Here is a 144179-nt window from a genome sequence, read left to right as displayed (position 1 = left end):
ATTTGAATAAGAGACCAAATTGCTTTGCTTTTCTTTAGGCTTTTCTAGGCGATTTGTTTAGTTTTTTTTGCTCTAACAATTGTATGTAATAAAAGGGAATAAGGAAAATGACCTGATTATTTGGTTGACATTGTGAATAAACAATTGTGTTTGCTTGAAATATGGTTCCCGTGTTTTAATCAAATTATTAGTCATTATTGACAAAAGGTAAAATACAAAAAATCATTCAAGGAGTTAGAAAAATACCATGATCAGTGCCAATGAACCAATCCAATCCAATCCACTTTATCTGTATAGCACATTTAAACAACAAAAAAGTTTCCAAAGTGCTGCACAAAAATATTAAAAACAAGAATCAAATATTATCCTTAGCTCCACCAATGACTGAATAAAAATAAAATAAATAAATATAAAACCAATGTAAAAATAAATATGATTAAAAATCTGAGTCGAGGATGTCGTTGTGGCTTGTGCAGCCCTTTGAGACACTCGTGATTTAGGGCGATATGAATAAAATGTGATTGATTGATTGATAAAAACGATTTTTAAAGGGTAAAACCAATTAAAACAATACATAGAACTGTAAGTGCTCTAAGTAAAGCACATTAGGAATAAGAAGTGCATGTAACAATTTAAGGGGGAGTAACAAAGCAGCACACTTAAGTCACGGTGCAACAAAAAACAGGCCAATTAAACACACTGATGACTAAAATGTGGGAACTATAGATTATTTCAGCATGTAACCTGAACTACAGCACATTAACATGCAATAAAAAAAGGGAGCCATTACCTCCCTGCTTGGCACTCAGCATCAAGGGTTGGAATTGGGGGTTAAATCACCAAAAATTATTCCCGGGCGCAGCCACTGCTGCTGCTCACTGCTCCCCTCACCTCCCAGGGGGTGATCAAGGGTGATGGGTCAAATGCAGAGAATCATTTTGCCACACCTAGTGTGTGTGTGACAATCATTGGTACTTTAACTTTAACTTTTAAGTTTCATTTATTTATTAGTTACATACCTATTTTGTTATGTTTTATGATTATTTTTATTTATTATTTGTAATATTATTCATTACATTTTTTTTCATTTATTTATTTATTTCAGGCATTAAAAAAAAGTACAAAGTTGACAACACATAATAATATAAACGAATATAGTGCAAAAGGTAATGTACAGTATGTAATGCACGATTGTCCAGTTTTGCCTGAAAGGGACTGGGAAGAAGATAGTTTATTTAATCCCACCCCCAGTGGGATTAAATTATTGTTAATTATTCATTAATATTATAGTTTTTTAAAATGTATTATATAAAACAATTGATTAATTTAGAATTAATTAAAAAGAATGTACTTATATAACATTCACATCAAAATAAAAGGCACTGACTGACAATCAGTAGCGGGCTGTGGTGAAGTCTTGACATGATGGTTTTTTTTTATGATCTTCTCTTTTTTTGGCAGAAAATGTTTGACACCCTTTTTATTGTTATCTCTTCGAGGCCTTCTCCGCTCCTCCCTGCCTCTCGGCCGGCCTGTCCCGACCGTTGGCGCATGTGGAGGCCATGATAGCGTTATCACGCGCCTTTTGCTGCCTGCCTTTCACCGCCTGTTGCGTTCAGATTTCATTTCTTTTTTTCACCCCCTCAAGATGGCTTCTTACTCCTCGCAGTGCCTTCAGCTTCTCTCATCTTCTTGTTGATCTTGGTTGACAGTTGAACAAGTCATATAAGAGCACATATTTAGTGGGTATGAGGTCACACACCAAATATGGGCACAGGAAATATGAAAATGCACATTTGATGAACTAAATAAATCTGACGATTATATATAACTATTATTTTGAGTGTTTATGTGAAGACAAACAGCCTAAATCAGGTTGGTCAACATTTTTCCATGCACTTAAAACCTAAATGATGCGAGTGATATTTTTATATTTTTAAATTATTTAAAAAAGGGGGTACATTCAGATTCAGAAGTACTTTATTAATCCCAGAGGGGACATTGAGATTTTCAGCACAATCCCATTCAAGATCAGACAAACATTACAGGGAGACAGAAAAAGGATGAATGGTTCTGCCAATTTCCGGCGCCCCTTACAAAAAAAAAGGTGAGAAACAGGTAAACGTTAGGGATGGGGGTGAAGGGGGGGGGGGTAAAAAATATTCAGTCAAAGGCTGGACTCCAGGGAGGGGGTCCAGACTGAGGCTAAGGGAAAAAAAATCATAGTAATAGCACACATAAACAAGTTACATAGAATCAACAAAACTTGCAACAGAGGGATAGGGAGTGGGCTGCTGCTGTATAAGCGCTAGTCAGCCATCCATCGCCCCTAAGGGGGAAGAGTAAACATTATTCAGTTAAAGGCTGGACTCCAGGGAGGAGGTCCAGACTGAGGCCAAGGGGAAAAAAACTCATAGTCATAGCACACATAAATAAGTTACATAGAATCAACAAAACTTGCAACAGAAGGATAGGGAGCGGGAGCTACGGATGTCGGCTGCTGCTGTATAAGCATCCATCGCCTGTAAGGGGGAAGAGTAAAAAATATTCAGTCAAAGGCTGGACTCCAAGGAGGGGGTCCAGACTGAGGCCAAGGAAAAAAAACCTCATAGTCATTGCACACATAAACAAGTTACATAGAATCAACAAAACTTGCAACAGAGGGAAAGGGAGTGGGCTGCTGCTGTATAAGCGCTAGTCAGCCATCCATCGCCCCTAGGGGGGAAGAGTAAACATTATTCAGTTAAAGGCTGGACTCCAGGGAGGAGGTCCAGACTGAGGCCAAGGGGAAAAAAACTCATAGTCATAGCACACATAAGTAAGTTACATAGAATCAACAAAACTTGCAACAGAGGGATAGGGAGCGGGAGCTACGGTGGTCGGCTGCTGCTGTATAAGCATCCATCGCCTGTAAGGGGGAAGAGTAAAAAATATTCAGTCAAAGGCTGGACTCCAGGGAGGGGTCCAGACTGAGGCCAAGGGGAAAAAAACTCATAGTCATAGCACACATAAATAAGTTACATAGAATCAACAAAACTTGCAACAGAGGGATAGGGAGCGGGAGCTACGGAGGTCGGCTGCTGCTGTATAAGCGCTAGTCAGCCATCCATCGTCCGTAAGGGGGAAGAGTTAAAAATATTCAGTCAAAGGCTGGACTCAAGGGAGGGGGTCCAGACTGAGGCCAAGGGGAAAAAAACTCATAGTCATAGCACACATAAATAAGTTACATAGAATCAACAAAACTTGCAACAGAGGGATAGGGAGTGGGCTGCTGCTGTATAAGCGCTAGTCAGCCATCCATCACCCCTAAGGGGGAAGAGTAAAAAATATTCAGTCAAAGGCTGGACTCCAGGGAGGGGGTCCAGACTGAGGCCAAGGGGAAAAAAACTCATAGTCATAGCACACATAAATAAGTTAAATAGAATCAACAAAACTTGCAACAGAAGGATAGGGAGCGGGAGCTACGGATGTCGGCTGCTGCTGTATAAGCATCCATCGCCTGTAAGGGGAAGAGTAAAAAATATTCAGTCAAAGGCTGGACTCCAGGGAGGGGTCCAGACTGAGGCCAAGGGGAAAAAAAACTATAGTCATAGCACACATAAATAAGTTACATAGAATCAACAAAACTTGCAACAGAGGGATAGGGAGTGGGAGCTACGGAGGTCGGCTGCTGTAGTATAAGCGCTAGTCAGCTATCCATCGCCCCTAAGGGGGAAGAGTAAAAAATATTCAGTCAAAGGCTGGACTCCAGGGAGGGGGTCCAGACTGAGGCCAAGGGAAAAAACCCTCATAGTCATTGCACACATAAACAAGTTACATAGAATCAACAAAACTTGCAACAGAGGGATAGGGAAGCGGGAGCTACGAAGGTCGGTTGCTGCTGTATAAGCATCCATCGCCCGTAAGGGGTAAGAGTAAAAATATTCAGTCAAAGGCTGGACTCCAGGGAGGGGGTCCAGACTGAGGCCAAGGGGAAAAAAACTCATAGTCATAGCACACATAAACAAGTTACATAGAATCAACAAAACTTGCAACAGAGGGAAAGGGAGTGGGCTGCTGCTGTATAAGCGCTAGTCAGCCATCCATCGCCCCTAAGGGGGAAGAGTAAACATTATTCAGTTAAAGGCTGGACTCTAGGGAGGAGGTCCAGACTGACGCCAAGGGTAAAAAAAACTCATAGTCATAGCACACATAAATAAGTTACATAGAATCAACAAAACTTGCAACAGAAGGATAGGGAGCGGGAGCTACGGATGTCGGCTGCTGCTGTATAAGCATCCATCGCCTGTAAGGGGGAAGAGTAAAAAATATTCAGTCAAAGGCTGGACTCCAGGGAGGGGGTCCAGACTGAGGCCAAGGGAAAAAAACTCAGAGTCATAGCACACATAAACAAGTTACATAGAATCAACAAAACTTGCAACAGAGGGATAGGGAGTGGGCTGCTGCTGTGTAAGCGCTTGATAGTGGATCTAACATAATAGTGTGAGAGTCCAGTCCATAGTGGATCTAACATAATAGTGTGAGAGTCCAGTCCATAGTGGATCTAACATAATAGTGAGAGTCCAGTCCATAGTGGATCTAACATAATAGTGAGAGTCCAGTCCATAGTGGATCTAACATAATAGTGAGAGTCCAGTCCATAGTGGATCTAACATAATAGTGTGAGAGTCCAGTCCATAGTGGATCTAACATAATAGTGTGAGAGTCCAGTCCATAGTGGATCTAACATAATAGTGAGAGTCCAGTCCATAGTGGATCTAACATAATAGTGAGAGTCCAGTCCATAGTGGATCTAACATAATAGTGAGAGTCCAGTCCATAGTGGATCTAACATAATATTGTGAGAGTCCAGTCCATAGTGGTTCTAGCATAATATTGTGAGAGTCCAGTTCATAGTGGATCTAACATAATAGTGAGAGTCCAGTCCATAGTGGATCTAACATAATAGTGAGAGTCCAGTCCATAGTGGATCTAACATAATAGTGTGAGAGTCCAGTCCATAGTGGATCTAACATAATAGTGAGAGTCCAGTCCATAGTGGATCGAACATAATAGTGTGAGAGTCCAGTCCATAGTGGATCTAACATAATATTGTGAGAGTCCAGTCCATAGTGGTTCTAGCATAATATTGTGAGAGTCCAGTTCATAGTGGATCTAACATAATAGTGAGAGTCCAGTCCATAGTGGTTCTAGCATAATATTGTGAGAGTCCAGTCCATAGTGGATCTAGCATAATATTGTGAGAGTCCAGTCCATAGTGGATCTAGCATAATAGTGAGAGTCCAGTCCATAGTGGTTCTAGCATAATATTGTGAGAGTCCAGTCCATAGTGGATCTAACATAATAGTGAGAGTCCAGTCCATAGTGGTTCTAGCATAATATTGTGAGAGTCCAGTCAATAGTGGATCTAACATAATAGTGAGAGTCCAGTCCATAGTGGATCTAGCATAATATTGTGAGAGTCCAGTCCATAGTGGACCTAACATAATAGTGAGAGTCCAGTCCATAGTGGATCGAACATAATAGTGTGAGAGTCCAGTCCATAGTGGATCTAACATAATATTGTGAGAGTCCAGTCCATAGTGGATCTAACATAATAGTGAGAGTCCAGTCCATAGTGGTTCTAGCATAATATTGTGAGAGTCCAGTCCATAGTGGATCTAGCATAATATTGTGAGAGTCCAGTCCATAGTGGATCTAGCATAATAGTGAGAGTCCAGTCCATAGTGGATCTAACATAATAGTGTGATAGTCCAGTCCATAGTGGATCTAACATAATAGTGGGAGTCCAGTCCATAGTGGATCTAACATAATAGTGAGAGTCCAGTCCATAGTGGATCTAACATAATAGTGTGAGAGTCCAGTCCATAGTGGATCTAACATAATAGTGAGAGTCCAGTCCATAGTGGATCTAACATAATAGTGAGAGTCCAGTCCATAGTGGATCTAACATAATAGTGTGAGAGTCCAGTCCATAGTGGATCTAACATAATAGTGTGAGAGTCCAGTCCATAGTGGATCTAACATAATAGTGTGAGAGTCCAGTCCATAGTGGATCTAACATAATAGTGTGAGAGTCCAGTCCATAGTCGATCTAACATAATAGTGAGAGTCCAGTCCATAGTGGATCTAACATAACAGTGAGAGTCCAGTCCATAGTGGATCTAACATAATAGTGTGAGAGTCCAGTCCATAGTGGATCTAACATAATAGTGAGAGTCCAGTCCATAGTGGATCTAACATAATAGTGAGAGTCCAGTCTATAGTGGATCTAACATAATTGTGAGAGTCCAGTCCATAGTGGATCTAACATAATAGTGAGAGTCCAGTCTATAGTGGATCTAACATAATAGTGAGAGTCCAGTCCATAGTGGATCAAACATAATAGTGAGAGTCCAGTCCATAGTGGATCTAACATAATAGTGAGAGTCCAGTCCATAGTGGATCTAGCATAATATTGTGAGAGTCCAGTCCATAGTGGATCTAACATAATAGTGTGAGAGTCCAGTCCACAGTTGATCTAACATAATATTGTGAGAGTCCAGTCCATAGTGGATCTAGCATAATATTGTGAGAGTCCAGTCCATAGTGGATCTAACATAATAGTGTGAGAGTCCAGTCCACAGTGGATCTAACATAATATTGTGAGAGTCCAGTCCATAGTGGATCTAACATAATAGTGTGAGAGTCCAGTCCACAGTGGATCTAACATAATATTGTGAGTCCAGTCCATAGTGGATCCAACATAATAGTGAGAGTCCAGTCCATAGTGGATCTAACATAATAGTGAGAGTCCAGTCCATAGTGGATCCAACATAATAGTGTGAGAGTCCAGTCCATAGTGGATCTAACATAATAGTGTGAGAGTCCAGTCCATAGTGGATCTAACATAATAGTGAGAGTCCAGTCCATAGTGGATCTAACATAATATTGAGAGTCCAGTCCATAGTGGATCTAACATAATAGTGAGAGTCCAGTCCATAGTGGATCTAACATAATAGTGAGAGTCCAGTCCATAGTGGATCTAACATAATAGTGAGAGTCCAGTCCATAGTGGATCTAACATAATAGTGAGAGTCCAGTCCATAGTGGATCTAACATAATAGTGTGAGAGTCCAGTCCATAGTGGATCGAACATAATATTGTGAGAGTTCAGTCCATAGTGGATCTAACATAATAGTGTGAGAGTTCAGTCCATAGTGGATCTAATATAATAGTGTGAGTCCAGTCCATAGTGGATCTAACATAATAGTGTGAGTCCAGTCCATAGTGGATCTAACATAATAGTGAGAGTCCAGTCCATAGTGGATCTAACATAATAGTGAGAGTCCAGTCCATAGTGGATCTAGCATAATATTGTGAGAGTCCAGTCCATAGTGGATCTAACATAATAGTGAGAGTCCAGTCCATAGTGAATCCAACATAATAGTGAGAGTCCAGTCCATAGTGGATCTAACATAATAGTGTGAGAGTCCAGTCCATAGTGGATTTAGCTTAATATGGTCAGAGTCCAGTCCATAGTGGTTCTAGCATAATATTGTGAGAGTCCAGTCCTTAGTGGATCTAACATAATAGTGAGAGTCCAGTCCATAGTAGTTCTAGCATAATATTGTGAGAGTCCAGTCCATAGTGGATCTAACATAATAGTGAGAGTCCAGTCCATAGTGGATCTAACATAAGAGTGTGAGAGTCCAGTCCATAGTGGATGTAACATAATAGTGAGAGTCCAGTCCATAGTGGATCTAACATAATAGTGAGAGTCCAGTCCATAGTGGATCCAACATAATAGTGAGAGTCCAGTCCATAGTGGATCTAACATAATAGTGAGAGTCCAGTCCATAGTGGATCTAACATAATAGTGAGAGTCCAGTCCATAGTGGATCTAACATAATAGTGTGAGAGTCCAGTCCATAGTGGATCCAACATAATAGTGAGAGTCCAGTCCATAGTGGATCTAACCTAATAGTGTGAAAGTCCAGTCCATAGTGGATCTAACATAATAGTGAGAGTCCAGTCCATAGTGGATCTAACATAATAGTGAGAGTCCAGTCCATAGTGGATCTAACATAATAGTGAGAGTCCAGTCCATAGTGGATCTAACATAATAGTGTGAGAGTCCAGTCCATAGTGGATTTAGCTTAATATTGTCAGAGTCCAGTCCATAGTGGATCTAACATAATAGTGAGAGTCCAGTCCATAGTGGATCTAACATAATAGTGTGAGAGTCCAGTCCATAGTGGATCCAACATAATAGTGAGAGTCCAGTCCATAGTGGATCTAACCTAATAGTGTGAAAGTCCAGTCCATAGTGGATCTAACATAATAGTGAGAGTCCAGTCCATAGTGGATCTAACATAATAGTGAGAGTCCAGTCCATAGTGGATCTAACATAATAGTGAGAGTCCAGTCCATAGTGGATCTAACATAATAGTGTGAGAGTCCAGTCCATAGTGGATTTAGCTTAATATTGTCAGAGTCCAGTCCATAGTGGATCTAACATAATAGTGTGAGAGTCCAGTCCATAGTGGATCTAACATAATAGTGTGAGAGTCCAGTCCATAGTGGATTTAGCTTAATATGGTCAGAGTCCAGTCCATAGTGGTTCTAGCATAATATTGTGAGAGTCCAGTCCATAGTGGATCTAACATGATAGTGAGAGTCCAGTCCATAGTAGATCTAACATAATAGTGAGAGTCCAGTCCATAGTAGTTCTAGCATAATATTGTGAGAGTCCAGTCCATAGTGGATCTAACATAATAGTGAGAGTCCAGTCCATAGTGGATCTAACATAAGAGTGTGAGAGTCCAGTCCATAGTGGATGTAACATAATAGTGAGAGTCCAGTCCATAGTGGATCTAACATAATAGTGAGAGTCCAGTCCATAGTGGATCCAACATAATAGTGAGAGTCCAGTCCATAGTGGATCTAACATAATAGTGAGAGTCCAGTCCATAGTGGATCTAACATAATAGTGAGAGTCCAGTCCATAGTGGATCTAACATAATAGTGTGAGAGTCCAGTCCATAGTGGATCCAACATAATAGTGAGAGTCCAGTCCATAGTGGATCTAACCTAATAGTGTGAAAGTCCAGTCCATAGTGGATCTAACATAATAGTGAGAGTCCAGTCCATAGTGGATCTAACATAATAGTGAGAGTCCAGTCCATAGTGGATCTAACATAATAGTGAGAGTCCAGTCCATAGTGGATCTAACATAATAGTGTGAGAGTCCAGTCCATAGTGGATTTAGCTTAATATGGTCAGAGTCCAGTCCAGGGGTCTATTTAAAGGCTAGTGTATACAAATGAGTTTTAAGATGGGACTTATCATTTAGTGGTCAATTGTGTGGAATATGTACTGTTCTGTGCAATCTACTAAATTTCAATCAATCAATCAATGTGGTGCGACGCCCCTGATTATAACAGCCACGAACACACTAGGGTTGGTTTGACTCCATGCTCAATAACCAGAGATGTTCCATGACCATCACAAGACATTTGCTTTGTTTCCCGCCATGTTCCGTGGTGACTATTCAAGACTACGTGGACCTGGACTAGGCAAGAACAGGAAAACGTAGGCTGGGTCCCTCTCACCATGACACGGCAGGAGCACGTCACTGCCATGTCACGCTTATCAACCCAGCAGTCAAGCGTGGTCACTCTGCGTGACAGCAGCAGCTTCCTCCTGTCCAGTCACTCAGAGGAAATCTGCTGACAGCTGCAGATGCCAGCACCGTAAGAACATCAAGGTCAAAGGGACAAAGACATTTTCCTGGGATTTTCCGCGCTCTCATACGTTCCATGCATGTGCCAGCACCGCCTCTGGCTCATGCAGCCTGGCCTGCCCTGACCTGTTGCGCAATACTGGCGCTGCTGGATTTGCATAGAGAACATTTGCAAGACAAATTGACATCTCTTAGGCTGATGTCTCATGTGTTTATGTGGGGACATGCAGCCTACTTCCACGATGTGATGTCTCGTGTGTTTATGTGGGGACATGCAGCCTACTTCCACAATGTGATGTCTCGTGTGTTTATGTGGGGACATGCAGCCTACTTCCACGATGTGATGTCTCATGTGTTTATGTGGGGACATGCAGCCTTCCACGATGTGATGTCTCATGTGTTTATGTGGGGACATGCAGCCTACTTCCACGGTGTGATGTCTCATGTGTTTATGTGGGGACATGCAGCCTACTTCCACGATGTGATGTCTCGTGTGTTTATGTGGGGACATGCAGCCTACTTCCACGGTGTGATGTCTCATGTGTTTATGTGGGGACATGCAGCCTACTTCCACGATGTGATGTCTCGTGTGTTTATGTGGGGACATGCAGCCTACTTCCACGATGTGATGTCTCGTGTGTTTATGTGGGGACATGCAGCCTACTTCCACGATGTGATGTCTCGTGTGTTTATGTGGGGACATGCAGCCTTCCACGATGTGATGTCTCCTGTGTTTATGTGGGGACATGCAGCCAACTTCCACGATGTGATGTCTCATGTGTTTATGTGGGGACATGCAGCCTTCCACGATGTGATGTCTTGTGTGTTTATGTGGGGACATGCAGCCTTCCACGATGTGATGTCTCATGTGTTTATGTGGGGACATGCAGCCTACTTCCACGATGTGATGTCTCATGTGTTTATGTGGGGACATGCAGCCTACTTCCACGATGTGATGTCTCAAGTGTTTATGTGGGGACATGCAGCCTACTTCCACGATGTGATGTCTCATGTGTTACTACTTCAACATTTCTGGACCGACTTGAACAATTCCAACACCAACCACTTCAACTCATTCAGGACATTCATGCTCATAATCCTTTAAAAAAAAGAATCCCGCTTTTCCCAAATTTCCAGGAATTTCTAATTCAAATGAATGGGATATTTTTCCAAGTTGCACAATTCCCACATTTTTCAAACTATTCAAACCATTCCACCTTCAACACATTCAATTCATCCTGGACATTCAAACAACCATTTTTCCTCATTACACAAATTTCCAGGAATTCCTGTTTTTTTCTAACCTTTTTTCCAACCTTTTTTAGTGCGATGACTCCTTCCACATTTTTCAACCCATTTCAACCGTTCCACCGTCAAAACATTCCTCTTACTCAGGACAAAAAAAATTTGGTTTAAGAACTTGAAAAATTCCCGGTTTTCCCGAAATTCCGTCATACCTTTTCTCAATTAAAAAACTGAAAATATTTTTTTGAAAATCCTTTGAAAAAAAAAATCTTGCTTTTCCCAAAATTTCCAGGAGGTTCCAATTGAAATGAATGGGACTGTTTTCCAAGTTGCACAATTCCCACATTTTTCAACTAATTCAAACCATTCCACCTTCAACAAATCTCACTCATCCTGGACATTCAAACAAACATTTTTCCACATTCAACAAATTTTCAGGAATTCAAATTTTTTTCTAACCTTTTTAGTGCGATGACTCCTTCCACATTTTTCAACCCATTTCAACCGTTCCACCGTCAAAACATTCCTCTTACTCAGGACAAAAAAAATTTGGTTTAAGAACTTGAAAAATTCCCGGTTTTCCCGAAATTCCGTCATACCTTTTCTCAATTAAAAAACTGAAAATATTTTTTTGAAAATCCTTTGAAAAAAAAAATCTTGCTTTTCCCAAAATTTCCAGGAGGTTCCAATTGAAATGAATGGGACTGTTTTCCAAGTTGCACAATTCCCACATTTTTCAACTAATTCAAACCATTCCACCTTCAACAAATCTCACTCATCCTGGACATTCAAACAAACATTTTTCCACATTCAACAAATTTTCAGGAATTCAAATTTTTTTCTAACCTTTTTAGTGCGATGACTCCTTCCACATTTTTCAACCCATTTCAACCGTTCCACCGTCAAAACATTCCTCTTAGTCAGGACAAAAATACAAGTTGGTTTAAGAACTTGAAAAATTCCCGGTTTTCCCGAAATTCCGTAATACCATTTCTCAATTGAAAAACTGAAAATAATTTTGAGAAAATCCCTTTAACAAAAAAAAACAACCCGCTTTTCCCAAAATTCCAGGAATTTCGAATTGAAATGAATGGGACATTTTTCTAAGTTGCACAATTCCCACATTTTCAAACTATTCAAACCATTCCACCTTCAACACATTCAATTCATCCTGGACATTCAAACAACCATTTTTCCACATTCAAGAAATTTCCAGGAATTCCTGTTTTTTTCTAACCTTATTTCCAAACTTTTTTAGTGCGATGACTCCTTTCACATTTTTCAACCCATTTCAACCGTTCCACCGTCAAAACATTCCTCTTACTCAGGAAAAAAAACAAGTTGGTTTAAGAACTTGAAAAATTCCCGGTTTTCCCGAAATTCCGTAATACCATTTCTCAATTTAAAAACTGTTATTACTTCAACATTTCTTGACCGATTTGAACAATTCCAACACCAACCGCTTCAGCTCATTCAGGACATTCATGCTTCTAATCCTTTGCAAAAAAAAATCCCGCTTTTCCCAAATTTCCAGGAATTTTCAATTGAAATGAATGGTAAATTTTTCCAAGTTGTACAATTCCCACATTTTTCAACCGATTCAAACCATTCCACCTTCAACACATTCAATTCATCCTGGAAATTTAAACAACGATATTTCCATATTCAACAAATTTCCAGGAATTCCTGTTTTTTTCTAACCTTATTACCAAACTTTTTTAGTGCGATGAATCCTTTCACATTTTTCAACTCATTTTAACCCTTCCACTGTCAAAACATTCCGATTGGTGAGGGAAAAAAAAACAAGTTGGTTTAAGAACTTGAAAAATTCCCGGTTTTCCCGAAATTCCGTAATACCATTTCTCAATTTAAAAACTGTTACTACTTCAACATTTCTTGACCGATTTAAACAATTCCAACACCAACCACTTCAACTCATTCAGGACATTCATGCTTCTAATCCTTTTTTTAAAAAATCCAGCTTTTCCCAAATTTCCAGGATTTTCCAATTGAAATGAATGGGATGTTTTTCCAAGTTGCACAATTCCCACATTTTTCAACCGATTCAAACCATTCCACCTTCAACACATACAATTCATCCTGGACATTCAAACAACCATTTTTCCACATTTAACACATTTCCAGGAATTCCTGTTTTTTTCTAACCTTTTTTCCAACCTTTTTTAGTGCAATGACTCCTTCCACATTTGTCAACCTATTTCAACCCTTCCACCGTCAAAACATTCTTCTTAGTCAGGACAAAAAACCAAGTTGGTTTAAGAACTTGAAAAATTCCCGGTTTTCCCGAAATTCCGTCATACCATTTCTCAATTAAAAAACTGAAAATATTTTTTTTTAAATCCTTTGAAAAAAAAATCCTGCTTTTCCCAAAATTTCCAGGAGGTTCCAATTGAAATGAATGGGACTGTTTTCCAAGTTGCACAATTCCCACATTTTTCAACTAATTCAAACCATTCCACCTTCAACAAATCTCACTCATCCTGGACATTCAAACAAACATTTTTCCACATTCAACAAATTTCCAGGAACTCAAATTTTTTTCTAACCTTTTTAGTGCGATGACTCCTTCCACATTTTTCAACCCATTTCAACCGTTCCACCGTCAAAACATTCCTCTTAGTCAGGACAAAAAAACAAGTTGGTTTAAGAACTTGAAAAATTCCCGGTTTTCCCGAAAATCCGAAATACCATTTCTCAATTGAAAAACTGAAAATATTTTTGAGAAAATCCTTTTAACAAAAAAAAAACACCCGCTTTTCCCAAAATTCCAGGAAATTCCAATTAAAATGAATGGGACTTTTTTCCAAGTTGCACAATTCCCACATTTTCAAACTATTCAAACCATTCCACCTTCAACACATTCAATTCATCCTGGAAATTCAAACAACCATTTTTCCCCAGTCAAGAAATTTCCAGGAATTCCTGTTTTTTTCTAACCTTATTTCCAAACTTTTTTAGTGCGATGACTCCTTTCATATTTTTCAACCCATTTCAACCGTTCCACTGTCAAAACATTCCTCTTAGTCAGGACAAAAAACAAGTTGGTTTAAGAACTTGAAAAATTCCCGGTTTTCCCGAAATTCCGTAATACCATTTCTCAATTTAAAAACTGTTACTACTTCAACATTTCTTGACCGATTTGAACAATTCCAACACCAACCACTTCAGCTCATTCAGGACATTCATGCTCCTAATCCTTTAAAAAAAAAAAAGAAATCCCACTTTTCCCAAATTTTCAGGAAGTTCTAATTGAAATGAATGGGACATTTTTCCAAGTTGCACAATTCCCACATTTTTCAACCGATTCAAACCATTCCACCTTGAACACATTCAATTCATCCTGGACATTCAAACTATCATTGGTCTGGTGATCAAAAAAAATTCCTGGAATTTCCAGTTTTGCCGTTTTTTTTCAAACGTTTTTGTTACCCTATTTTCTGTCGACTACTCCTTTCACATTTTTAAACCCACTTCAACCGTTCCACCATCAAAACATTCCTCTCAAACAGGACAAAAAACAAAGTTGTTTTTTGAATAGGAAAAATTCCCGGTTTTCCCGAAATTCCAGGAATTCCGTAATACCATTTCTTAATTAAAAATGTTAGTACTTCAATATTTCTCGACCGATTTGAAAAATTCCAACACCAACCATTTTTTAGTATTTTCAAAAAAATTCCCTCTTTTCCCAAAATTCCCACATTTCCATGTAATTCCCATTGAAAAGAATGGGACATTCTTCAAAGTTCCACTTCTCCCACATTTTTCATCTGATTGAAACTGTTCCAACTTCAAAATATTCAACTTGTTCAGGAATTGTGTGCTATCTTTCGACAACTATAAAAAAAAATTCCCGGATTTCCTAGAATTCTCCGTTTTTAGGGACATTTTACCCATGAAAATGAATTATCCATTTTTCAAACTTCCACAATTCCCACATTTTTCAACCGATTCAAACCATTCCACCTTCAACACATTCAATTCATCCTGGAAATTCAAACAACCATTTTTCCACATTCCACAAATTTCCAGGAATTCCTGTTTTTTTCTAACCTTATTTCCAACCTTTTTTAGTGCGATGACTCCTTTCACATTTTTCAAGCCATTTTAACCCTTCCACTGTCAAAACATTCCTCTTACTCAGGACAAAAAACAAGTTGGTTTAAGAACTTGAAAAATTCCCGGTTTTCCTGAAATTCCGTAATACCATTTCTCAATTAAAAAACTGTTACTACTTCAACATTTCTTGACCGATTTGAACAATTCCAACACCAACCGCTTCAGCTCATTCAGGACATTCATGCTTCTAATCCTTTGCAAAAAAAAATCCCGCTTTTCCCAAATTTCCAGGAATTTTCAATTGAAATGAATGGGACATTTTTCCAAGTTGCACAATTCCCACATTTTTCAACCGATTCAAACCATTCCACCTTCAACACATTCAATTCATCCTGGAAATTCAAACAACCATTTTTCCACATTCAACAAATTTCCAGGAATTCCTGTTTTTTTCTAACCTTTTTTCCAACCTTTTTTAGTGCGATGACTCCTTTCATATTTTTCAACCCATTTAAACCGTTCCATCGTCAAAACATTCCTCTTACTCAGGACAAAAAAAATTTGGTTTAAGAACTTGAAAAATTCCCGGTTTTCCCGAAATTCCGTCATACCATTTCTCAATTAAAAAACTGAAAATATTTTTTTGAAAAGCCTTTGAAAAAAAAAATCCTGCTTTTCCCAAAATTTCCAGGAGGTTCCAATTGAAATGAATGGGATGTTTTTCCAAGTTGCACAATTCCCACATTTTTCAACCGATTCAAACCATTCCACCTTCAACAAATCTCACTCATCCTGGACATTCAAACAAACATTTTTCCACATTCAACAAATTTCCAGGAATTCAAATTTTTTTCTAACCTTTTTAGTGCGATGACTCCTTCCACATTTTTCAACCCATTTCAACCGTTTCACCGTCAAAACATTCCTCTTAGTCAGGACAAAAAAACAAGTTGGTTTAAGAACTTGAAAAATTCCCGGTTTTCCCGAAATTCCAGGAAATTTCAATTAAAATGAATGGGACTTTTTTCCAAGTTGCACAATTCCCACATTTTCAAACTATTCAAACCATTCCACCTTTAACACATTCAATTAATCCTGGAAATTCAAACAACCATTTTTCCACATTCAAGAAATTTCCAGGAATTCCTGTTTTTTTCTAACCTTATTTCCAAACTTTTTTAGTGCGATGACTCCTTTCACATTTTTCAACCCATTTTAACCCTTCCACTGTCAAAACATTCCTCTTACTCAGGACAAAAAACCAAGTTGGTTTAAGAACTTGAAAAATTCCCGGTTTTCCCGAAATTCCGTAATACCATTTCTCAATTAAAAATACTATTACTACTTCAACATTTCTTGACCGATTTGAACAATTCCAACACCAACCACTTCAGCTCATTCAGGACATTCATGTTCCTAATCCTTTAAAAAAAAAAGAAATCCCGCTTTTCCCAAATTTCCAGGAATTTCTAATTGAAATGAATGGGACATTTTTCCAAGTTGCACAATTCCCACATTTTTCAACCGATTCAAACCATTCCACCTTCAACAAATCTCACTCATCCTGGACATTCAAACAAACATTTTTCCACATTCAACAAATTTCCAGGAATTCCAATTTTTTTCTAACCTTTTTTAGTGCGATAACTCCTTCCACATTTTTCAACCCATTTCAACCGTTCCACCGTCAAAACATTCCTCTTAGTCAGGACAAAAAAACAAGTTGGTTTAAGAACTTGAAAAATTCCCGGTTTTCCCGAAATTCCGTAATACCATTTCTCAATTGAAAAACTGAAAATATTTTTGATAAAATCCTTATAACAAAAAAACAACAACCCGCTTTTCCCAAAATTCCAGGAAATTCCAATTCAAATGAATGGGACTTTTTTCCAAGTTGCACAATTCCCACATTTTCAAACTATTCAAACCATTCCACCTTCAACACATTCAATTCATCCTGGAAATTCAAACAACCATTTTTTCCCCATTCAAGAAATTTCCAGGAATTCCTGTTTTTTCTAACCTTATTTCCAAACTTTTTTAGTGCGATGACTCCTTTCACATTTTTCAACCCATTTTAACCCTTCCACTGTCAAAACATTCCTCTTACTCAGGACAAAAAACCAAGTTGGTTTAAGAACTTGAAAAATTCCCGGTTTTCCCGAAATTCCGTAATACCATTTCTCAATTTAAAAACTGTTACTACTTCAACATTTCTTGACTGATTTGAACAATTCCAACACCAACCACTTCAGCTCATTCAGGACATTCATGCTTCTAATCCTTTAAAAAAAAAAAGAATCCCGCTTTTCCCAAATTTCCAGGAATTTCTAATTGAAATGAATGGGACATTTTTCCAAGTTGCACAATTCCCACATTTTCAAACTATTCAAACCATTCCACCTGTAACACATTCAATTCATCCTGAAAATTCAAACAACCATTTTTCCACATTCAAGAAATTTCCAGGAATTCCTGTTTTTTTCTAACCTTATTTCCAAACTTTTTTAGTGCGATGACTCCTTTCACACTTTTCAACCCATTTCAACCGTTCCACCGTCAAAACATTCCTCTTAGTCAGGACAAAAAACAAGTTGGTTCAAGAACTTGAAAAATTCCCGGTTTTCCCGAAATTCCGTAATACCATTTCTCAATTAAAAATACTGTTACTACTTCAACATTTCTTGACCGATTTGAACAATTCCAACACCAACCACTTGAACTCATTCAGGACATTCATGCTCCTAATCCTTTGCGAAAAAATCCCGCTTTTCCCAAATTTCCAGGAAGTTCCAATTGAAATCAATGGGACTTTTTTCCAAGTTGCACAATTCCCACATTTTTCAACCGATTCAAACCATTCCACCTTCAACAAATCTCACTCATCCTGGACATTCAAACAAACATTTTTCCACATTCAACAAATTTCCAGGAATTCCAATTTTTTTCTAACCTTTTTTAGTGCGATGACTCCTTCCACATTTTTCAACCCATTTCAACCGTTCCACCGTCAAAACATTCCTCTTACTCAGGACAAAAAACCAAGTTGTTTCAAGAACTTGAAAAATTCCCAGTTTTCCCGACATTCCGTCATACCATTTCTCAATTAAAAAACTGAAAATATTTTTTTGAAAATCCTTTTTAAAAAAAAAAAAATCCTGCTTTTCCCAAAATTTCCAGGAGGTTCCAATTGAAATGAATGGGACTGTTTTCCAAGTTGCACAATTCCCACATTTTTCAACCGATTCAAACCATTCCACCATCAAAGCATTTCACTCATCCTGGACATTCAAACTAACACTTTCCCAAGTTCCAAAACAAATTCCGGTTTTCCTGGAAATTCAATCCCTTCAGCATTCAAACCATTCCAACATTCCAACTATTCTTACATTCATACTACACTCTGTCAGCATTTCACTTCAGCATTGGAGCGTTCACACGCAAGTCCTTAAGGAATTGCCTCATCTAGTCTTTTTTTGTCTTTCTTACATTTTTTACTTAAGAGCACAACTTTTTTATTCAACGCCCGGCTGCAAGTAAACCTTTTTTAGTGGCAGCTGCAGTCAGAAAGCAAATTTTTTCAAAGTAATTTGCAACTTTTGCAGCCCCCCGGGCGATATGCAAATGTGCAATGGGTCGCCGTGTTAACGCCTGCAACAAAAAGGCACGGCTTGATCGGTTTTTGCTGCCTTGTTTAGGGGAAGATCACATATCTTTTTTTGTGTCTAAAGCTTTTTTTAAACTTTGATACGCTGACAGTTTCTTTACCCTTTTTTCTCCCGTTTTTCCTGAGGCAAGCCCTCCCATCTACTCAGCCTGTGTCCTGTTTGTTGGGTCACACCCACCATGATATCCTCCTCCTCCCCTCTTTTCTGTTGAGTACATGTGCTGGGTTTTGATTAGCTCCCCCCCCCCCCCCCCCCCCCCCACCCTCAAACAAGGTCCCGCCCGCAGCCTTGTAACTGTTACCCAGACACAGGGGGCCTTGTTTCCTCTGCGATATCCACAGGTTTTGCATAAAGACCTCAGATTTGTTTGCCAGACAGTAAGCCTCCATATCTGCTCGGTTCCCTTTGCGGACACTGATTTCTGCAGAATTATGCTTGACTATTTTCAAATATGTCATAGTCCATATAGGCCTTGGACGGGTTTTTTTTTTGTTTTGTTTTATTTATGGCGCTGCATAAGTACCATAGGGTGCAGTAAAACAGGCCTTCAACTAACAGAGTTCCTGTAGCGACCAACTGTAGTTACTGACGGTGGTTTTCTGAAGTATTCCCTGAGCCCATGTGGTGATGTCCTTTACACCAGGGGTCACCAACCTTTTTGAAACCAAGAGCTACTTCTTGGGTAGTGATTAATGCGAAGGGCTACCAGTTTGATACACACTTAGATAAATTGCCAGAAATAGCCAATTTGCTCAATTTACATTTAACTCTATGTTATTATTAATAATGAATGATATTTACACTTAATTGAACGGTTTAAAAGAGGAGAAAACACGAAAAAAAAGACAATTAAATTTTGAAACATAGTTTCAATTTCGACTCTTTAAAATTCAAAATTCAACCGAAAAAAAGAAGAGAAAAACTAGCTAATTCGAATCTTTTTGAAAAACTTAAAAAAATAATTTATGGAACATCATTAGTAATTTTTCCTGATTACAATTAATTTTAGAATTTTTATGACATGTTTTAAATAGGTTAAAATCCAATCTGCACTTTGTTAGAATATATAACAAATTGGATCAAGCTATATTTCTAACAAAGACAAATCATTATTTCTTCTAGATTTTCCAGAACAAAAATAAAAAAAATTAAAAAAAAGACTTTGAAATAAGATTTAAATTGATTCTACAGATTTCCTAAATTTGCCAGAATAATTTTTTTGAATTTTAATCATAATAAGTTTGAAGAAATATTTCACAAATATTCTTTGTCGAAAAAACAGAAGCTAAAATAAAGAATTAAATTAAAATACATTTGTTATTCTTTACAATAAAAAAAAAAAAAAACTTTAAATTGTCAGGAAAGAAGAGGAAGGAATTTAAAAGGTAAAAAGGTATATGTGTTTAAAAATCCTAAAATCATTTTTAAGGTTGTATTTTTTCTCTAAAATTGTCTTTCTAAAAGTTATAAGAAGCGAAGTAAAAAAATTAATGAATTTATTTAAACAAGTGAAGACCAAGTCTTTAAAATATTTTCTTGGATTTTCAAATTCTATTTGAGTTTTGTCTCTCTTAGAATTAAAAATGTCGGGCAAAGCGAGACCAGCTTGCTAGTAAATAAATACAATTTAAAAAATAGAGGCAGCTCACTGGTAAGTGCTGCTATTTGAGCTATTTTTAGAACAGGCCAGCGGACTACTCATCTGGTCCTTACGGGCTACCTGGTGCCCGCGGGCACCGCGTTGGTGACCCCTGCTTTACACACTGATGTCGCTTTTTGATGCAGTACCGTCTGAGGGATCGAAGGTCACGGGCATTCAAAGTTGGTTTTCGGCCTTGCCGCTTACGTGCAGTGATTTCTCCAGATTCTCTGAACCTTTTGATGATATTACGGAGCGTAGATGGTGAAATACCTAAATTCCTTGCAATAGCTGGTTGAGAAATGTTCTTCTTAAGCTGTTGGACAATTTGCTCACGCATTTGTTGACAAAGTGGTGACCCTCGCCCCGTCCTTGTTTGTGAATGACTGAAGCTGTTTTTATACCCAATCATGGCACCCACCTGTTCCCAATTAGCCCGTTCACCTGTGGGATGTTCCAAATAAGTGTTTGATGAGCATTCCTCAACTTTATCAGTATTTTTTTGCCACTTGTGCCAGCTTTTTTGAAACATGTTGCAGGCATCAAACTCCAAATGAGCTAATATTTGCAAAAAATAAGGAAGTTTACCACTTTGAAAAAATAAGTATCTTGTCTTTGCAGTCTATTCAATTGAATATAAGTTGAAAAGGATTTGCAAATCATTGTATTCTCTTTTTATTTACCATTTACACAACATGACAACTTCACTGGTTTTGGGTTTTGTATATTTTTTGCTCTATTTTGCACTTTGTGACAACCTGACCTCAATGCCTCTGTTTTTTAAATATATATCATTTTGAGCCATTAAGTCAGGGGTGTTCCACTCAGGAACGCACACGGAAAAAAAATCAAAGGATGCGGGCCCATTTTAATATTTTTTATTTTCAAAACTAATTCAATATATGTAGATTTTTTTACGGAAAAAAAACAGCTTTGGGTTATTAGCTTCAATATTTAAACTTTTTCTTATTATATTTCAGTTGATTGCACTTTTTATATTTTTTTAAGTAGTGTTTTTAGTGTTTTAACCCTCTGGTGGCATTAATAATTTATTAGCAGTTAAATGCTGGCAGGACGAAAAATTGTATAGCCATTTTCCCAAAATTGTCCCATCTAATTCTAAACATTAAATTTGACAAAATGCACAAATCTTCTGGAATTCGTTTTTATTAATAATTGTGTGTATATTCAGACCTAATATTTATTTACCTCCTCAACCCTTTAAACATTTATTATATGGATGATAACTCATTTTATGCACTTTAAAAAAAAACAAAAAAAAACGGACATAATTAGATCAAATGAGCATTCAAATGGATAAAAAAATTTAAACAGGACATGTTTGGTATTTTTATTTAGGAAATAAGTTGATTAAGAGATTTGAGGGGGAAAAAGTAGGAAAATAATATGATAAATTATATGTTTTATACACTTAACTTCCTGAGGACTTTTTTATCTTAAGTTACTAAACTAAAAAAAAATTCCTAGAATATCTTTGATATATTGGCGAATTTGACATAAAATGTTGGCATAGAACATGACAACAAAAAAAGCTCTTAGGGAAGAAAAACAATTCCATTAGGTGTAACACAACTGATTTTATGGCCAAAAATAGAGCAAAAAAGTTCCTGAAAGGACAAAAAAGTCCCCAATAAACTGTCAGGGTTGACATTTTTATTACTTTGCTCATATTGGTGACACGGATGAGCAACTTCCAGGAACTCTGTCAGTTGAAGGCCTGTTTTACTGCACCCTATGGTACTTATGCAGCGCCATTAATACAAATCATTTAAAAAACAACAACGTCCAAGGCCTATAAGGACATATTTGAAAATAGTCACGTGCCAACTTCACTGGTTTTGGGTTTTGTACAATGTGAATAGAAATAGCTATTTGACATTATTAACAACTCAAAACTGTGTCTTTAAACATACTGCACATAACTTTGTTTTGGCCTTTTTAGCTAAAAAAAAATAAAAAAATAAAACAATTCCAAGTGATGCTTTGGTCACCCCTGTTTTAAATGTATATATTTACAGACAAAAGTGCATTTTGATGGTGTTATTTTGTATCGTATAATAATTAGAGATGTCCGATAATGGCTTTTTTGCCGATATTCCAATATTGTCCAATTCTTAATTACCGATCCCGATATCAAGCGATACCAATATATACAGTTGTGGAATGAACACATTATTATACCTGATTTTGTTGTGATGCCCCGCCGGATGCATTAAACAATGTAACAAGGTTTTCCAAAATAAATCAACTCAATTATGGAAAAAAATGCCAACATGGCACTGCCATATTTATTATTGAAGTCACAAAGTGCATTATTTTTTTTAACATGCCTCAAAACAGCAGCTTGGAAATTAAAACATGCTCTCCCTGAGAGAGTGTACATTGTAGCGTCCCGGAAGAGTTAGTGCTGCAAGGGGTTCTGGGTAGAGCGATATTATCGGCCGATAAATGCTTTAAAATGTAATATCGGAAACTATCGGTATCTGTGTTTTTATTATCGGTATCGTTTTTTTTGTTTTTTTTTATTAAATCCACATAAAAAACACAAAATACATTTACAATTAGTGCACCAACCCAAAAAACCTCCCTCCCCCATTCACACAAAAGGGTTGTTTCTTTCTGTTATTAATATTCTGCTTCCTACATTATATATCAATAGATATCAATACAGTCTGCAAGGGATACAGTCCGTAAGCACACATGATTGTGCGTGCTGCTGCTCCACTAATAGTACTAACCTTTAACAGTTAATTTTACTCATTTTCATTCATTACTAGTTTCTATGTAACTGTTTTTATATTGTTTTACTTTCTTTTTTATTCAAGAAAATGTTTTTAATTTATTTATCTTATTTTATTGTATTATTATCTTCACCATACCTGGTTGTCCAAATTAGGCATAATAATGTGTTAATTCCACGACTGTATGTATCGGTATCGGTTGATATCGGTATCGGTAACTAAGAGTTGGAATATTTCGGAATATTGGATATTAGCAAAAAAAAGCCGTTATCGGACATCCCTACTTCTGGGTATTTGTTGTGTTGTGTTTATGTTGTGTTACGGTGCGGATGTTCTCCCGAAATGTGTTTGTCATTCTTGTTTGGTGTGGGTTCACAGTGTGGCGCATATTTGTAACAGTGTTAAAGTTGTTTATACGGCTACCCTCAGTGTGACCTGTATGGCTGTTGACCAAGTATGCGTTGCATTCACTTGTGTGTGCGAAAAGTCGTAGATATTATGTGATTGGACAGTGTCTTTAAGGTTTATTGGCGCTCTGTACTTCTCCCTACGTCCGTGTACACAGCGGCCTTTTAAATAGTCATACATTTTACTTTTTTAAAACCGATACCGATGATTTCCCATATCACATTTTAAAGCATTCTATCAGCCGATAATATCGGCAGCCCGATATTATCGGACATCTCTAATAATATTATATCTGGAGCTGCGAGCCACACTTTCGACGCCTCCGCATTCAAACATTAGTATCAAAACTCGCTCTGAGCTCCTGTCTCTCAAAACAAACGCAGGTCGTGATCAGATTTGCCTGCAGCATCTTGATGTGATAACTGGTTTGGTGTTTGAGGAAGGTGGTAAGTTGTTCCTTCCAGTCTGTTTGCCAATGTAAATCCAACAAGCTGACTTGGGTGTGGCGACAGTTGACTAAGCAATCAGTCCCTTTTTCCTCAGACTATTAGTTTAATCCTTGTATCCCAGTCACCTCACTGCACTCTTACACCGGACACATGCATGTGTGTGTGTGTGTGTGTGTGTGTGTGTGTGTGTGTGTGTGAGTGTGTGTGTGTGTGTGTCTCAGGCCAAACTGTATTAGGTCCTCTCACTGAGAGTTTGTGTAATTCTGATTTCCAGCTGTGATTAGTTGTCAGTATTGCACACACACGACTATCAAAGTCAATCAATCAACCAGTCCATAGTGGATCTAACATAATAGTGTGAGAGTCCAGTCCATAGTGGATCTAACATAATAGTGTGAGAGTCCAGTCCATAGTGGATCTAACATAATAGTGTGAGAGTCCAGTCCATAGTGGATCTAACATAATAGTGTGAGAGTCCAGTCCATAGTGGATCTAACATAATAGTGTGAGAGTCCAGTCCATAGTGGATCTAACATAATAGTGTGAGAGTCCAGTCCATAGTGGATCTAACATAATAGTGAGAGTCCAGTCCATAGTGGATCTAACATAATAGTGAGAGTCCAGTCCATAGTGGATCTAACATAATAGTGTGAGAGTCCAGTCCATAGTGGATCTAACATAATAGTGAGAGTCCAGTCCATAGTGGATCTAACATAATAGTGAGAGTCCAGTCCATAGTGGATCGAACATAATAGTGTGAGAGTCCAGTCCATAGTGGATCTAACATAATAGTGTGAGAGTCCAGTCCATAGTGGATCTAACATAATAGTGTGAGAGTCCAGTCCATAGTGGATCTAACATAATAGTGTGAGAGTCCAGTCCATAGTGGATCTAACATAATAGTGTGAGAGTCCAGTCCATAGTGGATCTAACATAATAGTGTGAGAGTCCAGTCCATAGTGGATCTAACATAATAGTGAGAGTCCAGTCCATAGTGGATCTAACATAATAGTGAGAGTCCAGTCCATAGTGGATCTAACATAATAGTGTGAGAGTCCAGTCCATAGTGGATCTAACATAATAGTGAGAGTCCAGTCCATAGTGGATCTAACATAATAGTGAGAGTCCAGTCCATAGTGGATCGAACATAATAGTGTGAGAGTCCAGTCCATAGTGGATCTAACATAATAGTGTGAGAGTCCAGTCCATAGTGGATCTAACGTAATAGTGTGAGAGTCCAGTCAATAGTGGATCTAACATAATAGTGAGAGTCCAGTCCATAGTGGATCGAACATAATAGTGTGAGAGTCCAGTCCATAGTGGATCTAACATAATAGTGTGAGAGTCCAGTCAATAGTGGATCTAACATAATAGTGAGAGTCCAGTCCATAGTGGATCTAACATAATAGTGAGAGTCCAGTCCATAGTGGATCGAACATAATAGTGTGAGAGTCCAGTCCATAGTGGATCTAACATAATAGTGTGAGAGTCCAGTCCATAGTGGATCTAACGTAATAGTGTGAGAGTCCAGTCAATAGTGGATCTAACATAATAGTGAGAGTCCAGTCCATAGTGGATCGAACATAATAGTGTGAGAGTCCAGTCCATAGTGGATCTAACGTAATAGTGTGAGAGTCCAGTCAATAGTGGATCTAATATAATAGTGAGAGTCCAGTCCATAGTGGATCTAACATAATAGTGTGAGTGTTCAGTCCATAGTGGATCTAACATAATAGTGAGAGTCCAGTCCATAGTGGATCTAACATAATAGTGAGAGTCCAGTCCATAGTGGATCCAACATAATAGTGAGAGTCCAGTCCATAGTGGATCTAACATAATAGTGAGAGTCCAGTCCATAGTGGATCTAACATAATACTGAGAGTCTAGTCCATAGTGGATCTAGCATAGTATTGAGAGAGTCCAGTCCATAGTGGATCTAACATAATACTGAGAGTCTAGTCCATAGTGGATCTAGCATAGTATTGAGAGAGTCCAGTCCATAGTGGATCTAACATAATAGTGAGAGTCCAGTCCATAGTGGATCTAACATAATAGTGTGAGAGTCCAGTCCATAGTGGATCTAACATAATAGTGAGAGTCCAGTCCATAGTGGATCTAACATAATAGTGAGAGTCCAGTCCATAGTGGATCTAACATAATAGTGAGAGTCCAGTCCATAGTGAATCTAACATAATAGTGTGAGAGTCCAGTCCATAGTGGATTTAACATAATAGTGAGAGTCCAGTCCATAGCCCAACAGACGCACATGAACCGGAACCGAGCTATACTGCCCCATTTAGATTGGGTTAAAATAATTTGTGTGTAGTACTAATGAATCAAAAACGGTACTATACTCTGTTTGAAAAGTACCAGTTCTGTCTATCTGTGTTGGCGACTTGTCCAGGGTGTTCCCCGCCTTCCGCCCGAATGCTGCTGGGATAGGCTCCAGCACTTCCGTGGCCAGGACAAGCGGTAGTAAATGGATGGATAGGTTCCCAATTTTTTTATTAATTTTTGTATTCATTTTTTTAACGGGCATGTCGTCACATCATAACATTGCTGGTTTTACGAGCAGAGGAGCATGTTCGGCAGCGCGCACACACAGAGTACTTACAAGCAGACACAGTGTGTGGACAGAAAAGGGAGAACGGATGCATTTTGGTTTAAAAAGTAAAGATAGAGGTGAAGTTATAACACTGAAACACCCTCAGGAAGAGGTTTTAGCTACTTCTAAATCACTAATAAAGTATGTTTCTTACAAGTAGCATTATCACTGGAGGACGAGGAATATCTAAACATGCTTCACTACACACCGTAGGAGGATACAATAGCTCACCGGCGTCACAACGTAAACAAATGCCATGGGTGGATCTACACCTGACATCCACTGTAATGATACAAAGTACAAGAGCGTATCTAGTCGATACTACTATGATTACATCGATATTTTTTATCCTCAGAAAAAAAAATACAAAATTAAATTAATGTTATGTTTATAAACTCAGTAAATACGTCCCTGGACACACGACAACTTAAATTATGACCAATGTATGATACTGTAACTACTTGGTATCGGATCGATACCTAAATGTGTGGTATCATCCGAAACTAATGTCAAGTATCAAAGAAGAGAAGAATAAGTGATTATTACATTTGAACAGAAGTGTAGATAGAACATGTTGAAACAGAAAATAAGCAGATATTAACAGTAAATGAACAAGTAGATTAATGATCAATTTTTACAGTTTGTCCTTTATAATGTGTACAAAATAATAGGTGTATAAATGACACAATATGTTACTGCAGACTAATTAGGAGCCTTTGTTTGTTTACTTACTACTAAAAGACAAGTTGTCTAGTATGTTCACTATTTTATTTAAGGACTAAATTACAATAATAAACATATGTTTAATGTAATGTTAAAATAAAGCCAACAATGGCATTTTGTGTGGTATCGAGACAATCCTACCCTGCTCTTTTGCCTTGAGATTTTGGGACCAATTATTTGCATCAATGTACCATTTACTAGAATATCAAACATTGTTTTTGTGAACTCTCCCGTTCTCTTTTCAATAATAAAGTGCAAATCGTGTCGCGGAGTGAGAGAAAACCACAAGCAGGATGAGGAGTATTGACAAAGTATTAGACTACACCAACAGTGTTTCACCCTGCAGGGAACAAGGAGTGCAGAACAACCATAGCTTCAGTTAGCTCTTTATTTCCATAAACAGCATGTAATACGTCATAAAGAACACCGACAGCCGTCATATTATATTCACACATATTATAAATACAATGGCAAAGAACTCATCATCATTCCTGCAGAATAGCGCCCTCAAATGTGTAAACACTTGGAAAGAAGTGACTTCCGAAACATTTCCAGTCACTGTGCATGTTTCTGAAGGTACAGTGGTGGTCAAAAGTGTACATACACGTGTAAAGGACATCATGTCATGGCTGTCTGGAGTTTACAATCATTTCTACAACTCTTATTTTTTTGTGATTGGAGCACATACTTGTTGGTCACAAAAAAACATTCATGAAGTTTGCTTCTTTTATGAATTTATTATGGCTCTACTGAAAAATGGTCAAAAGTATACATACAGCAATGTTAATATTTGCTTACATGTCCCTTGGCAAGTTTACCTGCAATAAGGCACTTTTGGTAGCCATCCACAAGCTTCTGCTGGAATTTTTGACCACAAAATTGGTGCAGTTCAGCTAAATGTGTTGCTTTTCTGACACGGACTTGTTTCTTCAGCATTGTCCACACGTTTAAGTCCGGACTTTGGGAAGGCCATTCTAAAACCTTCAGGAGGAAAGTTCTGTGGTCAAATGAAACAAAAATGGAGCTGTTTGGCCACAATACCCAGCAATATGTTTGGAGGAGAAAAGGTGAGGCCTTTAATCCCACGTACACCATGCCTCCTGTCAAGCATGGTGGTGGTAGTATTATGCTCTGGGCCTGTTTTGCTGCCAATGGAACTGCTGCTTTACAGAGAGTAAATGGGACAATGAAAAAGGAGGATTACCTCCAAATTCTTCAGGACAAGCTCAAATGGAAACATGGGTCTTGGGCGCAGTTGGGCGTTCCAACAGGACAATAATATGCGTTAATAAAATGCTTAATCTTTTCTTACTAAATATATTTATTTCCCTTTTGACATTAAAAATCATGCAATTGTATATCTTTTGAAATTCAATATTATCAAAATATTATATTATCATGTATTCCAAAAATATTTGTTCTTAAAATAAAGGTAAATAATGTACTTAAATGTGTGCTTACCTTATGATTTTAAAACAAATTAACAATCAAATTGTAGACTGTAAAATTGACAATAGATTTTACGGTTAAATTCGGCCGACTTGAGTTTTTTACTGTAAAATCAACTTTGGTACTGTTTTTTTTCTGTATACACTAAAAAATTAAAAAATTAACAAACAAAAAAACATTAAAACAACAAGATTGTACAGTTAAAAAAAACCTAGCAGCTCTGTTGTTTGAATTTCCCCGCTAAAAACAGTGGTATTGTTTCTCCATTCCATTCCATTTATTCCATGTTTTATATGCTGTAAAAAAAACACTGCTTTTACTGTAAAATTCTGGTGACTGAGCTGCCAGTTTTGAAAGTAATATTTGTATATATTTTTTTGCAGCTTATGTCGAAAAAATATATTGTTAATGTTCTATATATATATATATATATATATATATATATATATATATATATATATATATATATATATATATATATATATATATATATATATATATATATATATATATATATATATATATATATATATAGTTTTGGTCAAAAGTTTACATACACAGCTCAATTTTGTTTCATCTGACATCACATGGACAAAGATAAAACCTTCTGGAGGAAAGTTCTGAAACAAAAATGTAGATGTTTGACCACAATACCCAGCAATATGTTTGGAGGAGAAAAGGTGAGGTCTTTAATCCCAGGAACACCATGCCTCCTGTCAAGCATGGTGGTGGTAGTATTATGCTCTGGGCCTGTTTTGCTGCCAATGGAACTGCTGCTTTACAGAGAGTAAATGGGACAACAAATTCTTCAGGACAAGCTCAAATGGAAACATGGGTCTTGGGCGCAGTTGGGCGTTCCAACAGGACAATAATATGCGTTAATAAAATGCTTAATCTTTTCTGACTGAATATATTCATTTCCCTTTTGACATTAAAAATCATGCAATTGTATATCTTTTAAAATTCAATATTATCAAAATATTATATTATCATGTATTCCAAAAATATTTGTTCTTAAAATAAAGGTAAATAATGTACTTAAATGTGTGCTTGCCTTATGATTTTAAAACAAATTAACAATCAAATTGTAGACTGTAAAATTGACAATAGATTTTACGGTTAAATTCGGCCGACTTGAGTTTTTTACTGTAAAATCAACTTTGGTACTGTTTTTTTTCCATATACAGTAAGACACTAAAACATTAAAAAACAAACAAAAAAAAACATTAAAACAACAACATTGTACAGTTAAAAAAAAACTAGCAGCTCTGTTGTTTGAATTTTCCCGCTAAAAACAGCAGTATTGTTTCTCCATTCCATTCCATTTATTCCATGTTTTATATGCTGTAAAAAAAACACTGCTTTTACTGTAAAATTCTGGTGACTGAGCTGCCAGTTTTTAAAGTAAAATTGGTATATTTTTTTTGGCAGCTTATGTCGAAAAAATATATTGTTAATGTTCTATATATATATATATATATATATATATATATATATATATATATATATATATATATATATATATATATATATATATATATATATAGTCTTGGTCAAAAGTTTACATACACAGCTCAATTTTGTTTCATCTGACATCACATGGACAAAGATAAAACCTTCTGGAGGAAAGTTCTGAAACAAAAATGTAGATGTTTGGCCACAATACCCAGCAATATGTTTGGAGGAGAAAAGGTGAGGCCTTTAATCCCAGGTACACCATGCCTCCTGTCAAGCATGGTGGTGGTAGTATTATGCTCTGGGCCTGTTTTGCTGCCAATGGAACTGCTGCTTTACAAAGAGTAAATGGGACAATGAAAAAGGAGGATTACCTCCAAATTCATCAGGACAAGCTCAAATGGAAACATGGGTCTTGGGCGCAGTTGGGCGTTCCAACAGGACAATAATATGCGTTAATAAAATGCTTAATCTTTTCTTACTAAAAATATTTATTTCCCTTTTGACATTAAAAATCATGCAATTGTATATCTTTTAAAATTCAATATTATCAAAATATTATATTATCATGTATTCCAAAAATATTTGTTCTTAAAATAAAGGTAAATAATGTACGTAAATGTGTGCTTGCCTTATGATTTTAAATTAACAATCAAATTGTAGACTGTAAAATTGACAATAGATTTTACGGTTAAATTCGGCCGACTTGAGTTTTTTACTGTAAAATCAACTTTGGTACTGTTTTTTTTCCATATACAGTAAGACACTAAAACATTAAAAAACGAACAAAAAAAAAACATTAAAACAACAAGATTGTACAGTTTGAAAAAAACCTAGCAGCTCTGTTATTTCAATTTTCCCGCTAAAAACAGTGGTATTGTTTCTCCATTCCATTCCATTTATTCCATGTTTTATATGCTGTAAAAAAACACTGCTTTTACTGTAAAATTCTGGTGACTGAGCTGCCAGTTTTTAAAGTAAAATTTTTTTATTTTTTTTTGCAGCTTATGTCGAAAAAATATATTGTTAATGTTCTATATATATATATATATATATATATATATATATATATATATATATATATATATATATATATATATATATATATATATATATATATATATATATATATATATATAGTCTTGGTCAAAAGTTTACATACACAGCTCAATTTTGTTTCATCTGACATCACATGGACAAAGATAAAACCTTCTGGAGGAAAGTTCTGAAACAAAAATGTAGATGTTTGGCCACAATACCCAGCAATATGTTTGGAGGAGAAAAGGTGAGGTCTTTAATGCCAGGTACACCATGCCTCCTGTCAAGCATGGTGGTGGTAGTATTATGCCCTGGGCCTGTTTTGCTGCCAATGGAACTGCTGCTTTACAGAGAGTAAATGGGACAATGAAAAAGGAGGATTACCTCCAAATTCTTCAGGACAAGCTGAAATGGAAACATGGGTCTTGGGCGCAGTTGGGCGTTCCAACAGGACAATAATATGCGTTAATAAAATGCGTAATCTTTTCTTACTAAATATATTTATTTCCCTTTTGACATTAAAAATCATGCAACTGTATATCTTTTAAAATTCAATATTATCAAAATATTATATTATCATGTATTCCAAAAATATTTGTTCTTAAAATAAAGGTAAATAATGTACTTAAATGTGTGCTTGCCTTATGATTTTAAAACAAATTAACAATCAAATTGTAGACTGTAAAATTGACAATAGATTTTACGGTTAAATTCGGCCGACTGAGTTTTTTACTGTAAAATCAACTTTGGTACTGTTTTTTTTCTGTATACACTAAAAAATTAGAAAATTAACAAACAAAAAAACATTAAAACAACAAGATTGTACAGTTAAAAAAAAACTAGCAGCTCTGTTGCTTGAATTTTCCCGCTAAAAACAGTGGTATTGTTTCTCCATTCCATTCCATTTATTCCATGTTTTATATGCTGTAAAAAAAACACTGCTTTTACTGTAAAATTCTGGTGACTGAGCTGCCAGTTTTTAAAGTAAAATTTGTATATTTTTTTTGGCAGCTTATGTCGAAAAAATATATTGTTAATGTTCTATATATATATATATATATATATATATATATATATATATATATATATATATATATATATATATATATATATCTATAGTCTTGGTCAAAAGTTTACATACACAGCTCAATTTTGTTTCATCTGACATCACATGGACAAAGATAAGACCTTCTGGAGGAAAGTTCTGAAACAAAAATGTAGATGTTTGACCACAATACCCAGCAATATGTTTGGAGGAGAAAAGGTGAGGTCTTTAATCCCAGGAACACCATTCCTACCGTCAAGCATGGTGGTGGTAGTATTATGCTCTGGGCCTGTTTTGCTGCCAATGAAACTGCTGCTTTACAGAGAGTAAATGGGACAATGAAAAAGGAGGATTACCTCCAAATTCTTCAGGACAAGCTCAAATGGAAACATGGGTCTTGGGCGCAGTTGGGCGTTCCAACAGGACTTGAATACACCTCACGGTGATGCTTGGACACGTCATCAGTGATAAACCCGGGGTCATAGGGTGTTTCGGGTCTTTAATCATCAGACACCCTCGCCCGGGCGACCCAGCCGGGGGTGATCCGACCCCGGCCTGTGTCCAAGTAGCGCACCACGGATCCCCCCTACGGATCCACAGCCACCGGGAGGCCTTTTCTGCGGCCTCTAGGATGTTCTTGGTGGCTTTTCTCGACTGCAGTCCTCTAATGCCAAGGATTCTGAACACACGCTGTAGTGAGTGACCAGCAAAACCTCTGCACCCAATCTCGACTGGTTCACAGCGGGCTCTCCAGCCGTTACTCCGACACTCTACAGTGAGCTCAGCGTATTTGGCCCTCTTCCGCTCATTTGCTTCGTCAATTCGCTCCTCCCAGGGAACAGTCAGCTCCAGTAGCACCACTTGCTTGGTTGACTCCGATGTTAACACCATGTCTGGGCGGAGTGACGTGGAAGCGATATTGGCCGGGAACTTGAGTTGCCTTCCCAGGTCAACATGGAGCTGCCAGTCACGAGCGGTGGCCAGGAGCCCTCCTGAGAAGTTGGGCTGGCGGCTTGCCTTCTGTCCTGCTCTGATGAAGGTGATTGACTGCTTCGGGGCGGCCTGGGACTTGCTGTTTTGTATCGCTGCGCAGATAGAATCCGCCAGGGCTTTTAAAACTTGGTCGTGGCGCCAGCGATACCGCCCCTCCCCTAGTGCCTTTGGGCAACAGCTCAGGATGTGCTCCAAGGTGCCCCTCCTTTGGCACAGTTTACACTCCGGAGTGTCTGCTAGGCCCCAGATGTGCAGGTTGGCGGGGCATGGGAGGACATCGTACACAGACTGTATGAGGAATTTTGTGCGCAGAGGTTCAGCTCTCCAGAGCTCTGCCCAGGTGAGTTTTCGAGGTTCTGCATGCTCCCACCTTGTCCACGCCCCTTGTTTGGACATGCTGACCATCCGGCAGCAACGTTCTTCCTCCACCTCTGCACGGATCTCCTCTTGGACCAGTTGGCGCTTCTCCTTGCCACGGGCCCGGTCCCAACGTGGCTTTGGAAAGATGCCGAGACCTGCCCTTCCCCTTGCCACAGTACCCAACAAGGTTTTGTGCCTCAGCCGCGCCTCTGCTCTGCTTACGGCTTCTTGTGCCTGCCACTTCCTCCCGGTCTTAACAACAATTCCTGCCGAGGCGACCTTGACATCTGCGGAGTCTCTGTACATCATTACCTCTCTGGAGCGGGTGACTTTGAATTCCTCCAACAGTCCCCTGAGAGGGAGCTGCAGCTTGGTGGAATGGCCATAAAGAGCAATGCTGCTTAAGGACCGAGGGAGCCCCAGCCATCTCCTCAGGAACTGGCTGATGGTCTTCTCTAGTACCTCAACCGTTGTCATTGGTACCTCGTAGATTAACAGAGGCCAGAGTATTCTAGGCAAGACTCCGTAATATGCGTTAATAAAATGCTTAATCTTTTCTTACTAAATATATTCATTTCCATTTTGACATTAAAAATCATGCAATTGTATATCTTTTAAAATTCAATATTATCAAAATATTATATTATCATGTATTCCAAAAATATTTGTTCTTAAAATAAAGGTAAATAATGTACTTAAATGTGTGCTTGCCTTATGATTTTAAAACAAACTAACAATCAAATTGTAGACTGTAAAATTGACGATAGATTTTACGGTTAAATTCGTCCGACTTGAGTTTTTTACTGTAAAATCAACTTTGGTACTGTTTTTTTTTCCATATACAGTAAGACACTAAAACATTAAAAAACAAACAAAAAAAAACATTAAAACAACAAGATTGTACAGTTAAAAAAAAAACCTAGCAGCTCTGTTGTTTGAATTTTCCCGCTAAAAACAGTGGTATTGTTTCTCCATTCCATTCCATTTATTCCATGTTTTATATGCTGTAAAAAAAACACTGCTTTTACTGTAAAATTCTGGTGACTGAGCTGCCAGTTTTTAAAGTAAAATGTGTATATTTTTTTTGCAGCTTATGTCGAAAAAATATATTGTTAATGTTCTATATATATATATATATATATATATATATATATATATATATATATATATATATACATACACAGCTCAATTTTGTTTCATCTGACATCACATGGACAAAGATAAGACCTTCTGGAGGAAAGTTCTGAAACAAAAATTTAGATGTTTGACCACAATACCCAGCAATATGTTTGGAGGAGAAAAGGTGAGGTCGTTAATCCCAGGAACACCATGCCTCCTGTCAAGCATGGTGGTGATAGTATTATGCTCTGGGCCTGTTTTGCTGCCAATGGAACTGGTGCTTTACAGAGAGTAAATGGGACAATGAAAAAGGAGGATTACCTCCAAATTCTTCAGGACAAGCTAAAATTGGGTCTTGAGGTTGGGTCTTGGGCGCAGTCGGGTGTTCCAACAGGACAATGACCACCAAACACACGTCAAAAGTGGTAAAGGAATGGCTAAATCAGGCTAGAATGAAGGTTTTAGAATGGCCTTCCCAAAGTCCTGACTTAAACGTGTGGACAATGCTGAAGAAACAAGTCCATGTCAGAAAAGCAACACATTTAGCTGAGCTGCACCAATTTTGTCAAGAGGAGTGGTCAAAAATTCCAGCAGAAGCTTGTGGATGGCTACCAAAAGCGCCTTATAGCAGTGAAACTTGCCAAGGGACATGTAAGCAAATATTAACATTGCTGTATGTATACAAACCCCGTTTCCATATGAGTTGGGAAATTGTGTTAGATGTAAATATAAACGGAATACAATGATTTGCAAATCATTTTCAGCCCATATTCAGTTGAATATGCTGCAAAGACAACATATTTGATGTTCAAACTCATAAACATTTTTTTGTTGTTGCAAATAATCATTAACTTTGGAATTTGATGCCGGCAACATGTGACAAAGAAGTTGGGAAAGGTGGCAATAAATACTGATAAAGTTGAGGAATGCTCATCAAACACTTATTTGGAACATCCCACAGGTGTGCAGGCTAATTGGGAACAGGTGGGTGCCATGATTGGGTATAAAAGTAGATTCCATGAAATGCTCAGTCATTCACAAACAAGGACGGGGCGAGGGTCACCACTTTGTCCACAAATGCCTGAGCAAATTGTTGAACAGTTTAAGAAAAACCTTTCTCAACCAGCTATTGCAAGGAATTTAGGGATTTCACCATCTACACTCCGTAATATCATCAAAGGGTTCAGAGAATGTGGAGAAATCACTGCACGTAAGCAGCTAAGCCCGTGACCTTCCATCCCTCAGGCTGTACTGCATCAACAAGCCACATCAGTGTGTAAAGGATATCACCACATGGGCTCAGGAACACTTCAGAAACCCACTGTCGGTAACTACAGTTGGTCGCTACATCTGTAAGTGCAAGTTAAAACTCTCCTATGCAAGGCGAAAACCGTTTATCAACAACACCCAGAAACGCCGTCGGCTTCGCTGGGCCCGAGCTCATCTAAGATGGACTGATGCAAAGTGGAAAAGCGTTCTGTGGTCCGACGAGTCCACATTTCAAATTGTTTTTGGAAACTGTGGACGTCGCGTCCTCCAGGACCAAAGAGGAAAAGAACCATCCGGATTGTTCTAGGCGCAAAGTGTAAAAGGCAGCATGTGTGATGGTATGGGGGTGTATTAGTGCCCAAGACATGGGTAACTTACACATCTGTGAAGGCACCATTGATGCTGAAAGGTACATACAGGTACATATGTTGCCATCCAAGCAACGTTGCCATGGACGCCCCTGCTTATTTCAGCAAGACAATGCCAAGCCACGTGTTACATCAACGTGGCTTCATAGTAAAAGAGTGCGGGTACTAGACTGGCCTGCCTGTAGTCCAGACCTGTCTCCCATTGAAAATGTGTGAAGCCTAAAATAGCACCAGGGAGACCCCCGGACTGTTGAACAACTTAAGCTGTACATCAAGCAAGAATGGGAAAGAATTCCACCTGAGAAGCTTCAAAAATGTGTCTCCTCAGTTCCCAAACCTTTACTGAGTGTTGTTAAAAGGAAAGGCCATGTAACACAGTGGTGAACATGCCCCTTTCCCAACTACTTTGGCACGTGTTGCAGCCATGAAGTTCTAAGTTAATGATTATTTGCAAAAAATAATTTGTACTTTTGACCTCGTCACATTTTCAGTAGAGCCATAATAAATTCATAAAAGAAGCAAACTTCATGAATGTTTTTAGTGACCAACAAGTATGTGCTCCCATCACTACATCACAAAAAAATAGAAATGATTGTAAACTCCAGACAGCCATGACATGATGTTCTTTACACGTGTACGTACACTTTTGACCAGGACTGTACATCAGAAAGGCGTCACTTCAGGACATGTTGGCTCTCCTGGTGCCTGCGGAGGTCCACTTTGCGCTGGAAGCCTTTGGAGCAGACGTCACATCCGAAGGGTTTGAAGCCGGTGTGTTTCCTGCTGTGGGTGATCAGGTTGGAGCTCTGGCTGAAGGCTTTGCCACACACTTGACACTTGTGGGGTTTCTCACCTGCCAGGGACGGGAAATCTTGGGTGATTTGTAAGAAGGAGCAGCTTTACACAAATCAAAATGTTTTCTGGAAAAGCAGGTTTTCGTCACTGCAAACTCCACCATGAAGAAGATGTTTACATTGTTGCTAACTCATGTCATTCGGATTCACCACAAAACAAATGTTGCATTAATCATGCTAATCGCACAATGTATTTTTTTTTATTTTTTTATTTTATTTTGACTGTATATGCTCCCAACTGCAAATTATAACCTTGTTACTATTATATATTATATATTATTATAATGTATATTTTCTGCTGGATCTACTCTCTATTTTATGCTGCCCTTTTTTTTTTGCTGCAGCTTTTATATTACTGTAATATTTTACATGGTAATTGGAATTTTTTTATATATTGCATTATAGCAGGGGTCACCAACGCGGTGCCCGCGGGCACCAGGTCGCCCGTAAGGACCAGATGAGTAGCCCGCCGGCCTGTTCTAAAAATAGCTCAAATAGCAGCACTTACCAGTGAGCTGCCTCTATTTTTTAAATTGTATTTATTTACTAGCAAGCTGGTCTCGCTTTGCCCGACATTTTTAATTCTAAGAGAGACAAAACTCAAATAGAATTTGAAAATCCAAGAAAATATTTTAAAGACTTGGTCTTCACTTGTTTAAATAAATTAATTTACTTTTTTACTTTGCTTCTTATAACTTTCAGAAAGACAATTTTAGAGAAAAAATACAACTTTAAAAATGATTTTAGGATTTTTAAACACGTATACCTTTTTACCTTTTAAATTCCTTCCTCTTCTTTCCTGACAATTTAAATCAATGTTTAAGTAAATTTATTATTTTTATTGTAAAGAATAATAAATACATTTTAATTTAATTCTTAATTTTAGCTTCTGTTTTTTCGACGAAGAATATTTGTGAAATATTTCTTCAAACTTATTATGATTCAAATTCAAAAAAAATATTCTGGCAAATCTAGAAAATCTGTAGAATCCAATTTAAATCTTATTTCAAAGTCTTTTGAATTTATTTTAAATTTTGTGTTCTGGAAAATCTAGAAGAAATAATGATTTGTCTTTGTTAGAAATATAGCTTGGTCCAATTTGTTATATATTCTAACAAAGTGCAGATTGGATTTTAACCTATTGAAAACATGTCATCAAAATTCTAAAATTAATCTTAATCAGGAAAAAATAATAATGATGCTCCATAAATTATTTTTTTAATTTAATAGTATATATATTTATTGTGAGAAATCATTAAGATGATCAGTGTTTCCACAAAGATAAATATCATTAATTATTAATAATAGCATAGAGTTAAAGGTGAATTGAGCAAAATGGCTATTTCTGGCAATTTGTTTAAGTGTGTATCAAACTGGTAGCCCTTCGCAATAATCAGTACCCAAGAAGTAGCTCTTGGTTTCAAAAAGGTTGGTGACCCCTGATATATAGTATATAAAAATATTATATAATATAATATATCAGTATATATAATATACTGCATATATAATATGTAAATATCACATATATGTTATATTTTACAAACCCTGTTTCCATATGAGTTGGGAAATGGTGTTAGATGTAAATATAAACAGAATACAATGATTTGCAAATCATTGTATTCTGTTTATATTTACATCTAACACCATTTCCCAACTCATATGGAAACAGGGTTTGTATATTGCTACTATGGTACATTTTTTTGTCTACTTTATACCTGCATTATCCTTTCCATCCTTTGTAACTGAGCTACAGTGTGGAACAATTTCCCTTGTGGATCAATAAAGTTTGTCTAAGTCCAAGTCTAGGTTGTTATACGGTCAGTGGTCAGGTCAATGCATAAAGATGAGTGAAGAGACTCCGACCGATGGCCGATTTTTCTTCCAAAATAGCCACCTTTTGCTCTGATTACTGCTTCGCACACTCTTGGCATTCTCTGGATGAGCTTCAAGAGATGGTGTCCACTTCACAGGTGTGCTTGAAGCTCGTGGAGAGAATGCCAAGAGTGTGCAAAGCAGTAATCAGAGCAAAGGGTGGCTATTTTGAAGAAACTAGAATATAAAACATGTTTTCAGTTATTTCACCTTTTTGTGTTTAGTACATAACTCCACATGTGTTCATTCATAGTTTTGATGTGACAATCTACAATGTAAATAGTCATGAAAATAAAGAAAGCACATTGAATGAGAAGGTGTGTCCAGACTTTTGGCCTGTACTGTACATCCCGACAGGTCTTAAGCTAAAACTGTTACCGGGTTTTAAGCACATGAATAGAAAAAAACCATGTGAATGTTACTGGATGACATTCTGACAATACAATGGCATATATGTTCAAATATTGGGTTTATTTTTAAGTTAATTTAAAAGATTAATAAGTAAGTAACGGCAATAACCCGTGATTAATCATGATTAATTCAAATGCAAAAGTGCGATTAATCTGATTGAAAAATTTATTATTTGACAGCACAAGTTTTAGCTATATTTTACACTTTTTGAATTATTTTTTTAAGCGAATTTAAATTATGCAGGCAAGTAATTTACTGCCTTTAATCATGATTAATTAAAATGCAAAAGTGTGATTAATCTGATTGAAAAATGTATTATTTGACAGCACACATTTTAGCTTTATTTCACTCTTTTTGAAGTATTTTTTGAAGTTAATTTAAATTATGCAAGCAAGTAATTTTCTGCCATTAATCATGATTAATTAAAATGTAAAAGTGTGATTAATCTGATTGAAAAATGTATTATTTGACAGCACACGTTTTAGCTATATTCCACACTTTTTGAAGTATTTTTTTTAAAGTTAATTTAAATTATGCAAGCAAGTAATTTACTGCCATTAATCATGATTAATTAAAATGCTAAAGTGTGATGAATCTGATTGAAAAATGTATTATTTGACAGCACACATTTTAGCTATATTTCACTCTTTTTGAAGTATTTTTTTAAGTTAATTTAAATCATGCAAACAAGTAATTTACTGCCATTAATCATGATTAATTAAAATGCAAAAGTGTGATTAATCTGATTGAAAAATGTATTATTTGACAGCACAAGTTTTAGCTATATTTTACACTTTTTGAATTATTTTTTTAAGCGAATTTAAATTATGCAGGCAAGTAATTTACTGCCATTAATCATGATTAATTAAAATGCAAAAGTGTGATTAATCTGATTGAAAAATGTATTATTTGACAGCACAAGTTTTAGCTATATTTTACACTTTTTGAAGTATTTTTTAAGCAAATTTAAATTATGCAGGCAAGTAATTTACTGCCATTAATCATGATTCATTAAAATGCAAAAGTGTGATTAATCTGATTAAAAAATGTATTATTTGACAGCACAAATTTTAGCTATTTTTTTCACTCTTTTTGAAGTATTTTTTGAAGTGAATTTAAATTATGCAAGCAAGTAATTTACTGCCATTAATCATGATTAATTAAAATGCAAAAGTGTGATTAATCTGATTGAAAAATTCCTTATTTGACAGCACAATTTTTAGCTACAGTATATTTCACTCTTTTTGAAGTATTTTTTGAAGTTAATTTAAATGATGCAAGCATAATTTGTCTTCCTGTTACTCAAATGAGTCTTTGGTCAACTCAGGAATTGTCAAAAATGCGATAAAGTTGGCTGACAAAAGTTACATGAAACAAATGGTACAGACGTGGTGGAATGGCTCCTCACAATTACTGACAGAGCTCGGTGGCAAGCAGGAAACTGGGGTATGCAAATCTTCCTTCATTCTGATGTATCAGTGATATCCTTCTTTCCAAGCATTATGATACCCGTGGTACAAAAGTCCAACATACAGTACAGGCCAAAAGTTTGGACACACCTTCTCATTCAATGCCTTTTCTTTATTTTCATGACTATTTACATTGTAGATTGTCACATCAAAACTATAAAATGAACACATGTGGAGTTATGTACTTAACAAAAAAAGGTGAAATAACTGAAAACATGTTTTATATTCTAGTTTCTTCAAAAATAGCCACCCTTGGCTCTGATTACTGTTTTGCACACTCTTGGCATTCTCTGGATGAGCTATTTATTTATTTTCATTTCGACTGTGTATGTTTCTAACTACGACTTAGAACCTAAAGGGGGTTGTGTTGTTATACGTTCAGTAATCAGCGCAAAGATGAGTGAAGAGACTCCGACCGATATCTTTGCTGGCCAATTTTTCTTCAAAATAGCCACCCTTTGCTCTGATTACTGCTTTGCACACTCTTGGCATTCTCTGGATGAGCTTCAATGGGCAGTCACCTGAAATGGTTTCCACTTCACAGGTGTGCTTGAAGCACATAAATCGTTATTTTCATGACTATTTACATTGTAGATTGTCATTGAAGGCATCAGAACTATGAGACCTGTGAAGTGAAAACCATTTCAGGTGACTACCTCTTGAAGCTCATGGAGAGAATGCCAAGAGTGCGCAAAGCAGTCATCAGAGCAAAGGGTGGCTATTTTGAAGAAACTGGAATATAAAACATGTTTTCAGTTATTCAATAAATAAATGAAAATTGAAGCTGAAACTGAACCTGAACAGAACTGAACTGAATGACCCCGATTTTCTGGAATGGCTTTCAAATGATACATTTTTTAATCAGATAAATCCCACTTTTGCATTTTGCTTAATCATGATTAACGGAAGTAAATTAATTTCTTGCATAATTTCAATTAACTTAAAAAAAAAACCTAAATATTTTGACACAAATGCAATTTTATTGACATAATGTCACACATGAACTTTATTTTTGTAAACGTTTTAATTAGTGTTGTCAAATAATATTTTTTTTAAATTCACATTAGAATGCAGCTGAGATAGGCTCCAGCACCACCCGCCACCCCAAAAAAGGGACAAGTGGTAGAAAATGGATGGATGGATGGATGGACATTAGAATGCAGCTGAGATAGGCTCCAGCACCACCCGCCACCCCAAAAGGGACAAGCGGTAGAAAATGGATGGATGGATGGATGGATGGACATTAGAATGCAGCTGAGATAGGCTCCAGCACCCCCCGCGACCCCAAAAAAGGGACAAGCGGTAGAAAATGGATGGATGGATGGATGGACATTAGAATGCAGCTGAGATAGGCTCCAGCACCCCCCGCGACCCCAAAAGGGACAAGCGGTAGATAATGGATGGATGGATGGACATTAGAATGCAGCTGAGATAGGCTCCAGCACCACCCGCGACCCCAAAAAAGGGACAAGCGGTAGAAAATGGATGGATGGACATTAGAACGCAGCTGAGATATGCTCCAGCACCCCCCGCCACCCCAAAAGGGACAAGCGGTAGAAAATGGATGGATGGATGGATGGATGGATGGACATTAGAATGCAGCTGAGATAGGCTCCAGCAACCCCGCGACCCCAAAAGGGACAAGCGGTAGAAAATGGATGGGTGGATGGACATTAGAATGCAGCTGAGATAGGCTCCAGCATCCCCCGCCACCCCAAAAAAGGGACAAGCGGTAGAAAATGGATGGATGGATGGATGGACATTAGAATGCAGCTGAGATAGGCTCCAGCACCACCCGCCACCCCAAAAAAGGGACAAGCGGTAGAAAATGGATGGATGGATGGATGGATGGACATTAGAATGCAGCTGAGATAGGCTCCAGCATCCCCCGCCACCCCAAAAAAGGGACAAGCGGTAGAAAATGGATGGATGGATGGATGGATGGACATTAGAATGCAGCTGAGATAGGCTCCAGCACCACCCGCCACCCCAAAAAAGGGACAAGTGGTAGAAAATGGATGGATGGATGGATGGACATTAGAATGCAGCTGAGATAGGCTCCAGCACCACCCGCCACCCCAAAAAAGGGACAAGCGGTAGAAAATGAATGGATGGATGGATAATGTCACACATGAACTTTATTTTTGTAAACGTTTTAAATAGTGTTGTCAAATAATACATTTTTTAAATCACATTCATCTGATTTGCACACTCTTGGCATTCTCTCGATGAGCTTCAAGCACACAAGTGAAAACCATTCTTGAAGCTCATCCAGAGAATGCCGAGAGTGTGCAAAGCAATAATCAGCGCAAAGGGTGGCTATTTTGAAGAAACTAGAATACAAAACATGTTTTCCATGTTCCACATGTGTTCATTCATAGAAATGCAATGAATTTCATTGAATTTCATTGAATGAATTAATTGAAGCTCATCCAGAGAATGCCAAGAGTGTGCAAAACAGTATTCAGAGCAAAGGGTGGCTATTTTGAAGACACTAGAACATAAAACATGTTTTCCATGTGCCACATGTATTCATTCATAGAAATGCAATGAATTTCATTGAATTTCATTGAATGAATTCATTGAAGCTCATCCAGAGAATGCCAAGAGTGTGCAAAACAGTAATCAGAGCAAAAGGTGGCTATTTTGAAGAAACTAGAATACAAAACATGTTTTCCATGTTCCACATGTGTTCATTCCTAGTTTTGATGTGACAATCTACAATGTAAATAGTCACGAACATGAAAAAAACACATTGAATGAGAAGGTGTGTCCACACTTGTGTTTTTTCTTGATATCAGCATCAAATATGGATGCCAACAAAGTACAGCCGTCATACCGGTGTGGATGTAGGTGTGCTTCTTCATGTCGGACTTCTGGTGGAACCTCTTGCCACAGAACTGGCAAGGGTATGGCCTGGTGTCGGAGTGGATGAGGAGGTGCGTGGAGAGCGTGGAGGAGCGCTTGAAGGATTTACCACACATCTTGCACTCAAAACTTTTCTCCTGGACAAATGCAGAAGACGTGTTGCGTCATCATTAGCAGATAAAGTAAAAAGATGATCAATGTTTAGATCAATGACACAATACATTTTCATGACTGAACACAGTTTTGTCTACAACAATCTCAGGCAAGCAAAACAAGAAGATATCAGAAGAGGATATCAAATACTGCATACCACTTTGTGTGATATCATGTATGCCAATTTCATTCATTTATTATTTTATAAATACCACAGTGTCTGATATCATTAGAACCTGAATGTGTTATATCATAAATATATAGTGTCTGATACAAACTATCGTGAATTAAATAATCAATTATTTAATGAATACCATTTATCCTGATTTTATTCATTATTTTTTAATGAATACTGTATTATCTGATACAATTTATTGTGAATTCATTCATTTAATATTTAATTAATAGCACAGTGTTTAAGATAGTGTATCCTGAATATATTCACGTATTATTATTTAATGAATACCATCGTACCTGATATCATTTATCCCAATTTCATTCATTTATTATTTTGTAAATACCACACAGTCTGATATCATTAGACCTGAATGTATTCATTTATTATATAATAAATACATAGTGTCTGATACAAATTATTGTGAATTAAATAATTAATTATTTAATGAATACCACAGTGTCTGATATCATTAGTCCTGAATTTTTTCATTGATTATTTAATGAATACTATAGTGTCTGATACAATTAATTGTGAATTCCTTCATTTATTATTTAATTAACAACAGTGTTTAAGATAATGTATCCTGAATATATTCCTTTATTATTATTCAATGAATATCATAGTACCTGATATCATTCATCCCAATTCCATTCATTTATTATTTTATAAATACCACACTGTCTGACATCATTAGACCTGAATTTACTAATTTATTATATAATAAATACATAGTGTCTGATACAAATGATCGTGAATTAAATCATTAATTATTTAATGTTCACCACAGTGTCTGATATCATTAGTCTTGAATTTTTTAATTGATTATTTAATGAATACCATAGTGTCTGATACAATTAATTGTGAATGCATTCATTTATTATTTAGTTAACAACAGTGTTTAAGATAATGTATCCTGAATATATTCACGTATTATTATTTAATAAATACCATCGTACCTGATATCATTTATCCCAATTTCATTCATTTATTATTTTATAAATACCACACTGTCTGATATCATTAGTCCTGAATTTATTCATTTAGTATACAATGGATACATGGTGTCTGATACAATTTATTGTGACTTCAATCTTTTATTATTTAATGAATACCAGTGTCTGATATCATTAGTCCTGAATTTATTCATTTATTATTTAATTAACAACAGTGTTTAAGATAATGTATCCTGAATATATTCACGTATTATTATTTAATAAATACCATCGTACCTGATATCATTTATCCCAATTTCATTCATTTATTATTTTATAAATACCACACTGTCTGATATCATTAGTCCTGAATTTATTCATTTAGTATACAATGGATACATGGTGTCTGATACAATTTATTGTGACTTCAATCTTTTATTATTTAATGAATACCAGTGTCTGATATCATTAGTCCTGAATTTATTCATTTATTATTTAATTAACAACAGTGTTTAAGATAATGTATCCTGAATATATTCATGTATTATTATTTAATGAATACCATAGTACCTGATATAATTTATCCCAATTTCATTCATTTATTATTTCATAAATACCACACAGTCTGATATCCTTATACCTGAATTGATTAATTTATTATATAATGAATACAATAGTGTCTGATATCGTGAATTCAATCTTTTATTATTTAATGAATACCACAGTGTCTGATACCATTCATCCTGAATTGATTAATTATTTATTTAATAAATATTATAGTATCTGATACAATTTATTGTGAATTCATTCATTCAATATTTAATTAATAATTAATAGTAAGATAATGTACCCTGAATATATTCATGTATTATTATTTAATGAATACCATAATACCTGATATCATTTATCTTGATTTCATTTATGTATTATGTTATAAATACCACAGTGTCTGATATCATTAGTCCTGAATTTATGAATTTATTATACTGTCTATTGAATACATAGTGTCTGATACAAATTATCGTGAATTCAATCATTTATTATTTAATGATTACCACAGTGTCTGATACCATTTATCCTGAATGTATTCATTTATCATATAATGAATACCACAGTGTCTGACACCATTTATCCTGAATTTATTCATTTAATATTTAATTAATTATACAGTGTTTAAGATAATGTATCCTGAATATATCCATGTATTATTATTTAATGACTACCACAGTAGCTGATATTATTTATCCAGATTTAATTACATAAATATTTAATGAAAACCACAGTGTCTGATATCATTTGTTTTAAATAAATTGTGGAATAAATGACACAGTGTTTGGTAACATTTATGCTGAATTCATTAATTAATACCACAGTGTCTGATATCTGTAACCCCAATTTCATGTGTGAAATATTTAATGAATACAGTGTCTGATATCATTTATCCTTAATTCATTCATTTATTGTTTAATGAATACCATACTCTGTGATGTCATTTATCCTGCATCTTACACTATTGCATAGTGTCTGATAATATTCATCTCAATTTGATTCATTAAATAATTAATTAATTCCCCAGTGTCTGATATCATCATTTGTCCTAAATTAATTATTGTATCATTATAAAATGAATGACAGAGTGTCTAACATCATTTATCCTGGGTTAATTAATGTATTGTTTAATGAGTACCACAGCGTCTGATAGCATTTATCCTAAATGATTCACTCTTTATTTAACGAATATCCCAGTGTCTGATATCATTTATGCTGAAATGCTCAGTCATTCACAAACAAGGACGGGGCGAGGGTCACCACTTTGTCAACAAATGCCTGAGCAAATTGTTGAACAGTTTAAGAAAAACATTTCTCAACCAGCTATTGCAAGGAATTTAGGGATTTCACCATCTACGCTCCGTAATATCATCAAAATGTTCCGAGAATCTGGAGAAATCCCTGCACGTAAGCCATGATATTACGGACATTCAATCCCTCAGCGACGTCAGTGTGTAAAGGATATCACCACATGGGCTCAGGAACACTTCAGAAACCCACTGTCAGTAACTACAGTTGGTCGCTACATCTGTAAGTGCATGTTAAAACTCTACTATGCAAAGCGAAAATCATTTATCAACAACACCCAGAAACTTGTCTCGAGCTCATCTAAAATGGACTGATGCAAAGTGGAAAAGTGTTCTGTGGTCCGACGAGTCCACAATTCAAATTGTTTTTGGAAACTGTGGACGTCGTGTCCTCGGGACCAAAGAGGAAAAGAACCATCCGGATTGTTCTAGGCTCAAAGTGTAAAAGCCAGCACGTGTGATGGTATGGGGGTGTATTAGTGCCCAAGACATGGGTAACTTACACATCTGTGAAGGCGCCATTAATGCTGAAAGGTACATACAGGTTTTGGAGCATCTAAGCAATGTTACCATGGACGCCCCTGCTTATTTCAGCAAGACAATGCCAAGCCACGTGTTACATCAACGTGGCTTCGTAGTAAAAGAGTGCGGGTACTAGACTGGCCTGCCTGTAGTCCAGACCTGTCTACCAGTAAAAATGTGTGGCGCATTATGAAGCCTAAAATACCACAATGGAGACCCCCGGACTGTTGAACAACTTAAGCTGTACATCAAGCAAGAATGGGAAAGAATTCCACCTGAGAAGCTTTAAAAATGTGTCTCCTCAGTTCCCAAACCTTTACTGAGTGTTGTTAAAAGGAAAGGCCATGTAACACAGTGGTAAAAATGCCCCTGTGACAACTTTTTTGCAATGTGTTCATCTGCGGTCCTCTCCAAGGTTTCTCATAGTCATTCACATTGACATCCCACTGGGTTGGGAGTTTTTCCTTGCCCTTCTGTGGGCTCTGAACCGAGCATGTCGTTGTGGCTTGTGCAGCCCTTTGAGACACTCGTGATTTAGGGCTATATGAATAAACATTGATTGATTGACATTGACCAACACACCGTACCTGGTAGTGGACGTTCATATGCTGCTCCAGACTGACGGCATGGCCAAAGGTTTTTCTGCAGATGTTGCAGCCAAAAGGTCTCATCCCACTGTGGGACCTCCTGACGTGGACCTCCAGGCCGTGAGACGTTGAGAACACCTGAAGCACAGTTGAGATGTCAACAACTTTAGGCCAGTGTGAAAATGAAAAGCATAAACTGTCAGTACACTGCAAAAACTGCAATCTAAGTAAGATGAAATATCAAATAAGGGTGATATTTGCTTATTTTCTGTCTGATAAGATTTTTCTTCTCACTAAGCAGATTTTATGTTAGAGTGTTTTACTTGTTTTAAGTGTCCTAAATGATGTCAGTAAGATATTACAGCTTGTTGCTGAGATTTGATGAGCTATATTGAGTAAAACATGCTTGAAACTAGAATATCAAGTGTTGCAAAGCTGTGTCATCAACACTCACAAGTATAAAACTACTTTTTTTTAAAAGTAATCATTTCTTATTTCAAGCATGAAATCAAAAATCATGACTTTGACACAATTGTGTCTCATAATTAAAACAGATGACAGCCAAATGGACTTTGCTGTTTTATTTTCAATGAAACCATAGAAAACATGTACTTATATAGTAGTACAGTTGGCACAGTACAGTAAACTGACAGTTAATATTTAAACTTTTGACATTTCTAACAATTTTGAACAGAAATAGTTCATGCACATTCAGATAAATTCTTTAAAATTACAATTAAAACAATTTTGGCCGGGGGCCGGGCTGTATATATGCGCACTAATTGCACTAACCCTTCTTTTAAAAAAAAACAACATTTTTTTAGATATATGCATACTAGTTTTAGCTATTTGGCTGTTTTGGTTTTTATTTTTATTTTTTTATTATTATCTTTTTATTTTTTATTTTATTTTATTATTATTATTTTATACACTGTAGCACTTTGAGGTTGTTTACTCAATTTAAAGTGCTTTTACAAATAAAATCTAGTATTATTATTATTATTTGACTGAAAGAGCACGCACTTGGCGCGATGATGTCATGTTATCCATGGAAAAATGCATTTTTAGACAATATGAGTTGCCTGAGCGGCTAGGAGACCCCGAGAGTAACAAGCGCTTGCCTTGTTGCCTTTCCATTAAGAACAATAAATTAGTTTTTAGTATACGTTTGCTGGTTTCAAGAAATGTAATGCCGAGCCCATATCATTATGTCAAGATAATGGCACTAGCATTTACTTCATTTAAGAATATTTTTCAACATATTGAGAAAAAAGGTCTCTTTTTTTTCTACCAAGAAAAGTGCACTTGTTATTAGTGAGAATATACTTATTTTAAGGTATTTTTGGGTTCATTGAGGTTAGCTAATTTTACTTGTTTTGTAAAGTCTTGACAAGCCACATTTTCTTGTTCTATTGGCAGATAATTTTGCTTAGTTCAAATAAAATACCCCTAATTTTTATATATTTTGTTCTTGTTTTTGAACACTGACTTTTTGCAGTGTGACTCCTCCTTACTCTGGTGTAGTTAGTCAAGTGTGACTCAAACAGTAATCTATGTTTCTGGATAGAATGATGGCGCCTTCCCGGTTTGCGTGAAAGGGCTAAGGGGGCTAAGGGGGCTAAGGGGGCTAAGGGGGCTAAGGGGGCTAAGGGGCGAAACATCAATGAGAGGTGGTCCCCAGCTGAAGACCCTGCAGCAAAACCTTTTCTGGTATGCGGTCAGGTTTAGGCCTGCCTCAGGGAAGAGGACGTCCCTGCCATGCACAGTCCACCACAGGCACCGGTGGAGGTGCGACAGGCCTAAGACCACCTTGCTGTAATTAAAAAGGTAGTTTTGGGTTCTTTGAGGTTAGCTAATTTTACTTGTTTTGGAAAGTCTCGACAAGCCAAATTTTCCTGTTCTATTGGCAGATAATTTAGCTTATTTCAAATAAAATACCCCTAATTTTTGTATTATTTTTTTTTTAACACTGACTTTTTGCAGTCAGACCCAAGGCTTTCTCCGTATCAGATGGATTTTTTTTTTTAATGTGATTTTGTCGGAGAAGAACCCACCTTGTCACAGGTGATGCAGTGGTAGGTGTCGGATCTGGGGGAGTAGTGTGTGCTGCAGTCCAGAGGCTGCTGGTGCTGCGGGCTCCGGCTGACGTGGGTGTTGTACAAACTGGTGGCGTGCTGCAGCACCGCCGGGCTGAAACCCAACTGGTAGGAAGTCGGAACCTGCTCCCAGGAATACGCCGGTTTATAGTAAGGACTGAATTCTCCCACCTTAGGCTCTGAGGAGCACAGACGAAGAAGAAACTGTTTTCTATTTGTAGTTCTATGGTTTAGCCCGCAGGGAAATGTAATGTTTGCACTTGCAGCTCACCTGTTAAATAGTACGGCTGTGAGGGAGCCACGGGGGGTCCGGTGGGCTCCGGGTGCACAGATAAGGGACATTCCAGCTCCTGTTTTTCTAAAGGCTGGGGGTCTGTTGGAGATTGCCGGCCTTCGGTCTGAGGCCTGTCTGAAGAAGAGGCTGGAAAGATGCCTTCAGATCCTAAATAATAACGGCGTCATTGACAAGTTCAAAACACACAGCTTCTCATCACAATTTAATGAAATAAAACCTCAACTCACCTTTGTCGTCTTCATACGATCTATGCACATTAAAGGACACACTTCTCTTGTTCTTCACCAGGAAGGATCGAGGCATGTTGAAACTCTACAAGTACAACAAAGATTTTGCTTTAATTAGAGCTTTTTTCTTATTTGGATTTCAATAAGTATGAATATCATGCAAACTTTGTTCAATTTCATGAGTTTAAATCAGGCTAAGAGAGCAAGTTAACCCAGTAGAACCAGTTTTTAGAACGTTTTGACCAAATTGAATGAGGTACCGAATAGTGTTTTTTATTGGCCTTAAATCATTAAAAAAAATGCATTTTTGTAATATGTCACTGTATAAAAGTTTCACTTTTTTATATGGAAACACTGAAATAAATAAACTTTTTAAATGTCATTTCCATCCATTTTCTCTAGAAGTACAACAAATATTTTGCTTTAATTAGAGCTTTTTTTCTTATTTGAATTTCAATAAGTATGAATATCATGCAAACTTTGTTCAATTTCATGAGTTCCAATCGGACTAAGAGACCAAGTTAACCCAGTAGAACCAGTTGTTAGAACTTTTTGACCAAATTGAAAATGGTATAAAATTGTGTTTTTTTTATTGTCTCAAATAATTTTTTATAAAAATGCATTTTTGTAATATGTCACTGTATAAAAGTTTCACTTTTTAAATGGAAACACTGAAATAAAAGAACTTTTTAAATGCCATTTATATCCATTTTCTCTAGAAGTACAACAAATATTTTGCTTTAATTAGAGCTTTTTCTTATTTGAATGTCAATAAATACGAATATCATGCAAACTTTGTTCAATTTCATGAGTTCGAATCGGACTAAGAAATAATGTTTTTTTTTTAGATATGTGCAAATTAGCTATAGCTATTTGGCTGTTCTAGTTTTTATTTTTATTTATTTATTTTATTTTATTTTATTTTATTTTATTTTATTTTATTTTATTTATTTATTTATTTATTTATTTATTTATTTATTTATTTTATTTTATTTTTTTAATACACTGTATCACTTTGAAATTGTTTACTCAATATAAAGTGCTTTTTACAAATAAAATCTATTATTATTATATCCCAGTAGAACCAGTTCTTAGAACTTTTTGACCAAGTTGAATGAGGTATAAAATTGTGTTTTTTTTATTAGCTCAAATCATTAAAAAAGATGCATTTTTGTAATATGTCACTGTATGAAAGTTTCACTTTTTAAATGGAAACACTGAAATAAATGAACTTTTTAAATGCCATTTCCATCCATTTTCTCTAGAAGTACAACAAATATTTTTGCTTTAATTAGAGCTTTTTTCTTATTTGAATTTCAATAAATATGAATATCTTGCAAACTGTTCAATTTCATGAGTTCCAATCGGACGAAGGGACCAAGTTAACCCAGTAGAACCAGTTGTTAGAACTTTTTGACCAAATTTAATGAGGTATAAAATTGTGTTTTTTATTGGCTCAAATCATTTAAAAAAAAATGCATTTTTGGAATGTTCACTTTTTAAATGGAAACACTGAAATAAATGAACTTTTTAAATGCCATTTTCATCCATTTTCTAGAGAAGTACAACAAATATTTTGCTTTAATTATAACTTTTTTTTCTTATTCGAATGTCAATAAATACGAATATCATGCAAACTTTGTTCAATTTCATGAGTTCGAATCGGACTAAGAAACAATGTTTTTTTTAGATATGTGCAAATTAGCTATAGCTATTTGGCTGTTCTAGTTTTTATTTTTATTTTATTTTATTTTATTTTATTTTATTTTATTTTATTTTATTTTATTTTATTTTATTTATTTATTTGTTTTTTAAATTTTTTTTTTTTTTTTTTTTTTAATACACTGTATCACTTTGAGATTGTTTACTCAATATAAAGTGCTTTTTACAAATAAAATCTATTATTATTATATCCCAGTAGAACCAGTTGTTAAAACATTTTGACCAAGTTGAATGAGGTATAAAATTGTGTTTTTTTTAATTAGCTCAAATCATTAAAAAAGATGCATTTTTGTAATATGTCACTGTATGAAAGTTTCACTTTTTAAATGGAAACACTGAAATAAATGAACTTTTCAAATGCCATTTCCATCCATTTTCTCTAGAAGTACAACAAATATTTAATTAGAGCTTTTTTTTCGAATATCATGCAATCTTTGTTCAATTTCATGAGTTCCAATCAGACTAAGAGAGCAAGTTAACCCAGTAGAACCAGTTGGTAGAACTTTTTGACCAAATTGAATGAGGTATAAAATTGTGTTTTTTTTAATTGGCTCAAATCATTAAAAAAAAGTGAATTTTTGTAATATGTCACTGTATAAAAGTTTCACTTTTTAAATGGAAACAGTGAAATAAATGATTTTTTTAAATGTCATTTCCATCCATTTTCTCTAGAAGTACAACAAATATTTTGCTTTAATTAGAGGTTTTTTCTTATTTGAATTTCAATAAATATGAATATCATGCAAACTTTGTTCAATTTCATGAGTTCGAATCGGACTAAGAAAAATGTTTTTTTTAGATATGTGCAAATTAGCTATAGCTATTTGGCTGTTGTAGATTTTATTTGTATTTATTTATTTTATTTTATTTTATTTTATTTATTTATTTATTTTTTTGTATTTTTTAATACACTGTATCACTTTGAGATTGTTTACTCAATATAAAGTGCTTTTTACAAATTAAATCTATTATTATTATATCCCAGTAGAACCAGTTGTTAGAACTTTTTGACCAAGTTGAATGAGGTATAAAATTGTGTTTTTTATTGGCTCAAATCATTAAAAAAGATGCATTTTTGTAATATGTCACTGTATGAAAGTTTCACTTTTTAAATTGAAACACTGAAATAAATGAACTTTTTAAATGCCATTTCCATCCATTTTCTCTAGAAGTACAACACATATTTTGCTTTAATTAGAGCTTTTTTCTTATTTGAATGTCAATGAATACGAATATCATGCAAACTTTGTTCAATTTCATGAGTTTGAATCAGACTAAGAGACCAAGTTAACCCAGTAGAACCAGTTGTTAGAACTTTTTGACCAAATTGAAAATGGTATAAAATTGTGTTTTTTTATTGGCTCAAATCATTTTTAAAAAATGCATTTTTGTAATATGTCACTGTATAAAAGTTTCACTTTTTAAATGGAAACACTGAAATAAATGAACTTTTTAAATGTCATTTCCATCCATTTTCTCTAGAAGTACAACAAATATTTTGCTTTAATTAGAGCTTGTTTTCTTATTTGAATTTCAATAAGTATGAATATCATGCAAACTTTGTTCAATTTCATGAGTTCGATTCAGACTAAGAGAGCAAGTTAACCCAGTAGAACCAGTTGTTAGAACTTTTTGACCAAATTTAATGAGGTATAAAATTGTGTTTTTTACTGGCTCAAATCATTAAAAAAAAAATGCATTTTTGGAATTTTCACTTTTTAAATGGAAACACTGAAATAAATGAACTTTTTAAATGCCATTTACATCCATTTTCTCTAGAAGTACAACAATTATTTTGCTTTAATTATAACTTTTTTTCTTATTCGAATGTCAATAAATACGAATATCATGCAAACTTTGTTCAATTTCATGAGTTCGAATCGGACTAAGAAAAATGTTTTTTTTAGATATGTGCAAATTAGCTATAGCTATTTGGCTGTTGTAGATTTTATTTGTATTTATTTATTTTATTTTATTTTATTTTATTTATTTATTTATTTTTTTGTATTTTTTAATACACTGTATCACTTTGAGATTGTTTACTCAATATAAAGTGCTTTTTACAAATAAAATCTATTATTATTATATCCCAGTAGAACCAGTTGTTAGAACTTTTTGACCAAGTTGAATGAGGTATAAAATTGTGTTTTTTATTGGCTCAAATCATTAAAAAAGATGCATTTTTGTAATATGTCACTGTATGAAAGTTTCACTTTTTAAATTGAAACACTGAAATAAATGAACTTTTTAAATGCCATTTCCATCCATTTTCTCTAGAAGTACAACACATATTTTGCTTTAATTAGAGCTTTTTTCTTATTTGAATGTCAATGAATACGAATATCATGCAAACTTTGTTCAATTTCATGAGTTTGAATCAGACTAAGAGACCAAGTTAACCCAGTAGAACCAGTTGTTAGAACTTTTTGACCAAATTGAAAATGGTATAAAATTGTGTTTTTTTATTGGCTCAAATCATTTTTAAAAAATGCATTTTTGTAATATGTCACTGTATAAAAGTTTCACTTTTTAAATGGAAACACTGAAATAAATGAACTTTTTAAATGTCATTTCCATCCATTTTCTCTAGAAGTACAACAAATATTTTGCTTTAATTAGAGCTTGTTTTCTTATTTGAATTTCAATAAGTATGAATATCATGCAAACTTTGTTCAATTTCATGAGTTCGATTCAGACTAAGAGAGCAAGTTAACCCAGTAGAACCAGTTGTTAGAACTTTTTGACCAAATTTAATGAGGTATAAAATTGTGTTTTTTACTGGCTCAAATCATTAAAAAAAAAATGCATTTTTGGAATTTTCACTTTTTAAATGGAAACACTGAAATAAATGAACTTTTTAAATGCCATTTACATCCATTTTCTCTAGAAGTACAACAATTATTTTGCTTTAATTATAACTTTTTTTCTTATTCGAATGTCAATAAATACGAATATCATGCAAACTTTGTTCAATTTCATGAGTTCGAATCGGACTAAGAAACAATGTTTTTTTTAGATATGTGCAAATTAGCTATAGCTATTTGGCTGTTGTAGTTTTTATTTTATTTTATTTTATTTTATTTTATTTTATTTTATTTATTTATTTGTTTTTTAAATTTATTTTATTTTATTTTTTTAATACACTGTATCACTTTGAGATTGTTTACTCAATATAAAGTGCTTTTTACAAATAAAATCTATTATTATATCCCAGTAGAACCAGTTGGTAGAACTTTTTGACCAAGTTGAATGAGGTATAAAATTGTGTTTTTTTATTAGCTCAAATCATTAAAAAAGATGCATTTTTGGAATATGTCACTGTATGAAAGTTTCACTTTTTAAATGGAAACACTGAAATAAATGAACTTTTCAAATGCCATTTCCATCCATTTTCTCTAGAAGTACAACACATATTTTGCTTTAATTAGAGCTTTTTTCTCGAATATCATGCAAACTTTGTTCAATTTCATGAGTTCGAATCAGACTAAGAGACCAAGTTAACCCAGTAGAACCAGTTGGTAGAACTTTTTGACCAAATTGAATGAGGTATAAAATTGTGTTTTTTTTATTGGCCTTAAATCATAAAAAAAAAATGCATTTTTGTAATATGTCACTGTATAAAAGTTTCACTTTTTAAATGGAAACACTGAAATAAATGATTTTTTTAAATGCCATTTCCATCCATTTCTATAGAAGTACAACACATATTTTGCTTTAATTAGAGCTTTTTCTTATTTGAATTTCAATAAATATGAATATCATGCAAACTTTGTTCAATTTCATGAGTTCCAATCGGACTAAGAGACCAAGTTAACCCAGTAGAACCAGTTGTTAGAACTTTTTGACCAAATTGAATGAGGTATAAAATTGTGTTTTTTTTATTGGCCTTAAATAATTTTAAAAAATGCATTTTTGTAATATGTCACTGTATAAAAGTTTCACTTTTTAAATGGAAACACTGAAATAAATGAACTTTTTAAATGTATTGATTAAAATGTATCGTAGCTAAATAAGAAAAATGGGTTAAAATACATATTAAAAGAGTCTAAATATACATAGGAGTGTGTTAAAAGAATGAACTGCAGTGACTCACCTTTAAAAGTAGAAAGTTTGAATTAAAAAAAAAACAATTAACTCCTTGTCCTTTTTCTTAGGTCGCAAAAAAAAAAAAAATCTTTTCCAACGAGTCCCGAATGCAAACCAGCGTAAAAAAAAAAGCATTGCACTTGTTGCTCTTTCTTTTTCTCCCCTCCCTGATTTCCAATCAGATAATTTGTGAGGAGAATCTGACTGTGGTTTCAACCAATGGAGGGCCAACCTGCAGAGGACATTTGCCTACAAGGAAGACATTCTAGAAGCCCCACATGGCTGCGAGGGGGATATAACAGACAAACTACTAGAAATTGCTCAAAGTTTCATCATGACTTCTTATTTATATACTTTTTTTTTTTTTAATTTTCTTGTAATCGGACCATATTTTCGGTATATTAGATGGAATTTTTACCTGACATGTTTATGAAGAAGACTGCAGATGACAGAAAAATAAAAAATAAAATAAAAAAATAAAAAATAAAAAATAAATAAAATAAGATAAAAATTAAATACAATTAAATTAAATAAAATAAAATTAAATTAATTTAAATTAAATTAAATTAAATTAAATTAAATTAAATTAAAAATAAAAATACAAATAAAAATAAAATACAATAAATAAAAAAATTAATAAAAATAAGATAAAATTAAATAAAATAAAATAAAATAAAACACGATTAAATTAAATTAAATTAAATTAAATTAAATTAAATTAAATTAAATTAAATTAAATTAAATTAAAAATCAAAATAAAAATAAAAATACAATAAAATAAAATAAAATACAAATTAAATTAAATTAAAAATTAAATTAAAAATGTAATCAAAAATAAAATTAATAAAACTTCTATAAATTTCAACATGATTTTTTTCCCCTACTTTTTAGGCAAAATGAACATAATGTGAAATTCACAAACTAATAATTTAGTTCTATTTACATCTAAATCAAATGTTACTTTTTGATTTATGTGTATGAAGCGGTTTATTATTTTAAAATCCAAAAGGTCACCGGAGATTGAGCAGCACCTCCAAAGATACACACCAAACCAGTCTGGCTGAATAAATGTTTACTGGTGTGTCTGTGTGTGCATTTGATGAGGACTGCTGACACATTTCTTCACATGACACATGACTAACATAACAAACATCTCATTCCAGTACAGTAAATTATCTTTGGAAAGCTCATTAAAATTAAAAAAAAATGAAACTCCAATATTCTCTAGATTCACACACAGAGTGAAATTCTCCATTTATTAAGAAAAACTCAAATTTAGTCCATCATTAAATGGAAAAAAGTGTCATCTTGTAAACTAATCAGCAAAATAAATACAAAAAAATATAAATTTACTTTTAATTAGTCTCAGTCTGAATGAACTTTTGCACGCTATTCGAAGTTATCATGCCACAAATGACCCTGCAAGTTTTCTGAATGTGTTTAAAACTGGGTTGAAGAATAAGTGCGACATCTTGTGGACAAAGTGTGTATTGCGCAGGAGGGTTTATCTACAACAGGGGTGTCAAACTGCTTTTCTTTGAGGGCCACGTCGCTGTTATGGTTGCCCGCTTTTAACAATGAGTAATATATGAATAAACATGTATATATATATATATATATATATATATATATATATATATATATATATATATATATATATATATATATATATATATATATATATATATATATATATATATATATATATATATATATATATATATATATATATATATATATATATATATATATATGTCGTGCCAGGGCGTTCCCGGTTCGATCCCCAGCTTCTACCAACCTAGTCACGTCCATTGTGTCCTTGAGCAAGACACTTCACCCTTGCTCCTGATGGGTGGTGGTTAGGGCCTTGCATGGCAGCTCCCGCCATCAGTGTGTGAATGTGTGTGTGAATGGGTGAATGTGGAAATAGTGTCAAAGCGCTTTGAGTACCTTGAAGGTAGAAAAGCGCTATACAAGTATTACCCATTTACCATTTAAGTTAAAGTTAAAGTACCCATGATTGTCACACACACACTAGGTGTGGGTGAAATTATTCCCTGCATTTGACCCATCACCCTTGATCACCCCCTGGGAGGTGAGGGGAGCAGTGAGCAGCAGCGGGAATCATTTTTGGTGATTTAACCCCCCAATTCCAACCCTTGATGCTGAGTGCCAAGCAGGGAGGTAATGGCTCCCATTTTTATAGTCTTTGGTATGACTCGGCCGGGGTTTGAACTCACCACCTACCGATCGGGCAGACACTCTAACCATTTTTACATGAGATTTCCAGTTCTATTTATCTAGAAATTTGGTTTCATTTATGATTGTCTGACTTCCTACTGTAATTTTCAATAATTATTTAATATTTTTTTAATATTTTAAAATTTTTGTAAATGTTTAGATTTTTTATTTAAAAAAAAAAAATTGGGGGTAATTTTTTTATCATTTTATTTTAATATTTTTTTTTCTTTTTTTTCTTTTTTCTATTTTTCTTTTAAATTGAATTAGTACTTACTGCCTGGTCACTAAACTACCTGATCAGAAACATGTCTCCTGTCTTGCGCTCCTATTTTGTTGTTGATTGTCACGTCACGTACGGATGTGCTTTGTGGACGCCGTCTGCTGCTCCACACGCTGTAAGTCTTTGCTGTCGTCCAGCATTCTGACTTTGTTTACTTTGCAGCCAGTTGAGTTTTAGCTTCGTTCTGCATAGCCTTCCCTAGCTTTAATGCCTTTTTGTTTGCGGCACTTGCTATTTTTGGTTTAAGCATTAGATATCTTTTTACCTTCACATTGCCTACCGCTGTCGTCTGCATGTTGTGATCACAAGTTCCCGACATCTACAAAGCAGTTAGCTACCTGCTGCCACCTACTGATATTGAGAGTATTGCACGGTTACTCTGCCGATCTCTAGACAACACAGACACTCAACAACGGATTATTTGCGGATTATAATTACTGCTTTATTAATTATTGACGTGTTTCTTGCTACTTTATGTCTTTTTTTTTTTTTACATGAGATTTCCAGTTCAATTTATCATCAATCATTATACCTAGAAATGTGGTTTCATTTATGATTGTCTGACTTCCTACTGTAATTTTCAACAATTATTTAACTTTTTTTTTTTTTTTGTAAATGTTTAGATTAATGAATAATAGTGTTTTATTATTTTATTTTAATAATTGTTTTATTATTATTTTTAATTATTTTTTCTATCTTTAATATATATTTTTTAATTGAATTAGTACTTACTGCCTGGTCACTAAACTACCTGATCAGAAACGTGTTTCCTGTCTTGCGCTCCTATTTTGTTGTTGATTGTCACGTCACGTACGGATGTGCCCTGTGGACGCTGTCTGCTGCTCCACACGCTGTAAGTCTTTGCTGTCGTCCAGCACTCTGACTTTGTTTACTTTGCAGTACACGGTTACTCTGCTGATCTCTAGACAGCGCAGACACTCAACAACGGCACATTTGCGGATTATAATTACTGCTTTATTCATTATTGACTTTATGTCGTATATTTTTTTACATGAGATTTCCAGTTCAATTATTATACCTAGAAATTTGGTTTTTTTTATGATTGTCTGACTTTCTACTGCAATTTTCAATAATTACAATAATTTCAATAATATATTTTAAAATGTTTAAATTTTTTAGTTTTTTTACATTTTTGTAAAATGTTTGGATTTTTTTCATTGAAAAATTAGTAATATTTTTTTATTTTAATAATTGATTTATTATTGATTTATTTTAATTTTTTTCTATTTATATATAAATATCCATCCATCCATCCATTTAAAAACAAAATTGAATTAGTACTTACTGCCTGATCACTAAACTACATGATCAGAAACGTGTTTGCACATGCGCAGTCAACATGTGGGTCACGCGAAAACCGCATCACACAAACTTCAGCCCTCCGCCAACGAGTCGCTGGGACAAACACTCGCGCCTGTAAGTCTTTGCTGTCGTCCAGCATTCTGTTTTTGTTTTACTTTGCAGCCAGTTCAGTTTTAGCTTCATTCTGCATAGCCATCCCTAAGCTTCAATGGACACATGAGATTTCCAGTTCAATTTATCATCAATCATTATACTTAGAAATGTGGTTTCATTTATGATTGTCTGACTTCCTACTGTAATTTTCAATAATTATTAAACATTTTTAAAATATTTTTTATTTTTTAAATTTTTGTAAATGTTTAGATTTTTTTATTGAAAAAATAATAAGATTTTTTAAATTATTTTATTTTAATAATTTTTTTATTATTAATTACTTTTATTTTTTCTATTTATAATTTTTTTTTTTTTATTGAATTAGTACTTACTGCCTGATCACTAAACTACCTGATCAGAAACGTGTTTGCACATGCGCAGTCAACATGTGTGTCACGCGAAAACCGCATCACACAAACTTCAGCCCTCCGCCAACAAGTCGCTGGGACAAACACTCGCGCCTGTAAGTCTTTGCTGTCGTCCAGCATTCTGTTTTTGTTTTACTTTGCAGCCAGTTCAGTTTTAGCTTCGTTCTGCATAGCCATCCCTAAGCTTCAATGGACACATGAGATTTCCAGTTCAATTTATCATCAATCATTATACCTAGAAATGTGGTTTCATTTATGATTGTCTGACTTCCTACTGTAATTTTCAATAATTATTAAACATTTTTTTAAATATTTTTTATTTTTTAAATTTTTGTAAATGTTTGATTTTTTTTATTTAAAAAATAATAAGATTTTTACAATTATTCTATTTTAATAATTTTTCTATTATTAATTACTTTTATTTTTTCTATGTATAATTTTTTTTTTTTTAAATTGAATTAGTACTTACTGCCTGATCACTAAACTACCTGATCAGAAACGTGTTTGCATATGCGCAGTCAACATGTGGGTCACGCGAAAACCGCATCACACAAACTTCAGCCCTCCGCCAACGAGTCGCTGGGACAAACACTCGCACCCGTAAGTCTTTGCTGTTGTCCAGCATTCTGTTTTTGTTTTACTTTGCAGCCAGTTCAGTTTTAGCTTCGTTCTGCATAGCCATCCCTAAGCTTCAATGGACACATGAGATTTCCAGTTCAATTTATCATCAATCATTATACCTACAAATGTGGTTTCATTTATGATTGTCTGACTTCCTACTGTAATTTTCAATAATTATTGAACTTTTTTTTTTAAATTTTTTAATTTTTGTAAATGTTTAAAAAAATAATTTTTAACTAATAATATTTGTTTTATTTTTTTATTTTAATAATTGTTTTATCATTTATTTATTTTTAATTTTTTATTGAATTAGTACTTAGTGCCTGATCACTAAACTACCTGATCAGAAACGGGTTTGCGCGTGCGCAGTCAACATGTGGGTCAGGCGAAAACCGCATCACACAAACTTCAGCCCTCCGCCAATGAGTAGCTGGGACAAACACTCGCGCCCGTAAGTCTTTGCTGTCGTCCAGCATTCTGACTTTGTTTTACTTTACAGCCAGTTCAGTTTTAGCTTCGTTCTGCATGGCCTTCCCTAAGCTTCAAAGCCTTTTCTTAGCGGCACTTGCCTTTTGTTTATTTTTGGTTTAAGTATTAGATACCTTTTTACCTGCACCCTGCCTACCGCTGTCGTCTGCATGTTGTGATCACAAGTTCCCGACATCTACAAAGCAATTAGCTACCTGCTGCCACCTACTGATATGGAAGAGTATTACACGGTTAGTCTGCGGAGCTCTAGACAGCACCGACACTCAACAACACCATATAATTACTGCTTTATTCATTATTGACGTTTTTTCTTGCTACTTTTTGTTGTATTTTTTTTTTACATGAGATTTCCAGTTCAATTTATCATCAATCATTATACCTAGAAATGTGATTTCATTTATGATTGTATGACTTCCTACTGTAATTTTCAATAATAATTTTTTTTTTTTTAAATATTTTTTAATTTTTACATTTTTTAATTTTTGTAAATGTTTAGATTTTTCGTACTGTCACGACCTGTCACATCACGCCGTGACTTATTTGGAGTTTTTTTTTGGTGTTTAGTGTTTTAGTTCTTCTCTTGCGCTCCTATTTTGTTGTTGATTGTCACGTCACGTACGGATGGGCTTTGTGGACGCCGTCTGCTGCTCCACAGTAAGTCTTTGCTGTCGTCCAGCATTCTGACTTTGTTTTACTTTGCAGCCAGTTCAGTTTTAACTTCGTCCTGCATAGCCATCCCTAAGCTTCAAAGCCTTTCCTACTGTAATTTTCAATAATTATTGAACGTTTTTTTTATATTTTTAAATATTTGTAAATGTTTAGATTTTTTTTAATTTAAAAATAAATAATATTTTTTTATTATATTTTTTAAAGATTTTTTAAAATATATTTTTTTTATTTTTAAAAATATATATATTTTTTTTATTGAATGATTACTTACTGCCTGATCACTAAACTACCTGATCAGAAACGTGTTTGCGCGTGCGCAGTCAACATGTGGGTCACGCGAAAACCGCATCACACAAACTTCAGCCCTCCGCCAATGAGTCGCTGGGACAAACACTCGTCTCCTGACAGGGGCGGTGAATATTCATGCTGAGAACAATTAAAATGTGAATATTATCAGATATATATTTATGTGTAATTTATATGTTGATTGAATGAGTGACACGCAGTATTAGTGGCGGTGGGTTACTTAAGGGATTAGTTTCCATGCAGCCTTGACGGCGGAGGCGGACATTGGTGCGGAAGGGCTGTGAGGCGTTCAAGATGGCGGCGCCCTGTGGAGTGGAGCTACTCTAACAGGTAAACACCTCCGATTATTTTCATTAAAACTGCTTTTTTCCACAGAGAACATCAGCGCGCGTGTTTTTACTTCTTCCCCGAAGCACCCGCTCCACGCCTCACTCTTCTGTCGTGCGCGCTGAACATCCCGAGCGAGTGCGGCCAGCTAATGTTAGCTGCTGACTTGTTGTCGTGATGGACACACACACACATGCACACGCACACGCACGCACACACACACACGCACACACACATGTGCACACACACACACACATTGATGTCACCCTTGAAGCGATGCGTGCATGTTAGTATTTAGGGATGAAGTAAAGCAACCCTGGCCATTGTTCTCTCACACTTGTTTACGCCAAGCAGCAGCAGCACACACTGGTCACTACACACACACACACACACACATGCACGCACGCACACACACACACACACACACACATACATATATACTTATACACATACAGCACGCAGTGGTCAGTATACACATAACCATATACTTATCCACACACACATATATACATACATATACATTTACTTGCATTGCAGTATACATACATATACACACACACTTGCATTGCAGTATACATATACATATACACACACACACTTCCATTGCAGTATACATATACACGTACATATACACACACACTTGCATTGCAATATACATATACACACACACATGCATTGCAGTATATATATATACACATACATATACACTTGCATTGCAGTATACATATACACACGGACTTGCATTGCAGCATACACTACCGTTCAAAAGTTTGGGGTCACCCAAACAATTTTGCGGAATAGCCTTCATTTCTAAGAACAACAATAGACTGTCGAGTTTCAGAGGAAAGTTCTCTTTTTCTGGCCATTTTGAGCGTTCAATTGACCCCACAAATGTGATGCTCCAGAAACTCAATCTGCTCAAAGGAAGGTCAGTTTTGTAGCTTCTGTAACGAGCTAAACTGTTTTCAGATGTGTGAACATGATTGCACAAGGGTTTTCTAATCATCAATTAGCCTTCTGAGCCAATGAGCAAACACATTGAACCATAGAACACTGGAGTGATAGTTGCTGGAAATGGACCTCTATACACCTATGTAGATATTGCACCAAAAACCAGACATTTGCAGCTAGAATAGTCATTTACCACATTAGCAATGTATAGAGTGTATTTCTTTAGAGTTAAGACTAGTTTAAAGTTATCTTCATTGAAAAGTACAGTGCTTTTCCTTCAAAAATAAGGACATTTCAATGTGACCCCAAACTTTTGAACGGTAGTGTACATATACACATACATATACACACACACACTTGCATTGTAGTATACATATACACATACATATACACACACACTTGCATTGCAGTATATATATACACATACATATACACTTGCATTGCAGTATACACATACATATACACACACCCTTGCATTGCAGTATATATATACACATACATATACACTTGCATTGCAGTATACATATACATACACACAAACACACACTTGCATTGCAGTATACATATACACATACATATACACTTGCATTGCAGTATACATATACACATTAATATACACACATGCATTGTAGTATACATATACACATACATATACACACACACTTGCATTGCAGTATATATATACACATGCGTATACACTTGCATTGCAGTATACATATACACACACACTTGCATTGCAGTATACATATACACTTACACACACACTTGCATTGCAGTATACATATACATATAAACTTGCATTGCACTATACACATACACACACACTTGCATTGCAGTATACATATACACTTACACATACACTTGCATTGCAGTATACATATACTAGGGGTGTAACGGTACATGTATTTGTATTGAACCATTTCGGTACAGGGTTTCGGTTCGGTTCGGAGGTGTACCGAACAAGTTTCCACACAACCATATTAAGTAGCCGCCGCCACTTCCTTCTGCCTCTGTCAGTACTCTACACAGCACTCAGCATTGTCCCACCCACACAACCATCTGATTGGTTACAAACAGAGCGGTAACAGCCAATCAGCAGTGCGTATTCAGAGCGCATGTAGTCAGTGCTTAGCGTTTAGCAGGTAAGCATCAGGCAGCGGACTCTCCCCAAATTATAATAAACACCTCCCAGTCAACTACTAGTAACATCACTATGAGCCCGTTGACCTTCGAGAAATATAAAAGGCAGCTCAGCTCGCTCGCAGTCCTGGCTTGATCTGAAGGCTAATTCGCTTTTAGCGTAACGTTAGCTCATTTTGCGGTGTGTGTGTGTGTGTGTTACGGACAGCAAAGCCCTGTCTGTCTGTTATTTCACTTTACCTTTTTCTGTGTTTATTGAGCTGTGTTGAAGCATCAAAAAAGGACATTATGTTAAATGAAGAGTTTCTGTTTCTGATAGTTGATATAATAATGTAACTGCATCATTAAGCCTACATGAACTCCATGGTGTTCAGGGATGAATAGTCTCTCCTATTACTATTGTACCATTTTTTCAGCTATAGTTACATTAATTATTAGAAATGCAGCAGCCTAGTTTTGAATGGCAGGGTCCCTGCTATCACATGTTGATAAAAATATAACATTTACATAATAAATCAACTACAGGCTTCCCAAATGCTGTAATAAATTAAGCATGATGAGTTGACTTGAAACTGTTTAATGTTGCACTTTTTATATGTAGACGAAAATTTTTGTCATTTTTTTAAATCTGAGCAACAACTTTAGGCAGTTTAATGTTGATTAACGTGGGCAGAATTATTATAGTGTTCCCAATGGTAAAAGGATAAAGCCATTGTTTACAAATTTGGTAAATAAATAACCAAAACATTTACATTTTGTTGTTTTCTTACTGTACCGTAAATAAACCGAACCGTGACCTCTAAACCGAGATACGTACCGAACCGAAATGTTTGTGTACCGTTACACCCCTAGAAGATTATGGAAGTGCATCATATAACCCTTCATGAACGACGTGGTCTTGAATAGTGTATGATATTGCTAATGTACTTTAGGGAGCTATTTATTTATTAAACAGTTTATTTAACTTTATAAGAAATGCAACTGGAAGGCAGAGTTCATACACCCTGGGACAAGTTGCCAATTAAGCCACATTACGTGCAGATTGGAGTGAGCAATTGAATTATGAGTATTTATATTATGTTTATTTCCAAATCAAATCAGACTTACCCTGAAGACAGCCAGATAATTAGTGACTTTCCTGGTATACATTACATGTTTTATTAGCAAGAAATGCACTCGTTGAACTGCAGAACAATTCTAAAAGATTTTTAGAAAGCCTCCATGGGCATCATAACAATTAGGTTATTATTGAATCATTTTAATTATGTCTGTTGATTTAATTGTGTCCTGAATCAGTGGTGGCAAAATGGAGTGTACTACTTCAGTTTGAGGCCAGAACTAGACTTTGCATCATCTCGGGATATATGGATATAGCAATTTCATATTAAGGTTATTGTGAACAAAATATTTACGGTCATAATAATAATATTGACTTTTATTTCTAATGCACTTTATATTTCTGGAATCTTAAAGTGGTACAGATTGGAAAAGAGACAATCAAGAGATTTTGATTCAAAACTATTATCTCGTTATTTTTGAAGGTGCTTAAAAACTACACACGCTGACATCTTTGAACCTTTTATTTTTTTCCTTTAAAAAAAAAATAGACAATAATACACCGTATTTTTCGGACTATAAGTCGCAGTTTTTTTCATAGTTTGGCCGGGGGTGCGACTTATACTCAGGAGCGACTTATGTGTGAAATTATTAACACATTACCTTAAAATATCAAATAATAGTATTTAGCTCATTCACGTAAGAGACTAGACGTATAAGATTTCATGGGATTTAGCGATTAGGAGTGACAGATTGTTTGGTAAACGTATAACATGTTCTATATGTTATAGTTATTTGAATGACTCTTACCATAATATGTTATGTTAACATACCAGGCACCTTCTCAGTTGGTTATTTATGCCTCATATAACGTACACTTATTCAGCCTGTTGTTCACTATTCTTTATTTATTTTAAATTGCCTTTCAAATGTCTATTCTTGGTGTTGGCTTTTACCAAATACATTTCCCCCGAAATGTATTTGGTATTTCCAGTGCGACTTATATATGTTTGTTTTCCTTCTTTATTATGCATTTTCAGCCGGTGCGACTTATACTCCAGAGCGACTTATACTCCGAAAAATACGGTACTTACCTTGACAAAATAAACATTTAACATTGTTATTTGAGTGTTTGAATATGTATATCTTCTTTTGTTTGAATTTGCTAAGGTTTTAGAGAGTTTTTAATGATAAAAAGCAAAACCGCGGTCGCATGTTTTCGGTTTATGTGACTATTCACTTCCCATTGCTGACAAGTGTGTGTATCATATGCCTTCATGTATAGTTCTTTTACTGTGTTCTTAGAGAGCACAGCCCTTAGGCTCAATTTACACAGAAAAATAACTGTTGCTCAGACAACAATTTGTTTATGTAACTTTACATTGGGGTATGTTGTTTCTTAATGTCTCTTGTGTTCATGTTAGCATTTAAGATAGCTAGTATTTAAACACAAGGTTGCTTCTCCGGTAAGTGAGCAGTATCACCGGTCTGGGAGTTTATCAAAGTGCGGTAATTAACCACGATTTGACGATCATTTTAATTTGAAATGGAAATATTAAACATTGAGAGTTTTACCGGGGTTTATCATTACCGGAGAACCGGTAATCCTCACCGCCAGCTATGCCCTTTGCTATGACTTTGTTTGCTTTAATGTTATCATAGTATATTTTATATGAGGCTGTAATAAACTCCACTCTACAAGCAAATATGATATGCAAAAATGTAGGCACTGTATGTCCCAAAAGGAAACGTGAGGGAAGTATAAAATAAGAGAGGAAAAACAGGAACTCATCTTAACAGGAAAAACTCCATTCTGAAAACAAAGAAAGCAACGGTCAGGGTTGAAATTATTATTTTGGTAATTATTAAATACAAAACAGTCACACATAGAGGGTAAATTAACTCAGCCTCTCCAAATAAAATAGTATACAGTGGTTCTCAAAAGTTTACATACACTTGTAAAGAACATAATGTCATGGTTGTCTTGAGTTTGCAATAATTTCTACAACTCTTATTTTTAGAGTTATAGAGTGATTAGAGCACATACTTGTTGGTCACAAAAAACATTCGTTAAGTTTGGTTCTTTTATGAACTTATGGGTCTACTGAAAATGTGAGCAAATGTGCTGGGTCAAAAGTATACATACAGCTATGTTAATATTTGCTTACATGTCTCTTGGCAAGTTTCACGGCAATAAAGCGCTTTTGGTAGCCATCCACAAGCTTCTGCTTGAATTTCTGACCACTCCTCTTGACAAAATTGGTGCAGTTCAGCTAAATGTGTTGGTTTTCTGACATGGACTTGTTTCTTCAGCATTGTCCACACGTTTAAGTCAGGACTTTGGGAAGGCCATTCTAGTTAATGAACAGGTAGGTAGTATTTCCTGCTTGGCATTGCTGCCTGTCGCACCTCCTCCAGTGCCCACGGGTCAGCTGCAGGGTCATCAGCCAGGAACCACCATTCACCAACGTTTCACTCCTTTAATCCTGGAACGTCTCCTGGTGGCGGAGCAGTGACAGGGACGTCTCCCTGTCACCCCCTGCAGCTGATAGCTGTTACCCCCTGCGGCTGTTATCGGGGTTAGTTGTTCTTTCCCCAGCTCCTGTCCTTCCTCCTCAGCCAGAGCCAAAAGCTGCCTTTCTCGGCCTCCTCTGCCAGATCTTTTATGGCCTTTCTCAGCTTTCTTCCAGTCACTCCTACGTCCCTCAAAAGGCGTGTGGTTGACAGCCCCACGTAGCCTCGGCAGCCAACTTCTACTGGGTAGATGGTTGTCTTCCAGCCAGCCTCCCGGCACTCAGCAGCCAGCTCCGAGTACTTGGCCTTCTTGCGCTCAAAGGCGGCCTCGATCCCCTCCTCCGATGGTACGGTCAGCTCAATAAGGTGCACCACTCTTGCCTTGCTGGACCACACTACAATATCCGGGCGGAGAGATGTAGTGGTGATCTCCGTGGGGAACCGGAGCTGCCTATTGAGGTCAACCCTCATGTCCCACTCCTGGTCTGGGGAAAAGGGCCTTGCTGCTGTCTCTCTTGGCCTGATGTATCTTTGACCCCCCCCTTCCGTGACAAAGCTGGTATGGTTCTCTGCTGGTGGTGATTCTTTGCTGCCCTGTCGACACCCCTCCAGCACCTCCGCTAGTTTCCTCAGGACCTGGTCGTGGCGCCATCTATAGCGCCCCTGAGAGAGTGCGGTCTTGCAGCCCGACAAGATGTGCTGGAGGCTTGCGTTGGGAGCATTGCAGAGTGAGCAGCATTCCTCGTTCCCGAACCATTGGTGAAGGTTACGAGGACAGGGAAGCGTGTCGCAGGTTGAACGAATAAGGAAGCTGATCCTTGCCTGTGGAATCTTCCACAGGTCGGACCAGCTGATGTTCCGGTTGACCACTCCCTCCCAGGTTGTCCACCTTCCTTGTCGGCCCTGCGACACGGCCTTGATCTTATAGCGCTCTTCCTCCATCCTCGTCACCTCCGCCACCACCATCTCCTTCCTCTCCTTGCGGTTGGCCTTAGACCAGAACCGAGGCGCTTCTCCCCATCCTAGCCCTGCTCTTTCTGCCTGGACTCTGCCCATGAGCTCTTGGTGATGCAGCCTACTGACAGCTCGGTCAACCTCAGTTTGGGCTTTCCACTTTCGGCCAGTGGGAACCTTGGCATTGGCGTTCCTTACTGACTGGTCAGTGGACTCTCTTAGTTCGAGGACCAGCCTGGACTTCTCCTGCATATAGCCCAGACTGATAGACTGCAGTGGCAGCTGCAGTGCGTTCTTCCCAAAGAGGCCCGTTTCTGAAAGGCACCGTGGTAGTCCCAGCCACTTTCTGATGAATGAGTTGGCTTTTCCATCCATCTTACTCACGGCAGATGAGGGGATCTCGCTCATTTTCAGAGGCCACATCACCCTCCTGTAGAGTATGAACTGGTAGCACCAGACCTTGTACTTTCCAGGGAGTTGGCTCTGGTCGATCCTTGCCAGGCCGTCCGTGAGTTGTTTCATGACAGTCCTCCCCATCTGTTTATCGGACAGCTCTGCAGTGTACTGCCTCCCCAGGCTTTTGATGGGTTGCTCAGACAGGAGGGGGATTTTCTCTCCCCCGACGACAAAGATGGTGTTGTCGTTTCTGACTCCCCTTCTGAGTGACAGGCTACGGGATTTGGAGGGTTTGATCTTCATTCTGGCCCATGATGTCAACTCATCCACCCTTTTCAGCAGTCGAGATGTACATGCTGCTGTCTGAAGGAGGCTGGTGACATCGTCCATATAGCTCCTCAATGGGGGTAACCTCTGACCAGATGGTGTTTTGATTCCTCCAACCATTTGCCTTGCTCCGATGAGGATTATCTCAAAGGCTGCCACGAACAAGATTGGAGAAATGGCACACCCCATTGCAATTCCCACTTCTAGATGCTGCCACCCGGTGGTGAAGTCCTGGAGGGCAAAGCACATCTGCAGATCGCTGAAGTAAAGCGCTACCAGGTTCTTGATGCAGGGTGGCATGTGGAAGAACTCCAAGGCGTAGTTGATCAGCTGGTGTGGGACCGATCCGTACGCGTTGGCGAGATCGAGCCAGATGACATGCAGGTCGGTCTCCTCCCGCTTGGCCTTCTGGATCTGGTCCCAGATCATCGTAGAGTGCTCTACGCATCCTGGGAAACCTGGAACTCCTGCTTTCTGGCAGTTGGTGTCGATGTAGCAATTCTCTAGCAGGTAGGTGGTCATCCTTCTGGCCAGCACTGAGAAGAAGATTTTTCCTTCTACGTTCAGCAGGGCGATGTTTCTGAATTGGCCGATATTTTTGGAGTTTTCTTCCTTCGGGATGAATACCGCTACAGCCCTTTGCCACTCCGCTGGAATGAGTTGCTTTTTCCAGGCAGTTCTCATTAGATACCAGAGCAGTTCAAGTACCTTGGGGCAGTTCTTATAGAGCTTGTAGGGAACTCCATTGGGGCCTGGTGCTGATGAGGACCTTGCCTTCTTCACGGTTTGCCTAACTTCGCTGAGCTTGGGGGGCATGATGTTAAATTCAGCTGTCGGTGGCGCAGGCCGGGGCACGTACCCTGGTGTTCCTAATGGGACGTTTCTTAGCGGATCACTGTACTGCCTTTTGACGTGCTGTTCCATTTGCTCCCTGGTGGTTTCGAGCTTCCCGGACTTTTTCTCCTCCAGCAGTTGTCTGGCGTGCTTGAAGGGATCCTTGAAGAAGCTGGCTCGCTCTTTCTGCTTCCGTTTGCTACGCTTGCGGATGCGTTCAGCTCTGCGGAGCCTGGATAGCCTTTGCCTGACCTCCTCCCACAGGACTTTCAGACCTTCTCTCTCTGGCTGGGTTGCCTTCCTCCAGTTCTTGCGGAGTTGTCGGCGTCTTCGCACAAGCTCGGCGATCTCCTTTTCCCTCCTCCCCATTTCCCTTGGGGCAGTCCTCTGCTTGGAGATAATTTCACCAAACCTGTCTTTGCAGGTCTGGTATATGATGTCCCCAAACAGGTTAAGCTTAGCTTCGGCACCTCCATGCAACCTTTCCTCCAGGATCTTGGTCAGGTCTGTATCCAAAGTACGCCATGCCTCTGCTTCATTTGCCTTTGGCCATTTGAGCTTGTTCCTTCTTGCTGGTTTCTTGGTCTCTGCTTGTGGCTCTGTTCTGTGTGAGATGGTAGAGATTGGGTCTTGGTGCTCACGTGGGGGCTCAGCCTCCACCGAGGGGCTTTCTTCCTCTGTGCCATCTGTGCTTTCAGCAACATTGGGTCCGTTAGCACTGTGGTTTTCTACCTGGCTTCTGGTCCCTCTTGTCTCACCCGCTGCCGCGGTGCAAGGTTGCTGTTGGCCTCTCTGACCACACTTTGCTTTCCCCTGGTGGATTCGCAGTCCCCTGTACGTGGTCACCTTTTCCCATCCGCAAGCACACTTTCGGAGGATCTTCTCCTCATTAACTGGAGTTCTGATGTTCTCGTTATCCGTTTCCGTTGCCATCGTCGTTACCGTGTGGTCCGTCATGTTAGGCCCATCTTTCATCCCGCCTCTCGGAGGGCCTGCGGGTTGTTTTTTCCTTGATTTCTTCGTAGTTAAGGTGGGTGTCCCTCTTGCGAGAGACCAGTGGGTTGGGTAACTAGCCGTCCACTCCCGGTGCGGTCTTTCCCTGCTGCCATCCAGTCTTTCCTGGCTGTCCTCCAGTCTTCCCTGGACTCCAACTGCCCTGTTCACAGTAGTCACTGGGGTTTCCAGAACTTCAGTTAATGAACAGGTAGGTAGTATTTCCTGCTTGGCATTGCTGCCTGTCGCACCTCCTCCAGTGCCCACGGGTCAGCTGCAGGGTCATCAGCCAGGAACCACCATTCACCAACGTTTCACTCCTTTAATCCTGGAACGTCTCCTGGTGGCGGAGCAGTGACAGGGACGTCTCCCTGTCACCCCCTGCAGCTGATAGCTGTTACCCCCTGCGGCTGTTATCGGGGTTAGTTGTTCTTACCCCAGCTCCTGTCCTTCCTCCTCAGCCAGAGCCAAAAGCTGCCTTTCTCGGCCTCCTCTGCCAGATCTTTTATGGCCTTTCTCAGCTTTCTTCCAGTCACTCCTACGTCCCTCAAAAGGCGTGTGGTTGACAGCCCCACGTAGCCTCGGCAGCCAACTTCTACTGGGTAGATGGTTGTCTTCCAGCCAGCCTCCCGGCACTCAGCAGCCAGCTCCGAGTACTTGGCCTTCTTGCGCTCAAAGGCGGCCTCGATCCCCTCCTCCGATGGTACGGTCAGCTCAATAAGGTGCACCACTCTTGCCTTGCTGGACCACACTACAATATCCGGGCGGAGAGATGTAGTGGTGATCTCCGTGGGGAACCGGAGCTGCCTATTGAGGTCAACCCTCATGTCCCACTCCTGGTCTGGGGAAAAGGGCCTTGCTGCTGTCTCTCTTGGCCTGATGTATCTTTGACCCCCCCCTTCCGTGACAAAGCTGGTATGGTTCTCTGCTGGTGGTGATTCTTTGCTGCCCTGTCGACACCCCTCCAGCACCTCCGCTAGTTTCCTCAGGACCTGGTCGTGGCGCCATCTATAGCGCCCCTGAGAGAGTGCGGTCTTGCAGCCCGACAAGATGTGCTGGAGGCTTGCGTTGGGAGCATTGCAGAGTAAAACCTTAATTCTAGCCTGATTTAGCCATTGATTGATTGATTGAGACTTTTATTAGTAGGTTGCACAGGGAAGTACATATTCCGTACAATTGACCACTAAATGGTAACACCCGAATACGTTTTTCAACTTGTTTAAGTCGGGGTCCACTTAAATTGATTCATGATACAGATATATACTATCATATATACTATCATCATAATACAGTCATCACACAAGATAATCACATTGAATTATTTACATTATTTACAATCAGGGGTGTGGAGGGGGGGGGGGGGTATGGACATCAAGTAGTGGACATAGAGAGAGAGAGAGAGAGAGAGAGACAGAGAGAGAGAGAGAGAGAGAGATCAGAAGGCATAAGAAAAAGAAAAAGTATCTGCATTTGATTGTTTACATTTGATTATTAGCAATCCGGGGAGGGTGTTAGTTTAGGGTTGTAGCTGCCTGGAGGTGAACTTTTATTGCGGTTTTGAAGGAGGATAGAGATGCCCTTTCTTTTATACCTGTTGGGAGCGCATTCCACATTGATGTGGCATAGAAAGAGAATGAGTTAAGACCTTTTGTTAGTTCGGAATCTGGGTTTAACGTGGTTAGTGGAGCACCCCCTGGTGTTGTGGTTATGGCGGTCATTTACGTTAAGGAAGTAGTTTGACATGTACTTCGGTATCAGGGAGGTGTAGCGGATTTTATAGACTAGGCTCAGTGCAAGTTGTTTAACTCTGTCCTCCACCTTGAGCCAGCCCACTTTAGAGAAGTGGGTAGGAGTGAGGTGGGATCTGGGGTGGAGGTCTAGATGTAACCTGACTAGCTTGTTCTGAGATGTTTGGAGTTTAGATTTGAGGGTTTTGGAGGTGTTAGGATACCAGGAGGTGTTTGGGGTCATTGTCTTGTTGGAACACCCAACTGCGCCCAAGACCCAACCTCCGCGGCTGATGATTTTAGCTTGTCCTGAAGAATTTGGAGGTAATCCTCCTTTTTCATTGTCCCATTTACTCTCTGTAAAGCACCAGTTCCATTGGCAGCAAAACAGGCCCAGAGCATAATACTACCACCACCATGCGTGACGGTGGGAATGGTGGTCCTGGGATTAAAGGCCTCACCTTAGTTTGGCTGCAGTGGAACAACCCACTCTATGCTCCGAAGAAATGACAAGAAAGTCGCGTTGGCTGTCGCGAAAGGAGCTGATTCTGACCGAAAGTTGAACACATTCTCGCGTGCAACGCTTGTCAATAGCCTATTATTTACGCACTATGTATCAATTCATACACTGTATGACTTATTTTCCATGTAAAGACCCTTATTTTTAAGGTGTGGCAGATTTTACCATGCCGTGGCGCCGCGCCACAATTAATGTGGGGGGGAATCGTGTTTTCTTTTATAAAAAACAATGGTTAATATACAGGATCTAAATGGCGAGAAGCGGTCACATCATTACATCGTCATGTGTTTGTGTTGGAGTTTGTCAAAAAGACCTTACCTCAATACCAGATTTTTAAGCCAACTGCACCTCAATTGTGCTTTCATCCACTTGCAAATTGAACTTTGACCTTTGTTGTTGTTCTAATATCCAAAGGAATCATATAAACAAGCAATTTGACTTTGTTGTATAACATAGCTTGGCCCCATTCTTTATTATTATTGCTACACTACGTAACATTTTTCATTATTCTGCCAAACGTAATTATTTAAAAAAAAATGAGTTCAACAGAGAATTAAGATGTTGGTGTGCTTGCAAAAGGGGTTGTTGTTGACAGCTTGCATCCAAATGTCATATGGAAGTGAGCGGTGGTGTTGCATAAAGGTCCTTTGTTTCTTTTTGACCGTTCCCAGGCTGTCTGAGATCACGCTAAGGGTGACTCAAATTGGAGTCTCTTACTTGTCCCTGCCCGTCTATCTTTCACAACAAAGTTTTTGAATGTGGAAAATGTTTCAGGATTTTTCTAATTTATATATTTATCCATTTAAAATAAACTGCATACATGTACGCGTGGATGTTATATATTTTATGGACTATAATAAATACTGTATTGACCTGAGTATAAAACAGAGTCGCCTTCTATTCGGGATTAGAAGTTAATTCATGTACACCAGGGGTGTCCAAAGTGCGGCCCGGGGGCCATTTGCGGCCCGCAGCTAATTGTTTAGCGGCCCGCCACACATTCTGGAAATGCCATTGCAAAAATAAAAAAAACATAAAAAAAGTGGAATGAGGTGAAATCTAAGTAGAAAACGTTGCAATGTTGATACAGAGCTGCCACGCAGGCTGTTTTTTTATTTTGTCTATATTTTCCTTTTTTTGCCAATGCTCAAAAAAAAAAAAAAAAGACAAAAAATCAATAATGAATTATTGACATCTTCAGGGCTCCAATTACTTCAAATATTTCACATTAAAATGTTTTATGTGGAAAAATATTGCATATATTGTGTGGTTGCCATGTAAAGACATCCAAGTTTTCTTTGACAAAAGAGCATAAAACAAACAAAATAATAGTTCAAACGTAAAATGGACAGATATATCTGAAGTTGATCTTGTAACTTAAGTGTTGAAAGTAAAACAAATAATGATAAAAATGTATCACTTTATGAGTGGGTTACTTTTTGGATCCCAAAGATATTTAGTGGGATTTTATTCATCTTTTCTCTGTGATTAATCAAAAATAATAATGAAAATAAAATCAATGGTGTCATGCATTATTGATTTTTTCAGGGCTCCAATTACTTCACATCAAACATTGCTTTCTGAATGTTTTGGGCGGTGGGGGAAATACTGCATATTTCAGTTTTACTATAAAAAACAAAGTTGTCTTTGACAGAAAAGGCATATATAATAATAGGCAATAATAATTTGATTTGTTTTTAACATTTTAATGACTGAGACCCTAGAGCCCTAATTGTTAAAAAAAAAAATCTATGTATTTTGTTATGGTTGGAAAATGAAAAATGTCAAAATGGCCCCCGCATGCTTTAATTTTCCCGTGTGCGGCCCTCAGTGGAAAAGGTTTGGACACCCCTGATGTACACCAACAGACCGTTGCCGATTGCCACCCACCGGTGTGTATTAATGTTTTGCTTATGGATCATCCAACTAAATAGTAATACATATTGATGCATAACCTTTGTTGATAATCCATCGCTCTGCCTTTAAAACAAACCTACCATAACATGCTTTTATCTTAGCTTTGCTGGTTAACCCAATTACTAGGGCAATTACTTGGGGGCACGATCTGTACTTTGGAAACCTTTGCTTAGCTCCAAATCAACCATGATAATGACTGAATCCTTCATAACTACCAAAACTACAACCCATGACTGAGCATTCAATGGCTAACTGAGACACAGCTGCACTGTGACTTGTGTGAATGAATATAAGTATGTATCATCCCATTTGCCATTTCTTGGGAATAATGCTTAGCTCTTACTGTTGTTTATAATGTTTCTTCCCAGAGGGAAGTGTGTTTGCATGACATATGACTGCAGTGAATAAGAGGTCAAATATGTTGGAATTTTGATTGATGTTTGGTTGTTCCAGTCGACAACTTGTCACATGTCATACTATGCAAACCCCACCTACTTGCAATTGTTTTTGAGTATTTGAATATTACATTTCCAATGTTCAAAGAAAGCCAACATGTCTTTTCAGCTTTTATATCTATTTTAACAAAGAATGACCAATGATTTAGACCAGGGGTGTACAAACTCTTTGACTTGGGGGCCACGTTGGGCAAAGGTTTACATACACTTGTAAAGAACATAATGTCATGGCAGTGTTTCTCGTAAACTGCCAAGATACCTGTGGTGGTGGGGGCGTGGCTATGGGCGTGGTCACCATGACATCATCGAGTAATTTGCATAATTTACTACAATGATATGATTTTCTCTAAAAAGGCTCAAAAAATGTATACTTACTAATTAATAATAACAGTTTTGTTTTAAACGTCCATCCGCCCATTTTACAATATAATTACAACACTTTATGTACATATTTATATACAGATTTGAACAATAAGTTATTCACTCAAATATATTTATTAATTGTGGTTCTTACAAAAAAATCTATCTTATAAAAATATAAAAGCTAAAATGTCTCTTAAAGCTCTGCCCCTTTAATTAGTGCATACTAAATAATTTAAATCTCAGTGGCCTAGTGGTTAGAGTGTAGGTAGGTTGGAGTTCAAATCCCAGCCGAGTCATACCAAAGACTATAAAAATGGGACCCATAACCTCCCTGCTTGGCACTCAGCAACAAAGGGTTGGAGTTGGGGGTTAAATCACCAAAATGATTCCCGGGCACGGCACCGCTGCTGCCCACTGCTCCCCAAGGGGATGGGACAAATGCAGAGGACAAATTTCACCACATCTAGTGTGTGTGTGACAATCATTGGTACTTTAATCTTTAATCTTAAACGTTAGCCTACTACTACAACCATATTATTTACCAGCAACATAAAGTGAAACAGAGGCAGAGGTGTCCTGCCACAGTCAGTAACAAATAAACAGAAAACAGTAGTGGTGGTAGATAGACACAAAGCTTCATCAAACATCTGATCCACTGAACAAAGAGCTCCAAAAATCTTGATCCTACACTTCTCTTCGCTTTTGGTAGCCATCCACAAGCTTCTGGCAATTTCTGGTAGAATTTTTGATGACAATTTAGATTTAAAAAAGTGTGCTTGAAAATATGTTTACCAACAAATAATTGCTGATAAACGATATTATTGCCATGATTTTTATGAGCCCAAATCAACCATTAATTTAATGATTATACATAATAATATTGCACGTACTGTATTTTTCGGAGTATAAGTCGCTCCGCAGTATAAGTCGCACCGGCCGAAAATGCATAATAAAGAAGGAAAAAAACATAAGTCGCACTGAAGTATAAGTCGCATTTTTTGGGGACATTTATTTGATAAAAGCCAACAACAAGAATAGACATTTGAAAGGCATTTTAAAATAAATAAAGAATAGTGAACAACAGGCTGAATAAGTGTACGTTATATGACTCATAAATAACCAACTGAGAATGTGCCTGGTATAGGGCTGCAATTTACGATTAATTTGATAATCGATTAATCTGTCGATTATTACTTTGATTAATTATCAGATAAAAGAGACAAACTACATTTCTATCCTTTCCAGTACTTTTTGGAAAAAAAAACCCAGCATACTGGCACCATACTTATTTAGATTATTGTTTCTCAGCTGTTTGTACATGTTGCAGTTTATAAATAAAGGTTTATAAAAAAAAAAAATGCCTCTGCGCATGCGCATAACATAGATCCAACGAATCGATGACTAAATTAATCGCCAACTATTTTTATAATTGATTTGAATCGATTTAATCGATTAGTTGTTGCAGCCCTAGCCTTTGATTGATTGATTGATTGATTGAGACTTTTATTAGTAGGTTGCACAGTGAAGTACATATTCCGTACAATTGACCACTAAATGGTAACACCCAAATAAGTTTTTCAACTTGTTTAAGTCGGGGTCCAGGTATGTTAACGTAACATATTATGGTAAGAGTCATTCAAATAACTATAGCATATAGAACATGCCATACGTTTACCAAACAATCTGTCACTCCTAATCGCTAAATCCCATGAAATCTTACACGTCTCGTCTCTTACGTGAATGAGCTAAATAATATTATTTGATATTTTACGGTAATGTGTTAATAATTTCAAACATAAGTCGCTCCTGAGTATAAGTCGCACCCCCGGCCAAACTATGAAAAAAACTGCGACTTATAGTCCGAAAAATACGGTATATCCTTTCAAATTAGGGATGTCCGATAATGGCTTTTTGCCGATATCCGATATTCCGATATTGTCCAACTCTTTAATTACCGATACCGATATCAACCGATACTGATATATACAGTTGTGGAATTAACACATTATGCCTAATTTGGACAACCAGGTATGGTGAAGATAAGGTCCTTTTTTTTTAAATTGATAAAATAAAATAAGATAAATAAATTAAAAACATTTTCTTGAATAAAAAAGAAAGTAAAACAATATAAAATCAGTTACATAGAAACTAGTAATTAATGAAAATTAGTCAAATTAACTGTTAAAGGTTAGTACTATTAGTGGACCAGCAGCACGCACAATCATGTGTGCTTACGGACTGTATCCCTTGCAGACTGTATTGATATATATTGATATATAATGTAGGAACCAGAATATTAATAACAGAAAGAAACAACCCTTTTGTGTAAATGGGGGAGGGAGGTTTTTTGGGTTGGTGCACTTGTGTTTTTTATGTTGATTTAATAAAAAAAAAAACCCAAAAAAACGATACCGATAATAAAAAAACCGATACCGATAATTTCCGATATTACATTTTAAAGCATTTATCGGCCGATAATATCGGCCGGCCGATATTATCGGACATCTCTATTTCAAATGCAATAAACTTGTATTTCTTGTGTATTTTAACGATGTAATTTAAATTAAAACGTTTATATCTCTAATTTAAATAAAACAAACAATAACAATAAAGTTGATTTTGTTAACAAAATTTTGCACTTGAATAAACTATACAACTAAAAGCAATACCATATTTTGAGGGGATGGGGGGGCTCAAACATACACAACCAAAACAAAAAATGAAATAGCTAAATTGAGTGTTGACAAACAAAGTTGCATTTCGATATTGGACATGTAGGCAGAGGTAGAGTTGTACTTTACTTAACTGACAATCAAGTTAGGACCTTCTTAAACAAAAGTGCAAAGTAACAATATAAACAATACAGTTTAAAAAGATGTATTAAAAGCTCTTGTGGCAAATGGGGGAATAGATTGTTCGTGAAACACACAGGAAATAATGTTTTAAAACCCAACCATGGCCTCGACATAGAAGTACAAACCAGCCTTTAAGTGTCTTTAGTGAAATGTTTGCCATCCGTGTTCTCCAGAGGTGCCTGGAGACTGAATTGGTTGGTGGCTCCAAGGGAGTCCTCCAGGCAGGAAGGACACCGTGTGTGAGAGAGAGACACTGCCACCATGGCTCGGGAGCAGCCCAGCATGGGGGATCTGCTCCCTCTCCTGGAGACAGCCGACCTCCACCAGCTTGAAGAGATCAAGGGCCTTATTAATGAGCAGCTCAGCACCGGTAGTGTCAAGTTTTACATGTTTTTTTTTTGTCTGCTTCAATGTTTGTGTCCAACTGTAACAACTGTGTGTCATATTTTTGCAGAACGAGGGTCTGTGCTGCTCAACGGGCTGGTGGATTACTTTCTAGAAACAAACTCTCCCGAGGCCATGCATATCCTCTGCTCGGTCAGAGAGCCACATGACAAGGTGAGATGAAATAACTGGAAGATGTTGCATGGAAAACATTTTAGATAACTATACTAATGTAATAATATCCAGTATATACAGCACAGGCCAAAAGTTTGGACACACCTTCTCATTTTAATACGTTTTCTTTATTTTCATGACTATTTACATTGTAGATTGTCACTGAAGGCATCAAAACTATGACACCTGTGAAGGGAAAACCATTTAAGGCAGGGGTATCCAAACTTTTTCCACTGAGGACCGCACACGGAAAAATTAAAGCATGTGGGGGCCATTTTGATATTTTTCATTTTCAAACCATAACAAAATCTATGTATGTTGTATTTATTTTACCTTTAGGGGTCCCGGGGACCATAAAGGGTCTCAGTCATTAAAATGTTAAAAAATAAGTCAGATTATTATTTTTTTTAAATTATTTAATGCTTACAGTAAATTTCTATATCAACTTCAAGTTGATATAAAGTAATACAAATTTAAAAAAATACTTTATGGCTTTTCTGTCAAAAACAACTTAGTTTTTTTTATAGAAAAACTGAAATATGCAGTATTTAGTAATTAGAGCCCTAAAAGATCAATAATGCAGGACACCATTGATTTTAATTATTTCATATTTTTGAGTAATCACAGTGAAAAGATAAATAAAAAATCACTAAATATATTTGGGGTCCAAAAGGTGCCCCACTCATAAAGCGATACATTTTTATTATGTTTTTCTTTTACTTTCAACACATAAGTTACGAGATCAACTTCAGATACATCTGTCGATTTTATGCTGGAACAATTATTTTGTTTGTTTTATGCGCTTTTGTCAAAGAAAACTTTGATGTTTTTATATGGCTACTACACAATATATGCAATATTTACCACATACAACATTTTAAAGTGGAATATTTGAAGTAATTGGAGCCCTGAAAATAATTCATAACATGGATTTTTTGTCATTATTTTTTTTTTTTTGAACAATGGCATGAAAAGAAAAATGAAGAAAGACAAAAGAAAAAAAAAACAGCCTGCATGGCAGCTTTTGTGTCAACATTGCAACTTTTTCTCATTAGATTTCACCTCATTCCACTTTTTTTAATGTTCTTTTTTATTTTTTCACAATAGTATTTCCAGAATGTGTGGCGGGCCGGTAAACAATTAGCTGCGGGCCGCAAATGGCCCCCGGGCCGCACTTTGGACACTCATGATTTAAGGTGACTACCATTTGAAGCTCATCAAGAGAATGCCAAGAGTGTGCAAAACAGTAATCAGAGCAAAGGGTGGTTATTTTGAAGAAACTAGAATACTAAACATGTTTTCAGTTATTTCACCTTTTTTTGTTAAGTACCGGTACATAACTCCACATGTGTTCATTCATAGTTTTGATGTGACAATCTACAATGTAAATAGTCATGAAAATAAAGAAAACCCATTGAATGAGAAGGTGTCCAAACTTTTGGCCTGTACTGTATATCTTAAAAGGCAAGGTGATTTAAATACATGATCTTTTATATAGGAACATGATAAAACACAAACATAGAGATGAATGACTTAAGAAAATAATACAAACATATGAAACAAAGGCTGGTACTAACTAACTGAGAATAGGCCTGGGCGATATTGCTTTAAGATGACATTTTTTCCATTTTTCCCCCTACTTTTTAAAGGAACTACTGAATACAAATGACAGAAATAACTCAAAAACAAGTTTTTATTTTATTTGATCAAAAACTAGTAGTTTGAAATGACACTGCGTCTTTCTCTTAGCAAAATTTTTATTTGAATAATAAAGTCTTTTTAGACTAGATTTGTACTTTTTATGTAAGAATTTTCAAAGAACTAAATTACTGGGATGCAATATTTCTGTCTTGAATAAAATACTTCTGTAAACAAAATGTAGCATTGCACATTGCATGAAAATAAATACAAATCTCCAACATTGAGATTAATAATGTCAAAACGTAAAACTTCTGTCTTAAATAAAATACTCCGGTAAATAAACATGAAATATTCTTAATTGAGAAGACTATGTAATAGTTTTAGTAAGTGAATAAAGGCTGGCTTTTTCATTCACGCATCTTGGCGGGTGCGCAGAGTGACTGCTTTAGTGTGCATTGTGCTTCTTTCTTATCATACATGGTATTATCATACGTACTTTGTGTAAATGCTTCCACCACAGTAACATGCATTTTAACCAGAGTTTGTTTGTTTGTCGCGGTTTTGCTCGGCTCGTTGAGTTGTGTTTCCCACCCTCGACTGGATGCTTTGGTTTCGGACGCTGAAATAAGTTTGTTGTGCTGCTGTCATTTTTAAACAAACGTTGCACCCTGCAGTCATTTGTTCCACGTGTGTTGCAGCAAAACCAAATCACTGACAATACTTTTTTTTTTCTTTAGAACAAACATCTCACTCTTGTTTGCGTTAAAATTTGCCATATTTTGAATCTTGGCTAAGAAAGTAAGGGAGCATGCAAGGGCTACGGAAGCTCAGGAGGGAAAAAAGTATGCCGAAGCAAAAAAAATAAGTAAATTACCGTATTTTCCGGACTATAAAGCGCACTTAATATCCTTTTTTTTTCCTCAAAATTCGACAGTGCTCCTTATAACCACGTGCGCCTAATGTATAGAATGTTCTGGTTTTGCTTACCAACCTCGAAGCAATTTTATTTGGTACATGGTGTAATGATAAGTTTATTTAAAAATTCAACATACAGCAATTTCAAGATATAGGAACATCAGAACTGTACAAAGTCACACTACACAACCGCTTCCAAGCACTACAAGGTCCGCAAGAAACTCCTACATCAGTGGAGGATAAATGGAATAGTCTGAAAACAATATGGAAAGAGACATGTCAAGAAGTGGTTGGGAGACGAAAGGGAAATAACAAACCGTGGCTTTCCATGGAAATGTTCAGGAAAGTAGGTGAGAGAAGGGGAAAAAAGGAGTTACTAAACCAGAGCAACAAAGGCCACAGCACAGAAAGAATATGAAGCAGCAAACAAAGAAGTGAAGAAAAGTGTCAGAAAGGACAAAAAGAAGTACATTGAGGATTTGGCACAACAGGCAGCGGAGGCAGCAGGGAAAAACAATCTCAAAGAACTTTACATAACTACAAAAAAACTCATAGGCAAGTTTCAACAGTCACAATCACACATAAAAACACACAGGGTACACTACTCACAAACAAGGAGGATCAACTAAAGAGATGGACAGAACACTTTAGAGAACTGCTCAATAGACAACCCCCCCAACTGACAGCAGAGATCCCACCAGCCACAGACCTGTTGGGAATAAACTGCAACCCTCCCACCAAGACAGAAATCAAAATGGCCATCAGGGCCCTGAGAGGAGGCAAGGCAGAGGGGCCGGATGAGATCCAAGCTGAAGCCCTAAAGGCAGACATCGAAACCTCCACCAGTATGCTCTACCAACTCATGCAAAACATCTGGGAGGAAGAAAATGTCCCATCAGACTGCAGAGATGGCATCATTGTCAAGATTCCCAAGAAAGGAGACCTCGGGGAGTGCAAGAACTACAGGGGCATAATGCTGCTTTCATCGCCAGTGAAGGTGCTCAACCGCATCCTATGGAGAGAATCCAAAAGGCAGTCGATTGGAAACTGAGGGAAAACCAGGCTGGTTTCAGGAACAACCGATCCTGTGCAGATCAAATAGCCACACTCAGGATTATCATTGAACAGTCAATTGAATGCAACTCTCCTGTCTATGTCAACTTCATTGATTTTGAAAAGGCTTTTGACTGTGTGGATCGGGAGATGCTGTGGAGAGTGATGGCTCACTATGGCATTCCCCCAAAGTTGATCAACCTTATCAAGAACACCTATCGAGGGATGCAGTGTCGTGTCCTCCATGAAGGCTGCCTGTCAGAGCCCTTCAAGGTCCTGACTGGGGTGCGGCAGGGATGCATGCTCTCGCCCTTCCTGTTCATCCTCTGTATAGACTGGACCATGACACAAACAAGCAATAACCGAACCGGCATACAGTGGAGCCTGACCGAGCAGTTGGAAGACCTGGATTTTGCTGATGATTTAGCACTCCTAGCACACACACACCAACATATGCAGGAGAAATCATGCAAACTGGAAATAACAGCTGCTTCGCTTGGACTCAAAATCAACACATCAAAAACTAAGTTAATGCGTATCAACAACAAGAACAACTCCCCAATAAACATGGATCATAACCAGTTAGACGAGGTTGCCACCTTTACATACCTAGGAAGCATTGTTGCTGTGGACGGAGGAACGGAGGAGGATGTCAGTGCCAGAATTGGAAAAGCAAGGACCATATTCACTATCCTAAATAAAATCTGGAAAGCAAAAAACCTATCACTCAAGACCAAACTGCAAATCTTCAACTCAAACGTTAAATCCACCTTACTCTACAGTTCAGAAACCTGGAAGATCGCCGCCAACATACTCAACAAAATACAGACATTCTTCAACCGCTGCCTCCGTCGCCTCCTAGGTATCTACTGGCCTAACACCATCTCCAATGCCAACCCGTGGGACCTCACTAGACAAGACACAATAGAAACACAAATCAGGAGGAGGAAATGGAACTGGATCGGTCACACACTGCGTAGACACAATACATCAATCACAAAACATGCTCTAACATGGAACCCGCAAGAGGAAGAGAGGAAGGCCTAGAGCCACCTGGAGAAGAACCACAGAGCAGGAAATGAAGGCGCAAGGGCTGTCATGGCAACAACTGGAGCGGAGGGCACAAGACCGAAGGGGATGGAGGAGTTTCATCAATGGCCTATGTTCCTTAGGGAATTTAAAGGCCTAAGTAAGTAAGTAAGTAATGATAAGTTTGACCAGTAGATGGCAGTCACACATGAGATACGTTTAGACTGCACTATGATGGCAATATGACTCAAGTAAACACCAACATTTTATATGTTCCATTGAAAATATAGAACATTACACACGGCGCTCAAAAATCTATCAAAATGTTTTAGTACGACTTTGGTAAGTTATAAAGCTGCACCACTTGATGGATTGTACTGTGCTTCAACATAGGGGTATTATTATGGTGTGTGTGTATAAGGTAAGACATATTATCTGGCGTTTTGTTTTGCAATATCATGCAAAAGCAACTTTTCTTGCTTTCTGGTACCTGCTGATCTGTATTTGGGATCTGCATAAGTCCTGAAAATTTGCGCGCATCCGCCTTCTTCTTCGTTTTCTCTATCTTCTTGTTATGGAACATTCATCCTCCGCTGTTGCCATTTCTAATATAAAGTAGTGTAAAGTTATTACTTATGTATGTCTGTAAACTCGCCATGAAAGCGCTAAAATGTACCGGTGTAGTGAGTTTACATTATTCACCCAAGGAACTTTAGTTATTAGAGAGTTCCGGTCGGACGTTTTTTCACGGGGCACATCCCCTGTTGTTTCCGGATGAGGAGATGCTGCTCCGTTATTGATTGAAGTAAAGTCTGAATGTCATTAAAACAGTTAGCTCCATCTTTTGACACTTCTTCCACTCCCGTCCTTGCACGCTACACCGCTACAACAAAGATGACGGGGAGAAGGCGCTGTCGAAGGTGAGCCACGTAAATAAGACCGCCCACAAAACGGCACATCCTAAAGCAACTGTCAGAAAGCGGCTTGAAGATGATCTGTAAAACATCATCAATGCAACATTTTGACCAAAGAACCACCATCACATGTTATGTAGACCAGTGGTCCCCAACCACCGGGCCGCGGCCCAGTACCGGTCCGTGGTCCGATTGGCCGCACAAGAAATACAAAAAAAACAAAAAATTTTTTTTTTTTAATTAACATAAAAAACACAATATATACATTATATATCAATATAAATCAATACATTCTGCAGGGATACAGTCCGTAAGCACACATGATTGTACCGTAATTTCCGGACCATAAGCCGCACCTGACTATAAGCCGCACCAGCTAAATTTAGGGGAAAATACAGATTGCTCCATATATAAGCCGCACCCGACTATAAGCCGCAGGGTTTTGATGTGTAATTACCGTAGTATATAGGGGTTCCTGCTACCACGGAGGGGATTGTCGGGACAGAGATTAATCATTCAATCAAACTTTCACATCTTTGACATGGCGAACAGCATTCGTGCAGAGTACAAATAATACAACGGTGCAAAGTAATACAAAGTGCTCACCTGTACGTTATCAAAATAACCAGCCTACCGGTATATGAAAAGTCAGTCTTTAATCATTGTGTCGTCGTCTTCCTCCTGCGTACTAAAACCACCGAAATCTTCTTCGTCTGTGTCGGAGAAGAACAGGCCGTAAATAAGCCGCACCCTTGTATAAGCCGCAGGGACCAGAACGAGGGGAAAAAGTAGCGGCTTATAGTCCGGAAATTACGGTATTTCTTTATGACCAAAAAAAAAAAAAAAATGTTACTGCCCCCCCTCCCCCCGGTCCGTGGGACAAATTATCAATCGTTGACCGGTCCGCAAGTACAAAAAGGTTGGGGACCACTGATGTAGACCACAAGGAAGTCTTTTACATTTAAAAATAAATAAATAAATAATATGACTCCTTTTAATGCGCCCTAATCCGGTGCGCCTTATATATGAAAATATATCAAAAATAGACCACTCATCGGCACCCTATGGTCCGGAAAATACGGTATTTTTCAAAAATTTTTTATTTTCTGCAACAAAAAAAACTCAAGTATCAATAAAATCGATATATCGCCCAGGCCTAACAGAGTATTAACATTGTTAGCTAACCCCTTTGGTCTCTCACTACCTGCTTCCACAGCACCTTCTGGACAAAATGAACGAGTGTATGACCAAGCAGTCCTGCCGGCTGCCCACCCTCACAATGTTAGGGCATGTCATCCGCAAGCAGCCTTCCTGGATCCACAAGATTGCTCGATATCCTCTTCTGCTCTCACTGCTCAAATGCCTAAAGGTAATTATGCGGTTATGTCAAGAATGAACAAATGTGACTGTTCTTTCAGTAATGTGTGCACTTGTACGCTGATGGTTTTGTAACCTCTTACAGTCTTGTGTAAGTCTACAATTTTGTCCCTGAGGTTCTTTAACTCCATTGTCTTGCTCATAGTGGTGGAGTGGTTTGAATACAAGAGATTGATTTTAATTCTGTGTCTTATCAACCTAATACATAATTGAGCACATTTGTCAGCATAGAATTTCAAAACAAGGTTGTTTCTATGAAAAATTGTTCATGTCAGTGGTGTCTGAACTTTTTCCAATTAAGGGCTGCATACTGAGTGTGGAAGCCTTTTTGTCTGCATGTCAGCGTTGTGGTATCAACATTTAAACTTTAATCGTTACATTACACCTGTTTGCTCTTTTATTCCACTTATGTTATTTTTTTAGTATTGGTATTTTTAGAATGTGCCACGGGTTGTTAGAAAAACTAACTGCAAATGACCCCTGGACCCCATTTGGACACCACTGGTTTGTCAACTTGTTGTAATACTGTTACCGGTCTCATTAATAAGCAACTACTGTCTAGTTATGTAGCATTAACACATGCACACAGTTACTTCCTGTTCAGTGCAAAGTACCGTATTTTTCGGAGTATAAGTCGCTCCGGAGTATAAGTCGCACCGGTCGCAAATGCATAATAAAGAAGGAAAAAAAACATATAAGTCGCATTTTTTGCGGAATTTTATTTGATAAAACCCAACACCAAGAATAGACCTTTGAAAGGCAATTTTAAATAAATAAAGAATAGTGAACAACAGGCTGAATAAGTGTATGTTATGAGGCATAAATAACCAACTGAGAACGTGCCTGGTATGTTAACGTAACATATTATGGTAAGAGTCATTCAAATAACTATAACATATAGAACATGCTATACGTTTACCAAACAATCTGTCACTCCTAATCGCCAAATCCCATGAAATCTTATACGTCTAGTCTCTTACGTGAATGAGCTAAATAATATTATTTGATATTTTACGGTAATGTGTTAATCATTTCACACATAAGTCGCTCCAGAGTATAAGTCGCACCCCCGGCCAAACTATGAAAAAAAAAAATGCGACTTGTAGTCCGAAAAATACGGGATGTTGAAAATAAAAGCACGGTCATATTATCCTAGATTCTACCAAAGCAACTAACATGCACCAATTTATTTTTTTAGGTTAAAAAATCATTAATTATCCTTATGAAGAATCTTTGAAGTCTTTCATTTCATATCTCTGGCCAAAGTCACAAGTAAAAGTGCAATTAATATCAAGTTTCAATTAATTTTCATTTGTGGACAACCACTAACGGGTTCCCCTGTACAGTATTTCACTTAATTAAAATGCAGGTTAGTATATAACAACATGTAATGTTTATTCTGAATTTCTTGTATTCTGTCTCTGTTGAAATAATCCTACCATGAAAATTAGGAACTGTCCATGTGCTTGTAAGAGGGTACACTCCCATTTGTGTTTTTTGGCAGATGGATACGGACGTGGTGGTGCTGATTACCGGCGTGTTGGTGCTGATCACACTACTTCCCATGATTCCTCAAGCAGGGAAACAACACCTGTGGGAGTACTTTGACATTTTTGGTCGCCTGGCATCTTGGAACCTAAAGAATCCCGGTGAGCTATGCGTACTGTGCCTTCCAAAACCGCATATCAATGGTGTGCATAATACTGTTGGTCGCCCGAAGTGAACTGGGATAGGCTCGACACAATTTGACAGAATTAATGAAAACCGGGTTCAATCTAATGAATCTGTCATGTATCCATTTAGGGCACATTTCAGAGGTTTACTTGATCCACCTTCACGCTAGCGTCTACTCTCTCTTCCACCGTCTGTATGGCATGTATCCTTGCAACTTTGTGTCCTACCTGCGCTCTCACTACAGCATGAAGGAAAACGTGGAAACCTTTGAGGAGGTGGTCAAGGTGAAGTGCCATTGTAATCAAATGCAGCAGTAGAGTATTAATAATAACTTTGCTTTAAACCTCTCCTCAGCCAATGCTCGAACACGTCCGTATCCACCCTGAATTGGTGACGGGAACCAAGGATTACGAGCTTGACCCAACCAGGCAAGTGTTGTACAATCTGCAAGACTTTGCAATGCATGTCCGTTGTATCTATCTGGAGAACTTAATGGTCTATGTTTTACTGTAGGTGGAAGAAGTATGAAATCCACGATATTGTCATTGAATGTGCCAAAGTATCTCTCGACCCAAAGGAGGCCTCTTGTGAGGAAGGATATGCCACCATGCCTGAGAACTTTTACCCTCACATCCATCTGCGACCACAGGATTGCACCTCCAGCCCATACACAGACCTCCACAGCAGCTATGGTTAGTTTAAACAAAGGGAGTATACTTCCTTGGTCTTGAGCACAAACTGTGATGAATGGTAGGGCTGTCCTGATCTGATATAGATATCGACAATCATATAAAGCAGTAGCATACTAGAAAGTATCTAGTAACAAACGGGCCCTATCATTCAATTTACTGCGACATGAGCGACTTCACAAATTACGGTGGCCACTCAGTGTTGCCAAAAAATAAATCAATACTTGACTTCAACTTGAAGACCGCATACGTCCATTCTCGACGGTTGATCAAATGTGGTTGTGTTTTTCATATCTAACATTGTTCTCTGTTTGAATAATTTAACCTGATCTAACCTTTTCTAACATTCCACATTACAAAATATTCAAAGTACCATGCCGGATTATAAGGTGCACTAAAGGGGTCATATTATATATATTTTTTTCTAAATGTAAAAGACTTCCTTGTGGTCTACATAACATGTAATGGTGGTTCTTTGCTCAAAATGTTGCATAGATGTTTTACAGATCACCTTCAAGTCGCTTTCTGAGAGTCTCTTCTGGATGCGCTGTTTTGTGGGCGGTCTTATTTACGTGGCTCACCTTCGACAGCGTCTTCTCCCTGTCATCTTTGTTGTAGCGGTGTAGCGTGCAAGGACGGGAGTGGAAGAAGTGTCAAAAGATGGTGCTAACTGTTTTAATGACATTCAGACTTTACCTAAATCAATAACGGAGCAGTGTCTTCTCATCCGTGGCTCACGTGTGCAATAAAAACACCGGAAATTAGTCCCGTGAAAAACCGTCCGACCGGAACTCTCTTGGGTGAATAATGTAAACTCACTACACCGGTATGTTTTAGCGCTTTCATGGCGAGTTTACTGACTGATATAAGTAAGAACTTTACACTACTTTATATTAGAAATGGCAACAGCGGAGGATGAATGTCCCATAACAAGAAGATAGAGAAATAGAAGAAGCTTATCGACTACGGTGTAGCCACAGACTACAAAGGGGGACGTGCGCAAATTTTCAGGACTTATGCAGATCCCAAATACAGATCAGCAGGTACCAGAAGGTAAAAAAAGTTGCTTTTGCATAATATTGAGAAACAAAACGTCAGATAATGTCTTACCTTATACACACACCATAATAATACTCCTATGTTAAAGTACAGTACAATCCATCAAGCGGTGCGGCTTCATAGCTTACCAAAGTCGTAGTAAAACATTTTGATAGATGTTTGAGCGCCGTGTAATGTTCTATATTTTCAATGGAACATATAAAATGTTGGTGTTGTTTACTCGAGTTCTATTGCAGTCTACACGTATCTCTTATGTGTGACTGCCATCGACTGGTCACACTTATCATTTCACAATGTACCAAATAAAACAGCTTTGAGGTCGGTAAGCACAACCAAAATGATTCCGTACATTAGGCGCACCGGGTTATAAGGAGCACTGTCGAGTTTTGAGAAAATGAAAGGATTTTAAGCGCGCCTTATAGTCCGAAAAATACGGTATGTATGAGTCCTGCTGATAACAAATTAAATCAATATCGGTGTTGGCCAATACTCACTGCCCTTATATCGACTATAGTATCGGAAATGAAAAAGACCTGCTATTAATGGACCGGTGATGAATATATCTTAACAGCCAAGGGTTAAAACTCCTTGACAAAACAGAGACATGATTATTATAGTTGTAAATCAAAAAAATATTATGGAATGTTATTGTAAAACGTTATTGTTTGTCAGTTCTGTCATTTATAGAACACAAATTAAATGTATTTGCTGAAATTAACTTGCAATTACTTTTTCGGTGGTGTCCTTATGCTTTGAATAGAAAACAATGAGTTGTAACTGGTCATGGAAAACATCACTGACATTTTCATTTGAAGAGTGATCCGACCCTTTGGCTTTTTGACAACAGGAAGCTCCTCATCGACCCCGTTCTCCACGCCACGGCAGCCCCTGCCTCCGCCCCTGTCTTTGCCCCCCTTCTCAGGGACACAGCCGACCAGCCGCAGCCCCCCGACCTCCAAACGTCAGGTAACATTTTGAACTTGCCTAAAATATCTGCAGACATTTTTAATTTCTTTTTTTTACATAAATGCAAAAGCTGATGATCAGTTTTTTTAGGTCCAAAAAATAAACAAACAAATGAGTAAGGGATGTTTTTTTTAATTTAATGAATCATAAACAATGACAAATATTGATAATTTGGAGTGTCCAGATCTGATATTGATATCGGATATAAAATAAGTATCAGATTATATCGGCTTGCATCTAAAATCTATATAAGTGCTCAGATACAACCAGTCCTGCAACGCATTTACATGTTCAGAACCTGAAAGCCAGTTAACATCTAAATATCCTCCAATTAGCAAACAATGTTGGTCTTTTCTTGTATTTTAGTTAAGGCTATAAACCACAATTGTCAAACTCAAGGCCCGGGGGCCAGATGTGGCTCGCCACTTCATTTGATTTGGCCCTCGAAAGGCTGGAAATATGTATCAATAAAGTACTGTAACTTTTTTTTTTACTAAATGTATTCTTTCTTTCTATTTTGGGAGAGAAAATATATACGTGTTCCATGTAATAGCAAATTATGTTAACTTAAATATTGTCTAATTACGCAAAAATATATTATCAAACATTGAAACCATTTTTTGAATAGAAATAAATACTAATAACAATGGTTTCGAAGCAAGTTATCCTTTAAATTGTGCAATGTCAAACTAGCAATAGATTTCATGGTCAAATTGTGAAATTTTACTGTGGTTTTTACAGCATTTTTGTCTAAATGACAAAAACAGTACTTTTTCTTTAACTGTAATAAACTGTGGTGTTGTTTTGGCAATCACAGTAATACACCAAAAAATCTACACTTGTTGATTTGCGGTAAAATCACACAAAACTGGCAGCTCAGGTGCCAAAATTTTACTGTAAAATTGCAGGGTTTTTTAATTTACATTTTACAGTAAAATTCTGGCAACTGAGCTGCCTTTTTTTACCATAAAAACATCAGTACTGTTTTCCATTTACAGTAATATACACTACATTTTGAGGTGAAAGTATTGCAACTTACCATATTATTTTTACATTTTAGTTTAAAAAAAAAATCTACTTATAAAATGCATAAAAAGATTGTGTAATGATAGTATTCACTGTTAGAAGCGACCCTCTGGGGCCAAACATAACTGCAATGTGGCCCTCAGTGAAAATGACTTTGACACCTCCACTATAGGCTAATAGGAGCTATCAGCTAAAAACAGCTAAAAAGCATGCAAGCTAGACATTAGTACCGGTAAGTGTCTTTAATTGAATAATATTGCCGTCTAAACAATACTGCATGTAGACATATTTCAATATGTCTATTGGAAAGTATCCAATAACAAACGTGTCCGCATCACTCAATTTACTGCGTCATAATCTTAACTGAATTCATTATTGTGGCCAATAGGATTAGATTTGCACAAAAAAACAACTACCACGCAACTTCAACTTAAAGACTTAGTATGAACTAAGTCTATTGCAGACAGTTAATAATAAATAAGCTAGTGTTTTTTCAAGCACCCTATGCTTGAGTAATTTCACTTGATGAAGCCTTTTCTAACATTTCACACAACAAAGTAATAAACGTATGTGTCCTACTTCAGAATATAAATTATAATCCAAATGCTAACAAGTTTTGCTTTCCTTGAACAGAACTCCACCGGTGAACTTAACTCCTCCTATGGGGGTAAGGACCCACTGTGGAGCCCCTCGTCCTTGTGTGGAATGGCTTCGCCCCCTTCATCCAGAGGCATGTCACCCAACTTCGAGCTCTCTCACAGTGCAACTCACCTTCCCAGCCGCTTTCATAGTACTTCAGGTGCGTTCATTTCCAACACGTAACGCTAAAATTATCTTTTTTAAATTTTTTTACTCACGTGCTGTTTTTATGTTACATTTGACAAGGAGGGAAAGGAACACCTGCGTCGAGTACGCCAGCCACCTCTTCACCACCTCCCACACTACCGGATGACTTTCCTATCGTCTCCTTACCGGCCAACACCGTCCAATCCAGTCCACCTAGAAAAGTAAGCTGTTTAAAACACAAGTATTTTCAAACTGACTTTTAAAATTGATGCTCCTTTTTCATTTTTACAGGATAAATTGTATTGTTTTTTTTAGAGATGTCCGATAATGGCTTTTTTGCCGAAATCCGATATCCCGATATTGTCCAACTCTTAATTACTGATTCCGATATCAACCGATACCGATATATACAGTAGTGGAATTAACACATTATTATGCCTAATTTTGTTGTGATGCCCCGCTGGATGCATTAAACCAGGGGTCACCAACGCGGTGTCCTGTACTCTTTTTTTTTTTCCAAGAAAATGTTTTTTATTTATTTATCTTATTTTATTTTATTTTTTAAAAAAGGGCCTTATCTTCAACAGACCAGGTTGTCAATGAAATTAGATTTGCTTAAAGGGTTTTTTAAACCAGGCCCAGTCCAGATAATGTCCAAGTCGGACTCAGCAACACACACCTTCATTCATGTACACAGAAACAAATTAGGGAACACAACAGATTGTATATAATTTATAAACAAAACAAAATTACATTTTCAAAATAAGCATTTATGTACAGTCCAGATTATGTCCAGGTCACTCAAACTAGGGAACACAACAACAGATATCATATAATCTATAAACATAATTATACTTTCAAAATAAGCCTTTGAGGACTTCTCATCTTTTTTTTAATGTTTTTTGGCATCATTATCGTTTTCAACCATGTAACTTTCTAAAATTAGAAAATACTGAATAAATGTTTTAAAGAAAGTAATACTAAGTGAATATCTGTTTTTGGCCTTAAAAATAAACATTTTACCGAGTACTATAATTAAATTGACTAAATCATGATTGTCAATGAACTCTCCTAAAGTAACAGAAACCACATTAAGCTTCATAAACAAACCAATCCTTAAACACATTTTTTCAACTTCCACCCAAAACAAAGACACAGTATGACAATACCGAAACAAATGCAGAGTGGATTCAGGCTCCTGACAACAAAATCGGCAATCATCTGACTCTGTCATATTCCATAATTTTAACATTTTCCCTGTGGGTAAGAAGTTATAAATAATTTTAATTTGAAAATAACGATTTTGCACATCGATAGTGGTTTTATAGATTAGTTTGAATATGGCATCCCATGGCAACGGGCAGTCAAAAAAGTCCTCCCATTTTCCATTTGTGTTGTATGAGGCAGCCTTCAAAGATTTCTTTATTAAATAAAAATTATATATTTTTCTATTTATTTTAGTTCCTTTTTGCCAACTAGAATTTCTTATTAGAGGTTTACAAACTAATAATTTAGTAGTTCCATAATTAATTATTTGTTTCCATCTTTTCCCAATTACTCCAGTTAGTTGATAAAATGAAAAGCTTGAGCAAGCATCACCATACATAGCTCTAAATTCATCATACTTCATAATTTTACCATTCTCATTGATAATATCATTGACAAAAATGATTCCTCTTTCAAACATATTTTTCCAAAAGAAAGGCTTTCCATCTATTACAATATTAGAGTTCATCCATATTAACTGCTGCAAAATATCGTCTCTTTTTTCTGGCACATAAAATTGAAAACACCATTATGAGTGGATTCCATGTTTCCCAGCAGACTCTCTGGGAGGGGATCACTTGTAAAAAAGGATACAATTTATTTTGATACAGTACATGTTTTTTGTCCAACAGGACATTTGTGTACCACTCAATGTTTAAATACATATTTGGAACAATTGATGCTTTTAAAGACAGACACATAGCTTCAAGGTTGAGAAGTTTCAGGCCCCCATATTCATACTCTTTGTACAAAACCTTTCTTTTAATCTTTTCTGGTTTGCCGTTCCAGACAAAATCGAAGACCCTCCGCTCATAAATCTTAAAAAAGTTTTGTGATGGAGCTGGTAATGACAAAAACTAATAAATAAATTGAGGAATAATTAACGAGTTGACAATAGACATTTTACCATACAAGGTTAGGGATTTCCCTTTCCATAATTGCATACTTTTGTCCAGCTTTCTTAGTCGATTATCATAATTTACTGAGCCTAGATCTTCCAGATTTTCTGGGACAACAACACCAAGTATGTTAACTGGTCCATCTGTCCACAAAACAGGCATTTTGCATTCCATTCGAAAGGACGTTCCCTTTAGATTTCCGATCCTTAACATTTTACATTTATCATAATTAAGCTTAAGGCCAGATTGCTGTGAAAATATGTCCAAAAGATTAAGAAGGTTCCGCAAACAATGAGGAAAAATCTTATCTTTGTGAATCAGCCTTTTCTGACATGAACTTCATCAAGAACAAACACAGAACACGCCTCACTGATGCACATCTGCAAGACTCACTCAGAGTTGCAGTGTCAAGTTACACACCAGAGTACAACACACTAGTTAACAGCATGCAATGCCAGGCTTCCCACTAACTGACAAAGAAACAGATAACAGATTTGGTGTCCAGTTCAAAGTGTGACATGATTTAAAAATTTGAGAGTTTACTTTTGTATTTTACATGAGTTATTATTTGTACAAACATTGTGCAAAGTAATTCATGATTTGTTAAAAAATGTTAGTGGCTAGCTAGTTAAAATGGGATATTGTGATTTCACAAGACTGTCTTAGAAGTGATCATTTGGAAATGTTCAATTTGAAAAATGTGCACTTCAAGAAAATATAAAAATAAAGTGTTGCATATTGATATTTATCTGTTTCTATATATATTTATTGTGAGAAATCATTAAGATGATCAGTGTTTCCACAAAGATAAATATCATTAATTATTAATAATAACAGAGTTAAAGGTAAATTGAGCAAATTGGCTACTTCTGGCAATTTATTTAAGTGTGTATCTAACTGGTAGCCCTTCGCATTAATCAGTACCCAAGAAGTAGCCCTTGGTTTCAAAAAGGTTGGTGACCCCTGCATTAAACAATGCAACAAGGTTTTCCAAAATAAATCAACTCAAGTTATGGAAAAAAATGCCAACATGACACTGCCATATTTATTATTGAAGTCACAAAGTGCATAATTTTTTTTAACATGCCTCAAAACAGCAGCTTGGAATTTGGGACATGCTCTCCCTGAGAGAGCATGAGGAGGTTGAGGTGGGGGGGTTGCAGGGGGTGTATATTGTAGCATCCCGGAAGAGTTAGTGCTGCAAGGGATTCTGGGTATTTGTTCTGTTGTGTTTATGTTGTGTTACGGTGCGGATGTTCTCCCAAAATGTGTTTGTCATCCATGTTTGGTGTGGGTTCAGTGTTGCGCATATTTGTAACAGTGTTAAACTTGTTTATACGCCCACCCTCAGTGTGACCTGTATGGCTGTTGACCAAGTATGATTTGCATTCACTTGTGTGTGTGAAAAGCCGTAGGTATTATGCGATTGGACCGGCACGCAAAAGCAGTGCATTTAAGGTTTATTGGCGCTCTGTACATCTCTCTACAGAGTATACAACTACGTACAGCGGGGTTTTAAAAAGTCATACATTTTACTTTTTGAAACCGATACCGATATTTTCCGAACCGATGCCGATGATTTCCGATATTACATTTTAAAGCATTTATCGGCCGATATTATCGGACATCGCTAGTCTTTTTAATAATGTGGTAGCTTATACGTGGTATGAGCATGTTTCTCCATTTAGTTTTACTAAGAAGTTGTAATGTTCAATGGTTGTTTGGATCCTTGCCATTTACGTCCTCAGAAAATAAAATGTATTAGTGCACAATAACAAACTGTAAAAGTTGTTTGTATTTTACCATGTCCTGCATTTTGATAATAAATACAATTTCAAATATCGATTCAAACTAACTTCAACAGTGGAAAAAATGAATGTTAAAGTTAAAGTGCCAATGATTGTCACACACACACTAGATGTGGCGAAATTATTCTCTGCATTTGACCCATCACCCTTGATCACCCCCTGGGAGGTGAGAGGAGCAGTGGGCAGCAGCGGTGGCCGCGCCCGGGAATCATGTTGGTGATTTACCCCCAATTCCAACCCTTGATGCTGAGTGCCAAGCAGGGAGGCAATGGGTCCCATTTTTATTGTATTGGCCGTCCCCACAAAAAAAGCAATTTAGTTAAGCTTCAAGTCGATGTCCCCAGGTGTTCACTCACTCCTGTTACCTTAACAAATACTGTGTAATGTTCTTCAAGTCAACTGGTCCACAGGAAGTGGTATCATTCAGATCCATGGCAGTCCATGGGAAGGACAAAAGTAAAATCACTCATTCATTTTTCCTGTATAATCGTTTATATTTCAACTATGACTGAGGACTTGAAATCGCAGCACATTCCTGTTACCCAAATTCTTTTTTTTTAAAATATTTGTTGATTTTTTTTAAAACCTGCTATTGGCCAAAATCCCATGTGGGTATATTTGATAAATTTTTTAATTCAATGCTAAAAATTCACACTTGTTACTTTGTCCGGTTACTCAATTGTGTCATTGTAGTAAAAGGATCTTTGTCAAAAATGTATTAAAATTTTCAAGTATCTCTCCAACGCCCGACGTGTAGTATCTTTATGTCAAGTAATAAGTAAATATCACAAGTAATTGTATTCAAACTGTTGTTTGCAGGAACGGAGGCACGTCGACAGCAGTAAGCCTGCACTGGTGAGACAGGAACCTGTGAAAGACTCTGAAAAACCTGGAGCCACAAACCGAGGTTAATTATGTTCCATCACATCTACAATGTATATGAAACCATCTAGATTGTTTGTTTCTTTGCATTCAAATCTGATCTGGAAGACAGCTGCCTGTGATCAAACCCTTAGTAGAGGAGTTTGATTAATACATGCATATTTTGATGTAGCAAATGATTTGAGTTGATTCATCGATTCAGGTCATTTTCATGCTGACACACTTCAGCCTAAAGTCAGGGATCACACAGTCACACTTGGCTGTGTACTACAATTAGACCTGCTTGTTTTGTCACTTAAACACATTTCCCCAGCCTATTCTTTCCTTAGAAAGAATACCAATTTTTAAGTTAATAAGTATTATTTAGAAAAAACAATACAATATAGACTTAGACAAACTTTATTGATCCACAAGGGAAATTGTTCCACACAGTAGCTCAGTTACAAAGGATGGAAAGGATAATGCACACAAGGGCACAAAAGAGGGCGGAAACAAAATGTATAAAGTAGACTAAAAATGTACCATAGTAGCAATATAACATATATGTAATATTTACATATTATATATACAGTATATAATATATACTGATATTATTATATTTTTATATAATACATACAACATATAACAAATCCCAATTACCATGTACAATATTACAGTATACGTAACAGCTGTAGCAAAAAAAACAGGGCAGCATAAAATAAAGAATAGATCCAGCAGAAAATATACATTATAAACAAAGAGTGGTAGCTAACATAGCAGCGGTCAGGTAATCGACTGATATTATCTATTGCTGTATGTCGAGGGACGATACAGCTGAATTAAGTGCGGAATGAAGGCGTTCTTGAATCGCACTGTGTGGGAACAAAGCTGAAGGAGCCTGTTGGAGTATGTCCCTCAGTTGTCTGGTGGACTGGGTGGGCAGGATTGTCCATGATGGCGAGCAGTTTGTCCAGTGTCCTCCTGTCCCTCACTGACACAAAAGCCTCCAACTGCGTACCAATAGTTTGGCCGGCTTTCCGGATCAGTTTGTCAATCCGGTCTAAGTCCCTTTTGCTGGTGCTGCTCCCCCAACAAAGCACTGCAAAGTACAGGGCACTGGCCACAACAGACTGATAAAAGATCTACAACAGCTTGTTGCAAACATTAAAAGACCTAAGCTTCCTCAGGAAGAAAGAGTCTGCTCATGCCCGTCTTGTATACAGCTTTGCTGTTGTCCTTCCAGTCCAGTCTGCTGTTCATGTGGACTCCCAGGTACTTGTACTGCCTCACTACTGCCACAGGGGTCATTTTCTTCTTGAAGTCGATGACCAGCTCCTTGGTCTTGTCCACATTAAGGACCAGAGGTTCGCCTGAGACCACTCCACAAAGTCAGCGATCAGTGTCCTGTACTCCGATTCCTGTCCCTCTCTGATACACCCGACCACAGCAGAGTCATCAGAGTATTTCTGCAGGTGGCAGGACCTGGAACTATACTGGAAGTCTTAGGTGTACAAGTTGAACAGGAAAGGTGCACCTACACCACTGAGCACAGTATCCGATAGGGAGCTCCCCAATCGCACAAACTGGGGACTATCAGACAAGTAATAAGTGATCCAGGAGACAATGGATGAACTGACACTCATCCAGAGCAACTTGTCACTCATCAGAATTGGCTGGATGGTGTTAAAGGCACTGGAGAAACCAAAGAACATGATCCTCACAGTGCCCCTCCCACCAGCAGGTATACAACAGCATCATCCACTCCTACATGAGGCTGATATGCAAACTGTAGATGGTCCAAGGAAGGAGCCACCGGGGGTCTCAGCTGATCCAACACAAGTCTAGCGTACTACAAACAACTACAGGAGTTTTATGAAATAATGTAATAATAATGTACAGTATTTACCATGCAGAGCGGACTTGTACGGTCTATCCTTCAAGCTGCTTCTCTATATTTTCATGGATAAATGTCAGCCACTTGGATATTATTTTAAACATTCTTGGCTGGCGTTAGACTCTTTATGTGTCAGTATGGTGCAGACTAGCAGTGATACGCTCAAATTGCTATGCCAATTTAGCTAAACGCTTAAGACACTTCGAGGTTGGTAAGCACAACCAGAATTATTCCGTACATTCGGCGCAGCGGTATATAAGGCGCACTGTCGATTTTTGAGAAAATTAAGTGATTTAGGTGCACCTTATAGTCCGAAAAATACAGTAGTCATGCCTGGATCTGTCAAAAAGCTTTTTTTTAAGTTTAGTTGGTGCAGTTTCATTACTTTCAATCAAATCAAATTTAAACTTTTTGATGTATGTGGCTGTTCTCATTCATACATGTCATTGTATTCTCAGGGCATTCAATCGACTGTTCAGTTTGTCTTATAATGTAAGTCTATGAGCATGAACTAATGAAGACATCTACAACAAGCTGAACAGTCCAGTTGCGATCAATTGAATGCCCAGACAAACGTAAAAAAAAAAGGGGGACCGTAACATTTTATACTTTTTCCTGTTGGAACTTTCTATTGGTGCAATGGTGACATCAACTTGTGACATTCTATCGTCAAACACAGGTGATGACGAGAATATGTCCATGACATTGACGGAGCTGTCGTTTTTCATGAAGAAACAGGAGTTGGAACTTCAGCTGAGAACAGAAAAAGAAAAAGAAGAGGGTGAGCTGTTGATTTTTTTTTTCTATGTTGCAGAACCACATCACATTTGTGACACAGGTGTTTAGTAGGGGTGTAACGGTACACAAAAATGTCGGTTCGGTACGTACCTCGGTTTAGAGGTCACGGTTCGGTTCATTTTCGGTACAGTAAGAAAACAACAAAATATAAATATTTGGGTTATTTATTTACCAAATTTGCAAAATCTTCCACCAAAAATATTTTTCTTAGTTGAATATTCGATGTGAAGTAATCGAAACCTTGGATAGGTCAATAATTCATAGTAACATTGATTTTGATTCAATATTATGGTTTGAGCAATGACAGTTTGAAAGATAAAAAACAGCTTTGTTTTATTAGTCAACATTGCAACTTTTTCTAAATTACATTTAACCTTTAAGGTTTTTTATTTCACTTTTGTTATGTTTTTGTTTATTTTAATAGTATTTTTAGAATGTGCCGTGGGCCTTTAAATCATTAGCTGTGGGCCGCAAATGGCCTCCGGGGCACACTTTTGACACCCCTGCTATAGATGATAAAAAATTAAATCCATGGATAAAAAGCAGAGCGCGTTTATCATAACTCTCTCGCTCTCTCTGTCTCTGCCCCTCCCTCACGATTGCTACTGCCCGCACAATTTGTTTTGTTTTTAACCCCTTCTTAACCCTGAACGTACATTGAAAATACACGCAACCCTAACTCAAAATTCCGGACATTTGAGGCATTTAAGAAACTCCGCCCTGACAGCTCCGCAAAAGAGGACATGTCTGGTGAAAAGAGGACGTATGGTCAGTCTATCGTAGCCCGTTAGCTGCTAGCATGCCGTGTGTTGTGCCTCTAGTGTTTAGATTTGGGGGGGGATTTTGTCCCAAAAAATGATTAGAAAAATTGCAAACTCTGAAATGTCTATTTCTCCATACGGTGCTGCAGATGCTTGGCACCCTGCTTGCTGGTTTTATTCCAAGGTTTTCCACGATGTGTCTTTTCTTTTATATGTGTAGCGGCCATCACAGAAGAGCTGCTGAAGATCACGGAGGACAAGCAGGAGCTGTCAGGCCTGAGGGGTTTTGACTCCCCTTTCTACCGCACCACTGAGACTCTGACGGGCTGCCAGGCACAAGACAAGAACCTCACCAACAGCCAACCTGGAGACACACGCCATGTTGTGTCTTCCCCAAACAAAGTGGAGAACATTGCCAGTAGCAGTGTTCTTGAACAAGGAGGGGGAGCGGGAGAGAGCCAGAGTTCAGCCGTTGGCCTGGAACAATCCTGGCCCTTCTTGTCAGGTTTCACACCCATCGATCACCACTTGCACCGCAGCCCTTCTGCCCCGGAGGACGAAGTGGGCAAGTTTGGGATGTTCTCGCCAAGTCCGTGCAGCAAGACACCTGCCCCGGTGCCGTACGAGGTGTTCTTTGACCTCGCTTTGCCCAGAGCCGCCTCGCTTTACGTGGGCCAGAAGACATCGGAGGCCGTCAAAAAGGTGGCACTGGAGCGGCTTTCAAGACAGGAAGAGGGGCTGGAGGATTTGAACGAGGAGGGGGTTGCTATTACTTCACCACTGGAGGTGCTGGATCGCCTTGTTCAGCAGGGAAGCGATACCCATGATAAAGTCCTTAAGAGGTAAGAAGCTTTAGCTGTGTTGTTGTCATTTTGTGTCATGTTAATTATTTAAAGAAAGTCAATCTCCCATTTGCAGCATCTTGCACCGTTTGTGACTGATTGGCGCATCATGTTTAAATGAGTTTAAATTCAATTCAGGTGATTAAGCCAGATGCAAAGCCAACACATTTACCCCAACTGAATGTGTGGAACATATGTTAAAAAGTGCACCCAGAGGCCATGACACAGCAAAATAATGTGACTGTGTATGATAAAATCTAAATCATTGAACAGGCTCCTTGCCAGCATTAGTGCAGTAATCCCAAGTAGACCCAGCTCTATACTTACTATTTACTGCTCTTGCCTTTGTTAAATGGATGGCATCAAAAACGGTGCCAAATCCTTAAGTTTAAAAAAACACTCTGTATTTGTGTCTGTAGACAAAATGAGCCAATATTAGTGTATTTTCTCATTTAATATACATGTTTTTTTGTTTCTATAACCTTTTAACCGATTGCATTACCATTCATTACGATATCATGTAAACGGGTGATTATTAACAACGTTCAACAACTTGATGTCATTAAAGATAGTTTATTTGGACTAACAATATTTTTTTGGATGTACAGTACACGCCAAAAGTTTGGAAACACCTTCTCATTCAATGTGTTTTCTTTATTTTTTAATGACTACCGTATTTTTCGGACTATAAGTCGCTCCGGAGTATAAATGGCATTTTTTTGGGACATTTATTTGATAAAAGCCAACACCAAGAATAGACATTTGAAAGGCAATTTAAAATAAATAAAGAATAGTGAACAACAGGCTGAATAAGTGTACGTTATGAGGTATAAATAACCAACTGAGAACGTGCCTGGTATGCTAACGTAACATATTATGGTAAGAGTCATTCAAATAACTATAACATATAGAACATGCTATACGTTTACCAAACAATCTGTCACTCCTAATCGCTAAATCCCATGAAATCTTATACGTCTAGTCTCTTACGTGAATGAGCTAAATAATATTATTTTATTTTTTACGGTAATGTGTTAATAATTTCACACGTAAGTCGCTCCTGAGTATAAGTCACACCCCCGGCCAAACTATGAAAAAAAAACTGCGATTTATAGTCCGAAAAATACGGTATTTACTGCTCTTGCCTTTTGTTAAATGGATGTCATCCACACGGCATCAAGTGTCAAATCCATACGTTTAAAAAAGCACTCTGTATGTGTCTGTAGACAAAATGAGCCAATATTAGTGTATTTTCTCATTTAATATACATGTTTTTTTGTTTCTATAACCTTTTAACCGATGGCATTACCATTCATTACGATGTCAAGTAAACATGTGATTTTTAACAACGTTCAACAACTTGATGTCATTAAAGATAGTTTATTTTGAATAACAAACTATTTTTCTGGATGTACAGTACAGGACAAAAGTTTGGACACACCTTCTCATTCAATGTGTTTTCTTTATTTTTTAATGAATACTGTATTTTTCGGACTATAAGTCGCTCCGAAGTATAAGTCGCACCGGCCGAAAATGCATAATAAAGAAGGAAAAAAACATATAAGTCGCACTGGAGTATAAGTCGCATTTTTGAGGGAAATGTATTTGATAAAACCCAACACCAAGAATAGACATTTGAAAAGCAATTTAAAATAAATGAAGTGGAGTGAAGTGAATTATATTTATATAGCGCTTTTCTCTAGTGACTCAAAGCGCTTTACATAGTGAAAACCCAATATCTAAGTTACATTTAAACCAGTGTGGGTGGCACTGGGAGCAGGTGGGTAAAGTGTCTTGCCCAAGGACACAACGGCAGTGACTAGGATGGCGGAAGCGGGGATCGAACCTGCAACCCTCAGGTTGATGGCACGGCCACTCTACCAACCGAGCTATACCGCCCAAATAAAGAATAGTGAACAACAGGCTGAATAAGTGTACGTTATATGAGGCATAAATAACCAACTGAGAAGGTGCCTGGTATGTTAACGTAACATATTATGGTAAGAGTCATTCAAATAACTGTAACATATAGAACATGCTATACGTTTACCAAACAATCTGTCACTCCTAATCGCTAAATCCCATGAAATCTTATACGTCTAGTCTCTTACGTGAATGAGATCAATAATATTATTTGATATTTTAAGGTAATGTGTTAACAATTTCACACATAAGTCGCTCCTAAGTATAAGTCGCACCCCCGGCCAAACTATGAAAAAAAACTGATTTATAGTCCGAAAAATACGGTATTTACATTGTAGATTGTCACATCAAAACTATGAATGAACACATGTGGAGTTATGTACTTAATAAAAAAAAAAGGTGAAATAACTGAAAACATGTTTTATATTAAAAAAATTTCACAATAGCCACCCTTTGCTCTGATTACTGCTTTGCACGCTCTTGGCATTCTCTCGATGAGCTTCAAGCACACCTGTGAAGTGAAGTGAAAACCATTTCAGGTGACTACCTCTTGAAGCTCATCGAGAGAATGCCAAGAGTGTGCAAAAAAAGTAATCCGAGCAAAGGGTGGCTGTTTTGAAGAAACTAGAATATAAAACATGTTTTCAGTTATTTCACCTTTTTTTGTTAAGTACATAACTCCACATGTGTTCATTCATAGTTTTGATGTGACAATCTACAATGTAAATAGTCATGCAAATAAAGAAAACACATTGAATGAGAAGGTGTGTCCAAACTTTTGGACATGGGCACAGTCGTTTTTAGAACAGGAAGGGACCTTCCCCCAAACTGTGCCATGAAGTTGGCAGTATAGAATTATACAAAGTTTAAGCAAAGAGGCCAAGTCCATCACTTGGTGTGTTCAGATTAATCCTGTAAAGGTTAGCCATAAAAGGTGATAGCCTTAGGAGTGGGCAAACAAACATAATTATTTTATATGCTTCACCTACTGAACTGATTTACCACTTTCTTTGTAACTTCCCGCCAATAAAGTCTGTAACGTAGTATTGTAACTAAGGCTGCAACGATTTATCGATTAAATCAAATAATTTGATTAGGAAAAAAAGCATTGATTAGTAATTTGTTGCTTCGATGATTCCTTTAATGTGTAAAGTACGTACTGCTCCAGTACATCGGGGCAGTGAACCTATTGGCGATGCAGCTTGTGCTTCCGGTGATGTGGCACGTGTGTCTTTGTGGCGAGACAGCGGTGTGCCGATAAAGACAGATATCTCAAAGAAAAACGGCGACAAGGTGGAAAGAGAGCAAAGGGTCCAAAGAAGACGAGAGCGAGGCATGTGTAGAGATGTACGCATCTACAGTTGTTTTAATGCTAATGATTTGTTTGTCCAAAAATCAAACATCACTGTGTTAAATTGTTGAATACATTAGCACTCAGTTATTCATACTTTATCAGCAAGTCTTTTTGTTTAGTTTGGTTCTTTATTATCTATTATCTGGATTAGGCTATAGTGATGCTCCTGTGGTAATAGTACAATTTAATTGTTATCTGCATTTAAGGGAATAAAGGTCATTAGAGAAACCCTTGTCTATTTAAACTATTTTCCCTAAAATACGCTTTAAGGCCAGAAAGTTTGATTACTCTATTGATTAACCAAATTAATCGTTAGTTAACTAAACTAATCGCTAGTTGCAGCCTTAGTTACAATACAAATGTGGGACTTAAATTTACCTGAAGCTACTTGATCAATTAAGTGTGTTTTGATGTTGTTCACCAAGCGGCCTGCCTGGGTTGTTTCCGGCCTATTTCTGTGTACAGTTGAAAACAAGTACAAGCACCCTGCTGACCCAGCTTGTTTATCTGCTCTCTCGTGGCTTTGCTCCCATCAGCTCCATTTTAATCCCAACTCGAACGGCTACATTTTGCCAAAGTATATATGTTTGAGCATAAGAACAAAATCCAGATACTGTGATGTGATACAGTACATCTGTTCTCTTCTGGCTATTGAATAAATGACCAAAGCAGTAGGTAAGCAAGTATTGTTCAACCTCAATCAAGTGGATTACATGTACAGAACAGGCCAAACAATTGGACACATCTTCTCCTCATTCAATGTGTTTTCTTTATTTGCATGACTATTTACATTGTAGATTGCCACTGAAGGCATCAAAACTATGAATAAACATGTGGAGTTATGTACTTAACAAAAAAAGATGAAAAAAAACTGAAGACATGTTTTATATTCTAGTTACTTCAAAATGGCCAACCTTTGCACTGATTACGGTTTTGCACACTCTTGGCATTCTCTAGATGAGCTTCAAGCACACCTGTGAAGTAGGAGTGTAACAGTACGTGTATTTGTATTGAACCGTTTCGGTGCGGAGGTGTACCGAACAAGTTTCCACACGGACATATTAAGTAGCGTAACGCACGTTGTGTAAACGATGCACACCGAAGCACAACACAAGGCATGCTAGCAGCTAACGGGCTAGGATAGACTGACCATACGTCCTATTTTCACCGGACATGTCCTCTTTTGCGGAGCTGTCAGGGCGCAGCTTCTTAAATGCCTCGAATGTCCGGCATTTTGAGTTAGGGTTGCGTGTATTTTCAATGTACGTTCAGGGTTAAGAAGGGGTTAAAAACAAAACAAATTGTGTGCGCAGCAGCATTGGTGAGGGAGGGGCAGAGACAGAGAGAGTTATGATAAACGCTCATGCGTCGCCAGGATCTGCTTTTTATCCATAGATTTATCACATTTAATTTTTTATTATCTATAGCAAGGGTGTCAAAAGTGTGCCCCGGAGGCCATTTGTGGCCCACAGCTAATGTTTTAAAGGCCCACGGCACATTCTAAAAATACTATTAAAATAAACAAAAACATAACAAAAGTGAAATAAAAAAGCTTAAAGGTTAAATGTAATTTTGAAAAAGTTGCAATGTTGACTAATAAAACAAAGCTGTTTTTTTTTCTTTCAAACTGTCATTGCTCAAAACATAATATTGAATCAAAATCAATATTATGAATTATTGACCTATCCAAGGTTCCCATTACTTCACATCAAATATTCCAGTAAAAAAAATATTTTTGGTGGAAGATTTTGCAAATTTGGTAAATAAATAACCCAAAAATGTATATTTTGTAGTTTTCTTACTGTACCGAAAATGAACCGAACCGTGACCTATAAACCGTGGTATGTACCGAACTGACATTTTTGTGTACCGTTACACCCCTACTGTGAAGTGAAAACCATTTCAGGTGACTACCTCTTGAAGCTCATCAAGAGAATGCCAAGAGTGTGCAAAGCAGTAATCAGAGCAAAGGGTGGCTATTTTGAAGAAACTAGAATATAAAACATGTTTTCAGTTATTTCACCTTTTTTGTTGAGCACATAACTCCACATGTTCATAGTTTTGATGTCTTCAGTGACAATCTACTATGTAAATAGTCATGAAAACAAAGAAAATACATTGAATGAGAAGGTGTGTCCAAACTTTTGGCCTGTACTGTAGTAATTAATATGATTTTAGTCTCTATTTTTTATTTTGCTTCTTTAGCGTAGTAAGGAGTTCTGATTTGTACTGATAAAAGTGAGACTGGATTAATATCAACATGTCTATTTTCCTGCTTCACCACCAGGACTAAAAACCTCTCACCATCTTAGCATCCCATGTTTGGTAATCACACCATGACTGACATTTAATTTTCTAAGAACCGAAAATGTGTTTCTTCCGTTCTCTCCCTGGACAGATTACCTTTGCCAAGTAAATCAGCTGACTGGACGCACTTTGGAGGTAACTCTCTCGCTTTTCCACACTGTTGCTCCCTGATGAAAGGAGCTGGCATGAATGCAGCATTATCTAGCATGACCTGGGATGTGTCACGCGCTCTGCGTCGTCGTCAGCAAGTGGAAAAAAATTGGGAGAATTTGTTCAATGTTCCCACAGTAACTGAGATGAACTACGTCTTGAATTAAACATTTAAAGCCTTATTGGCAGCTTTCTGTTTGCACATAGATTCATTCAGACAGATTTGATTTGGACTGATGATAATCAGTTTTCTATTTGCAAACAAGAGACTGTTTCTTTCCCCCGTAATCTTATCTCACACTCCCACTTCCTATCACCATTTTCAAGTAATTAGTTACACCAATGTTTCCCACATCAATGCCATGTTTTTTGTGCTAGTAGAGATGGGTGCCTCTCACATTTGAGTTGAAACAGTGCTGATTCATAGTACCTGGGGATTGATACTCAACGCTACCAATTTTTAGTACTTTTGTGTGGGTTCATCCATCCATCCATTTTCTACCGCTTGTCCCTCTGGAGCCTATTGCGTCTGCATCCGGGTGGAAGGCGGGGTTTACACCCTGGACAAGTCGCCACCTCATCATTGTTTAATAATAGAATATATTTTAACATTGAGCTAATAATGATAAATATGCTGTCCAGTTGTTATATCTTTAAAATGGACTGCATTTTTAAGTGTCATTTGCAACTTACAAGTATTATATAGCAGACTTTGCACCCAGTTGTAATTACATTAAGGCAGGGGTCACCAACCTTTTTGAAACCAAGAGCTACTTCTTGGGTACTGATTAATGCGAAGGGCTACCAGTTTGATACACACTGGCGTGGCGTAGTGGGTGGAGCAACCGTGCCAGAAACCTGAGGGTTGCAGGTTCGCTCCCCGCCTCTTACCATCCAAAAATCGCTGCCGTTGTGTCCTTGGGCAGGACACTTCACCCTTTGCCCCCGGTGCCGCTCACACCGGTGAAATGAATGATGAATGATAGGTGGTGGTCGGAGGGGCCGTAGGCGCAAATTGCAGCCACGCTTCCGTCAGTCTACCCCAGGGCAGCTGTGGCTACGAAAGTAGCTTACCACCACCAGGTGTGAATGATTGATGGGTTCAGAAAAACATGTAAAGCGACTTTGGGTACTTAGAAAAGCGCAATATAAATCCCAGTTATTATTATTATTATTATTATTAAATAAATTGCCAGAAATAGCCAATTTGCTCAATTTACCTTTAACTCTATGTTATTATTAATAATTAATTATATTTATCTTTGTGGAAACACTGATCATCTTAATGATTTCTCACAATCAATATACATAGAAACAGATACATATCAATATGCAACACTTTATTTTTATATTTTCTCTAGGTGCACATTATTCAAATTGAACATTTTCAAATGATCACTTCTAAGACAGTCTTGTGAAATCACAATGTCCCATTTTAACTAGCTAGCCACTAACATTTTTGAACAAATCATGAATTACTTCGCACCATGTTTGTACAAATAATAACTCATGTAAAATACAAAAGTCAACTCTCAAATGTTTAAATAAATCATGTCACACTTTGAACTGGACACCAAATTTTTTTAATCTGTTTCTTTGTCAGTTAGTGAAGACCAAGTCTTTAAAATATTTTCTTGGATTTTCAAATTCTATTTGAGTTTTGTCTCTCTTAGAATTTAAAATGTTGAGCAAAGCGAGACCAGCTTGCTAGTAAATAAATACAATTTAAAAATTAGAGGCAGCTAATTGGTAAGTGCTGCTATTTGAGCTATTTTCAGAACAGGCCAGCGGGCTACTCATCTGGTCCTTACGGGCTACCTGGTGCCCGCGGGCACCGCGTTGGTGACCCCTGCATTAAGGTGTCAGTCGTGTATACTGTAGGCCATGGTGTGTTGCATAGTCAGGAAGTACCGTATTTTTCGGAGTATAAGTCGGACCGGCCGAAAATGCATAATAAAGAAGGGAAAAAAACATAAGTCGCACTGGAGTATAAGTCGCATTTTTTGGGGGAAATGTATTTGATAAAAGCCAACACCAAGAATAGACATTTGAAAGGCAATTTAAAATAAATAAAGAATAGTGAACAACAGGCTGAATAAGTGTACGTTATATGAGGCATAAATAACCAACTGAGAAGGTGCCTGGTATGTTAACGTAACATATTATGGTAAGTCATTCAAATAACTATAACATATAGAACATGCTATACGTTTACCAAACAATCTGTCACTCCTAATCGCTAAATCCCATGAAATCTTATACGTCTAGTCTCTTACGTGAATGAGCTAAATAATAATATTTGATATTTTACAGTAACGTGTTAATAATTTCACACATAAGTCGCTCCTGAGTATAAGTCGCACCCCCGGCCAAACTAGGAAAAAAAAATGCGACTTATAGTCCGAAAAATACGGAAGTCTTTGCCATTTAGCGGAATCTAGTCTTTTGTAGCGCCCTACATAGTGTTTATAGTACTGTAAGTATTGTACTTATTACTCACCAGCTGTTTGATTGTAATGTGCATCTTGGTTGTAATTTTCATTACCAAATTTCAAAGTGTTAAAATTGCCATGTAAAATCACATCTGCTGCTCAGTAGCATGTCTATGGCAAATCCAATCTAAATTAGCAGCAAGCAAGCACATTTTGAAAAGTGTAGCCATACTGCATGCTTGAGTGTTTTCTATCTGGCATACTTGCCTTGGTGGCATGGATAATTGCAACATTACCCTGAGGCAGTCTGACTGAGTCCGTTCCGTCTGCTTGAGGGCTTCTTGGCGAGTCTGCAAACGGATGTGACGTCACTTGCAACAAAGTATATGGCACCATTTCAATTGATGTGAACCGATGCCCAAGAAGGCCAATAACAAATGTCGCTTGACGTTATATTGACCTACGGATTATTGCCAATAAATTATATTATTGTGTTTTGAGACCAAATTAACCACTGATGTATTTGATAATACATAATTATAACGCAGGTATGCCCTTTTTAAATGCAATAAATGTGTATTTCTCGTATATTTTATCATCGTAATTGGAATGTAAACTTTTAAATCTCCAAGTCAAATAAAACAAACAAAAATTTGAATATAATGTACTTTGTCCGTTGGCAAAATTGTGCATTTGAATGAAAGTCATTAAGTTGGGAACTTTGATCCCTCCTGCTGTTTTCCTCGTGTTAAGAAGCGATAGTGCTAAATCATTTTTTCCACATGCTAAATCATTTTGTCCACATGTATTGGGACGGTGGAACAGTGGTTAACGTGCATGTGCCTCACAATACGAAGGTCCTGAGGGATCTTTCTGTGTGGGGTTTGCATGTTCTCCCCGCGACTGCGTGGGTTCCCTGCGGGTACTACGGCTTCCTCCCACCTCCAAAGACATGCACCTGGGGATAGGTGGATTGGCAACACTAAATTGGCCCTAGTGTGTGAATGTTGTCTGTCTATCTGTGTTGGTTCTGCGATGAGGTGGCGACTTGTCCTTCCGCCCGAATGCAGCTGAGATAGGCTCCAGCAACCCCAAAAGGGATAAGCGGTAGAAAAGTGGATGGATGGATGGATGGTATTTGTGGCGGGCCGCCACAAATTAGGGAATGTATGGAAAACGATGCTCTAGTATATTTAGCTATGTCTGATCATAGTCATACAGGGCTAGATATCTGGACCATTATTGTCTTGAATTGGCTGTCAAAAAAGTGCAGCAAAGCCTAAAGATCTATTCAATGTTGGTGCACGGTCTGGGACTCTGGGGGACCAAATCCTGTCATTCATTACAGTTAATAATAGAGATGTCCGATAATATCGGACTGCCGATAAATGCTTTAAAATGTAATAACGGGAATTATCGGTATCCGGTTCAAAAAGTAACATTTATGACTTTTCAAAACTCTGCTGTACGGAGTGGTACACGGACGTAGGGAGAAGTACAGAGCGCCAATAAACCTTAAATAGATAGATAGATAGATGGTACTTTATTGATTCCTTCAGGAGAGTTCCCTCAGGAAAATTTAAATTCCAGCAGCAGTGTACAAAATTGTAAAAAGTAAATAATGGGGGTATACAGGTAAATGGAGACAAAATAAAAAAATATTACAATAGAATAAAAATAAAAAGCAACGATGAGAATAAAAATATATAACCGTAAAATAAGAATATAACAAGAGAAACTAGGCAGTAGTGACCATGTTATGAAAAAGTATTTCACTGTTATTGTTTTGCATTCCCTGTCATCCTAGTACCCCCTCCTCCCCCCCAGAGAGGAGTTGTACAGTCTAATGGCGTGTGGGACAAAGGAGTTTTTGAGTCTATTAGTCCTGCACTTGGGATGAAGCAGTCTAGCACTGAACAGGCTCAAACTGCCTTTGCGTGCCGGCCCAGTCACGTAATATCTACGGCTTTTCACAGACACAAGTGGATGCAAAGCATACTTGGTCAACAGCCATACAGGTCACACTGAGGGTGGACGTATAAACAACTTTAACACTGTTACAAATATGTGCCACACCAAACAAGAATGACAAACGCATTTCGGGAGAACATCCGCACCGTAACGCAACAGAACAAATACCCAGAACCCCTTGCACCCCCCCCACACACACCTCAACCCCGCCCCCAAATCCTCGCCTACGTCAACCTCCTCATGCTCTCTCAGGGAGAGCATGTCCCAAATTCTAAGCTGCTGTAATAATAAATATGGCAGTGCCATGTTGGCATTTTTTTTCCATAACTTGAGTTGATTTATTTTGGAAAACCTTGTTACATTGTTTAATGCATCCAGCGGGGCATCACAACAAAATTAGGCATAATAATGTGTAGGGCTGCAACCAACTAATTTGATAATCGATTAATCTATTGATTATTACTTTGATTAATCGATTAATAATCGGATAAAAGAGACAAACTACATTTCTATCCTTTCCAGTATTTTATTGAAAAAAAACAGCATACTGGCACCATACCGGCAACATACTTATTTTGATTATTGTTTCTCAGCTGTTTGTAAATGTTGCAGTTTATAAATGAAAGATTTATAAAAAAAAAAAATTAAAAAAAAAGTAGCCTCTGCGCATGGCATAGATCCAAGGAATCGATGACTAAATTAATCGCCAACTATTTTTATAATCGATTTTTATCGATTTAATCGATTAGTTGTTGCAGCCCTAATAATGTGTTAATTCCATGACTGTATATATATCGGTATCGGTTGGTATTGGTAATTAAGAGTTGGACAATATCGGCAAAAAAGCCATTATCGGACATCTCTAGTTAATAACCAAAACCGCTCTACTCAGCTTTTCTGCATTGATTTTAATTTTTGGAATGATTTGTAACCTTTTTAACCTCACTTTGTCCTTTTACTCTTGTTAAACTTACATTATGATATGTTGGGTTCCTGACAACGTTTTTTTGTCATGGGGATCTCCTCAGGTTCGGCTCCGACTGACGAGCTCCAAACACTGCGCAGCCAGCTGCTCCTGTTGCACAACCAGTTGCTGTACGAGCGCTACAAGAGGGAGCAGCACGCCGTCCGCAACCGACGCCTCCTGCGACGCATCATCAACGCAACGGCACTGGAAGAGCAGAACAATGCAATGGCACGTTTTCTTTAGGACATACACTACCGTTCAAAAGTTTGGGGTCACATAGAAATGTCCTTATTTTTGAAGGAAAAGCACTGTACTTTTCAATGAAGATAACTTTAAACTAGTCTTAACTTTAAAGAAATACACTCTATACATTGCTAATGTGGTAAATGACTATTCTAGCTGCAAATGTCTGCTTTTTGGTGCAATATCTACATAGGTGTATAGAGGCCCATTTCCAGCAACTATCACTCCAGTGTTCTAATGGTACAATGTGTTTGCTCATTGGCTCAGAAGGCTAATTGATGATTAGAAAACCCTTGTGCAATCATGTTCACACATCTGAAAACAGTTTAGCTCGTTACAGAAGCTACAAAACTGACCTTCCTTTGAGCAGATTGAGTTTCTGGAGCATCACATTTGTGGGGTCAATTAAACGCTCAAAATGGCCAGAAAAAGAGAACTTTCATCTGAAACTTGACAGTCTATTCTTGTTCTTAGAAATGAAGGCTATTCCACAAAATAGTTTGGGTGACCCCAAACTTTTGAACGGTAGTGTACATGAATTGCTCAAAATCTTTGCTGATATTGACCCAAATGTTCGTTCATCAACGTCTTCATTATCATTTTTCTTTGTGTACCAATCTCCTATGCATCTGTGCAGAAGGACCAGCTGAACCTGCAGAGTGTGGACATCACGTCTCTGAGGGAGAGTCTCCAGGTGGAGCAGCAGCGGTACAGGCAGCTGTGGGACGACCGGGAGACGGTGGTGACCCGCCTGCACAGTCAAATCCGACAGTTGCAGCAGGGGCGAGACGACTACTACACCAAAAACCAAGAGCTCCAGGTACCTGATGTCAACTCATCTAAGAGCTTTTGGATTGTCTAATCCAGTGTTTTTCAACCACTGTGCCGCGGCACACTAGTGTGCCGTGAGATACAGTTTGGTGTGCCGTGGGAGATTATCTCATTTCACCTATTTGGGTTAAAAATATTTTTTGCAAACCAGTAATTATAATCTGCAAATTATGTGTTGTTGTTGAGTGTCGGTGTTGTCTAGAGCTCGGCAGAGTAACCGTGTAATACTCTTCCATATCAGCCGGTAGCTAATTGCTTTGTAGATGTCGGAAACAGCGGGAGGCAGTGTGCAGGTAAAAAGTTATCTAATGCTTAAACCAAAAATAAACAAAAGGTGAGTGCCCCTAAGAAAAGGCAGTGAAACTTAGGGAACGCTATGCAGAACGAAACTGGCTACAAAGTAAACAAAAACAGAATGCTGGACGACAGCAAAGACTTACTGTGGAGCAAAGACAGCGTCCACAATGTACATCCGAACATGACATGACTATCAACAATGTCCACACAAAGAAGGATAAAAACAACTGAAATATTCTTGATTGCTAAAACAAAGTAGATGCGGGAAATATCGCTCAAAGGAAGACATGAAACTGCTGCAGGAAAATACCAAAAAAAGAGAAAAAGACACCAAAATAGGAGCGCAAGACAAGAACTAAAACACTACACACAGGAGAACAGCAAAAAAGTCAAAATAAGTCACGGCGTGATGTGACAGGTGGTGACAGTACACCTACTTTGAGACAAGAGCTATAGTGATGCATGCTTGTTTATGCTTTAAAGTCATATCCAACAATTGCGACAACGACTTTTTACTGTCAACTGAGTTTCGTTTTTTTATGATTTCTGCTGGTGGTGTGCCTCCGCATTTTTTCAACGCAAAAAAATGTGCCTTGGCTCAAAAAAGGTTGAAAAACACTGGTCTAATCATCCTTCATCTTGTGCCCACAGAGCAAGTTAAACGAGTGTCAGAAAAGGATGGATGATTTGGAGGCGGAGCTTCAAGGGGCAAATAACCGAGTCTGTCACACTGGACACCTGCTCAAACAGATGACCATCAAGGTAATTGTGATGAAATAGTATTTTGTTGTAAGTTTGGGTTAGAACCCCCACAGCTCAGTTTCTATTGTTTATCTGAGCAATAGTTAAAGGCCTACTGAAAGCCACTACTACCGACCACGCAGTCTGATAGTTTATATATCAATGATGAAATCTTAACATTGCAACACATGCCAATACGGCCGGGTTAGATTAGTAAAGTGCAATTTTAAATTTCCCGTGAAATATTCTGCTGAAAACGTCTCGGTATGATGACGTTTGCGCGTGACGTCACGGATTGTGCGGACATATTGGGACAGCATTGTGGCCAGCTATTAAGTCGTCTGTTTTCATCGCAAAATTCCATAGTATTCTGGACATCTGTGTTGGTGAATCTTTTGCAATTTGTTTAATGAACAATGAAGACAGCAAAGAAGAAATCTGTAGGTGGGATCGGTGTATTAGCGGCTGGCTGCAGCAACACAACCAGGAGGACTTTGAGTTGGATAGCAGACGCGCTACCGTGAGTACGGAGCTTTGGCTTCCAAACATTTGATCGCTTGCCCGTACGTGCGTGCCGCTATGTGCATGTCACGTACGTAACTTTGGGGAGATATATGTGCTGTATGAACTTTACGGAGGTGAACGGTACTTTGGGCTGTGGGATTGAGTGTGTTGTGCGGGTGTTTGATTTGTATTGGTGGGTTATATGGACGGGAGGGGGGAGGTGTTTGTTATGCAGGATTCATTTGTGGCATATTAAATATAAGCCTGGTTGTGTTGTGGCTAATAGAGTATATATATGTCTTGTGTTTATTTACTGTTTTAGTCATTCCCAGCTGAATATCAGGTCCCACCCGCCTCTCACAGCATCTTCCCTATCTGAATCGCTTCCACTGCCCTCTAATCCTTCACTCTCACTTTCCTCATCCACAAATCTTTCATCCTCGCTCAAATTATGGGGTAATCGTCGCTTTCTCAGTCCGAATCGCTCACGCTGCTGGCGTCCATGATTGAAAACAATGTGCAGATGTGAGGAGCTCCACAACCTGTGACGTCACGCTACTTCCGGTACAGGCAAGGCTTTTTTTTTATCAGCGACCAAAAGTTGCGAACTTTATCGTCAATGTTCTCTACTAAATCCTTTCAGCAAAAATATGGCAATATCGCGAAATGATCAAGTATGACACATAGAATGGATCTGCTATCCCCGTTTAAATAAGAAAATGTCATTTCAGTAGGCCTTTAAGGAAGACATCCCAGGAAATAACCAAACAGTGTTGCCAACTTGGCTTTAGCATCTAGTACAGGCCCGGGCAATTATTTTGACTCGGGGGGCCAAATTTAAAGAAAAAATGTGTCTGGGGGCCGGTATATTTATCTACAGTCGTGGTCAAAAGTGTACATACACTTGTAAAGAACATAATGTCATGGCTGTCTTGAGTTTCCAATCATTTCTACAACTCTTATTTTTCTGTGATAGAGTGATTGGAGCACATTTTTGTTGGTAACTAAAGACATTCATGAAGTTTGCTTCTTTTATGAATTTATTATGGGTCTACTGAAAATGTGAGCAAATGTGCTGGGTCAAGAGTATACATACAGCAACGTTAATATTTGCTTACATGTCCCTTGTGCAGTCGGTCTTTAAAGTTTTGACGGCAGGTATGGCGCGAGATAACCTGACTCTCGCCAGATCCTTGTAGTTGGCTGAGCTCCACACAAGGATATGGGACTTCTCAATAGGAGATGTATTTCAGAAGGCGGGGCCTTGTAAAAAAATCGTTGTTTGTGATTGGATAAACCACTTGTCCATTATCTTGAATGACGTGCTACTTCAACCACTCACATGGAAATCAACCCATGACGCTGATGAGAGCCACACTGGGGAATCCAAAACAGAACAGCCAACATATTGGATAACGACGAGAGATGTCCGATAATGGCTTTTTTGCCGATATCCGATATTGTCCAACTCTTAATTACCGATTCCGATATCAACCGATATGGATATATACAGTCGTGGAATTAACACATTATTATGCCTAATTTTGTTGTGATGCCCCGCTGGATGCATTAAACAATGTAACAAGGTTTTCCAAAATAAATCAACTCAAGTTATGGAAAGAAATGCCAACATGGCACTGCCATATTTATTATTGAAGTCACAAAGTGCATTGTTTTTTTTAACATGCCTCAAAACAGCAGCTTGGAATTTGGGACATGTTCTCCCTGAGAGAGCATGAGGAGGTTGAGGTGGGCGGGGTTGGGGGTAGGGGGTAGCGGGGGGTGTATATTGTAGCGTCCCTGAAGAGTTAGTGCTGCAAGGGGTTCTGGGTATTTGTTCCGTTGTGTTACGGTGCGGATGTTCTCCCGAAATGTGTTTGTCATTCTTGTTTGGTGTGGGTTCACAGTGTGGCGCATATTTGTAACAGTGTTAAAGTTGTTTATACCGCAACCCTCAGTGTGACCTGTATGGCTGTTGACCAAGTATGCATGGCATTCACTTGTGTGTGTGAAAAGCCGTAGATATGATGTGACTGGGCCGGCACGCAAAGCCTTTAAGGTTTATTGGCGCTCTGTACTTCTCCCTACGTCCGTGTACCACTCCGTACAGCGGCGTTTTAAAAAGTCATACATTTTACTTTTTGAAACAGATACCGATAATTTCCGATATTACATTTTAAAGCATTTATCGGCCAATAATATCGGCAGTCCGATATTATCGGACATCTCTAATAACGACAGAGCGAAAAGTTAGAGAACTATTACTGAAACAACGCAGCAATGTCAGTAGACTATCGATGTCGCAAAACAGTTGCAATAGCAGACTCAATGTCAGCGCACGACTCCTCGCTGCAGACAGTCGCTTCGGCGCTACGTCACATCTAATGAAATCCCGCCCGGCGATCCCGATTGGTTCATAATTTTTTGCTATCTTGAAGGAGTTTGCAATGCCCTCGAGCCCAGATCCTTGTGTTGAGCTCAGCAAACTACAAGGATCTGGCGAGAGTCAGGTTAGGCGCGAGAGTCTGTTGAAATAAAGTGTTTCTCGCCTTCCTGTCGGTCATTTTTTCTTAATGATCTGACAGCAGCCAGCGTCATCTCACAAGACCCTCGGATGCCGTGAATGTCAATCAAGTAGGGGTGTAACGGTACGTGTATTTGTATTGAACCGTTTCGGTACGGGGGCTTCGGTTCGGTGCGGAGGTGTACCGAACGAGTTTCCACACGGACATATTAAGTAGCGTAACGCACGTTGTGTAAACAATGCACACTGAGGCACAACACACGGCATGCTAGCAGCTAACGGGCCAGGATAGACTGACCACACGTCTTCTTTTCACCGGACATGTCCTCTTTTGTGGAGCTGTCAGGGCGGAATTTCTTAAATACCTCAAATGTCCGGCATTTTGAGTTAGGGTTGCATGTATTTTCAATGTACGTTCAGGGTTAAGAAGGGGTTAAAAACAAAACAAATTGTGCGCGCAGCAGCATTGGTGAGGCAGGGACAGAGAGAGAGAGAGAGAGTTATGATAAACGCGCATGCGTCACCAGGCTCTGCTTTTTATCCATAGATTTATCACATTTAATTTTTTGTTATCTATAGCAGGGGTGTCAAAAGTGTGCCCCGGAGGCCATTTGCGGCCCACAGCTAATGTTTTAAAGGCCCACGGCACATTCTAAAAATACTATTAAGATAAACAAAAACATAACAAAAGTGAAATAAAAAATCTTAAAGGTTAAATGTTATTTAGAAAAAGTTGCAATGTTGACTAATGAAACAAAGCTGTTTTTTTTTCTTTTAAACAGTCATTGCTCAAAACATAATATTGAATCAAAATCAATGTTATTATGAATTATTGACCTATCCAAGGTTCCCATTACTTCACATAAAATATTCCACTAAGAAAAATATTTTTGGTGGAATATTTTGCAAATTTGGTAAATAAATAACCCAAAAATTTATATTTTGTTGTTTTCTTACTGTACCGAAAATGAACCGAACCATGACCTCTAAACCGAGGTACGTACCGAACCGATATTTTTGTGTACCGTTACACCCCTACAATCAAGTGACAAAAGTGACGTCTTGGTGAAGATTGATGATCGCTCATTTTTAGGCCTATTTTTTTTGACACACCCTCCGCCATCGACCGCTAGCTCGCGATTGGCATCATGGGCACCCCTGCTCTACACCATCAACTCTGAGCTCGCTATTTTCAATACTCAGATCTAACAAATAGACTGCACGGCTTCATGAGACTGGGGGAGGTCAGAAAGATACATGTACAATTCTGTTGTGAGTAGTTTTCAGACATATTCGCGAGGGTTTTCTTTAGCGTCTAACAGGGATAATAAGTATTTCCGTTCCTCTGGTGCAGGGGGAGTTTTACCTTTCAAATACAAAGTCATGGATTGCATTGGGATGCAGCCCTTCAGGCACTTCAATTGACTTGTAATATATAGCATGTATAGCCCAGTTGCACCAAGCAAAATAAGAAAAAAGAAGGCAGTCTCGTAATAAGCATCCTTATATATACTACACATGCCCAAATTTACAGCCTCATGACTACAACCTGCCATCTTTGTTTATCCTTCAGCTGAGCAACAGTGAATGCACCCAGCAGCAGATGAGCTTCCTCAACAAGCAGCTACTGCTCCTCGGGGAGGCACATAAGCTGTCCATGCAGGAGCTGCAGCACGTAGGCGGAGATAACACCAAGGTGCGGTGGCAGCGTGACTTTAAAGTAGATGAATTGCATGAGGAAACAATTCTGTGATGTCCTGTTCCGCCTCCTGCAGAAGCCCACCACCCAAGAGACCCAAATGCTGCAAGCCTCTTCCAGAAAAGAAATGGAGTCCCTGAGACAGAGCCTGCTGGTTCAGGGCCAGAAACTTGAGGCGGCACATCAGAGGGCCGCTGAACTGGAGACGCTCCTCTCCAAGAAGGAGCACCTCATCGCGGAACAGAAGAAGTTTCTGGAGGATGTAAAATGCCAAGCAAAGTAAGTGTCAGTCAATCGAAAATGCTAAAATTCCAGGACGTAGTGAGTTTGCAAACTGCTAAAATGATGCACAAAGCATACTACAATCTGCTACCCAGGAATATACAACAAAATGTAATTTAAAACATTTGTACGCACGTACAACACTTAAGACCTTCAGTTAGGGCTGGGCGATATATCGATATACTCGATATATTACGGGTTTGTCTCTGTGCGATATAGAAAATTACTATATCGTGATATTGGAGTATACGTTCTCACGCAGTTGCTTTTAGTATCAGGCATTACACTACAGGCTCTTCTCACTCTTCCTAGTCTCTCCTTCTCACAGAGACGTAAAACAAGCGCACCTTCTTACATACGTCACATACGTATACGCCCTCGCGGAGCAGAGAGGTAGCAGCATGGCTAAAGTTAGCTGTGGTGCGAGTGGTAATACGAGAGAAAGAAGGTGCGAATCTGGTAACAAATGAAGGAAGAATTAATTCCTAAGAAAAACAGCAGGGGGTCCATCGTCTGGCGGTGGTTTGGCTTCAAGCGGGAAGATGTCGAACAGACAACCGTAATTTGTCAAGTGTGGGGCAAAAGTGTTGCTATCAAAAGTAGCATTACTGCTAATATGTAGCATCATTTGAAAAGACACCCGCTTGAGAATGAAGAGTGCTTACTCCGCATGTCAACATCTCCGTTCGGTGCCACACCCACAAAATGCCGAAGCAACCATTTCCACATCAACACCGTATGGAAAAAAAGTCAACAACAGAAGGAGATAACGTCCGCAGGAACCTACCACATAGTGAAGGACATACACTATTTGATTTCCTATTATGCAGCTCATTTTTATTTGACACTTATTGAAATATCTTGTGTGACATCATGCACAAAAGTGCACTTTATTTGTTTTTAACTATTGTAGTGGCGTTCTGTACAAAAAGTGCACTTTAATTTAGTGTTGTTTTAATGTCATCTTAGTGACATGCACAAATGTGCACTCATAGCTTGTTTTAAATGTCTCTGACAATCTTGCACTTTCTGTTTTGGAAATGACATGAATGTTTGTGCCACTGCTTAATAACTGTTTAATAAATACACTTTTGCTAAATTGACTTAGTTGTAATTTTCCCTCTCTGCATGAAAGTTGGCATAAATTAATGCAGTATGAAGAAGAATGTTTTAATGTAGACACATAGAATCATCATACTGCTGTGATTATATGCATCAAGTGTTCATTCAAAGCTAAGGCAAAATATGGAGATATATATGGTGTATCGTGACATGGACTAAAAATATCGAGATATTAAAAAAAAGCCATACCGCCTAGCCCTACCTTCAGTATATCAGTATGTGGAATTCAATGATGGAATGGATTAAGCAATGGATTATCGATATGGCCTTTTATTAATATCTCCATATTTTTAGGCCATGTCACCATACACCATATATATCTGGATATTTTGCCTTAGCCTTGAATGAACACTTGATGCATATAGATAGATAGATAGATAGATAGATAGATAGTACTTTATTGATTCCTTCAGGAGAGTTCCCTCAGGAAAATTAAAATATAAAATATAATCACAGCAGTATGACGATTCTATGTGTCTACATTCAAACATTCTTCTGCATACTGCATTAATATATGCCACTTTTAAACTTTCATGCAGAGAGGGAAATCACAACTAAGTCAATTGAGCAAAAGTGTATTTATTAAACAGTTATTAAGCAGTGGCACAAACATTCATGTCATTTCCAAAACAGAAAGTGCAAGATTGTCAGAGGCATTTTTAAAACAAGCTATTAGTGCACTTTTGTGCATGATGTCACTAAGATGACATATCAAAACAACACTACCGTATTTTTCGGATTATAAATCGCAGTTTTTTTCATAGTTTGGCCGGGGGTGCGACTTATACTCTGGAGCGATTTATGTGTGAAATGATTAACACATTACCGTAAAATATCAAATAATATTATTTATCTCATTCACGTAAGAGACTAGACGTACCGATAGAAGAGGAAGCGGCGCATTATCTACCTTTGGAGTTGGCAGAGTTGTTTAGAAGCGACACAGAGGAAGAAGATTTCATGGGATTTAGCGATTAGGAGTGACAGATTGTTTGGTAAACGTATAGCATGTTCTATATGTTATAGTTATTTGAATGACTCTTACCATAATATGTTACGTTAACATACCAGGCACGGTCTCAGTTGGTTATTTATGCCTCATATAACGTACACTTATTCAGCCTGTTGTTCACTATTCTTTAGACATTTTAAATTGCCTTTCAAATGTCTATTCTTGGTGTTGGCTTTTATCAAATAAATGTCCCCAAAAAAATGCAACTTATACTCCAGTGCGACTTATATATGTTTTTTTCCTTCTTTATTATTAGGGATGTCCGATAATATCGGCCTGCCGATAATATCGGCCTGCCGATATTATCGGCCGATAAATGCGTTAAAATGTAATATCGGAAATTATCGGTATCGGTTTTTGTATTATCTGTATAGTTTTTTTTTTTTTTGTTTTGTTTTTTTTAAATTAAATCAACATAAAAATTAGTGCACCAACCCAAAAAACCTCCCTCCCCCCATTTCTTTCTGTTATCAATATTTTGGTTCCTACATTATATATCAATATATATCAATACAGTCTGCAAGGGATACAGTCCGTAAGCACACATGATTGTGCGTGCTGCTGGTCCACTAATAGTACTAACCTTTAACAGTTAATTTTACTCATTTTCATTCATTACTAGTTTCTATGTAACTGTTTTTATATTGTTTTACTTTCTTTTTTATTCAAGAAAATGTTTTTAATTTAGTTATCTTATCTTATTATTTTTTTTTAAAAGTACCGTATCTTCACCATACCTGGTTGTCCAAATTAGGCATAATAATGTGTTAATTCCACGACTGCATATATCGGTTGATATCGGTATCTGTTGATATCGGTATCGGTAATTAAAGAGTTGGACAATATCGGAATATCGGCAAAAAGCCATTATCGGACATCCCTATTTATTATGCATTTCCAGCCGGTGCGATTTATACTTCGGAGCGACTTATACTCCGAAAAATTCGGTAAATTAAAGTGCACTTTTTGTACAGAACGCCACTACAATAGTTTAAAACAAATAAAGTGCACTTTTGTGCATGATGTCACACAAGATATTTCAATAAGTGTCAAATAAAAATGAGCTGCATAATAGGAAATCAAATAGTGTATGTCCTTCACTATGTGGTAGGTTCCTGCGGACGTTATCTTCTTCTGTTGTTGACTAGTTTTTTCATACGATCTTGATGTGGAAATGGTTGCTTGGCCATTTTGTGGGTGTGGCACCGAACGGAGATGTTGACATGCAGAGTTTCAAGCACTCTTCATTCTCCAGCAGGTGACTTTTCAAGTCATGCTACAAATTAGCAGTGGTGCTACTTTTTGTAGCAACGCTTTTGCCGCATACTTGACATATTACTGTTGTCTGTTCGACATCTTCCCGCTTGAAGCCAAACCACCGGAAGACGATGGACCCTGTGCTGTTTTTCTTGGGAATTAATTCTTCCTTCATTTGTTACCAGATTTGCACCTTCTTTCTCTCGTATTACCACTCCGCTAGCACCACAGCTAACGTTACCATGCCGCTACCTGTCTGCTCGGCGAGGACGTATGACGTTGCACACGTGACAGTATGTGACGTATGTAAGAAGGTGCGCTTGTTTTATGTCTCTGTGAGAAGGAGAGACAAGAAAGAATGAGAAACGCCCGCAGCTAAAAGCAACTGCCTGAGAACGTATACTCCAATATCACGATATAGTCATTTTCTATATTGCACAGAGACAAACCTGCGATATAGAGTATATTCCATATATCCCGCAGCCCTACAATGTACTAATATGATCCACTTCAAGAAACTCTTCAAACTTAAAGTGTTTACAAAGTACAAAGAAGAAGAACCATGATAAACATTCTGAATGTGTTTAATCCATCCATTCATTTTCTAGATAATCTTATTTATCTCACCATATGAAATATTACTTTACTAATTATTATTTAGTTATTTTTAATCTTATGACTTATGGAGTATATTGTGAATAAATTGAAAACAGGAAGTGAACAAAAGTTTTAGCAACTGCTATATAAAGGAAAAGGGGTAGGATTAAATAAGCTCTGCTTCTTCCTACTCCTTTTCCAACATGTTAAATAGAGAAACTGGAAATTGTGATGCATCATGTTGTATGCATGCATGTTCCAAATAAACTCAAGACTATTTAAAGGCTTTAAGGATGTCCTCCACATGTCTCTGCAGAATTTAACTCTTTATTGGCTTTGTGTACATCTCTTGTTCCTATTGAACAATTCACATACTTCTTCTTACACGCTCTTTTTTTTTTCCCCCCCTTCTCGTCCACATTCCGGTTTCCCCCTCCAGGGTAGAACTTCAAGCCTCAGACAGCAGGTATCAGGCTCAGAGGAGAATAACTCAACTCCTCCAGACTGAACTCCTGCAGCTCTACAGCAAAGTAGAGACGGAGGCTCCAGCTAACCGGGCTTCTGTCTCACCACCAGGGGGCAGAGCTGAGCCGCACACAGCTACTGACTCCAGGTTTGTGGCGACGGGAATTATCAATCAATATTTATGTAATGTTTGTTATTGCAAATTTGTCACTGTATCTCAGCAATCTACATCTCAACAAGTAAGTATCGTTCAAGTATCATTATCACTGCAGGATGAGGAATAGCTAAACATGCTTCACTACACACCATAGAAGGATACAATAGCTCACCGGCATCCCAATGTAAACAAATGCCATGGGTGGATCTACACCTGACATCCACTGTAATGATACCAAGTACAGGAGCGTATCTAGTCGATACTACTATGATTATAACAATTTTTATTTTTTTTATAGTTTATAAACTCAGGAAATACGTCCCTGGACACATGAGAACTTAAGTTATGACCAATGTCTTATCCTGTAACTACTTGGTATCCGATCGATACCCAAATTTGTGGTATCATCCAAAACTAATGTAAAGTGTCCAAGCAACAGAAGAATAAGTGATTATTACATTTTAACAGAAGTGTAGATAGAACATGTTAAAACAGAAAATAAGCAGATATTAACAGTAAAAGATCAAGTAGATTAATAATACATTTTTACAGCTTGTCCTTTATAATGTGGACAAAATAATAGGTGTATAAATGACACAATATGTTACTGCATACGTCAGCAGACTAATTAGGAGTCTTTGTTTGTTTACTCACTACTAAAAGACAAGTTGTCTAGTATGTTCACTATTTTATTTAAGGACTAAATTGCAATAATAAACATATGTTTCATGTACCCTAAGATTTTTTGTTAAAAATAAAGACAATAATGCCATTTTTGTGGTTCCCTTTATTTAGAAAAGTATCGAAATACATTTTGGTACCGGTACCAAAATATTAGTATTGGGATTTGTCACATTTCATTCATTAGGTAAACCGCGACAAATGTGGTCATACAAATCCCCTTCCGACTGTACTTTGACAGACTTCTTTCCGAGTTCAGAATCAGATTTATTTGCTAAGTATGTTAAACACACAAGGAATTTGTGTGTTTTTAGGAGTCTTTGTTTGTTTACGTACTAGGGGTGTAACGGTACACAAAAATTTCGGTTAGGTACGTACCTCGGTTTAGAGGTCACGGTTCGGTTCATTTTCGGTACAGTAAGAAAACAACAAAATATACATTTTTGGGTTATTTATTTACCAAATTTGCAAAATCTTCCACCAAAAATATTTTTCTTAGTGGAATATTTGATGTGAAGTAATGGGAACCTTGGATAGGTCAATAATTCATAATAACATTGTTAGCAATGACAGTTTGAAAGAAAAAAAACATGTATGGTATGGGGGGGGGGTGTATATTGTAGCGACCTAGAAGAGTTAGTGCTGCAAGGGGTTCTGGGTATTTGTTCTGTTGTGTTTATGTTGTGTTACGGTGCAGATGTTCTCCCGAAATGTTTGTCATTCTTGTTTGGTGTGGGTTCACAGTGTGGCACATATTTGTAACAGTGTTAAAGTTGTTTATACGGTTAACCCTCAGTGTGACCTGTATGGCTGTTGACCAAGAATGCCTTGCATTCACTTGTGTGTGTGTGAAAAGCCGTAGATATTATGTGACTGGGCCGCCACGCAAAGGCAGTGCCTTTAAGGTTTATTGGCGCTCTGTACTTCTCCCTACGTCCGTGTACACAGCGGCGTTTTAAAAAGTCATACATTTTACTTTTTGATACCGATAATTTCCGATATCACATTCTAAAGCATTTATCGGCCGATATCGGACATCCCTAATTATTACATTTTAACAGAAGTGTAGATAGAACATGTTGAAAGAGAAAGTAAGCAGATATTAACAGTAAATGAACAAGTAGATTAATAATCAATTTTTACAGCTTGTCCTTTATAATGTGTACAAAATAATAGGTGTATAAATGACACAATATGTTACTGCATACGTCAGCAGACTAATTGGGAGCCTTTGTTTGTTTACTTACTACTAAAAGACAAGTTGTCTCGTATGTTCACTATTTTATTTAAGGACAAACTTGCAATAATAAACATATGTTTCATGTACCCTAATATTTTTTTGTTAAAATTAAGACAATAATGACATTTTTTGTAGTCCCCTTTAATTTATATTCCCAACAAAATCTTGAATGTAATTGTGGCGGGTCCCCATGAGTACATAAATGTATGAGAAACTGCACAAAATGTACATTACTGCACTTAAAAATCATGCAGTCTATTTTAAAAAATATTTTAATAGTATAAAATCCATATTTTTTGTGCAGGTTCCTGGTGCCTGACGGACCAAGTAAAAGTTGCACCAAGGAGGAGTCAGACGGTAGACCACCACATGACTCTCCCTGCGGCAACGGCAGCACTTTATTAGCAGGGCAACCAAAGGCCAGCAAATCTTCCAAGAGTTCTGTCAACGGCAGCCAAGAGCCGGACCCCTCCCCCCCCCTGTCCAACACCCACCTCGCACCTCTGCCCGCCTCTGACGCGCCACTCACCGTGGGCTCCTACCCCAGCGCCAAAAGCTTCCTGGGCATGAGGGCGCGCGAGCTTTTCCGCAACAAAAGCGAGAGCCAGTGTGACGAGGAGCAGCCGCAGGTGTCGCCGCCCTCCGTCGCCGGCCTCGCCCACGGCCTGAAGACCGAGCTGTGCACGGAGTCGCCCTGCCCCGTTTACGTCGCCCGCATCGGCCCGGCGCCCTCCCTTACTCCCACTCAAGCCCCGACTCCTGTCACCTTTAAGGATGCTTCTGAGCCCAGGCAGCGGGCCCCCAGTCAGGAAAGCCCCCGTAGGAAGGCCGGAGGAGGAGGAGGAGGCGGAGTCTCGGCGGGGGCGGGACGGCCCAGACAGCAGCAGCTAAAGATCATGGACTACAACGAAACTCATCACGAGCCCAGTTAGAGCCCAGGAGACTGAAGATTGAGAAGACAACTCTTTGAAAGTCAGTGTTATTTGTTCCATTTCTTGGAGTGGACAACAGGATTTCACTTTTTTTGTTTTTTTCCCCCCCCAGACAATTATGTCTGACAAGCGGTTAGGTCCAATTTTGTTCCGTTCATACCAAGCACTGCTTTTTTTTCCTTTTTTTTTTTTTTTGCTCCTGCACAATAATGGTGAGGGTTTATAGTGTCAAATGTGAAGTAAACACCGTACAGGTGTGGCCGCACCTTTATTTTGGTGACTATTTACATTGTAGATTGTCACATCAAAACTATGAATGGAGTTATGTACTTAACTGAAAGCATATTTTATATTCTAGTTTCTTCAAAATAGCCACACTCTTGGCGTTCTCCGGTTGAGCTTCGAGCACACCTGTGACGTGAAAACCATGTCAGGTGACTACCTCTTGAAGCTCATGGAGAGAATGCCAAGAGTGTGTGTAAACATGTGTATTTCTTCTCAAGTTTGGTAGTTTTTTTTTTTTAAAACACCGGTGCACTCTATAGTCCGGAAAATACTGTAACAAAAGTGTTATTAGTTAAAATTTGCACTTTTTTACAACCTGAAAATTCTTTTTTTTCGCGTTTGGGTGTTTTTTTCCTGTTTCTGGGCTCACTTCCTGTTTTGCGCTCTTATTTTGGTTCTACTTCCTGTTTTGTTTGCATTCTGTTGCAGTAGCTGTACTGTGCTACTAATCCTCCAAAGAGTTGAGCAGGTCTTCTTTCTCAGGTGGGAAGCGCTCAGAAATGGATTTAAAGCAACTGCGACAGAATGCAAACAAAACAACAGGAAGTAGATCAAAAATAAGAGCGCAAAACAGGAAGTGAACCCGGTAACACAGGAAAAAACAACCAAACGCAAAACAAAGAATGTACAGGTTGTAACAAAGTGCGAATTTGAACTAATAACACATTTTGTTACGGTATTTTCCGGACTATAAAGTGCACTGGTATTTAACTTGATAAGAAATACACATTTTTACACACACTATTTGCATTCTCTCAATGAGCTTCAAGAGGTAGTCACCTGACATTTTCACGTCACAGGTGTGCTTGAAGCTCATGGAGAGAATGCCAAGAGTGTGTGTAAATATGTGTATTTCTTCTCAAGTTTGGTAGGTGTGGCTTAAATACCTCTAGTCTGGAAAATACTGTAACAAAATGTGTTATTAGTTAAAATTCGCACTTTGTTACAACCTGTACATTCTTTGTTTCGCGTTTGGGTGTTTTTTTCCTGTGTTTCTGGGCTTACTTCCTGTTTTGCGCTCTTATTTTGGTTCTACTTCCTGTTGTTTTGTTTGCATTCTGTCGCAGTAGCTGTACTGTGCTACTAATCCTCCAAAGAGTTGAGCAGGTCTTCTTACTAAGGTGGGAAGCGCTCAGAAATGGATTTAAAGCTACTGCGACAGAATGCAAACAAGACAACAGGAAGTAGAACAAAAATAAGAGCGCAAAACAGGAAGTGAGCCCAGAAACACAGGAAAAAAACACCCAAACGCGAAACAAAGAATGTACAGGTTGTAACAGTGTGAATTTGAACTAATAACACATTTTCTTACGGAATTTTCCGGACTATAGAGTGCACCGGTATTTAAAAAAAACCTACCAAACTTGAGAAGAAATACATATGTTTACACATAATCTTGGCATTCTCTCCATTTATTACAACCTGTACATTATTTGTTTCGCGTTTTGATGTTTTTTTCCTGTTTCTGGGCTCGCTTCCTGTTTTGCGCTCTTATTTTTGTCCTACTTCTTGTTGTTTTGTTTGCATTCTGTCACAGTAGCTTTAAATCAATTATTTTTCTGAGGTGGGAAGCGCTCACAAATGGATTTAAAGCTACTACGACAGAATGCAAACAGGAAGTACAACCAAAATAAGAGCGCGAAACAGGAAGTGAGCCCTAAACACAGGAAAAAAAACACCCAAATGCGAAACAAAGAATGTCCTGACCGTAAAAAAGTGTGAATTTGAACTAATAACACATTTTGTTACAGTATTTTTCTGACTATAGAGGTATTTAAGCCGCACTTACTAAACTTGAGAAGAAATACTCATGTTAACACACACTCTTGGCATTTTCTCGATTTGTTACAACTTGTACATTCTTTGTTTCGCGTTTGGGTGTTTTTTTCCTGTGTTTCTGGGCTCACTTCCTGTTTTGCGCTCTTATTTTGGTCCTAATTCCTGTTTTGTTTGCATTCTGTCGCAGTAGCTTTAAATCCATTCTTCTTTCTGAGGTGGGAAGCGCTCAGAAATGGATTTAAAGCTACCGCGACAGAATGCAAACAGGAAGTACAACCAAAATAACAGCGCAAAACAGGAAGTGAGCCCTAAACACAGGGGAAAAAAAAACCCAAACGCGAAACAAAGAATGTCCTGACCGTAAAAATGTGCGAATTTGAACTAATAACACATTTTGTTACGGTATTTTCCGGACTATAAAGTGCAACGGTGTTTAAAAAAAAAACTACCAGACTTCAGAAGAAATACACATGTTCACACATACTCATGGCATTTTCTCGATTTGTTACAACTTGTACATTCTTTGTTTCGCGTTTTGGTGTTTTTTTTCGTGTTTCTGGGCTCGCTTCCTGTTTTGCGCTCTTATTTTTGTCCTACTTCCTGTTGTTTTGTTTGCATTCTGTCGCAGTAGCTTTAAATCCATTCTTCTTTCTGAGGTGGGAAGCGCTCAGAAATGGATTTAAAGCTACCGCAACAGAATGCAAACAGGAAGTAGAACCAAAATAAGAGCGCAAAACAGGAAGTGAGCCCTAAACACAGGAAAAAAAACACCCAAACGCGAAACAAAGAATGTCCTGACCGTAAAAAAGTGCGAATTTGAACTAATAACACATTTTGTTACAGTATTTTTCGGACTATAGAGGTATTTAAGCCGCACCTACCAAACTTGAGAAGAAATACTCATGTTTACACACACTCTTGGCATGCTCTCGATTTGTTACAACTTCTACATTCTTTGTTTATCGTTTGGGTGTTTTTTTCCTGTGTTTCTGGGCTCACTTCCTGTTTTGCGCTCTTATTTTTGTCCTACTTCCTGTTGTTTTGTTTGCATTCTGTCGCAGTAGCTTTAAATCCATTCTTCTTTCTGAGGCGGGAAGCGCTCAGAAATGGATTTAAAGCTACCGCGACAGAATGCAAACAGGAAGTAGAACCAAAATAAGAGCGCAAAACAGGAAGTGAGCCCTAAACACAGGGAAAAAAACACCCGAACGCGAAACAAAGAATGTCCTGACCGTAAAAAAGTGCGAATTTGAACTAATAACACATTTTGTTACGGTATTTTCCGGACTATAAAGTGCACCGGTGTTTAAAAAAAAAACTACCAGACTTGAGAAGAAATACACATGTTCACACATACTCGTGGCATTTTCTCGATTTGTTACAACTTGTACATTCTTTGTTTCGCGTTTTGGTGTTTTTTTTTCCTGTTTCTGGGCTCGCTTCCTGTTTTGCGCTCTTATTTTTGTCCTACTTCCTGTTGTTTTGTTTGCATTCTGTCGTAGTAGCTTTAAATCCATTCTTCTTTCTGAGCTGGGAAGCGCTCAGAAATGGATTTAAAGCTACCGCGACAGGATGCAAACAGGAAGTAGAACCAAAATAAGAGCGCAAAACAGGAAGTGAGCCCTAAACACAGGGAAAAAAACACCCAAACGCGAAACAAAGAATGTCCTGACCGTAAAAAAGTGTGAATGTGAACTAATAACACATTTTGTTACAGTATTTTTCGGACTATAGAGGTATTTAAGCCGCACCTACCAAACTTGAGAAGAAATACTCATGCTTACACACACTCTTGGCATTCTCTCGATTTGTTACAACTTGTACATTCTTTGTTTCGCGTTTTGGTGTTTTTTTCCTGTTTCTGGGCTCGCTTCCTGTTTTGCGCTCTTATTTTTGTTCTACTTCCTGTTGTTTTGTTTGCATTCTGTCGCAGTAGCTTTAAATCCATTCTTCTTTCTGAGGTGGGAAGCGCTCAGAAATGGATTTAAAGCTACTGCGACAGAATGCAAACAGGAAGTATAACCAAAATAAGAGCGCAAAACAGGAAGTGAGCCCTAAACACAGGAAAAAAACCACCCAAACGCAAAACAAAGAATGTCCTGACCGTAAAAAAGTGTGAATTTGAACTAATAACACATTTTGTTACAGTATTTTTCGGACTAAAGAGGTATTTAAGCCGCACCTACTAAACTTGAGAAGAAATACTCATGTTTACACACACTCTTGGCATTTTCTCCATTAGTTACAACTTGTACATTCTTTGTTTAGCGTCTGGGTGTTTTTTTCCTGTGTTTCTGGGCTCGCTTCCTGTTTTGCGCTCTTATTTTTGTTCTACTTCCTGTTGTTTTGTTTGCATTCTGTCGCAGTAGCTTTAAATCCATTCTTCTTTCTGAGGTGGGAAGCGCTCAGAAATGGATTTAAAGCTACTGCGACAGAATGCAAACAGGAAGTAGAACCAAAATAAGAGCGCAAAACAGGAAGTGAGCCCTAAACACAGGAAAAAAACCACCCAAACGCGAAACAAAGAATGTCCTGACCGTAAAAAAGTGCGAATTTGAACTAATAACACATTTTGTTACAGTATTTTTCGGACTATAGAGGTATTTAAGCCGCACCTACCAAACTTGAGAAGAAATACTCATGTTTACACACACTCTTGGCATTCTCTCCATTTGTTACAACTTGTACATTCTTTGTTTATCGTTTGGGTGTTTTTTTCCTGTGTTTCTGGGCTCGCTTCCTGTTTTGCGCTCTTATTTTTGTCCTACTTCCTGTTGTTTTGTTTGCATTCTGTCGCAGTAGCTTTAAATCCATTCTTCTTTCTGAGGTGGGAAGCGCTCAGAAATGGATTTAAAGCTACTGCGACAGAATGCAAACAGGAAGTAGAACCAAAATAAGAGCGCAAAACAGGAAGTGAGCCCTAAACACAGGGAAAAAACCACCCAAACGCGAAACAAAGAATGTCCTGACCGTAAAAAAGTGTGAATTTGAACTAATAACACATTTTGTTAGAGTATTTTTCGGACTATAGAGGTATTTAAGCCGCACCTACTAAACTTGAGAAGAAATACTCATGTTTATACACACTCTTGGCATTTTCTCGATTTGTTACAACTTCTACATTCTTTGTTTCGCGTTTGGGTGTTTTTTTCCTGTGTTTCTGGGCTCACTTCCTGTTTTGCGCTCTTATTTTTGTCCTACTTCCTGTTTTGTTTGCATTCTGTCGCAGTAGCTTTAAATCAATTCTTTTTCTGAGGTGGGAAGCGCTCAGAAATGTATTTCAAGCTACTACGACAGAATGCAAACAGGAAGTACAACCAAAATAAGAGCGCAAAACAGGAAGTGAGCCCTGAACACAGGAAAAAAAACACCCAAACGCGAAACAAAGAATGTCCTGACCGTAAAAAAGTGCGAATTTGAACTAATAACACATTTTGTTACGGTATTTTCCGGACGATAGAAGTATTTAAGCCGCACCTACCAAACTTGAGAAGAAATACTCATGTTTACACTCACTCTTGGCATTCTCTCCATGAGCTTCAAGAGGTATTCACCTGATATTTTCACGTCACAGGTGTGCTTGAAGCTCATGGAGAGAATGCCAAGAGTGTGCAAAACAGTAATCAGAGCAAAGGGTGGCTATTTTGAAGACATTTTTTCAGTTATTCCACCTTTTGTTAAGTACATAACTCCACATTCATAGTTTTGATGTGACAATCTACAATGTAAATAGTCATGAAAGTAAAGAAAAGGCATTGAATGAAAAGGTGTGTCCAACCTTTGTTGGTATTGTACATGAAAGGAAGCAGTCCAAGTTCTGCAACGTTGAGTCTTGAACCGTGCTTTCATTTTCCCAACACTTACTCCTTTATAAGCTAAGCTGAGCAAGTACTGTCGCCTCCATCCTGGTGTGCATGGCCCAAAAAAAAAGCTTTTCCTGACAGCAAATTTAGGACAAAATATGGACTAGAAGGTAATAAAAAAAAAAAGACCATATCATTGTTGAGGATCCAAGCAAACATTTCCAACAATTCCAGTGAGATTTTGTCCAAAATCCGGCTGTATGTTTATATGTAGATGAGCATTTCCACATGGATACAAAATGGGAAGTGTATGAAACAAAAGACTATTTATGCATTTTTATAGATGCCGCATCCTGACCTGTATTTATTAGTTTTTTTGTATTTGTCCAGTGAGATCTGGACTGAGATCATGACGTGACCAAGCTCTATTATACTAACATTGCTTTGTGGTATTCTTCAAACACGACCATTCAAGTATTTCCCTGTAAATCCTGTTGTCCACCAGGACCTCCTGCTGTCATTTCCTTCTGCCGCCACTATCTATAGCATGTTCAACAATCCACTTTAAATGCCAACCGTAGTCATTCAAGCAAAGCTAAGATGGAAGGTACAATCTGCACAGCGTGAAGAAAAAGCAGGACCTCTGGACCGGACGACAAAGGACGTTTTTTTAAAAAGCCGTGGCTTGTGTTTAACTGTGAACAATAAAGATCGTCTTCAATGTTTTGCACTACAACTCTTGTGTGGCGTTTTGTCCTTGTGGCCTTTTGATGACTTTTCATTTGTTGATCAGGAGAATAAGAGTACAAACCCCAAAAGCAGTGAAGTTGTCATGTTGTGTAAATGGTAAATAAAAACAGAATACAATGATTTGCAAGTCCTTTTCAACTTATATTCAATTGAATAGACTACAAAGACAAGATACTTAACGTTCTTACTGGTAAACTTTATTTTTTGCAAATATTAGCTCATTTGAATTTGATGCCTGCAACATGTTCCAAAAAAGCTAGCAGAAGCATTGAGGGATGCTCATTAAACACTTATTTGGAACATTCCACAGGTGAACAGGCTAATTGGGAACAGGTGGGTGCCATGATTGGGTATAAAAGCAGCTTCCATGAAATGCTCAGTCATTCACAAACAAGGATGGGGCGAGGGTCACCACTTTGTCAACAAATGCCTGAGCAAATTGTCCCAACAGTTTAAGAACATTTCTCAACCAGCTATTGCAAGGAATTTAGGGATTTCACCATCTACGCTCCGTAATATCATCAAAAGGTTCAGAGAATCTGGATCTGCATCAGAAAAGCGACATCAGTGTGTAAAGGATATCACCACATGGGCTCAGGAACACTTCGGAAAACTACTGTCAAACAACTTTGTTTTTTGTCCTGATTAAGAGGAATGTTTTGATGGTGAAACGGTTGAAATGCGTTGAAAAATGTGGAAGGAATAGTCGCCAGAAAAAAAGGGTGGAAATAGGGCTTTGGAAAAGCAGGAATTCTGGAAAATCCTGGAATTTTTTTTAACATGGAATAAGGGAAGTTTGAATTTCCAGGATGATGGAATGTGTTGAAGGTGGAATGGTTTGAATAGGTTGAAACATGTGGAAATGGTGGAAGTTTGAAAAATGGCCAATTAATTTAAATGGGAATTTCGGGAAAAGCGGGAATGTTTTTGAAAATGGTGGAAAACTTGAATGGTTGGAATGAGTTGAAATGGTTGGTGTTGAAATTTTCCAAATTGGTCGATAAATGTTGAAGTTGTAACATGTTAAATTGAGTAATTGTATTACGGAATTCCTGGAATTTCAGGAAAAGCGGGAAATGTTCCAGTTCAAAAAACAACTTTGCTTTTTGTCTTGTTTAAGAGGAATGTTTTGATGGTGAAACGGTTGAAATGCGTTGAAAAATGTGGAAGGAATAGTCGCCAGAAAAAAGGGTGGAAATAGGGCTTTGGAAAAGCATGAATTCTGGAAAATCCTGGAATTTTTTTGATCTTGGAAAAAGACAAGTTTGAATTTCAAGAATGGGGGAATGTGTTGAAGGTGGAATTGTTTGAGTGGGTTAAAACATGTGGAAATGGTGGATGTTTGAAAAATGGCCAATTAATTTCAATAGGAATTTTCCCCAAATTTGGGAATTTCGGGAAAAGCAGGAATGTTTTTGAAAATGGTGAAAAACTTGAATGGTCGGAATGAGTTGAAATGGTTGGTGTTGAAATTCTCCAAATTGGTCGAGAAATGTTGACGTTGTGACATGTTGAATTGAGTAATTGTATTACGGAATTCCTGAAACTTCAGGAAAACCGGGAATTTTTCCAGTTAAAAAAACAAACTTTGTTTTTTGTCCTGATTAAGAGGAATGTTTCGACGGTGGAGCGGTTGAAATGCGTAGAAAAATGTGGAAGGAGTAGTCGCCAGAAAAAAGGGTGGAAATAGGGCTTTGGAAAAGCAGGAATTTGGAAAATCCTGGAATTGTTTTTAACATGGAAAAAGGGAAGTTTGAATTTCCAGGATGATGGAATGTGTTGAAGGTGGAATGGTTTGAATAGGTTGAAACATGTGGAAATGGTGGAAGTTTGAAAAATGGCCAATTAATTTCAATGGGAATTTCCCCAAAATATGGGAATTTCGGGAAAAGCTGGAATTTTTGGGAAAATTATGAAAAACTTGAATGGTCGGAATGAGGTGAAATGGTTGGTGTTGAAATTTTCCAAATTGGTCAAGAAATGTTGACGTAACATGTTGAATTGAGTAATTGTATTACGGAATTCATGGAATTTCAGGAAAACCGGGAATTTTTCCAGTTCAAAAAAACAACTTTGTTTTTTGTCCTGTTTAAGAGGAATGTTTTGACGGTGGAGCGGTTGAAATGCGTAGAAAAATGTGGAAGGAGTAGTCGCCAGAAAAAAGGGCTTTGGAAAAGCAGGAATTCTGGAAAATCCTGGAATTTATTCTAACTTGGAAAAAGAGAAGTTTGAATTTCCAGGATGGTGGGATGTGTTGAAGGTGGAATGGTTTGAATGGGTTGAAACATGTGGAAATGGTGGAAGTTTGAAAAATGGCCAATTAATTTCAATGGGAATTTCCCCAAAATATGTGAATTTCGGGAAAAGCTGGAATTTTTGGAAAAATTATGAAGAACTTGAATGGTCGGAATGAGTTGAAATGGTTGGTGTTGAAATCTTCCAAATTGGTCTAGAAATGTTGAAGTAGTAACATGTTGCATTGAGTAATTGTATTACGGAATTTCGGGAAAACCGGGAATTTTTCCAGTTCAAAAAACGGCTGTTTGTTGTCCTGATTAAGAGGAATGTTTTGACGGTGGAGCGGTTGAAATGCGTAGAAAAATGTGGAAGGAGTAGTCGCCAGAAAAAAGGGCTTTGGAAAAGCAAGAATTCTGGAAAATCCTGGAATTTTTTTGAACTTGGAAAAAGAGAAGTTTGAATTCCAAGAATGGTGGAATGTGTTGAAGGTGGAATGGTTTGAGTGGGTTAAAACATGTGGAAATGGTGGAAGTTTGAAAAATGGCCAATTAATTTCAATGGGAATTTCCCCAAAATATGGGAATTTCGGGAAAAGCGGGAATGTTTTTGAAAATGGTGAAAAACTTGAATGGTCGGAATGAGTTGAAATGGTTGGTGTTGAAATTTTCCAAATTGGTCGAGAAATGTTGAAGTTGTAACATGTTGAATTGAATTCCTGGAATTTCAGGAAAACCGGGAATTTTTCCAGTAAAAAAAACAACTTTGTTTTTTTTGTCCTGATTAAGAGGAATGTTTTGACGGTGGAGCGGTTGAAATGCGTAGAAAAATGCGGAAGGAGTAGTCGCCAGAAAAAAGGGCTTTGGAAAAGCAGGAATTCTGGAAAATCCTGGAAGTTTTTTGAACTTGGAAAAAGGGAAGTTTGAATTTCCAGGACGGTGGAATGTGTTGAAGGTGGAATGGTTTGAATAGGTTGAAACGTGGAAATGGTGGAAGGTTGAAAAATGGCCAATTCATTTCAATGGGAATTTCCCCAAAATTTGGGAATTTCGGGAAAAGCGGGAATGTTTTCGAAAATGGTGAAAAACTTGAATGGTCGGAATGAGTTGAAATGGTTGGTGTTGAAATTTTCCAAATTGGTCGAGAAATGTTGAAGTTGTAACATGTTGAATTGAATTCCTGGAATTTCAGGAAAACCGGGAATTTTTCCAGTAAAGAAAACAACAACTTCGTTTTTTGTCCTGATTAAGAGGAATGTTTTGACGGTGGAGCGGTTGGAATGTGTAGAAAAATGTGGAAGGAGCAGTCGCCAGAAAAAAGGGCTTTGGAAAAGCAGGAATTCTGGAAAATCCTGGAATTTTTTTGAACTTGGAAAAAGGGAAGTTTGAATTTCCAGGACGGTGGAATGTGTTGAAGGTGGAATGGTTTGAATGGGTTGAAACATGTGGAAATGGTGGAAGTTTGAAAAATGGCCAATTCATTTCAATGGGAATTTCCCCAAAATTTGGGAATTTCGGGAAAAGCGAAATTTTTTTTGAAAATGGTGAGAAACTTCAATGGTCGGAATGAGTTGAAATGGTTGGTGTTGAAATTTTCCAAATTGGTCGAGAAATGTTGAAGTTGTAACATGTTGAATTGAATTCCTGGAATTTCAGGAAAACCGGGAATTTTTCCAGTAAAAAAAACAACTTTGTTTTTTTTGCCCTGATTAAGAGGAATGTTTTGACGGTGGAACGGTTGAAATGTGTAGAAAAATGCGGAAGGAGTAGTCGCCAGAAAAAAGGGCTTTGGAAAAGCAGGAATTCTGGAAAATCCTGGAATTTTTTTGAACTTGGAAAAAGGGAAGTTTGAATTTCCAGGACGGTGGAATGTGTTGAAGGTGGAATGGTTTGAATGGGTTGAAATGGTGGAAGGTTGAAAAATGACCAATTCATTTTGAATGGGAAAAATGTCCCGGAAAACCTGGAATTCTGGGAAAAAATGGGAATTTTTGGAATTTGTCAAGGGAAAGCCCGCAATTCCCGAATAAGCTGAACAGTTTGAAGTTGGAACGGTTTGAATCGGGTGAAAAATGTGGAAGGTAGAGGGCGCCAAAAACTGGATAATAATAATAATAGTAATAATAACAATAATAATAATAATAATAATAATAATAAGTTGAATAAATAGATGCATGTTGGTGTATAAAAGCATGAGTGAATGCGTTGGAACATTCACACAATAATCTCACATAAAATGTACATGGAATGTAATTCAAAATCCCACAACATTGCAGTATAGTTTATTTAAAAAAAAGCTGTTACTTGTCTCGCATTAAAAATATTTGTAGGACTACATTTTTCAGTCTTTTTGAACCATGTCGTCATTATTTATCATTTATTAAAATGTCATTGCGTCACTTAGTCCAATGGCAATTCTCAATGCTTGTTGTAGTATTGTTTGTGTCCAGCAGATGGCAATGTTGCTTTAAGAAGCACGGACTTGAAGGTGGGCTCAACAAGTGAAAAGACGATCAGGTAAGTCAGATGTTGCTCTGTCTTAATGCTTCATGATCATTTCATTAGAATCAACATTCTATTTGAGATGTATTGTATTTATTCTACTCTCCATATTTTTTTTTTAAATTGTGAATCAAATTATGAAAATATTTATTTTTTAATTTATAAAATATTATTACTAATTCCCTTTGATGACAATTTTTATTTATTTATTTACAGACAGACATAGTTTGTATTTCATTATTGTTTATTTTGTCAATATCAGAGTCCCTTCTGCAAAAAAGTCACCCCTAGAAGTCAGATGTTGCTCATAATGCTTGATGATCATTTCATTAAAATCAACATTCTATTTGAGATGTCTTGTATTTATTTATCTACTCTTCTTATTTTTTTTAAGTTTTGACTCAAATGATGGAAATATTAATTTTTTAATGTATAAAATATTATTACTAATTCCCTTTAATCACAATCATTTTGAAATGTGCATGAATATGTAACTATAGGACAAAAAACATGGTGTATGTTTGTTTTCTGTCTTTTTTTATTTTTTATTTATATTTTTAATAATTACTTTCCAAAAATAACACCAGCCAAAGCATTTAACAAACCGAGGAAAAACAAAACACACAAGACAAAGTAAATAAAACTAAACCAATGTATAAAATATTATTACTAATTTCCCTTTAATCACAATCATTTTGAAATGTGCATGAATATGTAACTATAGGACAAAAAACATGGTGTATGTTTGTTTTCTGCCTTTTTTTATTTTTTATTTATATTTTTAATAATTACTTTCCAAAAATAACACCAGCCAAAGCATTTAACAAACAGAGGAAAAACAAAACACACAAGACAAAACAAATAAAACCAAACCAATGTGTAAAATATTATTACTAATTCCCCTTTAATCACAATCATTTTGAAATGTGCATGAATATGTAACTATAGGACAAAAAAACATTGTTTATGTTTGTTTTCTGTCTTTTTTTATTTCATTTTTTTATTAATTTATATTTGTATTAATTATTTCCCAAAAATAACACTAGCCAAAGCATTTGACAAACAGAGGAAAAACAAAACAAAGCAAATAAAACCAAACCAATGTATAACATATTATTACTAATTCCCTTTAATCACAATCATTTTGAAATGTGCATGAATATGTAACTATAGGACAAAAACATTGTGATCATTTAATTAAAATCAACATTCTATTTGAGATGTATTATATTTATGTACCTACTCTTCATAGTTTAAAAAAAATTGTGAATCAAATGATGTAAATAGTTATTTTTTAATGTATAAAATAGTATTACTAATTCCCTTTAATCACAATCATTTTGAAATGTGCATGAATATGTAACTATACGACAAAAAACATTGTGTATATTTGTTTTCTGACTTTTTTTTATTTATTTATTTATATTTTTATTAATTATTTTCTAAAAAATAACACCAGCCAAAACATTTAACAAACAGAGGAAAAACAAAACACACAAGGCAAAGCAAATAAAACCACACCAATGTAAAAAATATTATTACTAATTCCCTTTAATCACAATCATTTTGAAATGTGCATGAATATGTAACTATAGGGGAAAAAAAACATTGTGTATATTTGTTTTCTGTCTTTTTTTTATTTTTTATTTATATTTGTATTAATTATTTTCCAAAAATAACACCAGCCAAAACATTTAACAAACAGAGGGGGAAAAAAACACACAAGGCGAAACAAATAAAACCAATCCAATGTATAGAATATTATTACTAATTTCCCTTCAATCACAATCATTTTGAAATGTGCATGAATATGTAACTATAGGACAAAAAAACATTGTGTATGTTTATTTTATGTCTTTTTTTATTTTATTTTTTTATTTATTTATATTTTTAGTAATCATTTTCCAAAAATAACACTAGCCAAAACATTTAACAAATGAATATGTAACTATAGGGGAAAAAAAACATTGTGTATATTTGTTTTCTGTCTTTTTTTTAATTTTTAATTTATATTTTTATTAATTATTTTCCAAAAATAACACCAGCCAAAGCATTTAACAAACAGAGGAAAATCAAAACACACAAGGCGAAACAAATAAAACCAAACCAATGTATAAAATAGTATTACTAATTTCCCTTCAATCACAATCATTTTGAAATGTGCATGAATATGTAACTATAGGGGACAAAAAAAATTGTGTATGTTTATTTTCTGTCTTTTTATTTTTATTTTTTTAATTTATATTTTTTATTTTTTTATGTTTGTTTTCTGTCTACTTTTTTTTTAAAATTTATATTTGTATTAATTATTTTCCAAAATTAACACTAGCCAAAGCATTTAACAAACAGAGGAAAAACAAAACCCACAAAACAAAACAAATAAAACCAAACCAATGTATACAATATTATTACTAATTCCCTTTAATCACAATCATTTTGAAATGTGCATGAATATGTAACTATAGGACAAAAAAAACATTGTGTATGTTTATTTTCTGTCTTTTTATTTTTATTTTTTTTATTTTTATTTTTATATTTTTTATGTTTGTTTTCTGTCTTTTAAAAAAAAAAAAAAGTAAATTATTTTCCAAAATGAACACTAGCCAAAGCATTTAACAAACAGAGGAAAAACAAAACACACAAGACAAAGCAAAAATAAAACCAAACAACACACACATCCATTGAGAGAAGCTTACATGAACTAGAACAAATCCAAAATTAAAATAAACTCAAATAATAATAACAACAAAAAAATAGATAATAATAATAACAATAATTCATACATTAACCAGTCTATTGACTTTTGCAGTCAAAATATTTTGTCATGTTTTCTGTCATTTTTACCAGCTCTCCAACCCCAATTAGGCCCCGTTGTTACGCTTCTGAAGCAAAATAAGATTTTTTTTTATTTTTTTTTTGCCGGCATAACCAACCAAATATGATTAGTTTATCAAACGCCGGCGTGTGTGTTTTATGAGAGTCCAAAAAAAAAAAGTGCTATAATTAATTCACCAACATTCCACCAGGTCAAGGAAATTGATGCGGGATAATTGGGCACAGAGGGAATCCCTGGCAATTTGTGCTTTCAGACACGACTTGAGAAATTAGATGTCAGTGCAAATGTGAAATTGCTCCTCAATGTTCTCAAAGATTCCATGCAAATTTAAATATAAATCTTAAGTATTTCCAGCAAAGGGATTCTTTCCCCCTCCACCCTTTTTTGTGCGCGCCAACTTGAAATGGAGCCCTGTGAAAATGATCTGAACCAAGTGGAAATATATGAGGGCTGGAGGGGGGGGAGGGGGGGCGACATCCAAGCCGGTGTAAAGTCGAGGCTGAGCTACGCCGAGGTGCTGGCGGTAAAACCCTCATGCAAGAATTCATTATGATTCTTTTTGACAGGAAGTAAAGTTTTGAATTCATCTGAAGAGGCGTAATTATAATATTCAATATTCTGTACGTACACCTGTGATGCAAAATATAACTCGGGGAAACGGCGTGTAACCTACTTTTTTAATCCCGCTGTAGAAGTTGGGAGTTACAGGCGTACGACACGTAGACGCATGAATAGGAATTAGTCACACGGCTCCAAATAATTGAAAGTTGAATTAGTGGCGTAGTGGTACACGCCCGCCGTGCAGACCGGGAGCCCGTTTGAGTCCCAGCCTTTGGAGAAGTCGAGTGCGAGCCTGTCAGGAAGAGTGTCTGGCGTGAAAACTATAAGGTGTCAAACTCAAGGCCCAAACAGTGTTTGTTAGGTTCAAACATCAAACTATTTATTAAACGAGACAAGAAGCAAGGAATCAGGCACAGACGGAGTTCAATTTTGCTCATGAGGAGAAACGTATAGGGCTGCACACACAGTTACAGTTTCACCCTACGCTCTAAAGTACAGCCCCCGCGCTCCTCTATTTATTCGGGAGTTCCCTAGTTAACATCACTGAGGCTGGACAGGAAGTACTCTTTTTAATTCATTTTAATTAAAAAAAAAACTTTTGAATTATTATAATTACGCCTCT

At 37.4% G+C, this 144179-nt stretch overlaps 2 protein-coding genes across 2 annotated transcripts; one reads left to right on the top strand and one right to left on the bottom strand.

Annotated features, from left to right (window-relative positions):
* Positions 1-35750: 35750 nt before the first annotated feature.
* gfi1b (growth factor independent 1B transcription repressor) lies at positions 35751-56803 on the bottom strand. The gene is made up of 7 exons (XM_062032212.1): positions 56532-56803; positions 50717-50801; positions 50466-50636; positions 50153-50373; positions 48099-48236; positions 43842-44007; positions 35751-37249 (listed from the first exon to the last, which is right to left on the bottom strand). The coding sequence occupies exons 2-7, from the start codon at positions 50790-50792 to the stop codon at positions 37071-37073; spliced, it is 951 nt and encodes a 316-aa protein (XP_061888196.1). The 5' UTR covers positions 50793-50801; positions 56532-56803; the 3' UTR covers positions 35751-37070.
* A 6427-nt stretch (positions 56804-63230) lies between these two features.
* On the top strand, positions 63231-129248 carry tsc1b (TSC complex subunit 1b). The gene is made up of 22 exons (XM_062031692.1): positions 63231-63304; positions 80477-80673; positions 80758-80861; positions 87630-87782; positions 89295-89439; positions 89594-89748; positions 89819-89892; positions 89978-90156; positions 92060-92178; positions 93838-94003; positions 94090-94211; positions 98783-98870; positions 101398-101499; positions 102498-103119; positions 108795-108838; positions 114285-114451; positions 115104-115286; positions 116246-116356; positions 120937-121059; positions 121139-121341; positions 125772-125945; positions 128180-129248. Exons 2-22 carry the CDS (start codon positions 80565-80567, stop codon positions 128805-128807), a joined length of 3771 nt encoding a protein of 1256 aa, XP_061887676.1. The 5' UTR covers positions 63231-63304; positions 80477-80564; the 3' UTR covers positions 128808-129248.
* The last annotated feature ends 14931 nt before the right edge of the window (positions 129249-144179 follow it).

This window comes from Entelurus aequoreus, linkage group LG21, assembly GCF_033978785.1.
Source record: "Entelurus aequoreus isolate RoL-2023_Sb linkage group LG21, RoL_Eaeq_v1.1, whole genome shotgun sequence".
NCBI lineage: Eukaryota > Metazoa > Chordata > Actinopteri > Syngnathiformes > Syngnathidae > Entelurus > Entelurus aequoreus.
The sequence above is the reverse complement of the archived record's forward strand: the minus strand, read 5'-3'. Positions and strand labels throughout refer to the sequence as shown.

What these genes read in the sequence shown, in the direction of transcription:
- tsc1b (XM_062031692.1), top strand. Translation starts at nt 80,565, where the DNA reads ATGGCTCGGGAGCAGCCCAGCATGGGGGATCTGCTCCCTCTCCTGGAG. An exon ending in TCAGAGAGCCACATGACAAG is followed by an intron (nt 80,862 to 87,629) that starts GTGAGATGAAAT and finishes CTGCTTCCACAG; the next exon opens with CACCTTCTGGACAAAATGAA. An exon ending in ACCTGGAGCCACAAACCGAG is followed by an intron (nt 98,871 to 101,397) that starts GTTAATTATGTT and finishes CGTCAAACACAG; the next exon opens with GTGATGACGAGAATATGTCC.
- gfi1b (XM_062032212.1), bottom strand. Translation starts at nt 50,792, where the DNA reads ATGCCTCGATCCTTCCTGGTGAAGAACAAGAGAAGTGTGTCCTTTAAT. An exon ending in ACAGCCGTACTATTTAACAG is followed by an intron (nt 50,374 to 50,465) that starts GTGAGCTGCAAG and finishes TGTGCTCCTCAG; the next exon opens with AGCCTAAGGTGGGAGAATTC. An exon ending in GCACACCTACATCCACACCG is followed by an intron (nt 37,250 to 43,841) that starts GTATGACGGCTG and finishes CGTCCCTGGCAG; the next exon opens with GTGAGAAACCCCACAAGTGT.